Source organism: Oncorhynchus mykiss, chromosome 12 (assembly GCF_057628025.1).
Source record: "Oncorhynchus mykiss isolate SJ-2025 chromosome 12, ASM5762802v1, whole genome shotgun sequence".
Taxonomy (NCBI): Eukaryota; Metazoa; Chordata; class Actinopteri; order Salmoniformes; family Salmonidae; genus Oncorhynchus; species Oncorhynchus mykiss.
In genome coordinates, this window is record NC_143033.1 from 87,603,941 (window position 1) to 87,727,628 (window position 123,688).

The 123,688-nt window shown below is 42.0% G+C and overlaps 8 protein-coding genes and 2 long non-coding RNA genes across 18 annotated transcripts; 4 read left to right on the plus strand and 6 right to left on the minus strand.

The window, feature by feature from the left end:
• Nucleotides 1-4,546: 4,546 nt before the first annotated feature.
• LOC149979416 (uncharacterized) lies at nucleotides 4,547-5,831 on the plus strand. Its single transcript, XR_016484811.1, has 2 exons — nucleotides 4,547-4,646; nucleotides 4,985-5,831. It is a non-coding gene; the product is annotated as an uncharacterized LOC149979416 (long non-coding RNA).
• An 876-nt stretch (nucleotides 5,832-6,707) lies between these two features.
• On the plus strand, nucleotides 6,708-26,810 carry LOC110538685 (adhesion G protein-coupled receptor E5). Its single transcript, XM_021625652.3, has 19 exons — nucleotides 6,708-7,168; nucleotides 13,560-13,637; nucleotides 15,369-15,551; nucleotides 16,793-16,945; nucleotides 17,097-17,318; nucleotides 17,632-17,760; nucleotides 17,937-17,980; nucleotides 18,084-18,188; nucleotides 18,887-19,040; nucleotides 19,293-19,412; nucleotides 19,571-19,761; nucleotides 19,981-20,142; nucleotides 20,626-20,820; nucleotides 21,166-21,383; nucleotides 21,529-21,595; nucleotides 21,694-21,785; nucleotides 21,959-22,127; nucleotides 22,441-22,542; nucleotides 25,797-26,810. Exons 1-19 carry the CDS (start codon nucleotides 7,138-7,140, stop codon nucleotides 25,836-25,838), a joined length of 2,457 nt encoding a protein of 818 aa, XP_021481327.3. The 5' UTR covers nucleotides 6,708-7,137; the 3' UTR covers nucleotides 25,839-26,810.
• Nucleotides 26,811-44,867: 18,057 nt separating this feature from the next.
• Nucleotides 44,868-54,929, minus strand: LOC149979417 (uncharacterized). The gene is made up of 3 exons (XR_016485388.1): nucleotides 54,794-54,929; nucleotides 48,105-48,255; nucleotides 44,868-46,596 (listed from the first exon to the last, which is right to left on the minus strand). It is a non-coding gene; the product is annotated as an uncharacterized LOC149979417 (long non-coding RNA).
• Nucleotides 52,354-54,011, plus strand: LOC110538688 (prostaglandin E2 receptor EP1 subtype-like). The gene is made up of 2 exons (XM_021625656.3): nucleotides 52,354-53,406; nucleotides 53,660-54,011. The coding sequence occupies exons 1-2, from the start codon at nucleotides 52,489-52,491 to the stop codon at nucleotides 53,921-53,923; spliced, it is 1,182 nt and encodes a 393-aa protein (XP_021481331.3). The 5' UTR covers nucleotides 52,354-52,488; the 3' UTR covers nucleotides 53,924-54,011.
• Nucleotides 54,930-55,017: 88 nt separating the features above from the next.
• LOC110538686 (long-chain fatty acid transport protein 1) lies at nucleotides 55,018-68,696 on the plus strand. Of its 3 annotated transcripts, none has more exons than XR_016485383.1 (13): nucleotides 55,018-55,546; nucleotides 55,974-56,141; nucleotides 56,343-56,737; nucleotides 59,226-59,393; nucleotides 63,005-63,074; nucleotides 63,231-63,322; nucleotides 63,488-63,597; nucleotides 63,749-63,958; nucleotides 64,185-64,311; nucleotides 64,507-64,644; nucleotides 64,808-64,972; nucleotides 65,657-65,922; nucleotides 66,070-68,696. XR_016485383.1 is itself a non-coding variant. In XM_021625653.3 (13 exons), exons 2-13 carry the CDS (start codon nucleotides 55,975-55,977, stop codon nucleotides 66,225-66,227), a joined length of 1,947 nt encoding a protein of 648 aa, XP_021481328.3. In that variant the 5' UTR covers nucleotides 55,018-55,546; nucleotide 55,974; the 3' UTR covers nucleotides 66,228-68,696. The 3 variants fall into 3 exon arrangements, 2 of the variants coding, with proteins under 2 accessions (XP_021481328.3, XP_021481329.3); XM_021625653.3 differs by having other exon boundaries at nucleotides 65,776-65,922; XM_021625654.3 differs by lacking the exon at nucleotides 55,018-55,546 and having other exon boundaries at nucleotides 55,837-56,141; nucleotides 65,776-65,922.
• A 1,021-nt stretch (nucleotides 68,697-69,717) lies between these two features.
• Nucleotides 69,718-75,319, minus strand: LOC110538687 (E3 ubiquitin-protein ligase TRIM35). Its single transcript, XM_021625655.3, is given in 8 exon segments — nucleotides 69,718-70,393; nucleotides 70,547-70,665; nucleotides 71,709-71,731; nucleotides 71,875-72,105; nucleotides 72,253-72,348; nucleotides 73,289-73,647; nucleotides 73,650-73,689; nucleotides 74,966-75,319. Coding segments are annotated over 8 exon segments (1,749 nt in total). The 5' UTR covers nucleotides 75,305-75,319; the 3' UTR covers nucleotides 69,718-69,851.
• Nucleotides 75,320-79,272: 3,953 nt separating this feature from the next.
• On the minus strand, nucleotides 79,273-82,482 carry LOC118937757 (transmembrane protein 238-like). Its single transcript, XM_036938858.2, has one exon. It carries the CDS (start codon nucleotides 81,620-81,622, stop codon nucleotides 81,098-81,100), a length of 525 nt encoding a protein of 174 aa, XP_036794753.2. The 5' UTR covers nucleotides 81,623-82,482; the 3' UTR covers nucleotides 79,273-81,097.
• LOC149979418 (uncharacterized) lies at nucleotides 82,479-84,311 on the minus strand. Its single transcript, XM_090193908.1, has 2 exons — nucleotides 84,111-84,311; nucleotides 82,479-83,853 (listed from the first exon to the last, which is right to left on the minus strand). The coding sequence occupies exons 1-2, from the start codon at nucleotides 84,111-84,113 to the stop codon at nucleotides 83,425-83,427; spliced, it is 432 nt and encodes a 143-aa protein (XP_090050034.1). The 5' UTR covers nucleotides 84,114-84,311; the 3' UTR covers nucleotides 82,479-83,424.
• A 736-nt stretch (nucleotides 84,312-85,047) lies between these two features.
• On the minus strand, nucleotides 85,048-102,519 carry LOC110538689 (eukaryotic peptide chain release factor GTP-binding subunit ERF3A). The gene is made up of 14 exons (XM_021625657.3): nucleotides 102,020-102,519; nucleotides 100,047-100,094; nucleotides 93,636-93,884; nucleotides 93,214-93,247; nucleotides 92,989-93,066; nucleotides 92,699-92,879; nucleotides 92,403-92,557; nucleotides 91,979-92,119; nucleotides 90,809-90,902; nucleotides 90,410-90,490; nucleotides 89,987-90,160; nucleotides 89,756-89,845; nucleotides 89,440-89,608; nucleotides 85,048-85,869 (listed from the first exon to the last, which is right to left on the minus strand). Exons 1-14 carry the CDS (start codon nucleotides 102,210-102,212, stop codon nucleotides 85,817-85,819), a joined length of 1,740 nt encoding a protein of 579 aa, XP_021481332.1. The 5' UTR covers nucleotides 102,213-102,519; the 3' UTR covers nucleotides 85,048-85,816.
• A 1,199-nt stretch (nucleotides 102,520-103,718) lies between these two features.
• On the minus strand, nucleotides 103,719-117,835 carry LOC110538690 (pyridoxal-dependent decarboxylase domain-containing protein 1). 7 transcript variants are annotated; one of them, XM_090193906.1, is made up of 25 exons: nucleotides 117,634-117,833; nucleotides 116,156-116,232; nucleotides 115,924-115,992; nucleotides 115,695-115,775; nucleotides 114,987-115,136; nucleotides 114,720-114,909; nucleotides 114,498-114,566; nucleotides 111,741-111,819; nucleotides 111,155-111,239; nucleotides 110,996-111,044; nucleotides 110,766-110,867; nucleotides 110,436-110,561; nucleotides 110,278-110,328; nucleotides 109,498-109,578; nucleotides 108,507-108,567; nucleotides 108,220-108,290; nucleotides 108,040-108,145; nucleotides 107,634-107,805; nucleotides 107,347-107,465; nucleotides 107,078-107,199; nucleotides 106,806-106,898; nucleotides 106,593-106,689; nucleotides 106,406-106,504; nucleotides 106,042-106,253; nucleotides 105,460-105,713 (listed from the first exon to the last, which is right to left on the minus strand). In XM_090193906.1, the coding sequence occupies exons 2-25, from the start codon at nucleotides 116,230-116,232 to the stop codon at nucleotides 105,636-105,638; spliced, it is 2,439 nt and encodes an 812-aa protein (XP_090050032.1). In that variant the 5' UTR covers nucleotides 117,634-117,833; the 3' UTR covers nucleotides 105,460-105,635. The 7 variants fall into 7 exon arrangements, with proteins under 7 accessions (XP_021481335.3, XP_090050031.1, XP_021481334.3 ...); XM_021625660.3 differs by having other exon boundaries at nucleotides 103,719-106,253; nucleotides 114,987-115,133; XM_090193905.1 differs by lacking the exon at nucleotides 109,498-109,578 and adding an exon at nucleotides 109,903-109,947 and having other exon boundaries at nucleotides 103,719-106,253; nucleotides 114,987-115,133.
• Between the last annotated feature and the right edge of the window lie 5,853 nt (nucleotides 117,836-123,688).

A 123,688-nucleotide genomic window follows, 5' to 3' on the forward strand; every position in this document is an offset into this window, starting at 1 on the left:
ACTATATTTAACCTATATCCATACTGCCTGTCCTACTATATTTAACCTATATCCATACTGCCTGTCCTACTATATGTAATCTATAGCCATACTGCCTGTCCTACTATATTTAACCTATATCCATACTGCCTGTCCTACTATATTTAATCTATAGCCATACTGCCTGTCCTACTATATTTAATCTATAGCCATACTGCCTGTCCTACTATATTTAATCTATAGCCATACTGCCTGTCATACTATATGTAATCTATAGCCATACTGCCTGTCCTACTATATGTAATCTATAGCCATACTGCCTGTCCTACTATATTTAATCTATAGCCATACTGCCTGTCCTACTATATGTAATCTATAGCCATACTGCCTGTCCTACTATACATAACCTATAGCCATACTGCCTGTCATACTATACATAACCTATAGCCATACTGCCTGTCATACTATATGTAATCTATAGCCATACTGCCTGTCCTACTATATGTAATCTATAGCCATACTGCCTGTCATACTATACATAACCTATAGCCATACTGCCTGTCATACTATATGTAATCTATAGCCATACTGCCTGTCCTACTATATGTAATCTATAGCCATACTGCCTGTCATACTATACATAACCTATAGCCATACTGCCTGTCATACTATCCTTTCAAATTATTCCAGGTTTCCCATCTTATTATTTTTAAATTTCACCTTCATTTAACCAGGTCGGCCAGTTGAGAACAAGTTGTCATTTACAGCTGAGACCTGGCCAAGATAAAGGAAAGCAGTGCGACAAAAACAACAGTTACATGGCGAGGTTTGTAAATGTCTAAGCAAGATGCCTGGACAAGTGAATACATTATGACTCCTATAAATGGTGTCTGAGGGAAGCGGTGTTGGCAGATAAAAACAAATGACAGGACTCTAATAGAGACCTACCCTTCCAACCGTTACAATGACGTTGAAGGCTGAATGGAAAAGAGAGACGAGGAGGAGGAGGGAGGGGTGAGTGCTTAGATGGGGAGAGTGGGTGAAAGAGACTCAATGCAATTGTTAAAATTCTATAAATAAAAAAAATGTAAATCATGATTTCCGGAAAGAAAAGTTTGCTCAGCCACAAATAGGACAGGCTTCATAAAATGAGAAGATTTTGTTGAAAAATGTGTTTTTAAATACCTAACCAACGTCTCTCTACCTCACTATCCATACCCTGTCACAGGAAGCAGCAGATTTTACAGCGTTCCTAAAACAGCTGCCAGGAAATGGAACCTATTATATCACCATCAGGGTATCTATTCAATAGCCTGGTCCCAGATCTGTTTGCGCTGTCTTGCCAACCCCATTGGGACCAGGCTATCTATTCAGGGGCTGGTTAACAGTGGGACCAGGCTATCTATTCAGGGGCTGGTTAACAGTGGGACCAGGCTATCTATTCAGGGGCTGGTTAACAGTGGGACCAGGCTATCTATTCAGGGGCTGGTTAACAGTGGGACCAGGCTATCTATTCAGGGGCTGGTTAACAGTGGGACCAGGCTATCTATTCAGGGGCTGGTTAACAGTGGGACCAGGCTATCTATTCAGGGGCTGATTAACAGTGGGACCAGGGTCGGTACCCTTTTGCCTACATACTGTACTGTACAGCCAACAGTACCACGTTGTTCACACACTAGTGAAAGTTCTGAAGCTGTGGTCAACCACCTCAGACTGGAAGGTTGCAAGTTCAAACCCCCGAAAGTGCCACTTTCCATTGTGGACAGGTAAGGTGCTCTCATTTTAACATATTTTTTTCCATTAAGAAAGTAATCAAAACCCAAAAATCTATCTAGTGCAGTATGGTGGTGCTGCTGTAATTTTAAATTTAACCAGGCAAGTCAGTTAAGAACAAATTCTTATTTTCAATGACGGCCTAGGAACAGTGGGTTAACTGCCTGTTCAGGGGCAGAACGACAGATTTGTACCTTGTCAGCTCGGGGGTTTGAACTTGCAACCTTCCGGTTATTAGTCCAACGCTCTAGCCACTAGGCTACCCTGCCGCCCCGTAATGCTTGACAGTTATGTTTATGTTTGCAACGCAACAGTTCATTGGTTGCAGAGCAACAGCTTGTGTTTTATAAGGGGATGTGGTTATGAGAGGGTGGTTTTCAGGGTTGAGTTAAATATATTCTGCTTTATAAAAGGCGTAGAGTGAGAGAGCAAGGAAGTCACAGAGCGAGCTGTGAAGAGATGATCTACACTAGCTATTAGATCATTTTGTTATCTTGTAATGACTTTTGATTGATTCTGTTCAATCTAAAACAGTTTGCGTATGTTATGTTATTTGAACAGTATGTCATATTATTTACATTTTATGTGACTATGTGGGTCAAAAACACTTGTTTTCATTTTCCGTTTGCAAAATGATTTCATGGGGTGTGCCCTAATGAACACAACCCTTTCCTCTCCAGATGCTGTGCCGGCTCCAGTCAGGCCCCTGGTCTGGTCCAGGTCAGGAAGTAGTTGAGACAGGCAGCCCATGTTTGAGGGCTGTCTCGATTGTTTGAGCCTTTAGAAAGAAACTCAATAAAAAAACAAATAGATCTGAAATAAAGCCAAAACATTTGTCTAATTTATTCATCATCTGCAGGAACAGGAAAAGGGGTGAGGAGACAACAGGATGAGCTGGAACCGTGCCAAGATCATATCTATTGGCCTGTGATTGGCTCGCTAGCATATAACGGGACTGTGTGGAATTGTGTGTGTTGAATGGCTAGAGGAGGAACTTTGGGACAGAAGAAACTGGTCTGTGAAGTGAATGTACATTGACCCATAAAAACCACTCCAAGATCAGTGACAAACCACTTACCCACTGTGCAAAAACTGGTTGCATCAACGCTGTTTCCATGTCATTCCAACCCAAAAAAAACTGATTGGGTTTTCAAAAATTCATCAACGTAAGGGAATTCTGTATTTTTTTCACCTAACTTTTAACCGATGACAGGGTGAAATTTGTAGTTGATTTCACGTTGAATTCACATTCAATTCAATAGTTGACAGCTCAACCAAATGTAAATCCAAACTAGACGTTGAACCTGTGCCCAGTGGTTATGCATTACAATCAGTCAGGCTATTATGGTGAACGTGCCCATTTTTCCAAGTCTGGGGTAATATGATGAAGCAAGAAGGGTAAACTCAAAGGGTTAAACAGAGGGGCGAACTTTAATCTGACATGACATTTGACATGATTTAGGGTTTTTGTGTATTTAGTGAAATTTTTTATTTTCCATGGTACTGTAGCCCAGTCTCACTGACTGGCTTTAACGTCAGCTCTGAATACAGTCTGTGGTGGACTATTTATACATCTGTGTTCCACTTCTTTTCTAGTAGGGTCCAGAACATGTACAGCAGGCTAAATACTGTTGTAATCCTATGTATAAGAACTACAGGCTTTGTGTACATACTCATTGTGACTGTGAGGAAGTACATCTGCCCACTAAGCAATTCTTTGTGTTTTTATGTATTGTAAGAAAGTTGTTGGGAAATGAGCTACACTAGATTAATTATTGGCAGTGATTATTTTGTAAGGGATAAATGGTAGGTTATCAAAATGTTTTTTCTAAATGTTTTTTGAACTTTCCAGCAAAAATAATACATTTAAAAATATATATATTATATAAATGTCCTAAAGCAAAAAATGCTGCTCCTCCCTGGGCACCAGAACGAATCTAGTCAAGGCCATGCCATGCCCCACCTGCTCAAATATCTCAAAACTGCATCTGTTTAATCTTCTCTGCATTAGTTCACAGTATCATTTGACAGTGTAACTTAGCCAGAGTTCACTCATCACTACCATAAGAATCCTTGGCGCCTACGGGCAGTACGTACAACAGACCCACACTAGGAATCTTGATGAATTCTTTGATCCATTGTTGGCACCACTAAAGTCTTGCCCAGGTCAGATTCTAGTCACACTAGGGTCACAGTACAGTAAAACTGCTGCTCCTCCCTGGGCACCAGAACGAATCTAGTCAAGGCCATGCCATGCCAGTTGTCTGTCACCACTAGGTCCACAGGTCACCAGAGCTCCATGCCTGTGCTATTGTTTAGGAGCGAGGAACACTGGCGTATTCCAGATGGCCGTTCCCACCCGTCACCCAAATGTCCTCACCCCAAGACCCAAATTAGACAGAGCTAGACTTGTATGAACAGACCCTATATACATTTATTGGGAGCTAAGAGTTATAAGATGGGAGGTAAGGACCCATTAGCATTAGTTAGTATCCAATAGCATTAGTTAGTATCCAATATTTCCTCCATCTTGTAGCAATATCAGTTATTTTTAAGTCTTGGTTCCATTAGTTTACTTTTTAAAGAGATTGGATAGTTGGATTGGCTCTCTTCAAGGTTTTGTAGATCATATAAATATAGTTCTCTCACAGAAATAGGATTCCCTCAACATTACTCTGATGTCCAAAAGATTCCGTAAAATATCTACATTGGTCAATCCAAAATTGCTTTTAATGCTGTCATGGAAATAAATGCATTTCCTGTTACCTAGTCATTTTGTTGATCTCTGCCCTTTAGGGTTCCATGACAACAACACAACCTAAACTGGCCTTCTCTCTCTCTCTCTCTCTCTCTGGAAGATGTCAGGATATCAGGATGTCGTCTGCCAATGAGAGGTTATCCCTGTTTTGTGCCCCTTTCTAATGCAGTTTCATCCGATTATGTAGTATTTGTGTATATTTTTTGCTTTAGGACATTTATACAATATATATATTTTTAAATGTATTATTTTTGCTGGAAAGTTCAAAGCTTCTAAAGTTTTGAATAGAAAAGGCCATTCAAGAAGGTCAAAAGCCTTTTTGGCATCACCAGCCATTATTGGTAAATCTATATCATTTGTTTTTGCGTAAATTGTAAATTGCTCTGGATAAGATGTAAAATAGTCCATCATGTTGCTTGATTGGTGGTTAGGCTGTGTCACACCCTGATCTGTGATTGTCTCCACCCCCTCCAGGTGTCGCTTCCCCAGTGTATTTATCCCTGTGTTTCCTGTCTCTCTGTGCCAGTTCGTTTTGTCAAGTCAACCAGCGTGTATTTCCCGTGCTCCTGCTTTTTCTATTCTCTCTTTTGCTAGTCCTTCCGGTTTTGACCCTTGCATGCCCTGACTCTGAACCCGCCTGCCTGACCATACTGCCTGCCCTGACCTCGAGCCTGCCTGCCACTCTGTACCTCCTGGACTCTGACCTTATTGTGATCTCTTTGCCTGTCCACGACCATTCTCTTGCCTGCCCCTTGGAAACTAATAAGTATCAGAGACTCAAATCATCTGCCTCCCGTGTCTGCATCTGGGTCACGCACTGTGTCCTTATAGGTAGGTCAAAATGAGGCTACATGAAAAGTGGAATACTGTTAAAATAACCGTGTGTTAGTGTGGGTTTTCAATGAATTTATGTCAATTACAAAGCTCGTCTGTATTTCCTCAACCGCATTTCCTGTCATCAAATGAAGTGTCTACAGTGGTGAAGCGTTCCACTAAGGTGTTGACAACACCATAACCAAAAAGAACACTGTGTCTCTATAACGTTGTCAGAAACGCCACATTGCACTCAGCCCTCCTTCTCCCTCTTCTAAGACAAATCATAACTGTACTAGCAAGACTAGCAGAAGTACAGTTGATATACTGTTGAATGTGTGTTATAGAATGACAACGAATGTTTAAGAAATAGAATAGTGGCATTAATAGTTAAAATCCTAAAGAAATTGATTATGATTGTGACACAACAGCGATGATGATATTGTTCCTTTGAGTAAAATGTTGAATGTGCATTTTCTGTGTGGACCAAATAAACCACACGTTCTAATCCTGTGGTAATCCTGTGGTTTGTGTGGATGACTATTCTGTTTTCTGTTATTCAAAAGCTAAATTGTGCTGTCCTATACTTAAAAAAATAAAAAATACAAGTTTAAAATAAAACGTTTACTTTAAACCGAAATATTTGATTTACGCACAGTTCCCAGAAAGAAAATGACTTGTTTTTAATGTCCATTGTTAGTGGATTCTACTGGGAGCTTTGTATATTACACTACATTGTTACATTGTTATCAGTATGAACAGACGCCATCTGCTCAAAGACGAAAAGGAGAGAACCATATATTTGTCATCACCACCATTAATAGACAACCACAGCCTATGGGAGTGTGTCCAAGCAGTGTTCTGTATAACAATGAACAGTCTCACTACCCAGACTCCTTAATGTCTGATTCAATTTAGACCATACAGTCTGATAGAGTGGAGGAAGTGGAAAACAAGGTTGTAGATAGAAAGACATAGAGCACAGTATATATCCATAATATGACATTTGAAATGTCTCCATTCCTTTGGGGAGAGAAAAAGAGAGAGAGTGTTCACAAACACAAACACACCCCGCAGAGCCCCAGGACAGCAACACAATTAGACCCAACCAAATCATGAGACAACAAAAATATAATTACTTGACACATTGGAAAGAATTAACAAAAAAAACTGAGCAAACTAGAATGCTATTTGGCCCTAAACAGAGAGTACAAATGTTCCCCTTGCCAATAAAGCCCCTTAAATTGGAGAGAGAAAGAGAGAGAGGCCAGTTTAGGTTGTGTTGTTGTCGTGGAACCCTAAAGAGCAGAGATCAACAACAAAAAATCAATAGCAGCAGTTGCAAAACCCCCCTCCTCGTTCTCCAACCTCATTTCCCCCCCTCACTGTCTCAGGGGCGTGACTCAACACCAGCGGCTCAACTGAAGCTCTGCCCAGAAACCTCTTAGTATGTCAGTGAGCCAGACACAGCCCAGACCACCACAGCCAAACACACAGGGTGGAAGAGAAGGAGAGCGAGTCAGAGACAGAGAGTTCTAGGCAAGTGATGAGAGCACAGTGACTACTTGTCATTTTCTCACTCATCTGGTGATGTCAGCAGAGCTCAGTCTACTAGACAGAAGCTTGACTGAGTTGATGGACACGGGTGCCATTTTTCTTCAGTAAAACAACCCTGAGAAACTCCTGAGAAGAAGAGAAGACGGATCTTTATCGCACTTTTGAATAGACCGTTCAGATAGGGGCAGAGTTTCAGCCCTGGTCTAATCTTGTGCGTTGTGATTCTCATAGAAGAGATAGTGAGATTCTTCTTCACCATGACAGGCAGACTGCATCTCCTGATTCTGGGTGAGTCCTTTTTGTAAACTGTTTACACAGAAATCATGTTACCGTGGAGAAGGTTGTGTGTTTTTTAGAGAAAGCACTAAATCAGACAGTGTTTATGTTTGGTCGGGGATGGTTAGATGAAGAGTAAAGTAAAAGACATGTGGCTGTTGAACTTGAAAAGGCAAATCCTAACTTGAATTGAATTTTCACTTAGTCTCCCATTGATATCAAAGCATAACTAAGTGATAATTTGACTTAAATTAGGATTTGCCTGAAATGCTAACGTGCAAATTCATTGGCAATTCATCATGATCAGGGTCCCGAAGGAGGTCACTACAGGGTTGAACACCTCTCAGCTTAGCCTGCTCCAAGATCTGTTCTTACTGTCTTCACAACCCCTATGGTCATGGTCACATGCCAAACACAAACAGATCTGGGACCAGGCTACTCTCAGATTGCATTAGACATCATTTGAAACTACATTTAGGAACAACTGGAAAATGTTATTAAGTAAAGCGGAATGTTGGAGTCAGCGGTGGAAAAAGTACCCAATTGTCATACTTAAGGAAAATTAAAAGGTACCTTTATAGAATATTACTCAAGTAAAAGTGAAAGTCACCTAATAAAATACTACTTGAGTAAAAGTCTAAAAGTATTTGGTTTTAAATGTACTTAAGTAGCAAAAGTAAATGTATATATCCTTTCAGATTCCTTATATTATGCAAACCAGACGGCACAATTTTCTTGTTTTAAAAATGTATGGTTAGCCAGGGACACACTCCAACACTCAGACATCATGTACAAACAAAGCATTTGTGCTTAGTGAGTCTGCCAGGCAGTAGGGATGACCAGGGATGTTCTCTTAATAAGGGTGTAAATTGGACCATTTTCCTGTCCTGCTAAGCATTCAAAATGCAATGAGTACTTTAGGGTGTGAAGGAAAATGTATGGAGTAAAAAGTACATTATTTTCTTTGGGAATGCAGTGAAGTAAAAGTAGTCAAAAATATACATAGTGAAGTACAGATACACCAAAATTCTACTTAAGTAGTACTTTAAAGTATTTTTACTTAACTACTTTACACCACGTGCCATTGTGTGTGCAAAGGTTGGAATCCATTTAAAATCCTGTTAATAGCCTGTTGAAATTGTTGAGTTGTTCAGTTTATTGCAACTATTTTACATGTGGCTAATAGATCTGTCTTGCTTCCTTGTGGACTCCCTTTTACGGCATTAGCATTTATAGTTTTTACTGGTTCATTGAGTAAGACAGAGCAATAGGGACACAGCTCTTAATATCGAAACAATGACACTCATCAGAACTGAATGGAACCTCAAGGACAGACCATTGTCATAACACTGAATTACTTTTGGGAATCTGAGGACTAAAAGCCTGAAGGAGCACATTCAGAGGAATTAGCAGTAGACAGAGAGACCGCCAGAGAGAGACACTCTCCCTATTCTTCATCCTAGACTCTGTTCTTTGGCCTTTATTAACAGTGGTATCTATAATAGAGGCCATCTGATTAATCAGAATGTTCGATTAATTAGGGACGATTTCAAGTTTTCATAACAATCGGTACTCTGCATTTTTGGACACCGATCATGGCCGATTACATTGCACTCCACGAGGAGACTGCGTGGCAGGCTGACTAACGATGCGGTGCTTGTTAATTGATCATTGAATCATAGCCTACTTCGCCAAACGGGTGATTTAACAAGCGCATTTGCAAAAAAAAGCACTGTCATTGCACCAATGTGTACCTAACCATAAACATCAACGCCTTTCTTAAACTCAATACACAGGTATATATTTTTAAACCTGCATATTTAGTTAATATTACCTGATATCATGAATTTCTTTGAACTAGGGAAATTGTGTCACTTCTCTTGCGTTCTGTGCAACAGAGTCAGGGTATATGCAGCAGTTTGGGCCGCCTGGCTCGTTGCGAACTGTGTGAAGACCCTTTCTTCCTAACAAAGACAGGCAACTTCGCCAAACGGGGGATGATTTAAAAAAGCGCATTTGCAAAAAAAGCACAATCGCTGCACGAATGTACCTAACCATAAACATCAATGCCTTTCTTAAAATCAATACACAGAAGTATATATTTTTAAACCTGCATATTTAGTTAAAAGAAATCCAAGTTAGCAGGCAATATTAAACTAGAAACATTGTGTCACTTCTCTTGCGTTCATTGTACATAGAGTCAGGGTATATGCAACAGTTTGGTCCGCATGGCTTGTTGAGAACTAATTGGCCAGGATTATTTGACATAAGGTTGTCATAATGTTGTCATCAGGTTGTGCAATGTAACAGGAATATTTAGACTTATGGATGCCACCCGTTAGATAAAATACTGAACGGTTCCGTATTTCACTGAAAGAATAAACATTTTGTTTTCGAAATGATATCATATTAAAATAAAAGTGTTCATTCAGGATTGTTGTAATTGCCATTATTACAAATAAGTAAAATTGGCCCATTAATCGGTATCGGCTTTTTTTGGTCCTAATCGGTCGACCTCTAATCTATACTCTGTGATCTCCCCTGAAGCACCCCACAGTCTGATAACACTCACACCCCTCACCCATATGGTCTTTGAAACTCACACATGTGCATGTACACACACAAACACAAAAACACACACATGTATGCACACACATACACTTTCTGAGAGAAAAAAAATATCCTTGTTGCCATGACATCACAGCAAGGTGCTAACATTCAGTGTGATTTCTCACTGCCGTGAAGAAGACAGGAAGTCTTTGATGACACGTTGCAAGGGGTGGCTAATTGAGGTGAGCTAACTATCCCTCTTTAGGTGCATTTGGTTAGTTAGTGTCTCAATGGCTGAAACCTTTTATGTCAAATTCTTTAGAATTTAGAAGTATCAAATAAAATAAAATACATTGGGCAGACCACACCATCCTCTGGAGAGCCCTGTCTTTGCGGACGGTGCAGTTGCCGTAATAGGCGGTGATACAGGCCGACAGGATGCACTCAATGGTGCATCTGTAAAAGTTTGTGAGGGTCTTATGGGCCAAGTTGAATTTCTTCAGCCTCCTGAGGTTGAAGAGGCACTGTTGCGCCTTTGTCGCCACACTGTCTGTGTGGGTGGACCATTTCAGATTGTCAGTGATGTGTGCGCCAAGGACCTTGAAGCTTTTCACCTTCTTTACTGCGGTCCCGTCGATGTGGATGGGGGTGTGCTCCCTCTGCTGTCCACAATCTGCTCCTTTGTTTTGTTGAAGTTGATTGACAGGTTATTTTCCTGGCACCACTCCCCCAGGGCCCTCACCCCTTTCCCTGTAGGCTGTCTCGTCATTGTTGGTATCAGGCCTACCACTGTTTTGTCATCTACAAACAAACGTGACGGACGTGGCCACGCAGTCATGGGTGAACAGGGAGTACACAAGGGGGCTGATCACGCACCCTTGTAGTGCCCCTGTGTTGAGGATCAGTGCACTGGAGGTGTTATTGCCTACCTTCACCACCTGGGGGCGGCCCATCAGGAAGTCCAGGACACAGTTGCACAGGGCGGGGTTCAGACCCAGGGCCCCGAGCTTAATGATGAGCTTGGACGGTACTATGGTGTTGAAGCTTGAGCTGTAGTCAATGAACAGTATTCATACATAGGTCATTGACCAGATGGGATAAGGCAGTGTGCATTGGGATGGTGATTGCATCATCCGTGGATCTATTGAGGCGGTATGCGAAATTCAGTGGGTCTAGGCTGTCAGGTAAGGTATGATCTTTAACTAGCCTCTCAAAGCACTTCATGATGTCAGAAGTGAGTGCAACGTGGCTATAGTCACTTAGTTCAGTTACCTCCGCTTTCTTGGGTACAGGAACAATTGTGGACATCTTGAAGCAAGTGGGGACAACAGACTGGGATAGGGAGAGGTTGAATATATCCGTAAACACTCCAGCCAGCTGGTCTGTGCATGCTCTGAGGATGCGGCTAGGGATGCCGTCTGGGCCGGCAGCCTTGCGAGCGTTAGCATGCTTAAATGTCTTACTCACGTAGGCCACAGAGAACGAGAGCTTACAGTCCACGGCGCTGTGATTCCCTTGAAGCGGGCAAAGGTGTTTCGCTTGTCAGGTAGCAAGACGTCTTGTTTTCCCTTTAAAATCCGTGATTGTCTGGAGTCCCTGCCACATAGGTCTCGTGTCTGAGCTGTTCAATTGCGACTTCACTTTGTCTCTGTACTGACATTTTGCCTGTTTGAATGCCTTAACAGAGGGCATAACTGGACTTTTTGTACTCAACTATATTCCCAGTCACGTTGGCATGGTCAAATGCGGTGGTTTTGCAAGAATGGTGCCATCTATCCACAGTCGTAATAGTCACAGTGGGAACAACATCCCCTATGCACATCATAATGAACTCAGTCACCGTGTCAGTGTATACATCAGTGTTATTCACAGAAGCAACCCGGAACATATCTCTGTCCGCGTGATCAAAACAATCTTGAAGCATGGATTCCAATTGGTCACACCAGCATTTAATAGTCCTTACCATGGCTACTTCCTGTTTTAGTTTCTGCCTATAGGAAGGGAGGAGCAGGATGGAGGCATGATCTGATTTGGGCGTGGGAGGGCCTTGTAGCCATCCCAGAAGGGAGAGTAGCAATGGTCGAGAGTTTTTTTAGCTCGCGTGATGCAGACGATGTGTTGATAAAACTTCAGTAGTGTTTTCCTCAGATTTACTTTATTAAAGTCCCCAGCTACAATAAATGCGTCCTCGGGATATGCGGTTTCCAGTCTGCACAAAGTCCAGTGTAGTTCCTTGAAAGCCGTCATGGTATCAGCTCGAGGGGGAATATACACGGTTGTGATGATGACCATAGAGAATTCTCTCTGGAGGTAATGCAGACTGCATTTGATTGTGAGGAATTCTAGGTCGGGTGAACAAAAGGACTTGAGTTCCTGTACATTACCACAATCATACCATGAGTAGTTAATCATACATCTCTGCCTTTCTTTTTCCCGGAGAGTTCTTTATTCCTGTCTTCGCGATGTACAGCTGGCTGTATGGAAGGGGACAGTATGGAAGGAGATCCTCGCCCTAAACTTGTCTACTTTATTGTCCAGGGACTGAACATTAGCGAGTACTATACTCGGGAGCAGTGGGTGGTATTAACGCCTCCACCAGCAGCATCTTGGAGCAGTCACTGGGATAAGTGGAATTGCCTTGGGGGGTAAAAACAAAGGATCAAAGTTACCGCCGCTCTAATATTCTAAAGTTATTTCTGGCTGTATGTAATAATGCAAAGGACGTTCTGAGCTAATAAGGTGAGAAATAACATACAAAGGAGCCATGAACAGGGCGACCATGTCTATCAGCGCCATCTTGAAAGCTATGCAAGGGGAAATAGATTGTAAGCCTTGAGAGGCAACTAAGGGTAGAATAATGACAAGCAATGATGTCAACTGTCACACTCTGGCAAAACAGTTATCTGTGGAGGGAAAACACGGTAGATCCATTCTGCTACTCAGTTCAATGGTAGCAACTGGAAAGTTAGTGTCAGTCTGGTTGGCAGATGGAGTGGAAAAGGATAAATGGAGGGTTGTGAAGGGAGAGAACAAAGCTACTGTATCAGAGAACATTGTTTGACAGATGGTTCCTCAATGAAAAGTTACACTATTTAAAAAACGTTTTTTCTTAAGATTTTTTACTAGTTAGAGTGAAACAGAGAGCACCATAAAAGTGGAACTTAAACAGTGGTTACACGTCATTTTAGAGGACTCTCTCTGTGACCACAACATTCCACACTACTGCTGCCTCTTCTCTCCACCCATTACCACAATGGACTGACTACCCATTTACTATCATACAGACTGAGGAGGTTTACAGTCATTATCACACAGTCCCATGCCAGGTGATGGCTTCCTGGTAAAAATGGGTCTGAACCTCCGGACAGCCGTGTGCAATTCAGGGGTTATTATGGGCATATCCTGTGAGCACAGTTGCCGTAGGAACAATCTGCTGAAATCCAGATAGGGGGTATACCTTTTTAAACAGAGAGAGATAAACCTTTTAAACCTTTACAAATTATTGCTGCAAGTGTCTGTGCCTGAACCCTCTCCAACTGATTCATGTTACAACCTTACAATCATAGTCAAAGGTTGGTTCTACACAAGTAGTTTTGTCATGTACTTGTCAATATTACACATGTTCAGGGCACTCCCCCAATACCATTAATGTTCTGTGCTATCCAGGATCCTTGGGACGTCCCTACCATATTGAATTTGAAATGTAAAAAGGTAAGGGTGAAGGTTAGGGTAAGGTGAGGGTTAAAGTTAAGGTTAGGCTTTAGGGTAGGGATGTTCCAAGTATCCAGGATAGCACTGACCATACGATAATGGGACAACTTATTGTAGAATCTGCTTGTTGCTTACTCTGCAGCTCTTCACCTTGCCCTGCTGATGGAACATGTATCAGGCTGTCCTAAAGGATTCTCTAAAAATGGGAAACATTGCATTGGTATGTACATGTCTGTCTTGTATTATATCTTCTATATAGAGTTGAAGTTTACATACACTTACGTTGGAGTCATTAAAACTCGTTTTTCAACCACTCCATAAATTTCTTGTTAACAAACTATTGTTTTGGCAATCTACTTTGTGCATGACAAGTAATTTTTCCAACAATTGTTTACAGACAGATTATTTCACTTATAATTCACTGTATCACAATTCCAGTGGGTCAGAAGTTTACATACACTAAGTTGAATGTGCCGTTAAACAGCTTGGAAAATTCCAGAAAATTATGTCATGGCTTTAGAAGTTTATGATTTGAGTCAATTGAAGGTGTACCTGTGGATGTATTTCAAGGCCTACCTTCAAACTCAGTGCCTCTTTGCTTGACATCATGGGAAAATCAAAAGAAATCATCCAAGACCTCAGAAAAAAAACTTGTAGACCTCCACAAATCTGGTTCATCCTTGGGAGCAATTTCTAAACGCCTGAAGGTACCACGTTACTCTGTACAAACAATAGTACGCAAGAATAAACACCATGGGACCACGTAGCCGTCATACTTCTCATGAAGGAGACGCGTTCTGTCTCCTAGAGATGAACGTACTTCGGTGTGAAAAATGCAAATCAATCCCAGAACAACAGCAAATGACCTTGTGAAGAGGCTGGAGGAAACAGGTACAAAAGTATCTATATCCACAGTAAAAATGAGTCCTATATCGGCATACCCTGAAAGGCCGCTCAGCAAGGAAGAAGCCACTGCTCCAAAACCGCCATAAAAAAGCCAGACTGCCGTTTGCAACTGCACATGGGGACAAACATCGTACTTTTTGGAGAAATGTCCTCTGGTCTGATGAAACAAAAATAGAACTGTTTGGCCATAATGACCATCGTTATGTTTGGAGGAAAAAGGGGGAGGCTTGCAAGCCGAAGATCACCATCCCAACCGTGAAGCACGGGGGTGGCAGCATCATGCTGGGGGGGTGCTTTGCTGCAGGAGGGACTGGTGCACTTCACAAAATAGATGGCATCATGAGGTAGGAAAATGATGTGGATATAATGAAGCAACATCTCAAGACATCAGTCAGGAAGTTAAAACTTGGTTGTAAATGGGTCTTCCAAATGGACAATGACCCCAAGCATACTTCCAAAATTGTGGCAAAGTGGCTTAAGGACAACAAAGTCAAGGTATTGGAGTGGCCATCACAAATCCCTGATGTCAATCCCATAGACAATTTGTGGGCAGAATTGAAAAAGCGTGTGCGAGCAAGGAGGCCTACAAACCTGACTCAGTTACACCAGCTCTGTCAGGAGGAATGGGCCAAAATTCCCTCAACTTATTGTGGGAAGCTTGTGGAAGGCTACCTGAAACATTTGACCCAAGTTAAACAATTTTAAAGGCAACTCTACCAAATAGTAATTGAGTGTCTGTAAACTTCTGACCCACTGGGAATGTGATGTAAGAAATAAAAGCTGAAATAAATCATTCTCTACTATTATTCTGACATTTCACATTCTTAAAATAAAGTGGTGATCCTAACTGACCTAAGACAGGGAATTTTTTATTGGATTAAATGTCAGGAATTGTGAAAAACTGAGTTTAAATGTATTTTGCTAAGGTGTATTTAAACTTCCGACTTCTACTGTATATCTCTCTTATATTTTGAATGACCATTCCCATTCCCCAACCATTCTACCTCTCTTCACACTTTCTCAATGCCTCTGTCTTTGACCCCAGATGAGAATGAGTGTAATCCTCCTAGTGAGGACTATAACAATGACACTGAAACACCACATATCTGTGGTGAGAATGCAGCATGCATCAACACCAATGGAAGCTTCTACTGTCAATGTGGTCTTGGGTTCAGATCATCATCACAGCGGATTAACTTCACAGCTGACTCACCTGAAAAATGTATAGGTAAACAACTCTCTTTTTTAGTTACCTTATAGCATTTACATACATTGCAGTCCTGGCCAGAGATCACAGCACTGCTGCAATTTTGGAATCCATACACTTATTCGCTATAGTGACTATACTGTACTGAACAAAATATAAAGTCAACATGCAACAATTTAAAATATTTGACTGAGTTACAGTTCATATAAGGAAATCAATCAATTGAAATAAATAAATTAGGCCATTATCTATGGATTTCACATGACTGGGAATACAGATATGCATCTGTTGGTCACAGATACCTTAACAAAAAGGTAGGGGTGTGGATCAGAAAACTAGTCAGTATCTGGCGTGACCACCATTTGCCTCATGCAGCACAACACATCTCTTTCGCATAGAGTTGATCAGGCTGTTGATTGTGGCCTGTGGAATGTTGCTGGATATTGACGGGAACTGGAACACACTGTTGTACATGTCGATCCAGAGCATTCCAAACATGCTCAACATGTCTGGTGAATATGCAGGCCATGAAAGAACTGGGACATTTTCAGCTTCAAGGAATTGTGTACAGATCCTTGCGACATTGGGCTGTGCATTATCATGCTGAAACATGAGGTGAGGGCAGCTGATGAATGGCACGTCAATGGGTCTCTGGATCTCGTCACAGTATCGCTGTGCATTAAAATTGTCATAGATGAAATGCAATTGTGTTCGTTGTCCGTAGCTTATGCCTCCCCATACAATAACTCCACCGCCACCTCTGTTCACAATGTTTACATCAGCAAACCACTCGCCCACACAACGCCACACATGTGGTCTGCGATCGCGAGGCCGGTTTGAAGTACTGCCAAATTCTCTAAAACAACATTGGAGGTGGCTTTTGGTAGAGAAATAAACAAATTCTCTGGCAACAGCTCTGGTGGACATTCCTGAAGTCAATTGCACGCTCCCCCAAAACTTGAGAAATCTGTGGCATTGTGTTGTGTGACAAAACTGCACATTTAGGAGTGGCCTTTTATTGTCCGCAGTACAAGGTGCACCTGTGTAATGATCATGCTGTATAATCGGCTTCTTGATATGCCATATTATCTAGGCAAAGGAGAAATGCTCACTAACAAGGATGTAAACAAATGTGTACACAACATTTCAGCTCATGAAACACGGGATCAACACTTTACATGTTGCGTTTATATTTTTGTTCAGTGTATATTCTACGTTTGCATTTGAGGTGTGACTGACTATTCCTTTCTCTGTGCCTCAAGACATCAACGAGTGTTTGGAGAATAAGGACACCTGTGGTCCCAATGCCAAGTGTAACAATACATTAGGGTCCTACTTCTGCATCTGCAATGAGGGGTTTGTCACCAGTACTGGAGTGGAAAGATTTATATTTGGCCAAGGAGTCACGTGTGAAGGTAAGATGCCAAAGAAAACTAGGGATTAACACTAAATATCAAAAGATGTGTACAGTACATCCAGAGAGCATATCAGGCATATACAGGATGTCATCCTGTATGAAATGGTGAGAGTTTCCTTTTCCTAATGGTCGTTTTTACCCACATGTAGATAGAAACGAGTGTGTGGACAACATCACAATTTGCGGGAAGCATACACAGTGCGTCAACACATCAGGCAACTACTCCTGTGTCTGCAATCCAGGGTTTGGCCTGAAGTCTGGCGAAGCTCAATTCACAGGGAATAGAGAATCATGTGAGGAAATAACAGATCAGAAAGCCACCACAGACCAGACAGCAACCACAGACAGTGAGGATGCTCAAGGTGCTAAAGGTATGGGAGGAATTGTATTATCACCGTGGATGGGTTTTCTAGAAATCCTGGTTGGAGGCCTCCAGATTTCCTGCTAATTCCAGGAATCTTCCAACTGGGATTTGGGGAAAAGCTGGGAATTTTAAGAAAATTTAAAATAAAAATATCTATACCCCTTGATGTATTTTGCTCAATTTCTCCTCTTCCTCATGAAGCACCAGATACTTTCTTTATGACCAGAATGTGTAATTGATATTATGTGAATTGATCGGTTTTAGGTAGGTCTGAACATCTTGTGAAAATGTCACCTGTGCTTTCTGTCATTCCTTTGTAGACTTGTGTAAAATAAATAAGTTTATCTGTGGAGAGAATGGAACGTGCCATAATGCCACCAACGGTGGCCATCGGTGTGCGTGCCATGCAGGATTCACCAACTACGGAGACCCGCAGGGGAGATGTACTGGTGAGAATCACATTTATAGATCATCATTCTCATTGAGATGGAGCTGTTTCAACATTCGAATTGCAATACTTCCACTGCATGATCAAGTTGTCATCACTTAATTTCATTGTCATCAATAGTTTCATCAATAGTTTCATTTAAGATGCCTTTTTCACTCATCTCTTCTCTTTCCACAGAGTTGAACTGTGACACGTTTGCGAGCGAGAAGCATCTTAAGATGGTAAGCCACATGAGTATACAGTGTAATGATTCACACCTACAGGTATCTGCAGAACAATATACAGACTAACTTTCTCCTCTCTCTACTCATCCCTCGTTTTCAGGTCATCCCAGGTCTGCAGGATGCTGTAGCCCTGATGAGGACCAGTTGTCTGGAGTTGAGTGAGAGTAATACAGCAGAACAAGTCGATGGAGAGGCCCTGCTAGAGGTACTACTGCTTATTTATATATTTATATATATACTTATATTTGAGGCTCATTATAACCCAGGCATCCATCATAGAGGTTGACATATGCAGGTTCAGACTCAGCCCACACACATTAAGGAAAGGATACATGCAGGGAAACAACGACTGATGGTACTTCTAGCTTATAATGGAAACTAGCCTCCTTTCGCTGTATGACTTCTAAACATAGCATTGTGGTTAGTGTATGCCAAATATATAGTCATGTACCCGGCACAGACAGAAGAGGACTGGTCATAGCCTGGTTCCTCTCTAGGATTCTTCCTAGGTTTTGGCCTTTATAGGGTTTTTTTCCTAGCCACCGTGCTTCTACACCTGCATTGCTTGCTGTTTGGGGTTTTAGGCTGGGTTTCTGTACAGCACTTTGAGATATCAGCTGATGGACCGTATAAATACATTTGATTTGATGTACATTTCGGAATTGGCCCTGACCCTGCTGTACATAACATTCTTCTTCTTCTTTTCTTCTTCTCTTATTTCTTGTGTTTTATTTCATTGATTTATTTGATCAGTTCTACTATTTTGATATTGAATACTGCAATGTTGCGTAGGGCTTGCAAGTTAAGAATGTCACTGCTCTTGTGCATGTGACAAATAAAAGTTTCAGCCTCTCTGACTGTGTCTATGTACCCCTCCTCCCCCACCTCTCTCTGTCTCTGTAGACTCTGTTGTCTGCTATAGACAGGCTCCTGTCTGGCGGGCCTCTGAAAAATAACAAGGAAGTGAGTGTCTTGCTGGACCTGGTAGAGACTGCTCTGAGAATTATAGGACCTCTGCTGAAACACCCCGAGACCAGGAGGTTCAAAACTCACACCGGTAGGAGAACATCCTGAACTCAGCCATGAGTCCAGACAACATAAACTCAGCCATGATTGTTTTGGCTTTTGAAGCCACCTAACGGAAGACAAGTTGTTATAACTTCCTTCGTAGAATATGTTCATTTGTCACATTTCATTGCATAATTTCCTGCGCACAAGTCTGCCTTTCTAGCAGATAACCATTCTGAGAGTTGTAACATCTCACCTACTGTAGGCCTGTTTGTGAATATGTGAATGTATTTGCTTCCAGAGGTGGAGCTGTTGGTGCAGAGAAATGCCTCCTCACCCCAGGGGCCCCTCACCTTGTCATCTACACACGCTCAGCTAGACAGCCACTGGGAGACTGCTGCTGGAGACATCTCCTACCCAGGTTACCATCTTCATCATCCTCATCTTCATGATCAGCTTCAACACTGCCATCATAATCCCACCACAATCATCAGAACCTATCTTTATAATGTAATGATATAATGTGAAATGAATGTACACAGTGTACAAACTCCTAGACTTAAACATTTGCTTTCTCAGGATTTGCAACGGTGTCCCTGCTCAGCTATAAGGGTCTGGAGACATCCACCAACCATTCCTTCTCAGGGCTGCAGGCACAGGAGGGCCACAGCTTTCAGATCAACTCCAAAGTGGTGACGGCCACTATGAGTAACAAGGACACATCCTTTCTCAAGGAGCCAGTCACATTCACCTTCTCCCATTTGAAGGAGGTGAGGAGCAAAAGCATTACCCCTCTATCCCATTATTATGGTCTATGTGAATGTGGCAGTATCAAATCTTCTTCATATGCTGCAATATATTTCAAGATCTATGCAGACATCTGAGTGAACCTGCTTTGCTTTTTCTGGGATGGTCACTGTGTGAAGTGTCCTGGAGTAACATAGTTTTTCTACCTCTCTTCTATGGTAATTATGAATGTTGTTTCCCAGTCAGATGAAGGGAACTACACCTGTGTGTACTGGGATGAGTTGGGAGAAGGGACCTGGTCTGATCGAGGCTGTTTCCTGGTGCAGTCCAATGCCACCCACACTGTGTGCTCCTGCTACCATCTCAGCAGTTTTGCTGTTCTTATGGCTCTCTATGAGTTCAAGGTGAGGGGGATTTCTCTCTTAGTCTAGCTGTACTTCCGTTGTAAGATAGAGCAGGAACAATGCCTTTTCAAATAGTTTCATTTCACTTTCTATGTAATTGTGCAATAGGAGATCGTTTGGCTTTTAAAAAGCTTGCATTCATTTGAGAACAGTGAATCCATGAAGATTTTTTTGTTTTAAATTAGTTCTGTGTCTTGCCTGGCTAGATAGGGGTCCATTATTATTTCTCCAGGGGTATGTTGTCTATAATAATAAGACACATGCATGAAAGTTGTGTCAGTCACTGTGACTCACAGGAGGTTGGTGACACATTAACTGGGGCTCGTGGTAATGGAGTGGAATAAGTGGAATTGTATCAAATACATCAAACATATGGTTTCCATTTACTCCATTCCAGCCATTATCATGAGCCATCCTCCCCTCAGCAGCCTCCACTGCTGTGATTATATGGTGACGTGTCTTCGCCTCTATTCCTCCCTCCAGGACACATTCCAGCTGCAGCTGATCACCTGGGTGGGCCTGTCCCTGTCCCTGCTGTGTCTCTTCATCTGCATCCTCACCTTCTCCCTGATCCGCTCCATCCGGAGCACCCGCAATACCATCCACCTCCACCTCTGCCTCAGCCTCTTCATCGCCAACCTGATCTTCCTCGTCGGCATCTCACGCACCGAGAGCCAGGTAAGCTTGCATCCAACCAATCACATACGCTCTGCCCTCGAGGCAGAATTGCCCTCGGGAACAAGATTGAATAAGGAAAACTCCACTGAGCTTTTCTAGGCGTGGGAGGTCAGAGGATGTGACAATGTGTGTAACATTTACATATGGCGTACGTACTCTGTCCATGTGGGTGGTGAGAACAATGTTTTAGTAGGAAGAAATGTTAATGTATGCAACGATTGTGTGTTCAGTTGTGGGTAACTTATTGTATTGTGAACCTTATCACTATCTACAGCATATGTCATTTTGTTTTCTCGATCACTCTCACCCCTTTATTTCCTTTCTCTTCATCCCTCTCTTCCTCAGGCTGGTTGTGCGGTGGTGGCTGGGCTGCTTCACTTCTTCTTCCTGTCGGCGTTCTGCTGGATGTGTCTGGAGGGAGTGCAGCTCTTCAGGATGGTGGTCCTGGTCTTCAACACCACCTTCAGGCCCCTCTACATGATGGCGGGGGGCTACGGCGTTCCTGCTGTCATCGTCGCCATCTCTGCCCTCGCCAACGCCAAAGGATACGGAACAGAGCGCCAGTGAGTGACCATTACATTGATCCCTGACAATGTCATCTCCTGACTGGATTCCCTATATATATTTGTCTGACTCTCTGTCCTTCTCTGTTGGTTACTATAGAGATCAGGTATTCATGTGTCTTCATGTGTGCATTGTGTGTTTTAGCTGCTGGCTCAACCTTGAGGATGGATTCATCTGGAGCTTTTTTGGCCCTGTCTGTATCATCATCATGGTGCGTATCACAGATGAAAGGTGGAATAGTTTCATCACTCCTACTTACAATGTTTTGTGTCATGTTAGAGTTCTACTTATCACCCTCTCCCCTCCTAGGTGAATGTTTTTTTCTTCCTCATCACAGTGTGGAAGTTGGCCCAGAAGTTCTCCAGCCTGAACCCTGACCTTGACAAACTCCGCAAAATCAAGTGAGCCGGCAAAGAAATGGACAATTCTCACACAGGCTGAGTTATAGCCCATAACAAAGGACCACTGTTTTTCCTGGCCAGAACATGTGGGGGGAAAAACAGGCCTTACTGTAAAATGACATGTTGTGACCCAGGCTCTCGATCTAATTTTGTGTGTTTGTCGCCTCCTGCAGGGCATTCACCATAACTGCAGTGGCTCAGCTGTGTGTGCTGGGCACCATGTGGATCTTTGGCTGTTTCCAGTTTGAGGAAAGCACGCTGGCCATGTCGTACCTGTTCACCATCCTCAACAGTCTGCAGGGGGTCCTAGTGTTCCTCATGCACTGCCTGCTCTCTAAACAGGTACGTCACGACTCATACGTCACGACTCATAACAACTATGGTGGATAATTAAGATGATGCATAAAAGCTGTTTACCATTGAAATAAATGGTCAAGGTTCTGTCTATGTAAATGGCCGTTCCCTCTCTCTCATGAGCATGCTCTACCGCATGCTCAAACATGGTCACACTAGAGAAGGAACGCCTACTTACAGAGACAGGAACAATGGAGGAATGAACAGCTGGTTCTGGTCTACTTATTCCCTTCCTCCCACCCCTGCTCGACCAGCTTTCTCTACTGTCTTTGCTCATAGTGCTCTCTTTTGCACCTTGTAGGTGAGAGAAGAGTATGGCAAGATCCTGGACAGCATCTGTGCACAACAGAAGACGAAGTACTCAGAGTTTTCCTCCAACCAGTCAAGCAACAGCAAATCACAGGTATTATCTCTTACTAATTGAGTAGCCAATATCTAAGAGAGCAGAAAGTCCTTTAATGTGATGTAAGTACATGTCCTCCAACACTGTTGAATTTGAGTGACAGCAAACACGAGGAAAAGTTCTGCTTAAAAGTTCTGCATAAAAGTTCTGCGAGGTAAAGTTCTGCGAGGTAAAGTTAAACCATATTTATATTGTTTGCAGGAAAGTCATTAAGTATATTCTGACGAACTGCCCATGGAAAAAGAATGGGATGGTCAAATCTATTTCTGTCATGTACTAAGAAATTCTAGATCTTGAGGTGTAATACGTTTTAATACATCCTCAAGGAAGATGGATTGCTTTGATTATACTACTTGATGATAAACACATAGCTCATACATTTATATGGACCCAATAATGACCATCCAAACTTCTTTGGAAATATTTATATTAATCTAATTAGATACAAATAACACTTACAGTTTTAAGTAAGTCAGTAGACTGTAAAGGAAATCATACTACGAACTATCACCCTCTGGTCCTCATAGAGATTATGAATATTATGGACACGTTGGAATTGACTGACATTTGCTCAGAAACCCGGATCTCGTAAGATAGACTTGGAGGAGGCTTAATCAAGCTAGTACTGCAGAAGCACTGAATAATCTATACACAACGTAAAAGGAGTTTGAGGAACTTATTCATGAGAAAATCGTGTTTAACTTATCTAAAAAAACAGAGCAAATTGGATGGAGAATGGCAAAAAAAAATGCACCAAATTTTTCCTAAACCTTCAATATAGAAACACAACCAAAAATAACCTAAGGAAAAAGTTACAAAGATGGATAAATTCTTCTCACCAAAAGGATAAACATATTTTAAACAAGCTCTTGTGAAGTCCCTCAAACCTCATTTAACAATGAGTTTTGTGATATCTTTCTCCCCAAAAAATCATGTTAAACTATTTCAGGCACCAAAAAAATATTGTGAAGGCCTAATTACACAGGACAATCTATGGTTGGCACTTGACTCTTTCAGATGGGAAAAACCTCTGACCTTGATGGCATTCCAATAGACATATATTCAACTTTTTATGAACTACTGAAAGATCCACTACTATTATGTTTTAATTAATCGTATATGAATTGCCACCTGTCGGACACAGAAAGAGTGAATGATCACTCTCTTACTGAAGCAGGAGCCAGGAAGGCAGTACAAAGCAATATCTTTAAAACAAATGCAAAAAAATGTTTTGAATTAAAAATGTCCTACCAGACATTATTCATCACGATCAGACGGGATTCTTAAAATGAATATATATTGGAGACAACATTACACAACTACTAGAAATAATTGAAAACTATGGGAATGCAGGGAAACCAGGTCTAATCTTTATAGCAGATTTTGAGAAAGCCCTTTATCCTGTCTAGAATCTGTGTAAGTGCCTGGATATTTTTGGCCATCAAGGACAACGCTATGTCTGGTGCGAACCCAACACCTCTCATCACCTCGAGAACACCATCCTCACAGTGAAGCATGGTTGTGGCAGCATAATGCCGTCGGGATGTTTTTCCATCGGCAGAGACTGGGAAACTGGTCAGAATTGAAGGAATGATGGATAGCGCTAATTACAGGGAAATTCTTGAAGGAAACCTGTTTCAGTCTTCCAGAGATTTGAGACTGGGACGGAGGTTCACCTTCCAGCAGGACAATGACCCTAATCATACTGCTAAAGCAACACTTGAGTGGTTTAAGGGGAAACATTTAAATGTCTTGGAATGGCCTAGTCAAAGCCCAAACCTCAATCCAATTGAGATTCTGTGGTATGACTTATAGATTGCCCTACACCAGCGGAACCCATCCAACTTGAAGGAGCAGTTTTGCCTTGAAGAATGGTCAAAAATCCCAGTGGCTAGATGTGCCAAGCTTATAGAGACCGATCCCAAGAGACTTGCAGCTGTAATTGCTGCAAAAGCGGGCTATTGACTTTTGGGGGCGGGGGCGTGGGGTGGGGGGGGGGGGGTGGGGGGGGGGGGGGTAGTTATGAATGCTCAAGTTCTGTTTTTTTTGTCTTATTTCTTGTTTGTTTCACAAATAAAATATTTTGCATCATCAAAGTGCTAGGCACGTTGTGTAAATCAAATGATACAAACCCCCAACAAATCAATTTTAATTACAAGGCAACAAACTAGGAAAAATGCCAGGGGGGTGAATATTTTCACAAACCACTGTAAGTCATATCGCTGTTCAGTACAAACTGTACTGTTAGGAGATCTGAAAAACCACGATAAATCGATATTGAAATATGATTACACTCTTCGGTAAAGTATTTATCTTTAGGGTAATCTTGGTAGAAAGGGTACAAATAGAGAGGTTCAAGACCCATCACAGTAAAATAGAAGGTTGTATTGCAAAAGGAAATAGTCAAATGGTAGTGTACTAGGAAAGATGGGTTAGTCTGTGGACAACGGAGGGTTGGAATTAAGATTAGAGTGTACTGTATATGTGAGCGAAGATAGCTGTGAGTAGCAGTAGAATAAGTATTGTTGGCCGTTAGTTTTCTCCAATCAGGGGAGGATTGATAGTGCTGAAAAAATATAACAATAATAATAGGGGGATTATAAATTAGACAAATTTGCTTGATAGGACCCAGAATCTGTAATATTATTAAGGCTGATCTGCAAGTTAAAGTTCTACATAAAATATTACATTTACTGTATTATACAAAGGATATAAGCATATTATAATATTTAGATACAAGTCAAATGTGCAAACATCCAAACTTCAGAGTACTTCAATCTCCATTTCTCAGAGGGCACCCTCTTATCAGGTTAACGGCCAATTTGGAACATTTGTTTTACAGCGCATTGTAAAATCAGTCCATTCATTTAATCATTACTGACCATGGTTTGGGACATCGTGTCCAGGCCTGAGCAGAGGTGTGATCAGTCTAGTCATTTCCTTCAAGTGAGATTGCTCAAAGGCCATTTTAAAAACCTTTCAAAGCACAACAAAGGAGGAAAAGAACTGTCATTTTTGATCATTTCCATAAAATAGGCAGACGTGTGATTCTGGGCCAGAGCCGATAGTCCCTAAAGATAATGAGGTGGGTGAGGAAGGTGTTAAGTCACGCATTTTGTCTGGCAGTTGAAAGAGAGAGACCGCAGAGCCACTTGTGCATTAATAATGAAGGACTGTGATGACAGAGTCTGATCAAAAAGCAACTGATTGATGTTGTTGTCTGTCTTTGCCCTCTCTCTGCCATTGTCCCCCAGACATCCAAGAGCGCACAGAACACGGGAGAGTCTCAGATCTAGGGGGCTGGGCGCTGGTTGCTGGACATGACCCCATGATGCCTGACCTCGTGACCTCCTAGCAACACCTGGGAGTTTTATAAAACCATAATCACCCTGGTTTAATGACAGGCATAAGTTAATGCTTGCCTGGTCCGAGATCTGTTTGTGCTGTCTTGCCAAAAGAGCACAAAAGGACCAGGATAGATTGATGGGATGGTTGATGTCTGTTTTTTTTGTGACAACTTTATTTCGCTTTAAGCAGTATTGTGCACATTTTTTAAAGATTCTGTAAATATTACTGTACTTTTTCATTGGGCTGGCCTGGATATTCTTTTAAGCTAACTCCAAAGAGTAACGATAAAAAAGTTATTTATTGTTTTACACTGATTTTCCTATTCACAGTTTCATGTGTCTTTTTCCAACCTTGAAATTCTTTGGATTATATAATGCTGATGAGAAACCCCCCTCCTACTGTAGAAGAGTGGACTAGTCCTGCATGGTTTAACCAGGGACAACTGGATTATTACATTATGCATTATCCAGGTACTTTCTCTGATCTTAAAATACATAAACAGATGAAAGCAACAAAATATAAAAAAAATAGTCATAAACTATCATGGTTTTATTAAAACAATTATTGTTTAAAACATAACCATCAAAGGTCGAGTTGTGAGAGTCAGATTGAAATCATGTCAGATTGAAATGTATATTTTGTGTATATAGTTTTACAATTGTATCTCAATTTTAAAAGAGATCAACCAAAAAATGTACAAGAATCATGATCATGACTGTTATTGTTTCTAGTAAGGTGTGCATCCTGTCAAATAAGGACAAATGAAAATCATTGTAAATATTGTCTTAGTAAAGATCATTTATATGATTGTTTTTTTTTACTGGGAAATGGCATGCTTTTACCACTGTACTGTAACTTCTCTGTTTTAGACTTTATTTGCCATGCAATATTTGAATTCAATAAAATATTAAAATATTTTGTATCTGTGTAGCTTGATTTTATTTAGTTAAATGTGGTTCAAGATACTGTATATCTAAGAAATGTTTTGTCTCTGTTTTAGATTAAGGCAACTGCCGTATGTGTAGTCTACCAGAATCTGATGTGGAATTGTTTTGAAAAGGTTTCTTCTGATTGGTTCAGAACTGTTTGTTTTAGTACAGACGCCAAACTCTGAATGGGTGGGGATAGAGTCTCCATCAGATTGCATCTTCTGAGATGAGGGACAAACTGACAAAGGTCATTTCAGCAGGTTATTTAGAGCCTCAATGGGTTTGCGAGTCAGAGTCACACGGTATAAAAACAGGAAATTAGAAATCAAGCACCTTGATTTATTATAATTGCTTATAAACAGTCACCTCAAATTATTGGAAACCTTGATAAAGACGAGGAAAACAGACTGTATAAAATAAATAATACAAATACTGAGCTATAATGTACCATCCTCATTCCAACAGTAGAGGATGCCTCGTTATTCTTTAAAAAGTGCTTTCCTCACCATCTTAAATAAGCATGCCCCATTCAAAAAATGTAGAACTAAGAACAGATATAGCCCTTGGTTCAGTCCAGACTTGACTGCCCTTGACCAGCACAAAAACATCATGTGGTGTACTGCAGGCAGTTAAGGAAAGTAAAGGCTAGCTTTTTCAAACAGAAATTTGCATCCTGTAGCAGAAACTCCAAAAAGTTCTGGGACACTGTAAAGTCCATGGAGAATAAGAGCACCTCCTCTCAGCTGCCCACTGCACTGAGGCTAGGAAACACTGTCACCACCGATACATCTACGATGATCAAGAATTTCAATAAGCATTTTTCTATGGCTGGCCATGCTTTCTACCAGTCTACCCCGGTCAACAGCTTTGCACCCACAGCAACTTGCCCAAGCCTCGCCCATTTCTCCTTCTCCCAAATCCAGATTGCTGATGTTCTGAAAGAGCTGCAAAATCTGTACCCCTTCAAATGAGCTGGGCTAGACAATCTGGACCCTCTCTTTCTTAAATGATCCGCCGCAATTGTTGCAACCTCTATTAATGGCCTGTTCAACCTCTCTTTCGTATTGTCTGAGATCCCTAAAGATTGTATCTCCCCCTCTTCAAAGGGGGAGACACTAGACCCAAACTGTTACAGACCTATATCTATCCTACCTACCCTGCCTTTCTCAAGTCTTCGAAAGCCAAGTTAACAAACAGATCACCGACCATTTAGAATCCCACCGTACCTTCTCCGCTATGCAATCTGGATTCCGAGCGGGTCATGGGTGCAACTCAGCCACAATCGAGGTCTTAAACAATATAACCGCCATCGATAAAAGGCAGTACTGTGCAGCCGTCTTCATCGACCTGGCCAAGGCTTTTGGCTCTGTCAATCACTGCATTCTTATCGGCAGACTCAACAGCCTTGGTTTCTCAAATGACTGCCTCGCCTGGTTCACCAACTACTTCTCAGATAGAGTTCAGTGTCAAATCGGAGGGCCTGTTGTCCAGATCTCTGGCAGTCTCTATGGGGGTGCCACAGGGTTCAATCCTCGGGTCGACTCTCTTCTCTGTATACATCAATGATGTCGCTCTTGCTGCTGGTGATTCTCTAATCCACCTCTACGCAGACGACACCATTCTGTATACTTCTGGCCCTTCTTTGGACACTGTGTTAACAAACCTTCAGATGAGCTTCAATGCCATTCAACACTTTTTCCGTGGCCTCAAACTGCCCTTAAATGCAAGTAAAACTAAATGCATGCTCTTCAACTGATCACTGCCCACACCTACCCACCCATCACTACTCTGGACGGTTCTGACTTAGAATATGTGGACAAGTACAAATACCTAGGTGTCTGGTTAGACTGTAAACTCTCCTTCCAGACTCACATTAAACATCTCCAATACAAAATTAAATCTAGAATCGGCTTCCTATTTTGCAACAAAGCATCCTTCACTCATGCTGCCATATAATACCCTCGTAAAACTGACTATCCTACCGATCCTTGACTTCGGCAATGTCATTTACAAAATAGCCTCCAACACTCTACTCAGCAAACTGAATGTAGCCTATCACAATGCCATCTGTTTTGTCACCAAAGCCCCATATACTACCCACCACTGTGACCTGTATGCTCTCGTTGGCTGGCCCTCGCTTCATATTGTCACGTTCGTCATATGAAGGAGACCATGGCGTTGTGGTATGCGTACATTGTTATTTATTAAAAGAATGAAAACTGAACAAACTAACAAAATAACACAATGTGAAGCTATACAAACAAGTGCTGAAAGGCAACTACACATAGACAAGATCCCACGAAACACAAAGGGGAAATGGCTGCCTAAATATGATCCCTAATCAGAGACAACGATAAACAGCTGTCTTTGATTGAGAACCATATCAGGACAACATAGAAATACAAAAAACCCCTAGACCTACAACAACCTTAGACATACAAAAACCCTAGACAATACAAAAACTAGCGTACCCACCCTAGTCACACCCTGACCTAACCAAAATATAAAGAAAACAGAGATATCTAAGGTCAGGGCATGACACATATTCGTCGCCAAACCCACTGGCTCCATGTCATCTATAAGTCTTTGCTAGGTAAAGCCCCGCCTTATCTCAGCTCACTGGTCACCATAACAGCACCCGCCCGTAGCACGCGCTCCAACAGGTATATTTCACTGGTCATCCCCAGAGCCAACTCCTCCTTTGGCCACCTTTCCTTCCAGTTCTCTGCTGCCAATGACTGGAACGAATTGCAAAAATCACTGAAGCTGGAGTCTTATTTCTCCCTCACTAACGTTAAGCACCAGCTGTCAGAGCAGCTTACCGATCATTGCACCTGTACACAGCCCATCTGTAAATAGCCCAACCAACTACCTCATCCTCATATTGTTATTTATTTTTGCTCCTTTGCACCCCAGTGTCTCTACTTGCACATCATCTTCTGCACATCTATCCCTCAAGTGTTAATGTAAAATTGTAATTATTTTGCCACTATGGCCTAAATATTGCCTTACCGCCCTAATCTTACTACATTTGCACACACTGTATATATATTTTTACACTGTGTTATTGACTGTACGTTTGTTTATCCCATGTGTAACTCTGTGTTGTTTGTGTCGCACTGCTTTGATTTATCTTAGCCAGGCCACAGTTGTAAATGAGAACTTGTTCTCAAAAGGTGAAATAAAAAATACAAAATTCCCCTTGCGAGGATAATGGCACTTAGCCTTTTTCTATTATGTTTTTTTGAGATTCTTCCATACAGAATCTTTCCAGATCCTTGATGTCCTTCAGTCTGCTCTTATGGACTTCCCTCTTCAATTCAAAACACAGGTGTTCAATTGGTTTCTTGTCCAGGGACTGAGATGGCCATTGCAAAATGTTGATTTTGTGGTCAAGTAACCATTTCTTTGTAGATTTTGATGTGTACTTGGGGTCGTCGTCTTCTGGAAGATCCACTTGCCGCCAAGTTTCAGCCTGCTGGCAATGGCAACTAGGTTTTTGGCTTAAATGTTCTGGTACCAGCGGAAGCAAAACAGCCCCAAAATGTGTGGTAGCCTTAGCCAGCCCTAAGACAGACAGGCCTAACATTATCACAGCAACTTGTTTCCAATAAAATGTGCTTCAAACTGCTTATGCTATTGAACAATTCATATTGAACAGGTCGAAATAAACATGTTTTTTATGACAGTGGAAAGGGAATGGAATGTAGTCGATATAAGATTCTCCGACTTGTGCGAGCTAAACTAAATAGAAAAACATGATGCTCAAGTTTTACTTAAAATAAGATTACTTCCTGTAGTTTAGAACGTGACTATTTTCCATTGACTTCTGTCTGAATCTTCATTTCGCAAGTGCAATTTACAGGAAGTCATGGAATTGCTAGTTGAGTCTCTTGGCAGACTAGCATCTCTAGTTAAATTTTCTCCGGCGATGAAGTTATACATTTTCTGTGACCAAAATAAATGTCATAAACAGAGCTGACAGAATTCCATATTTACATGTCAGACACATTTTGTTACATAATATATTTCAATCTGAACTTTGTGTTCATATTATAATGTGTCTTATGTTACCGGATACAATGGCGTTCTATGAATCCTGAATGCACTATGTAACTAACAATTACAGCAATAACTACACATTCTAGCTATAACAATAACACAAATAATCAACAAACATATCCAATGTTGCTACTTACAAGTGTCTACCCAGCAGAATAAGGCCATCCCTTGCTTGCTTGAATGCGTCTTCCACCAAAACAAGCCTCCATGCTGAACAGCAACTGTCAGGGTCAAATCATTTTGGTGGAGGATGAGCAGTACTGGCCATGTATATGTGACTGAAATACTATAAGGATAGACTGAATATGGCACTGTTGAATGACAAAGACCTATCCAATTGTTTACCAGATACACATGTAGATACAAAAGCACAGCATACAAGCCGTGTGCAATACTGTGTTGTGTGACGGGCCCACGCTAAATCACTGCATAGGGAGGGATACGCCTACATGCTATGTCTGCTATGTCATAATACTTCAGCCGAATAGGACATGTTATACATTGTTGTAAAGGTCAAAGGCTGTAGAAACCGAATGTGCGTGCATAATGTTCTGCGCAGAATATTGGCCCTTTTTTTTTAGAAGTCAATTTATTCGTTGCCAAAATGTTAACACAATGACATAGAAACACCGGATTTTCAAGAGGGATTTTGAAATAATGTTTATTCATTATTAAATCATGAAAAATATTCATAACTTTCCACCCACGAGGCCACTAGAGGGCGCTTTTGGTCATTGTTGTTGTAGTGGGGACAGTAAGTACAGTTCCTTCTGAAAAAGGATACTTTAAGGACAATGCATTAACATATTTTTACAATTTTAAATGTTTATGTTTAGCTCACATAATATCATTTCAAATTATGCATTAAGGTGTCTATAATATAATAAACATGGCAAAAACAAGACATAAATGCATTTTTTAGACATAAATAAATGCCTTTCTTTAGCTTACAAAATATTTGTAACAATGGTGGGGGAGTGCCAAGATAGGCTCAAAACAGCGCCCCCTGTCAGTCATCTAGAGTGTAAATATAAATCATTGAATGAAGGTCATTATCAAAGCCTGCAACCCCAATTTTCTCTCTTCTCATCTCCCTGTATTTACCCTTCTCTCCAATCCTCCTCTATCCCTCTCTCCAACTCCAACTGCCCTTTGTGTTAATGCTATTCCCCTGGCCAGGGGTCCCATACAGAGCAGAAGACGGATAGGAATACAGAAGCACTTACTTCCCTCTCTCTGCGGTTAATTTCTCTCTCTGCTGTTAATTTCTCTCTCTGCTGTTAATTTCTCTCTCTGCGGTTAATTTCTCTCTCTGCGGTTAATTTCTCTCTCTGCTGTTCATTTCTCTCTCTGCGGTTAATTTCTCTCTCTGCTGTTAATTTCTCTCTCTGCTGTTAATTTCTCTCTCTGCTGTTAATTTTTTCATCTGTTCAGATGGAACACAACCACCCCACTGGGCATACCTTCATAATTTCAACGTGGTTAAAACGTTGATCCATGAGATTTCAACCTTTATTCACCCACTCAAAAAGACAGCCAGAAGTGTGTGGAAATTCCCAATGTGTTATCAACCATCTAAAAACCATCTAAAAGCACAACAAAATTCCAGTTGAAAAACAATGTTTGATTTTTGGTGTAGTTGTCATCAAAATCTGTTATCAATGTGATTTCAACCATTTAAATAACAACAAAGTTCAAATTGGAATACAATGTCAGATACTGTATTTTCTATTTATAAAACAACTTAACGTGTTATCACTGTTATCACTGATTTATTTCAGCTTTTATTTATTTCATCACAATCCCAGTGGGTCAGAAGTTTACATACACTCAATTAGTATTTGGTAGATTGCCTTTAAATTGTTTAACTTGAGTCAAATGTTTCGGGTAGCCTTCCACAAGCTTCCCACATTAAGTTGGGTTAATTTCTGCCCATTCCTCCTGACAGAGCTGGTGTAACTGAGTCAGGTTTGTAGGCCTCCTTGCTCGCACACGCTTTTTCAGTTATGGCCACAATTTTTCTATGGGATTGGGGTCAGGGCTTTGTGATGGACACTCCAATGCCTTGACTTTGTTTTGGAGCAGTGGCTTCTTCCTTGCTGAGCGGCCTTTCAGGTTATGTCAGACTCATTGTACTGTGGATATAGATACTTTTGTACCTGTTTCCTCCACTATCTTCACAAGGTCCTTTGCTGTTGTTCTGGGATTGATTTGCATTTTTCGCACCAAAGTACGTTCATCTCTAGGAGACAGAACGCGTCTCCTTCCTGAGCGGTATGACGGCTGCGTGGTCCCATGATGTTTATGGTGTCTGTAAACAATTGTTGGAAAAATTACTTGTATACTGCACAAAGTAGTTGTCCTAACCGACTTGCCAAAACTAAAGTTTGTTAACAAGAAATTTGGGGAGTGGTTGAAAAACGAGTTTGAATGACTCCAACCTAAGTCTATGTAAATTTCCGACTTCAGCTGTACATCACAGAAGACTGAAATATAACAAAACGGTTCGACAAAGAAACTCCAGATTTTCGGACTTTAAAAATGGTTTATGTTTATTAAAATATCAATAACATTCCACCCATAAGGCCACTAGAGGGTGCTTTGGTCATTTGGCTGCAGAAAAGACATGAATCCAACATGTTAATTATTAACTCGTAGATTAAATTTGAAATCAACCAAAGCTTGAAACCCTATGCCTATATGTATTGTCTAGTTTTAATTAAACCCTGGTTTGAATTCAAACAATAGTTGTTGATGACTTCACAAATGCTATAGGCCTAAATAGTATCATTGATGGTTGTGCTTTATGAAGTATGGTTACATTTCATTTGCTCTGTTAACCCTACCCTTTGGAATGACTTTGATAGCAACAGTGAATCTATTTAGTTATTAAGAGATCTCTCAAGAATCATTCTCTTGATAGCACATTGGTGGAAGTCAGTGACAAATATAAAATCTAAGCAGGGCTCTGTTAAATCTCTGGAAAGGAGGCCAAAGGGATAGCTGTAGAAATGTCCAGTAGGTGGTGCTTTCTAGACTCTTTTTTTTCTGATAGTGGGTATAACATTGAAGATCTGACATTGTTTCAAAAGTAGAAATTCAACATATTTTATACGTATATAAGTGTTGAGTAAAAACGGTTGGCTGGTATTCCCTCACCCTTCTGAGCATTGGCTGTGAATACCCTTACCCTCTATGTACTTATAACTGATCGGTTTGGTTTTGCCCACTATAGTGCTGTCCGGTCAGAACATGATGTTGAGGCCCATACTGAACACTTGGTAATCAACACAATCACACAGACACAGCTGATACCCTCAAAGTTATTTATGTGTGGTAATTCAAATTACGTCAAATCTCACTGTTGTGGTTCTATAAGGGAAATATATGCACACATGTAAACAGTGTTAGTTAAGGTGTATAACTATGCAATATACACATGTACATGAATAAATGGGAAATGGCATTACACTTACAACATGGGGTCATACCCCAAACAGAAGCCATGGATTACAGGCAACATCCGCACTGAGCTAAAGGGTAGAGCTGCCGCTTTCAAGGAGCGGGACTCTATTCCCGGAAGCTTAAAAGAAATCCCTCTATGCCCTCCGACAAACCATCAAACAGTTAAAGCGTCAATTCAGGACTAAGATCGAATCGTACTACACCAGCTCCGACGCTCGCCGGATGTGGCAGGGCTTGCAAACTATTACAGACTACAAAGGGAAGCACAGCAGAGAGTTTCCCAGTGACAAGACAGCCTATAGAGAGGAGGTCAGAGACCTGACCGTGTGGTGCAAGGACAACAACCTCTCCTTCAACGTGATCAAGACAAAGGAGATGATTGTGGACTACAGGAAAAGGAGGACCGAGCACGCCTCCATTCTCATCGACTGGGCTGTAGTGGAGCAGGTTGAGAGTTCGTTGGCGTCCACATCAACAACAAACTAACATGGTCCAAGCACAACAAGAGAGTCGTGAAGAGGGCACGACAAAACCTATTCCCCCTCAGGAAACTGAAAAGATTTGGCATGGGTCCTCAGATCCTCAAAAGGTTCTACAGCTGCACCATCGAGAGCATCCTGACGGGTTGCATCACTGCCTGGTATGGCAACTGCTCGGCCTCCGACCGCAAGGCACTACAGAGGGTAATGCGTATGGCCCAGTACATCACCCAGGCCAAGCTTCCTGCCATTCAGGACCTCTACACCAGACGGTGTCAGAGGAAGGCCCTAAAAATGGTCAAAGACTCCAGCCACAGTAGTCATACACTATTCTCTCTGCTACCGCAAGGTAAGCGGTACTGGACCATCAAGCCTTGGTCCAAGAAGCTTCTAAACAGCTTCTACCCCCAAGCCATAAGACTCCTGAACACCTAATCAAATGGCTACCCAGACTATTTGTATTGCGCCCCCCCCCCCCCCCCCCCATTCTACGCTGCTGCTACTCTGTTATTATCTATGTATAGTCACTTTAATAACTCTACCTACATGTACATACCTCAATTACCTTGACTAACCGGTGCCCCCGCACATTGACTCTGTACCGGTACCCCCTGTGCACTCCCCCCTTTGGATGACGATATCACTCTGACGAGTGGGCGGGTGCAGTGTCCAGATGCGCATTTCCAAGTGCTCTGATTGGTTGGAAATGGCAGGGCTTTGATAAGTGAGGAATAATTAAGCTGAGCAGCCAAACTAAAGGGACTGAAGGGAAATTGAAGGAACTGTGAGGGGAAGTTAGGTAGAAGTAGAGAGGAGAGGAGCAGGATGGCCTGTTTCTACAGATTGTCTATGTAGAAAACTCGGAACCATGATGACATAATCTTGTAGTTTAAATTTATATCCTCAAGTCAACTGTTTAAATGAATGGTTTTAACTACCTTTCAATTATATTACTTTACCTTTCTGGATCCTACTAATCAAGCCACAAGGCATCCCATCGAAGAGGCTTTAATAAAACCCATTAGACTACAAGACTTATTCTCTGTCTCCAAATGGGTCCAATAATTGCTAATGGAGTGGATGTGGAGACAGGCCAATAGACATCTCATGATCTCATTCCCTTTTCACAGGAATAATAGCCTAATCTTACCAGGCTCAAAATCCTTGTTTTTTCGTCAATGGTCTAGTAGAAATAATTTATTTGACAATTCAGGTGATTAAACTTTTCAAGACCTCAAATAATTATATAATCTCCCAGGGACTTCCTTCTTTCTTTTTTTAACCTTAGGCTCCGCTCTGCTCTAAAAGCCTACGGAGTACCTGGGATTCCCTTATCGCCACACATCCCCTGGATGAGTCTCTTTTGATTACTCCCAAATCTGTTGGCCTGGTCTCCACTCTCTCCTTCAAACTTAACTAGACCGAAAAAAGTGCACCTGCGGTTACTTCCATCTGGAACAGTTAGCTCCTATAATTTGGAGAACAGGTGAACTGGAAGGTGATGTAGAACAATGTTCTCATAATTATACACCATATTGTCACTTCTGAATAAAACTTGGATGATAATAACTTCAACGGTTGAACTCTTGATTCAGTATTCATACCCCTTGACATATTACATATTTAGTTGTGTTACAGTCTGAACTCAAAATGAATTATATAGATTTTTTCTCTCACTCATCTACACACAATACCCCATAATGACAAAGTGAAGATATGTTTTTAGACATTTTTGCAAATGTATTGAAAGTGAAATATTGAAATATAAAATTTACACAAGTATTCACACCCCTGATTCAATAGTTTGTAGAAGTACATTTAGCAGCGATTACAGTCTTTCAGGGTAACTCGCTGTCCACGCTTGGACTGTGCAATATTTGCCAATTATTATTTTCGATATGTTTCAAGTTCTGTCAAATTTCTTGTTGATCATTGCTAGACAACCATTTTCAGGTCTTGCCATAGATTTTCAAGTAGATTTAGGTCAAAACTGTAACTCGGCCACACAGGAACATTCACTGTCTTCTTGGTAAGGAACTCCAGTGTAGATTTGGCCTTGTCTTTTAAGTTATTGTCCTGCTGAAAGGTGAATTCATCGCCCAGTGTCTGGTGGAAAGCAGAATGAACCAGGTTTTTCTCTAGGATTTTCCCTGTGCTTAGTTCTATTCCATTTATTTTTTATCCTGAAACACTCCCCAGTCCTTAACGATTACAAGCATACCCATAACATGATGCAGCCAACACTATGCTTGAAAATGTCACGCCCTGGCCACAGAGAGGCTTTTTATTCTCTATTTTGGTTAGGCCATTGTGTGACTAGGGTGGGCATTCTATGTTATTTTTTCTATGTTTTTGTTCTATGTTTTGTATTTCTGGTTTTGGCCTGGTATGGTTCCCAGTCAGAGGCAGCTGTCAATCGTTGTCTCTGATTGAGAACCATACTTAGGCAGCCTGTTTTCCCACTATGGGTTGTGGGTAGTTGTTTTCTGTTTTGTGTGTTTGCACCTTACAGGACTGTTTCGTTCACTCTCTTTGTTGTTTTGTTATTCAGTGTTCAGTTGATTTATTAAATATTAACATGGACACATACCACGCTGCGCATTGGTCCGATCTTGACTACTCTTCCTCAGATGACGAGGAGAACCGTTACAGAAAATATGTTTTATGGGATTTGCCCCAAACATAACAATTTGTATTCAGGACAAAAAGTGAATTGCTTTGCCAATTTTTTTGCAGTATTACTTTAGTGCCATGTTACAAACAGGATTCATGTTCTGGATTCTGTACAGGCTTTTTTCTTTTCACTCTGTCAGGTTAATATTGCGGAGTAACTAAAATGTTGTTGATCCATCCTCAGCTTTCTCCTATCACAGCCATTAAACTCTGTAACTGTTCTGAAGTCACCATCAGCCTCATGGTGAAATACCTGAGTGGTTTCCTTCCTGTCCGGCAACTGAGTTAGGAAGGACGCCTGTATCTTTGTAGTGACTGGGTGTATTGATACACCATCCAATGTGTAATTATTAACTTCACCATGCTGAAAGGGATATTCAATGTCTGCTTTTTTTAACCCATGAACAATAAGTCCCTTCTTTGCGAGGCATTGGAAAACTTCCCGGGTCTTTGTGGTTGAATCTGTGTTTGAAATGCACTGCTCGACTGAGGGACCTTATAGATAAGTGTATGTGTGGGGTACAGAGATGAGGTAGTCATTCAAAAAATAATGTATAACACTATTATTACAAACAAAGTGAGTCCACATGCAATTTAGTATGTAACTTGGTAAGCAGATTCTTACTCCTGAACGTAATTAAGCGTGCCATAACAACTGGGTTGAATATGTATTGACTCCATACATTTCAGCTTTTAATTTGTAATGAATTTGTTTTAAAAAATTGAAAACATAATTCCACTTTGACAATATGGGATACGATGTCTAGGCCAGCGACAAAACACATATTTTTAATTCAAGCTCTAACACAACGCTGAGATACTGTACATGTGATTTTGGGAATGCTCAGTGGTCTCTGACCTCTGCACATACATTAAATACCTTCTTCAAACCTTGATGGAGATAAATGTATATAAGTTGCCTCGTCTGTTTTACTAGGAATTCATTTTGACATTCAATGAAATTGTTCATGTGTGCCATAACTGCTGCCAAAAATGCAATTAAAAAAAAAAGTGGTTTGATCCAAATACTTATTTTCAATGTTCCTGGAAAGTATCCTTTTTTAAACATTGTTATTCTAGAGAAGTCCACAGCTAAGCTGCATGGCTCAGCTACATAAGCTTTAATCTCCACCATCAAAGACCTTTGTTGGGTAGTAATATTATCTCTCAATGGTTGTATCTTGAACTGCTCTATCAATCCCTCCCTACTTGCTCATGTTTTTTTGCTGTGCAAATCATGTGACTGTTATGTCTTGTTTGATTGACACAATACGTTGACAAATGACATTGAAACAATGTTGATTCAACCAGTTGGTGCCCAGTGGGACAGACCTTTTCAAAAAGTAATTGTGCTGTATTGTGGGTGAACACATGGAGGGCAGGACTGAATGGAATGGATGTCTCTTATACACTACAAGTTTCTGGATGAATAATGCCAGAGATGTGGGCAAGTGACTCCTTGCATCAAGGATTTCAGCAGCGCCAGCAACAACAACCACAGGGCACCAAAAATCGCAGGGCCCCAAATCGCAGGGCAATCCTTAGTTAACATCTACAGGATTGGTGTGTGTGTGTGTCCCCACACCCTCACGGGACGGTTAATCTAATCTAGACTAATATGAATAGCATGAGGTTGTGAGTAACATGAACATTTCCCAGGACATTGACATATCTGATATGGGGAGAAAGCTTTAATTCTTGTTAATCTAACTGCACTGTCCAATTTACAGTAGCTATTACAGTAAAATAATACCATGCTATTGTTTGAGGAGAGTGGACAGTTATGAACTTGAAAATGTATTAATAAACCAATTAGGCACATTTGGGTTGTCTTAATACAACATTTTAAACAGATATGCAATGGTTCATTGGATCAATCTAAAACTTTGCAGGTACACTGCTGCCATCTAGTGGACACAATCTAAATTGCGCCTGGGCTGGAATAATACATTGTGGCCTTTCCCTTGCATTTCAAAGATGATGGTACAAAAGAAATACAAAGAAAATCATTGTTTTTTTCTTTGTATAATCTTTTACCAAATCTATGTGTTATATTCTCTTACATTCATTTCACATTTCCACAAACTTCAAAGTGTTTCCTTTCAAATGGTATCAAGAATATGTATATCCTTGTTTCAGGTCCTGAGCCACAGGCAGTTAGATTTAGGTGAAAATAAAAAGTTGGATCCTTAAGAGGTTTTAAAACATTAACAAAGCGGTTTGTTCATTTACAGCTGGCGCTAGATTTCTCCTTTAAGGTTGAACATTCAAGGTGACTGCTTATTTCTAAACTTCACGAAAGGAGGTAGGATAATTAACTGTAAGCTCAAACGATTACCCCAGTCAGGAGTTGACTGAAGCGAGTGGCTCTCTCTGCTGCTCTGTCTTTTGTTGCTATGCTAACTGGTTTTGTTTTGTTGTTATTTCTCAGGATTCCCCACAGGTGCCTTGGAGACTGGTGGAGAATATGGAACCGCTGCGTCTCACCCAAAATCCTCTCAGGCACAGCCAATTGAAGTGCATGCAGGAGGAGACAGCATCACGTTCCTCTGAGCTAGACTGCTACTCAGGGACAGAAAACAAAGAGAAATTAAATGGCGTTATCACCAAGAGATTCAGCTGGAATGTAGAGGGACTGTACCGTTTTGTTTACCTTGCCTTATCTTTATGTTACCTACCAGACCTGTAAAGAAATTAACAAAACATGTAAAGATTTTATGTGGAAAAAAATAATAAAAATACATCTGTTCTGTCTAGGAAATGGTCTGAAGGTGGTTTTGAATGTTTGCAAATTGTTTTATCTGATATTTTATACTTTTAATTATGGGTGCTCTACAGTTCCTTTTGAAATGTAATTGTCTACCAATTATCTAATATCTACCAATCAACATTTTTTCCATGAAGTTCCATGAAGAAGCTATTTTATCTTTGAACTTTTCTCCTCACATAGTACTACTGTGAAACAACTAAAATATTAGCATTAAAACAAATCTGTATTATTCCCTAAATGATATTGTATCTTAGAAAATTGACTGAGCAGCTATGAAGAGACTGGAATGAAAAATGTATCTAATATGTTACTTAACAGCCTTTTTATACTGAAACCAATTAGAATTATTAGTGGAGGCAAAAAGGTGACAGGACCACACAGCCACACATCTGACCCCCTGCAGCCCAACTGTTACTTATAATCGTTATTACAGACAGACCAGAGACTTTATTAGGCAGAACATCCTGGTAATGATGTCTGTGATAAAGAGAAAACATGAGAAAATATGTGAGAATTATAAATAGATGGACAGTAGGAGGGCTCAGACACCCAGAGAGGGGCTAAGAGAGAAGATTATGCAGGTCCTGTGGGCGAAGATCAGATAAAAGCAACAAAAGAGTCAGAGAGAGTGGTGGGAAGGGGGAGAGAGAGTGGAGAGAGAGAGAAGATATAGACTCAGAGAGAAAGAGAGGAAACGAGTGTCACAATGAGTGTCTCAGTGACTGGACTATGGTAATGAGAGAAGAGACGGTGCTCCTCTGCCTGAAGAATTGAGTTTGACAGACCCATGCTGGCACAGCTGCAGACAAGAGAGGCTGATTTGGGTATCGTATGGGTAAGACCTTCACACCTCATCCATCAATCCTGCATTCTGTATCATTCCACAAAGTGACATTCATATGAAGAACCATGCCCGATTGATGGTGTAAGGTAAGTGTGATTAACTCGGGAATAATCATGTTGGCACTAGGCATGCAATTGCTTAATAAAATATTCAAAACATTGGTTCAATTATTTTAATTCACTATGCCACAATTAGGTTCTCATTTACTGTCCTCTCATCAATCAAAATGGGGGAGGGGGTTACTAAGCTAACATATGGAATTGTTTTAAGATGGTCATACTATGAATAATTTAGCTATTTGATTTAGAATTGTTGAAAGTATATATAAAATATATATTAAAAAATTATTTGATAAAATATTGAATTTGGCCTTTACTACTGTAGCTCATAGAAACGCATTGAATAACACATCCAAAAATAAAATAAAAGAGAGTAAAACAAAATTATGAGAAATACGGTTTTGAAGTGTCTGTCCTATATCTAGGAGATATCTGTTTTTTTGGACACATATTTAACCCCTTATTTTTGTTGGCACAAAACTACCTCCATACTTCCATGAATTTGTTTGGGTTACCTTCAGAAGAGCCTACCCTTTCACAGTGGCGTCATATTAGTTTGTAGCCCAAACGGTTCAGAAGCTACAGACGGTTTCGTGAGAAGACCCTTTTTAGGGATGTCTCATGGTCTGACAAACAGCACTGTAGCTCTGCCACTTTCCACTGCAGATGCGGAAGGACAACATATGTTGGATTGAGACATGCAAAATAACAGATATCTCTAAATTTAATGATTTTTATGTGGATTTTTGTATTATGTTAATTAAATAGTGTATTTCTAAATACATTCCAATAATCAACTACTTCTATTTTCAAAGAAAAACTATAAAAATAGTTACTTCAAAATGTCTTTGAAAGTAAGTGAAATACCCTACATATTATTTGAACCCCCATCTGTTTCATATGTATTGTAGCTACTATAGCTCTTCTCAAGTTTGTGAGGGGAGGAGATGTGTTTGCAGTTGTTATAGCATGGTTGCATCTGCAGTTAGGGTTGATAGGGAGCACTTGTGTACTGTGATTCAAACAGGAGCACAACGCAGTAAAGAGAATCAAGGGGAAACATAATGTATTCACTTCAGATGACATGACGACTAATGGCTCGTCTTAGGTCATTGTCACTGCCCTGCCTCTACTAATATGAAGCCTGTGGTCTTATAATCAGGGAGGTTCTTTGTCAGTTTTACTTTTACTCTCTCAAGTTGAAATGTTCAGCTTTATATTCACCTTGGTTCCTCCGTGGATATACCTCCATTGGCAAGGAAGCCTCTAAAAGAAGGGGAGGGGAGTGACAGAGAGGGTGTAAAAAACTGCAGCAGAAAGAAAGAGGGATAAAGGAGTACAGTGAGAAAAGCTATCCAGCAAGTTTACAAAGCTACTGATTATTCCTATGCCCACCTGGAGATGTCATTTTGCTGTATTGTGCCAGGTGTAATTTTACCCCAGCAGATGGAAGGAAAGGTAAGGAAGGATGCAATTTGTAATTTGCTATTTGAAAAGAGCTGGCGCATGAGTGTGAAACATCATTATCCTCTGTCAGGCTAGCATGGATGAAGTGGATTGGGCAGCTATACTAGCAGACTAGAGGAAATGAATGAAGACTTGAGTGCTGGCCATGTTCAGTGATGAGATCAGTAATTTTCTCATTCAAGTGTTGACTACGGGCACAGAGCAATAACCCTGCATCAATTTTCTGTTCTGAGCTGCTCAGAAGTACCCTGTAAGCAATCTGTTTTTCACTCCCTTTCTTTAACCCATTGAGACCCAAGCATATATCAAAATTAAAAATTATAAATGCAAATGATTCCCCTTCAGAAATAATTTTAATAGGCCTCTGATTATGAAAATCATTATTTTTTTGAATTTCAAGTTTGTACAACATTTTTCTGGAAACGTTGCAAAAATGCAACATTGGGCTTCAATGGTATGTGTATTAACACAATTGTGAAATAAAATGAAAATGACATCAAAATGGATCACAAGCATGAACACGTGATGTAAAATATGATGTAATGTATACACATTTGAAATGAAGTCATACTTTGTCTGAAATAGCCAAATTGATTCACTTGAACAATCCACATTTTTGTATTTTTCCACCAAAAGCATATATTTTTTCAATAATAAACTATTTTGTGTGTTTTCTATGTATGGAGAACATCTAACTTACTTTTAGTCATATTTGGTTGTCCTTTCTAGCGTTGGGCCAGTAACCTAAAGGTTGCTGGATCGAATCCCCAAGGTGACAAGGTAAAAATCTGTTGTTCTGCCCCTGAACAAGGCGTAACCCACTGTTCCTAGGCCATCATTGTAAATAAGAATTTGTTCTTAAATGACTTGCCTAGTTAAATAAAGGTTAAATAAAATAAAACATTTACATTTATTTGGAGAGATAACCTTCTATCTTACTTATTTACCATACATGGTCGTCATTGTAGGATTGTGACCTTATAAACCCCTTTATTTTTAAAGAGATACATTTTTGTTATTTTGATGTATAGAGGTGGCATCAAAGTTACTCGTAAAGTATTTGGTTGTCCATATTTACAATAAATGGAACGGAAACAATCTCTCTAACTGGTCTGTCAATGAATTAATGTGGCCCGATGCTCCCTGCAAGAGACTAGGATGTGCAGGAAAAGACTAACATTACTCAAGGACTAAGCATACACAAAGCAAGGGCTGAAAACAACCTCCACAAACCAGTCTGTTGGCCTGTAACTATTCAGCAAAAACAGCTGTCACTAAAATCAGACCCCAAAAATCATCCTTGGTTATCAGGTTAACCCATTCAATTGTTGGGAGCATACAGTATTTAGAGTGTGAGACTTTGTCTTTCTTTTTTATCAGCCAAACCATGAAACTAGTACTCAGTTCTGTGATGATGAGTGATAATCACCCATTCACACGGCTATCTGCTCCCAGGGTGCCCCATGGGTCTTGTCATGTGTCATTTCTGTCACGACAAATACAGAATCTGTGCTCTTAGAGGACCTTGGAAAAAGGGATATGTATGCCTGGAGAGTGCAGAGTGACACTAAGGCAAAGATTTGAGGGCAGGCTTGAAGTTATCGGGTTCGATGTGTGTGCGTGCATGCCTGGTGTGTGTAACTATGCATACATAGTGCTTTCAAATCAAATCAAATTTTGTTTGTCACATACACATAGTTAACAGATGTTAATGCGAGTGTAGCGAAATGCTTGTGCTTCTAGTTCCGACAATGCAGTAATATCTAACAAGTAATCTAACAATTCCCCAACAACTACCTAATACACACAAATCTAAAAGGGGTGAAGGAGAATATGTACATGTAAGTATATGGATGAGCGATGGTGGAGCAGCATAGACAAGGTGTAATAGATGGTATAAAATACAGTATATACATGTGTGTCGTGTCTTTACTATCATTAAATGAAGACTTCTAGTTTTTATCAAAGATTCTCTGTAATTAGTTTTACGCGATTAAACTGATTAATCATGTAACTGTAATTAACTAGGAAGTCGGGGCACCAAGGAGAATATTTGGATTACAAAGTTATAATTTCCTAATATAACTTTTCAGATATTTTATATCTTTTCAATTAGTCTTCGAATTAATGAATTATTTACTTTACCTCACGTTAGTCTCATTCCAACCATCGTAAAGTGTTGGTTATCTGCACGAACCCAGTCTTCACTAGGAGTCATACATACATCAATTGTCTTAAATCATTTATTTACTAACTAAGTCATTCACAGAAATGCATAAACAAACAAACAAAGTAAAAATGGTTACAAGAAATGATAGGAGAATGTGCCCTAGTGGGCTAAACCGGCATGGCGGCTTGTTGTACAAAAGGGAAGTGGGGGTCGACTGAGAAGACAACGCACAGTTGATAATCATAACAATTGAAATGCTAATCCTTTGCACATGAACGCTCACTCATTCGGGAACAACTGCAATCAATATATATATTTACGCTAGGTGTGTCGTCGGGATCTCTGCTGAAAAGTTAGTTTCTCTCTCTTTCTCTCTGTTGTGGGTAGTTCAGAGTGATATTCATTCATGTTGTTGTAGAATGGATGTCTCGGCGGTTGTCGTTCTTCGCGTTCAATGATACCAAATTCCTAGCTGCAGACTAGTAATTAATATCAAAGACTTGTTGTTATTCTGTCGGTATCGATAGTCCAAGAGTTTAACCACATGGTATGGTTAAAAGATTCAGCAATCGTCTCAACCTTTGTCCTCTCGTGATTGAGAGAAAACATGGTCTGTAACCTTTGTCCTCTCGTAATGGAGAAAAACATGGTCTGTAACCTTTGTCCTCTCGTGATTGAGAGAAAACATGGTCTGTAACCTTTGTCCTCTCGTAATGGAGAAAAACATGGTCTGTAACCTTTGTCCTCTCGTAATGGAGAAAAACATGGTCTGTAACCTTTGTCCTCTCGTAATGGAGAAAAACATGGTCTGTAACCTTTGTCCTCTCGTAATGGAGAAAAACATGGTCTGTAACTTTTGTCCTCTCGTAATGGAGAAAAACATGGTCTGTAACCTTTGTCCTCTCGTAATGGAGAAAAACATGGTCTGTAACTTTTGTCCTCTCGTAATGGAGAAAAACATGGTCTGTAACATTTGTCCTCTCGTAATGGAGAAAAACATGGTCTGTAACCTTTGTCCTCTCGTAATGGAGAAAAACATGTTTTGTAAGAATTTCTCAAAGCTGGGGTTTTATTCAGGAGTTGCAGAAAAGGGCCTGTCCCAGGATGCCTGACCCTAACTGGGCTCATGGGCAGTCCTCTGATTTAGTTCAACTCAAAAGGGAATTGGAGTTTCCTTCATTAAACAGTCCAAATTCACATTACACAATTTTACAAACAGTATCATCCTCACTCTTTCATCTTATACAACAATTAGATGTAAACCTCATATCTGAGGCTATTATATAAACAGCGTTATGGTAAACATATGTAAACATTATTAAAGTGGCATTATTTAGTGGCATTGTATAAAGTGACTAGTGATCCATTTATTAAAGTGGCCAGTGATTGAGTCTCAATGTAGGCAGCAGCCTTTCTGAGTTAGTGATTGCTGTTTAGCAGTCTGATGGCCTTGAGATAGAAGCTGTTTTTCAGTCTCTCATCCCAGCTTTGATGCACCTGTACTGACCTCGCCTTCTGGATGGTCACGGTGTGAACAGGCAGTGGTTTGGGTGGTTGATGTCCATGATGATTTTTTTGGGTGGTGTAGGTGTCCTGGAGGGCAGGTAGTTTAGTCTCTGGAGAGTCTTGCGGTTGAGGGCGGTGCAGTTGCCATACCAGGCTGTGATACAGCCCGACAGGATGCTCTTGATTGTGCATCTGTAAAAGTTTGTCAGGGTTTTGGTTGACAAGCCAATTTTTTTCAGCCTCCTGAGGTTGAAGAGGTGCTGTTGCGCCTTCTTCACCACACTGTAAATCAAATCAAATTTTATTTGTCACATACACATGGTTAGCAGATGTTAATGCGAGTGTAGCGAAATGCTTGTGCTTCTAGTTCCGACAATGCAGTAATAACCAACAAGTAATCTAACTAACAATTCCAAAACTACTGTCTTGTACACAGTGTGGGTGTGATGTGTGATGTGTATGCCGAGGAACTTAAAACTTTCCACCTTCGCCACTGCTGTCACTTCGATGTGGATAGCGGGGTGCTCCCTCTGCTGTTGAGCTTGGAGTAAACTGATGAGCTTTGAGGGTACTACGGTGTTGAATGCTGAGCTATAGTCAATGAACAGCATTCTTACATAGGTATTCCTTTTGTCCAGAAGGGCAGATAGGGCAGTGTGCAGTGTGATGACAATTGTGTCGTCATTGGACCTGTTGGGGCGGTATGCATACGGAAGTGGGTCTAGGGTGGCCGGTAAGGTGGAGGTGATATGATCCTTGACTAGTCTCTCAAAGCACTTCATGATGACAGAAGTGAGTGCTATGGTGTGGTAGTAATTTAGTTCAGTTATCTTTGCCTTCTTGGGTACAGGAACAATGGTAGCCATCTTGAAGCATGTCGGGACAACAGACTGGGATAGGGAGCGATTGAATATGTCCATAAACACACCAGCCACATGGTTTGCAGATGTTAATGTGAATATAGCGAAATGCTTGTGCTTCTAGTGCTTCTAGTTCAGTAATATCTAACACGTAATCTAACAAATTCACAACGACTACCTTATTATACACACAAATGTAAATGGATGAATAAGAGACAGTCTTGCAAGGGTTAACACGTTTAAATAGTTTTCCCTGTACTGCCATTTCACTTGTTTGATCTCCTTGCGGAGATGACTTCCCAGTCATAGTCCCAAACCTCTTTCCATGGTTCAGTTTTGCGCGAATGCCGCCATCCATCCACAATTTCTGGTTAGGGTAGATTTTATTTTTTATATATTTTTTATTTTACCCCCTTTTCTCCACAATTTCGTGGTATCCAATTGTTAGTCGTTACTATCTTGTCTCATCGCTGCAACTCCCGTACGGGCTTGGGAGAGACGAAGGTCAAAAGCCATGCATCCTCCGAAACACAACCCAACCAAGCTGCACTGCTTCTTAACACAGCGCGCATCCAACCCAGAAGCCAGCCGTACCAATGTGTCAGAGGAAACACCGTGCACCTGGCGACCTGGTTAGTGTGTTCTGCACCCGGCCCGCCACAGGAGTCACTAGTGCGCGATGAGACAATTATATCCCTACCGACCAAACCCTCCCTAACCCGGACGACGCTATGCCAATTGTGCGTCGCCCCACGGACCTCCCGGTCGCGGCCGGCTGCGACAGAGCCTGGGCGCGAACCGGTGGCACAGCTAGCACTGAGATGCAGTGCCCTAGACCACTGCGTCACCCGGGAGGCCGAGGTTAGGGTAGGGTTTAATAGTCACAGTGGGTACAACATCTCCAATGCACTTCTTTATAAATGCACTCACCGAGTCAGCGTATAGGTCGATGTTGTTCTCTGAGGCTGGCCGGAACGTATTCCAGTCCGTGTGATCAAAATAATCTTGAAGCGTGGCTACCAATTGGTCGGACCAGCGTTGAATGGTTCTCATCACTGGTTCATCCTGTTTGAGTTTCTGCCTATAAGACGGTAGGAGAAAGATGGCATCGTGGTCAGATTTGCCGAAGGGGGGGTGGGGGAGGGCTTTGAATGCATCGCGGAAGTTAGAGTATCAGTGATCGAGGATTTTGCCCATGCACGTAGCGCAATCAATATGCTGGTAGAATTTAGGTAGCCTTGTTCTCAAATTTGCTTTGTTAAAATCCCCAGCTACAATAAATGCAGCCTCAGGATATATGGTTTCCAGTTTGCAGTGGAGTTCCTTGATGGCTGTCTTGGTGTCTGCTAGAGGGGGAATGTACACAGCTGTGACTATAACTGACGAGAATTATTTTGGTAGGTAAAATGGCAGAAATTATAGGTCCGGTGAGCAGAAGGACTTGAGTTCCTGTATGTTGATGAATACACCATGAGTCGTTAATCATGAAGAATACACCCCCGCCCTTCCTCTTCCCAGGGAGGTGTATTCAGACCCCTCTCAGACCCCTCAACTTTTCCCACATTTTGTTGAGTTACATCCTTATCCTAAAATTATAATTTTTCCTCATCAATCTACACACAATACCCCATAATGACACAGTGAAAACAGGTTTATAGATTTTTTTGCAAAAAAAACAAACCTAAATACCATTTACAGAAGTATTCGGACCCTCTGCTATGAGACTCAAAATTTAGCTCAGTTGCATCCTGTTTCCATTGATCATCTATGAGATGTTTCTACAACTTGATTGAAGTCCACCTGTGGTAAAGTCAATTGATTGGACATTATTTGGAAAGGCACAGACCTGTCTATATAAGGTCCCACAGTTGACAGTGCATGTCAGAGCAAGAACCAAGCCACTAGGTCGAAGGAATTGTCCGTAGAGCTCCGAGACAGGATTGTGTCGAGGCACAGATCTGGGGAAGCGTACCAAAAAAAAAAAAAAAACGCCTGCTGCATTGAAGGTCCCCAAGAAGACAGCGGCCTCCATTATTCTTAAATTGAAAAAGTTTGGAACCACCAAGACTTTTCCTAGAGCTGGCCACCTGGACAAACTGAGCAATTGGGAGAGAAGGGCTTCGGGTCTCTAGCCAGAGACCGGACTTGAACCTGATCAGATATCTCTGGAGAGACCTGAAAATAACTGTGCAGCGATGTTCCCCATCCAACCTGACAGAGCTTGAGAGCATCTGCAGAAAATAATGAGAGAAACTCCCCAAATACAGGTGTGCCAAGCTTGTAGTGTCATACCCAAGAAGACTTGAGGCTGTAATCGCTGCCAACGGTGCTTCAACAATATACTGAGTAAAGGGTCTGAATTCTTATGTAAATACAGTGCCTTGCGAAAGTATTCGGCCCCCTTGAACTTTGCGACCTTTTGCCACATTTCAGGCTTCAAACATAAAGATATAAAACTGTATTTTTTTGTGAAGAATCAACAACAAGTGGGACACAATCATGAAGTGGAACGACATTTATTGGATAGTTCAAACTTTTTTAACAAATCAAAAACTGAAAAATTGGGCGTGCAAAATTATTCAGCCCCTTTACTTTCAGTGCAGCAAACTCTCTCCAGAAGTTCAGTGAGGATCTCTGAATGATCCAATGTTGACCTAAATGACTAATGATGATAAATACAATCCACCTGTGTGTAATCAAGTCTCCGTATAAATGCACCTGCACTGTGATAGTCTCAGAGGTCCGTTAAAAGCGCAGAGAGCATCATGAAGAACAAGGAACACACCAGGCAGGTCCGAGATACTGTTGTGAAGAAGTTTAAAGCCGGATTTGGATACAAAAAGATTTCCCAAGCTTTAAACATCCCAAAGGAGCACTGTGCAAGCGATAATATTGAAATGGAAGGAGTATCAGACCACTGCAAATCTACCAAGACCTGGCCGTCCCTCTAAACTTTCAGCTCATACAAGGAGAAGACTGATCAGAGATGCAGCCAAGAGGCCCATGATCACTCTGGATGAACTGCAGAGATCTACAGCTGAGGTGGGAGACTCTGTCCATAGGACAACAATCAGTCGTATATTGCACAAATCTGGCCTTTATGGAAGAGTGGCAAGAAGAAAGCCATTCCTTAAAGATATCCATAAAAAGTGTTGTTTAAAGTTTGCCACAAGCCACCTGGGAGACACACCAAACATGTGGAAGAAGGTGCTCTGGTCAGATGAAACCAAAATTGAACTTTTTGGCAACAATGCAAAAGTTATGTTTGGCGTAAAAGCAACATAGCTCATCACCCTGAACACACCATCCCCACTGTCAAACATGGTGGTGGCAGCATCATGGTTTGGGCCTGCTTTTCTTCAGCAGGGACAGGGAAGATGGTTAAAATTGTTGGGAAGATGGATGGAGCCAAATACAGGACCATTCTGGAAGAAAACCTGATGGAGTCTGCAAAAGACCTGAGACTGGGACGGAGATTTGTCTTCCAACAAGACAATGATCCAAAACATAAAGCAAAATCTACAATGGAATGGTTCAAAAATAAACATATCCAGGTGTTAGAATGGCCAAGTCAAAGTCCAGACCTGAATCCAATCGAGAATCTGTGGAAAGAACTGAAAACTGCTGTTCACAAATGCTCTCCATCCAACCTCACTGAGCTCGAGCTGTTTTGCAAGGAGGAATGGGAAAAAATTCAGTCTCTCGATGTGCAAAACTGATAGAGACATACCCCAAGCGACTTACAGCTGTAATCGCAGCAAAAGGTGGCGCTACAAAGTATTAACTTAAGGGGGCTGAATAATTTTGCACGCCCAATTTTTCAGTTTTTGATTTGTTAAAAAAGTTTGAACTATCCAATAAATGTCGTTCCACTTCATGATTGTGTCCCACTTGTTGTTGATTCTTCACAAAAAAATACAGTTTTATATCTTTATGTTTGAAGCCTGAAATGTGGCAAAAGGTCGCAAAGTTCAAGGGGGCCGAATACTTTCGCAAGGCACTGTATATTGTTTTTTATTTATAATAAATTTGCAAAAAAAATCTAAACCTGTTCTTGCTTTGTCATTTTGGGGTATTGTGTGTAGATTGATGAGGGGGAAAAATGTAACCAAAAGTCAAGGGGTCTGAGTACTCTCCGAAAGCACTGTAAATGTTTGGATATGGTTCCTGAAAGGGCACAGAGGCAAAGAAGCACCAGGCAAGTTTCCATTAGTGTCTCATTACAGACTTTTCAGTGCAATCAGGGTCTGTTCTAATGCAAAGTTAAAATCCTCAAGAGTCCTACACAGACCACCTGTGACACATAATCACTCAATGTGCCTCAAAGGGAATGCTCGTAATCACACAGGTGCACTTGAGATATCTAGGAGTTTTGTTAAATTAAATTAGTACTAAGTTGTAGTCATGCAGAAAATGAATTTCCCTTTGGAGAGACATTTCATTTTGACAATTCAACATAAAAATAAATTAACTGATCAATGGCCTTATGTAAGTCTGACTCTCAGATTCTCAAATTGTCTCTAAAGTCACGCCAGTACTCATCCCTGTCCTATTACATCTGATTACACAATCTGGTCTCAGAGCATTTAGTATAATTCTGCACGTAAATCCATGACACTCCATTTAGTATATGTTTAGTTTCGTATGGTATGCATTCATTTGTTGATGTCCATCACCTATTTCGTATAATATGTTACGAATTACAATTCTTATTATGTCACAAATTTGCAAAAGGGACTATGTTACAAATGTGCAAAATATACAATATGTTATGAATTTTCTAAAAGTATGTTATCTTATGAATTCTAGCTAGGTGGCTAACGTTAGCTAGGTTAGGGGTAGGGTTAAGTTTAGGAGTTAGGTTAAAGGGTTAAGGTTAGGGATAGGGTTAGCTAAAGGGGCTATGGTTAGGGGCATGGTTAGCTAACATGCTAAGTAGTTGCAAAGGAGCTAAAAAGTAGTAAGTCATTGAAAAGTTACTAATTAGCTAAAATGCTCAAGTTGTCCGTGATGAGATTCAAACTCAGAATCTTTGGGTTGCTAGACATTTGCGTTATACACGCACCCATCCATCCCAACTTAAGCAATCATCTGTCTTATGTACCCATACCAAACGTAACATATGATACAAATTTGTGTGCCCTGGATTTACATGTACTATGTTACATCTAGTCTATGAGACCAGGCTGGATTACATAGATCTAATACTCAAGCACTGTTTGCTTACAAACATTTGAACCAGTCTTCAACTTAATATCGCTCATTCTTTGCAGATGGCATTGAAGCTGAATACTCCGTGCTCCTCTATGACGTCATGGCTAACGTCTCTGCCCCCTCCTCTCCCTCTGTCCTCCATCACCTCCCAGAGCTCAACATCTCCTCCTGCCCCTGTCCATCCATCCAGACCCTGAATGCCACCACACTGCCACCCCTCATAAACCCTCCCTCCTTTGGATTGTCCTGTTTCACCATGACCCTGGGTGGCCTCTCCAACCTAAGCGCCCTGGGCATCCTGGCCAAGTCCTATGTACGCTTCAGACATCGGGCCAAAGCTCCGTTCCTGTTGTTAGTGGGGGCTCTACTGCTAACCGACCTGGCTGGTAATTTGATCCCTGGTGCCTTTGCCCTCCATCTGCACCTGGGTCAGAGTCGGAGGCACAGGGTGGCTGCAGGAATGCGTGACACCACCGAGCCTGCCGGGATGTTCTGCCAACTGTTCGGTGCCAGCTTGGTGTTCTTCGGCCTGTGCCCTCTATTACTGGGCAGTGCCATGGCCGTGGAGCGTTGTATGGGCATTACCCAGCCCCTCCTCCACTCTGCCCTGATCACGGTGGCCCACATGCGTCTGGCTGTCCTCCTGCTGTACTCCCTAGCCCTGCTGCTGGCCGGGCTCCCCCTGGTGGACGTGGGTAGTTACACAACCCAATTCCCTGGTACCTGGTGCTTTCTGACCGTCCACGGGCCGCTCTCCACGGCTGACGCCAGCCTGGCTCTTACCTTCTCTGGCCTGGGGCTCACGGCGCTCAGCCTCTCCCTGATTTGTAACACCCTGAGCGGGCTGGCTCTGCTGCAGGCCAGGCTCAGCTCCCAGGGCATCAGGACAAACACTACAGCAGCACCAGGACGATATGGAAGAACCTCCTCCTCTCCCCTACGCTCGCTGGATGTTGAGATGATGGCCCAGTTGACAGTGATCACGATGGTGTCCTGTGTGTGCTGGAGCCCCTTTCTAGTGAGTAGCTAGAGCCTCCACTGACATTTGACCTTGTTTATACTGTAGATGGCTTAACATTGGTAGCCTGCATATTGTAGACAAGGCTTTTGCTTGTTTAAACACAGACACATAAGTGTTTCTAAAATGAATAGTAGGATACAACATATTCACCTCATTTATTCAGGCCTGTCTCATCTACAGTGTGCCTTTCAATGACCCACAGTGGCTTTTATGTCCCTAACATAGTGGCTTTTCTGTCCACCATCACCAGATCTCCATCTCTCTGCTGGTGGGTCAGTTCTGCCGCGGCGGGCGAGGCTCCAGCCACACAGTACGTCAGTCAGAGAAGCTGGTTCTGTTGGGCCTCCGCATGGCCACCTGGAACCAGATCCTGGACCCCTGGGTCTACATCCTGCTCAGACGGGCTGTGCTGCGCAGGGTCTTCCGCGTCCTCCAGCCAGACTCCAGGTCCACCCTGACACAGAGCAGCTCCTGCACTACAGCCTCACGCAGACAGGGGATTGGACTACATTGAACCATGAATGTGTGTAAAGATATTCCCATTTGTGGATACACTCTCTGTGATGAACTGAGTGAAGAGAGAACTCAAAAACACCAAGTGAAACAGGTTTGAGATACTGCACATCGATGCATAGGCCTACAGTACAAGAATGTGGACATGTACTCATAGCAGAAGGGCAGTTGGCAGTCATGAGTTGGTCAACTCATAAACACATTAGAGATGTTTCACTTAGTTTAGTGACCTGTAAACACCTGCAAGCGTATCAGTCTCTAATTTGTATTACTGTATTTGTGTTGAAATGCTTCTAAACAGTGAAGAAGAGGCCAAGCGACAGGGTTTACTCCTTCCAAAATCTTTCCATGAAAATATGACCACGAAGTGAGGAATTTTTGAATGGTCAATGCCAGTGTCAAATATGGTCAACAAAAAAATGTAATTGCTCATTTGCTACACGAGGCTTATTTGATCGAATATACGCTTTGTAATGGTTAGGTTGTTACACGTGGTATTTCGGCAACTTTGGAAAAACAATATCTTTATATCAGTTATGCCTGTTGATCACACGCTTTTTCTGCCCTCTCATTGGCTAGAATGGTTCCACCTGATCTCACCTCCCGCACCTGCATTCCATCTTTGAGGACATGTATTTCCATTGTGAGATCGACCACTTGACTATCTTGTCAATATAATAGATCATCTTTGTTGTAACCCACCAGACTGTTGTAATGTTTATGTTTACTTTAAACTGCGGCATGGAATTGCTTCATTGTGATTCAAAATAAACAGCTGCTCTTTCACAAAGTTTAATTTCAACATTTGTTGAACGAATTAGGCTACTGTAGAGGTCAAAACTATTTGACTCATAAGGAAAGTATAGCCTACCTGAGAGCCTCTGTATGACAAAGTAGAGAATAGATCAGGGCTTTTTGCATCACACACATATATCGTTTCGGTAGGATATCTGTATACAGTACACAGTATTTGTCTGAATGTGATTTAATAGTCTCAATATGTAGCGACACTTGCAATCATTGGTCAACTAGATGAAGTGAACCTGAAACAGGCGGGCCAAGAGGCGGATTCTCCTTCGTCATCATAACATCGGCCAATGGGATTGAGTCGGTAATTCGATGAGGAGCTAATGGCTGAGTTCACAGAGAAAGGACGATACTATTTGGGCGGTGCTGTTGGGGTTCGTCGCAATGCAATAACATTCAATATGGAGTACATAGTTATGTGATTCTTATATTTCGGCTACTACAAATAGATAAGTATCCATTAACTGTCTAGTCATTCCATCATTTAGTGAATCTGTTTCGGAATTATTTAGAGTGCGTAGGCTATGTATTTGATGTTCATAAATTGATGCATTGTTACATGAGAGGCAATAGCAATTTGGTGCGGTGACAGTTAAACTGTTGTAACATTTAGATACGTATTAATGTAGCAATATTTCAAATGATAAATGTTATCCTTGCAACGAACTCAACAGCGTGTGGTGGCGATTCTAATTTGTATACAAGCCTGGTAGTGGCTAAAGCGCTATTGAACGTTTTGAAGAATACTCGGTTACTAGGTGAAAGGTTAGGGACATCGCTCTCAAATAGTTCGTCGTCGGGTCGTGTATGATCATAGGTAAGAGACCAGGCCTACGCTCTGTAGGCAACGCTGCATTATATAATAACATTTTTGCACAGTGCACTTTAACTAGCCTGCCTAAAATAACAAATAAATCACGGTTCAAACACCAACTATACAGTATGTAATCCTATAAGCCATGCTATAAGGTCGAGGCTACCTCGCATTTAATTTTAATTAATTACAAATATTTACATTTTCACTGTTGAAATTAGTCAAGTTAGGTAGTCATTTACAGTCAAGTTAGTCATTTTTATAAGAGAGACTGGTCCAAAAGCACTCTTACCTCTCTGTCCTCCACTGCCACGTGTTGTACACCCTCTATCCTTACCCCTCTGCCATTACATTTTAACACCATGCTGTAGGCCTGTCTCGCTCACTTATCCCACCCTTATAACCCTTTGAAACTCCTCTCCACTGCTAGGATGCGCAATGCAGCGAGTGCCTCTTTGTCTCTGGGATCGCTGGGTCTGCTGCGTCTCTTCGGGGTCCCCTGGTCCTGGAGCTTAGCAGCAGGCTTCGGGGTCTTTCTGGGCACAGGTGGTTGGAAGTACCTCTACATCGTAGTCCGTACTGCCAAAAGAGACCTAAAGTGAGTGCCTTTAATTTGTTAAGAATATGTAGTGTGCTTGCGTCAACTTCTACTACCATAAAAAAACACATTTAGACTGCTGAAGCAGGCACACACATTTTCTTCAGGAAATGTACCTTTTACTAGTTAGTCATCATCACTATAGGTAATGGTAAAATAGTAACATTCCCTCCCTAATCTCCCTCTCTGTACTCCTTCCAGTGGCCTTTACGTGTTGTTACGAGTCAAGATAGCCTTGTGGCACCACCTACGGCGCAACAGCAATATCCCCTCCATCTTTGCCCAGACGGTGAAGCAGCACCCAAATAAACCCGCCCTCATCTACGATGCCACAGGAGAGACGTGGACCTTCACCCAGCTGGACCTGCTGTCTAACGCTGTGGCCCAATGGGCTCTGGCCCAGGGCTGGGCCCCGGGGGATGTGGTGGCCCTCTTCATGGAGAGCCGGCCCTTGCAGGTGGCCCTCTGGCTGGGTTTGGCCAAGGTGGGGGTGGAGGCAGCACTCATCAACTTCAACCTGCGGAGGGATGCTCTCCTGCACTGTGTTGGAGTGTCTGTGTCCAGAGGGATCGTGTTCGGAGCCGAGCTGGCTGGTGGTAGGTGGGATTCGGAAATGTGGGGTTTGGGGTAGAGGTCGACCGATTAATTGGAATGGCCAATTAATTAGGGCCGTTTTCATAACAATCGGTAATCTGCATTTTTGGACACGATCATGGCCGATTAAATTGCACTCCACAAGGAGACTGTGTGGCAGACTGACTACCTGTTATGCGAGTGCAGCAAGGAGCCAAGGTAAGGTGCTAGCTAGCATTAACCGTATCTTAGAAAAAACAATCTTAACATAATCACTAGTTAACTACACATGGTTGATGATATTACTAGTTTATCTAGCTTGTCCTGCGATGCATATAATCGATGCAGTGCCTGTTAATTTATCATTGAATCATAGCCTACTTCGCCAAACGGGTGATTTAACAATCGCATTCGTGAAAAAAGCACTGTCGTTGCACCAATGTGTACCTAACCATAACATCAACTCCTTTCTTAAACTCAATGCACAAGTATATATTTTTAAACCTGAATATTTAGTTACTATTGCTTGCTAACATTAATGTCTTTTAACTAGGGAAATTGTGTTACTTCTCTTGCGTTCTGTGCAACAGAGTCAGGGTATATGCAGCAGTTTGGGCCGCCTTGCTCGTAACAGGAATATTTAGACTTATGGATGCCACCCGTTAGATAAAATACGGAACGGTTCTGTATTTCACTGAAAGAATAAACGTTTTATTTTCGAAATGATAGTTTTCGGATTTGACCATATTAATTTTCCTAAGGCTCGTATTTCTGTGTGTTATTATGTTATTATTAAGTCTATGATTTGATAGAGCAGTCTAACTGAGCGGTGGTAGGCAGCAGCAGGCTCGTAAGCATTCATTCAAACAGCACTTTAGTGTGTTTGCCAGCAGCTCTTCGCAATGCTTCAAGCATTGCGCTGATTATGGCTTCAAGTCTATCAACTCCCGAGATTAGGCTGGTGTAACCGATGTGAAATGGCTAGCTAGTTAGCGGGGTGCTTGCTAATAGCGTTTCAAACGTCACTCTCTCTGAGACTTAGAGTAGTTGTTCCCCTCTGCAAGGGCCGCGGCTTTTGTGGAGTGATGGGTAACGATGCTTCGAGGGTAGCTGTTGTCGATGTGTTCCTGGTTCGAGCCCAGGTAGGAGCGAGGAGAGGGACAGAAGCTATACTGTTACACTGGCAATACTAAAGTGCCTATAAGAACATCCAAAAGTCAGGTATATGAAATGCAAATGGTATAGAGATAAATCGTCCTATAATTCCTATAATAACTACAACCTAAAACTTCTTACCTGGGAATATTGAAGACTCGTGTTAAAAGGAACCAGCTTTCATTTGTTCTCATGTTCTGAGCAAGGAACTTAAACGTTAGCTTTCATTCATGGCACATATTGCACTTTTACCTTCTTCTCCAACACTTTGTTTTTGCATTATTTAAACCAAATTGAACATGTTTCATTATTTATTTGAGGCTAAATTGATTTGATTGATTTATTATATAATGTTAAAATAAGTGTTCATTCAGTATTGTTGTAATTGTCATTATTACAAATAAATAAAAAAATCTGGCGATTAATCGGTATCGGATTTTTTTGGTCCTCCAGTAATCGGTATCAGCTTTGAAAAATCATCATCGGTCGACCTCTAGTTTGGGGTCTGTATTCACAAAGCGTCTCGGAGTACGAGTGCTGATTAAGGATCGGGTCACTCCTCTTACTCATTATTATTTATAAAGCAAAACTGGTCCTAAATCAGTCAATGCAGGTTTCTTCTTGCAAGCATTCCAAAGATAATTTCCAATATTCTGATGGCCTGTTACAATATTCCATCTCAGAATTCTGTCTCTGTACATCTGGGTGGGTCACCTGTCTGGCAACAGTCTTGCGTCTGCTTCTTCCAGACATCTAACTATCATTATAAAGCGTTCCAACAATTTTTTTCCTGCTGGTCTGTTGCAATATTCCATCTCAGAATTCTGTCTGTTGATTCTGTCTGGATGGGTCGACATTCTGTCTGGCAGCAGTGTTCCGTCTGCTTATGTCAGTATTCTGTCTTGCTTTCTGTTTGTCTGGGTCATGTCTGGGTCAACAGTGATGTTCTGTCTGCTCATTTGTTTTGTTGCACTTTTATTGTCAACATTCTATGCATAATGCATCAGTACACAATCTATCTTGTAATTATGATTTGTCTCTTCCCTTGACCAGGTAGTTAATCGATAACTACCTTTCAATTCTGTATTCACTCTCCCAGTGAAAGTCCTGTTTTGAAATATCCTGTGGCTCACTCCTCTACTCTCCGTCTTCTCTCCGTCTTCTATCCCTCTCTCTCAACTCTTCTATCCCTCTACCTCTTCTATCCCTCTACTCTCCCTATCCCTCTTCTATTCCTATTCTATCCCTCTCTTTCCCGTCATCTTTCTCCCCCTTTCTCTCTGCCTCATGTCTCTGCCTCTTTCCTCTATTTCTCTCACTCCTATCTCTCCCTCCTCTCTTTCTTTGTCTCCTCAGCCATGTTGGAGGTGAGCTCATCCCTGAGCCCGTCGATGGTGCGGTTTTGTACAGGAGAGCTCAGTGTAGACTGTCTGGCCTCCCTGTCTGCCCAGAATCTGGACTATATCCTGGCCTCAGCCCCTACACTGCCCCCTCCTTCCTGCATCCCACCCAAGAGCTTCAATGGTGAGTGTCCTCCTTCCCCTCACATCTTATTCTTCATCCAGTCTCCTATAACTTACAGATGATACCTGTGGCTGGACACTTATTTTGAAGCATTTCAGAATGTAATATTGTGTATAACACCATAATACTACACACTACTATGCTCTCTTGCTGCCAAGGTAACATATACCTCACAATCTCTGGCCAGTCTCCAACAAGATAAAATGTATCTCGCCATATGTAAAACAGTTTAGCTAGAGTCCACAACTATCAGCTAATACCCATCTCACATTGACAGCTTAGTAGGTCAGAGCTGATGGGTAAAATGTGGCCACAAGAAAAAAATGGATCTGTATGCATGGAGTGTTTTCCACATGAATATTCCATTGTCATCCTCACTTTTTCAAGTGAAATAAAACAGTTCAGTCACTTTTCCTTGTCACTCACTGTCTCGCTCAGACAAAGAGCTGTAATTACCAAGACTAAATTGGAAGCTCTTTCCCTAAGATGATTGATCTATCCCCATTTTTCTGGTGATTTTGTATTCTACTCAGTCCTGGTTATTTTTTGGTATGCGTGTCACAGATTCAGTCTAGGGCAGATGTGGCTTTGATTGACAGCTCCAGGTGTCAGCTGAGCTTTGAGTAAATAATGTGTTGTTGGTATGAACTTATCTCCAGGGCAAATTAACTTCTCCTCACATACCCTCAGCCAATTCCATGTATTTGATTTATTCCAGTTCTAGCGTACCTGATTTAACCTGTCAACTAATCATCAAGTCCTTGATTAGATATATCAGGCCTCCTGAGTGGCGCAGCGGTCTAAGGCACTGCATTGCTAGCGTCCCACCTGGCCAACATCCAGTGAGATTGCAGAGAGCCAAATTCAAATACAGAAATACTCGTTATAAAAATTCAGGAAAGATACAGCTATTTTACATAGGTTTAAAGATTAACTTCTTGTGAATCCAACCACGGTGTCAGATTTCAAAAATGCTTTACGGCGAAAGCATACTTTACAATTATTTGAGAACATAGCCCAGCAGACAAATCATTACAAACAGTAACCAGCCAAGTAGAAGAGTTACACAAGTCAGAAATGGAGAGAAAATTCATCACTTACCTTTGATGATCTTCATATGTTTGCACTCAGAAGACATTCATTTATGCAATAAATTTTCCTTTTGTTCGATAAAGTCTCTCTTTATATCCGAACATCTCAGTTTGTTCGCTTTTTCTTCATTAATCCACAGGCTCAAACGCAGTCACAACAGGCAGACAAAAAAATCAAAATTGTCAAGCGATGTTTATATTCAATCCTCAGGTTGTTTTTAGCCTAAATAATCGATAATATTTCAACCGGACAATAATGTCGTCAATATAAAAGGTTAACAAGAAAGGCACTCTCTCGGTTTCACGCATGAAAAAGCTCTGTGACACGGCAGAGTCCACTCATTGACTGCTCTTACTCCCTCATTTTTCAGAATACAAGCCTGAAACAATTTCTAAAGACTGTTGACATCTAGTGGAAGGCATAGGAACTGCAATTTGAGTCCTAAGTCAATGGATACCGTAATGACATTGAATAGAAAAATACAACAACAACAAAAAATCTTACTTCCTGAATGGATTTTTCTCAGGTTTTCGCCTGCCAAATCAGTTCTGTTATGCTCACAGGCATTATTTTAACAGTTTTGGAAACTTTAGAGTGTTTTCTATCCAAATCTACCAGTTATATGCATATCCTATCTTATGGGCCTGAGTAGAAGGCAGTTTAATTTGGGCATACTTTTCATCCAAAATTCCAAATGCTGACCCCTACCCTAGAGAAGTTAACTTGGGTCAAACGTTTCGGGTAGCCTTCCACAAGCTTCCCACATTAAGTTGTTCCCATTCCTCCTGACAGAGCTGGTGTAACTGAGTCAGGTTTGTAGGCCTCCTTGCTCGCACACGCCTTTTCAGTTCTGCCCACAAATGTTCTAAAGGATTGAGGTCAGGGCTTTGTGATGGCCACTCCAATACCTTGACTTTGTTGTCCTTAAGCCATTTTGCCACAACTTTGGAAGTATGCTTGGGGTCATTGTCCATTTGGAAGACCCATTTGCGACCAAGCTCTAACTTCCTGACTGATGTCTTGAGATGTTGCTTCAATATATCCACATAATTTCCCTACCTCATGATGCCATCAATTTTGTGAAGTGCACCAGTCCCTCCTGCAGAAAAGCACTACCACAACATGATGCTGCCACCCCCGTGCTTCACGGTTGGGATGGTGTTCTTCGGGTTGCAAGCCTCCCGCTTTTTCCTCCAAACATAACGATGGTCATTATGGCCCAAAAATTATATATATTTTTCATCAGACCAGAGGACAGACCAGAGGCTTTTTAATGGCGGTTTTGGAGCAGTGGCTGAGCGGCCTTTCAGGTTATGTTGATATATGACTCGTTTTACAGTGGATACAGTGGATATCCAGCATCTTCACAAGGTCCTTTGCTGTTGTTCTGGGATTGATTTGCACTTTTCGCACCAAAGTACGTTGATCTCTAGGAGACAGAATGCATATTTTTCCTGAGCGGTACGCCGGCTGCGTGGTCCCATGATGTTTATACTTGCGTACTATTGTTTGTACAGATGAACGTGGTACCTTCAGGTGTTTGGAAATTGCTCCCAAGGATGAACCAGACTTGTGGAGGTCTACACATTTTTTTCTGATTCCTTGGCTGATTTATTTTTATTTTCCCATGATGTCAAGCAAATAGGCACTGAGTTTGAAGGTAGGCCTTGAAATACATCCACAGGTACACCTGCAATTGACTCAAGTAATGTCAGTTAGCCCATCAGTTAGCCCATCAGAAGCTTCTAAAGCCATGACATAATTTTCTGGAATTTTCCAAGCTGTTTAAAGACACAGTCAACTTTAGTGTATGTAAACTTCTGACCCACTGAAATTGTGATACAATGAAATAATTTGACTGTAAACAATTGTTGGAAAAATTACTTGTCATGCAGAAAGTAGATGTCCTAACTGACTTGCCAAAACAATAGTTTGTTAACAAGAAATTTGTGGAGTGGTTGAAAAACGAGTTTTAATGACTCCAACCTAAGTGTATGTAAACTTCCGACTTCAACTGTATATATTTATTTATTTTTATCAGGTGTGCTAGAACGGGAATAGATTGAATAAGTGGACCAGGCTGGGAGTACTCGAGGAGAAGTTTGGGGAACTTTCTCTAGGATATTGTTTAGTCAGTCTCAGGTGTATCAGTGGGCAGCCCCGTCAGTGGCCACCCCGGAGAGTATTATGGAGATGCCAGGATTTTGCTAAATATCTGGGGTCTCTGTGCTCTCATTTAGGACAGTGTGAGTGGGGGTCCGCATCTTGGTTTGCATGGGTACCAGTTACCGCTTGTCTCTCTGTGGTTGTGAGTATCAGTCTCACTGTTGTAAATAGAATGTGTTGTTTCAGTCATGTTATTTAACCTTCCCTTCCTCTTCATCCTCCCCTGCTTTTCCTCTTCCCTCCCTTCCTTTTATCCTTCCTCCACCCTCCCATTTCCCCCCCTCTCCTTCTCTTCACCCTCTCCTTCACCCTTTCCTCTCTCCATCCTCCCCCACAACCACCAACCCCAACAGATCGTCTGTTCTATATATACACCTCAGGCACCACAGGACTCCCGAAAGCTGCCATAGTGGTGCACAGTCGGTGAGTCTCTCAGTCTCAGCATTCAAATATCCAGCTGTGAGACACTTGTCTGGTGTATTTCTGCGTATAGTAATTCCCAATGCTATAGCATAGCTTAGCACCCACTGCATTCATGTATTTGATTATTGAATCCTTTTTGTGTTGTTCTATCTTCAGGTATTACCGTATTGCTGCTTTTGGCTACCATGCTTTCCGCATGCGCCAGGATGACATCATCTACGACTGCCTTCCCCTCTACCACTCTGCAGGTGTGTGTGTCTTCTCTTCATCCATCTCTCCATCTTTTGCTTCTGTCCCATCACCTTCCACTGTCTTTCAGCAGTCATTTGGTTTGGTCTGACAGTGTGGTCCTGATTCTTCTCCTCCTCAACCTGTCACCCTCACTGGCTGTCCAATGTTCCTCTCCTTTACAGGTAATATCATGGGTGTAGGCCAGTGTCTCATCAATGGACTCACTGTGGTGGTGAAGAAGAAATTCTCAGCCAGTCGCTTCTGGGAAGATTGCATCAAGCACAACTGCACTGTAAGTAGAAAAAAGCTTATGTATCCTTTTCTATGAGCATAGGAAGAACATCCTGACTCTTGAGTGGTCGATGTGCAGCTATAAGATTTTTGATTGAAACCCGCATTGAATTTAAATCTGATGTCTACGCTGTTCCCCATCCGTCCACTAGGTGGTGCAGTACATAGGGGAGATCTGTCGCTACCTGCTGTCCCAGCCGGTGCGGCCATCTGAGAAGGGTCACCGGGTTCGCCTGGCGGTGGGGAATGGGCTGCGCCCTAGCGTCTGGGAGGCCTTCACCGAGCGCTTTGGGGTGGCCCAGGTTGGGGAGTTCTACGGAGCCACCGAATGCAACTGTAGCATCGCCAACATGGACGGCAAGGTAGGGGTCATGGGTAATGTTGTCAACTGCCTTAATCAACAAGTATGTAAATAATAGAGAGCAATATATTTTTGCTAAAGAATGCAACTTTTATAGAGCCACAATACAATGTGGTGTACCTCAATGATCTATTCTTGGGCCATTATTATTTCTTATTTACATAACATTTACATAAAAGGCTCTTCCTGTGGTATCAAATACTTTTTATGTCTTCTCCACTGACAAGGTGGGAGCTTGTGGGTTCAACAGCCGCATCCTGCCCAATGTGTACCCAATCTGCCTCATGAAAGTGGATGAGGAGACCACAGAGCTGGTGAGGGACAGGCACGGCCTGTGTGTGCCCTGCCGTCCTGGTAAGTAAATGGGCACCGATATCGAAAGTCTAAATTTTTAGACACGATATCGATAAATATAGGACTTTTACAAAACCAACTGTGTGAATGTTAACCTGGGTAACTGTAAAGCATGTTGTGAAAAATGTATGTAAAAGGGGATTCATAACTAGACTTGGATAGATTGACCTCTCCATGTACGACTCCTCTCTTCAGGGGAGCCAGGGCTGCTGGTGGGAAGGATCAACCAACAGGACCCGCTACGGAGGTTTGATGGCTACGCCAACCAGGATGCCACCAGGAAGAAGATTGCCAACAACGTCTTCAAGAAAAATGACTCAGCATATCTGTCAGGTAAACCCACAGGCTCTTAGTGTGATTAAACAATAATTGTCGATTTAATGTTTATTTCGATTATCATACTTGGAATTAATGCTATTAAATCAGTCCTTATCTTTTCATTATTTTTACCATAATGTGATTTGTCATCAACTCACCTCTCTCTGCCTCCTCCCAGGGGATGTGTTGGTGATGGATGAGCTGGGCTACATGTACTTCCGGGACCGCAGTGGAGACACGTTCCGCTGGAGAGGAGAGAACGTCTCCACCACCGAGGTGGAGGGAACACTGAGTGGTCTGCTGGGCCAGGCCGATGTGGCTGTGTATGGGGTAGCTGTACCAGGTGAGATGAAGTTCACATTATGTGCACCATGTTACATGTATGATAGTGACAGGAGTTGAAACCAGGAGTTACTCTCCACTTAAAGGCCCAGTGCAGTCAAAATTCTGTTTTTCATGTGTTTTGTATCATTGTACAGCTGATGAAACAAACTCTGTAAAAGTGTTAACAAAATTGACCAGTGCTATTTCCTGATAGTTGCTGGTTGAAAATATAATCTACACAGGAACTTCTAATCAGCAGGTTTTGCATGGGTGGAGTTTCGGCTTGCCTGGTGACATCACCAGGTGGTAATTCTAGTTAATCGACCAATAAGAGTTCCAAACCTCTCTGCCAGTAACAGCTAGTTTTCAGTTGTCTCCTCTACACTCAAATCACTCCCAGGCAAAATTCTTGCTTGAGAAATTGTTTTTTGCTAAAAAAAAAAAAAAAGAAGCAATTTGTTTATTTTTTAAAAAAAATGATGGAAAAATATCACTATTGTAATTAATTGTTACCCAGAAATGATTTGATATTGATGTAAGAACAGCTGAATTGGGCCTTTTAAATGTTGATTTGACAGCATTGTCCCTGTTAAATAAATGTTAAAATTGACCAGTCTACAGGGAGGTTGAGTGATTAGGAAGACTTTGGCCCTTTGCAGCATGGTGTTGTGAAAAGCCTGGCGTGTTGTTTGTCTCCTCGTAGATGTGGAAGGGAAGGCAGGGATGGCTGCCATTGCAGACCCAACAGGGAGGTTGAGTGATTAGGAAGACTTTGCAGCATGGTGTTGTGAAAAGCCTGGCGTGTTGTTTGTCTCCTCGTAGATGTGGAAGGGAAGGCAGGGATGGCTGCCATTGCAGACCCAACAGGGACATTTGACTGTGATGCGTTCCTGCGAGAGGTCCAACAGGCCCTGCCCCCTTACGCCCGTCCCGTGTTCCTACGCATCTCCCCACAAGTAGACACCACAGGTGAGTGGACTAGACACAAGGCTAATTCTAATGTGAAATATCCATCAATTGTATTTTTTACAAGGCCTTGCAGGAAGCGTCTAATGCTCATTCCAAGAAATAATCAAATATATTAATGACCTATTTTCTTTGTTTCCCTCCTCCTAGGTACCTTTAAAATCCAGAAGACCCGGTTGCAGAGGGAGGGATACGATCCGCGCTTATCAACCGACCAGATTTACTTTTTGAACTCCAGAGCAGGGCGTTATGAGGCTGTGAATGAGGAGCTACACAGTGCTATAGTGGAGGGTAGAATGGCTCTATGAGATGATGGACTATTTTAAGCTGGGTTTACACAACACGTTTATGAGGCTGCTTTGAGCCACAGCTTGTTGTAGCTACATTAAATCTAATCACATAACTGTTTTCGCGAGACACGGTGGTATGGACAATCCTCACGACCAAGTGAGAAATCTTGTAGTGTGTGACCCCTGTCTGTGCCACATGGTTTAGTGTGTGAGCCCTGTCTGTGCCACATGGTTTAGTGTGTGAGCCCGGTCTGTGCCACATGGTTTAGTGTGTGAGCCCTGTCTGTGCCACATGGTTTAGTGTGTGAGCCCTGTCTGTGCCACATGGTTTAGTGTGTGAGCCCTGTCTGTGCCACATGGTTTAGTGTGTGAGCCCTGTCTGTGCCACATGGCTTAGTGTGTGAGCCCTGTCTGTGCCACATGGTTTAGTGTGTGAGCCCTGTCTGTGCCACATGGTTTAGTGTGTGAGCCCTGTCTGTGCCACATGGTTTAGTGTGTGAGCCCTGTCTGTGCCACATGGTTTAGTGTGTGAGCCCTGTCTGTGCCACATGGTTTAGTGTGTGAGCCCTGTCTGTGCCACATGGTTTAGTGTGTGAGCCCTGTCTGTGCCACATGGTTTAGTGTGTGAGCCCTGTCTGTGCCACATGGTTTAGTGTGTGAGCCCTGTCTGTGCCACATGGTTTAGTGTGTGAGCCCTGTCTGTGCCACATGGTTTAGTGTGTGAGCCCTGTCTGTGCCACATGGTTTAGTGTGTGAGCCCTGTCTGTGCCACATGGTTTAGTGTGTGAGCCCTGTCTGTGCCACATGGTTTAGTGTGTGAGCCCGGTCTGTGCCACATGGTTTAGTGTGTGAGCCCTGTCTGTGCCACATGGTTTAGTGTGTGAGCCCGGTCTGTGCCACATGGTTTAGTGTGTGAGCCCGGTCTGTGCCACATGGTTTAGTGTGTGAGCCCGGTCTGTGCCACATGGTTTAGTGTGTGAGCCCTGTCTGTGCCACATGGTTTAGTGTGTGAGCCCGGTCTGTGCCACATGGTTTAGTGTGTGAGCCCGGTCTGTGCCACATGGTTTAGTGTGTGAGCCCGGTCTGTGCCACATGGTTTAGTGTGTGAGCCCTGTCTGTGCCACATGGTTTAGTGTGGCACCACTACGTTGGCAAGACAACAAAATACTACAGGAAAGACAGTCGTTTAGTGCGAGAGGCTCAGCCATGTTAGGATCATGAAAGTCATGTAGTGCACACCGGCTTTAGGAAAGTGACTGTCAAGGTGTCAGATACTGGAGACTGTGATATGCTGGAGTGGAAAAGCCTTATCATGCCTTTATAATGCATTGTAAGACTTGTCATAAGCATGCATGACCCCATATAATGTCTTATCAACTCATAATGATCCTGTCTAAACATCCAGCAATTTTTTGTCAGTTGATATTTTCATACGTTGTGAAAAATAACATAGTATTATAAAGGCTCATCTGTGCTTAGAACACGTTATAAAGCAGTACACCTGCAGGCTTTAAGTAGTGTTATTACTGAAGTCTCCATGTATTAGTGTTTCTCCCTGGATCTAGTCTAGATCAGGGGACTGAAGGGCTACTGATCAATCAATAGGGAAACCTTACTGTTCCAAAACCATGTGTTAACACTATCAATAACGTACAAGGACAAGGTTGGATGAGGGCTTTTTCCCCCTTTTCATTCCCCCTTCATTTGTGTTGTTTCTTAGTTTAGCCAAATGAAAACGTTCAAGCCTTCAACACTACAATGTACATAGAGTATAGCAAGTTTTCACATGAAACCAGGATGTCTGTTACAATGACAGCATTTGTCTGTTTGTTACAATGAGAGTGTAAAGGAAATGAGAGCTGGGACTGAATATACCACAGTCGTTGAGATACCAGTCTCTTGAAGATTGTGTTCCAGGCTATTTGCTCCCAACCTTGTAATAGTAGTGTGCCACCATGTAAATAACAAAATACTGAACAGGTTTTTAGCAATACTTGAGTGTCCATGTTGGATGAGGTGTTGCTACCTGTGTGTTAATAGAACATGCCACAGCTGAACATGCCTCTTATTCCGAACACTAACTGTAGGAGCTTCGATTGCGAGATGACATTTTTTAAATGTAAAACTAAACCTGATTACGTAACATGTTTGAAGTAATGGATGATATGCACTGACTGACCACTCAGGTTCACACACATTGATATTATGTGCCTTGTGGGAACCCTGTGGAAGCCCTGTGTGTCCTGGAACTATTGGGGTTTTATGCTTAACCTGACTAGGGAACTCCAATGCATAAGAAAGAACATTATTTAAACAATATCTTCACAATCTGTCAATTAGTCAGAGATCATGGTTGCCCTATTATTATGTAATAAAGCTATTTCTCAGAGTAATATTGTAGATAGAATTGATTGTGAACATTATTCTAGGTCTCCATTTTCATACATTTGTTTAGGTGTAACTCAAAATAAAGGTTTGTAAAAGACACCAGTGTTGTAAGGGCTCTGGCATTCTAGGACAAACTTGTACCTTTTTAGGGCTGCTAACTAGTTTCAGGTCTACCTATTTCAAGACTTGCTACCTTTCAAGTCAACATGTACACTGACTGTCCAAAACAATAGGAACACCTACTCTTTCCATGCCATACACTGACTGTCCAAAACAATAGGAACACCTACTATTTCCATGCCATACACTGACTGTCCAAAACAATAGGAACACCTACTATTTCCATGACATACACTGACTGTCCAAAACAATAGGAACACCTACTATTTCCATGACATACACTGACTGTCCAAAACAATAGGAACACCTACTATTTCCATGACATTTACTGACTGTCCAAAACAATAGGAACACCTACTCTTTCCATGACATACACTGACTGTCCAAAATAATAGGAACACCTATTTCCATGACATACACTGACTGTCCAAAACAATAGGAACACCTACTATTTCCATGACATACACTGACTGTCCAAAACAATAGAACACCTACTATTTCCATGACATACACTGACCAGGTGAAAGCTATGATGCCTTATTTAAATCACTTGTTAAATCTACTTCAATCAGTGTAGATGAAGGGGAGGAGATGGATTTAAGAAAGACTTTTATGCCTTGAGACAAATGTGTATATGTGCTATTCAGAGAGTGAATGGGTAAGATAAATGGAGTATGGTAGTAGATGCCAGTGGCACCGGTTTGAGCGTTTAGAACTGCAACGCTGCTGGGTGTTTCACACTAAACAGTTTCCTGTGTATATCAAGAATGATCCATCACCCAAAGGCTATCCAGCCAACCTGACAGAGCTGTGGGAAGCATTGGAGTCAACATGAGCCAGCATCCGTGTGGAATGCGTTCGACACCCTGTAGAGTCCATGCCCTGACGAATTGAGGCTGTTCTGAGGACAAAAGGGGTGCAACTCAATATTAGGAAGTTGTTCCTAATGTTTGGTATACTCAGTGTATATCATCTGTAGACACAATACTCACAAACATAAGACCATTACATGCTTTATTCCAGACGGTCCCAAGTGATCAGCCTTCATCATCTAGGACTAGTAAACTCAACTGGATCTGTCTGTAAGTAATTGAGCCTCCACTGCTTGTTAGTAATGAACCCCCATGGAGCCCTCTAGAGCACCACAGCAGCAGACAGCCTGACGGGCAGCAGTCTCAGTGGGTGTTCCTTACAGGCAGTGCAGAAGTAAGGAAACACCCGGGGTGAGATGAGGTCTGTAAACGTATAGAGGGGCGTCCTCTCCCGGGGGTCAAAGAAGGTCACCTTGCCCCTGTCCATGTCCAACACTACCCTGATGACCTGAGGCTCCTTCCTCATCATGGTCAAGGGCGCCCACGGTGCCGTGCACGCCTTGTGCTCGCCGTTGCGGAAGCGTATAGTCCAGAAGCCCTCGGCTGGCGTCAGCACGTGCTTGCCCTTCCTGTTGATGGACTCGCTGGCCACGCCTACCACCCAGTATGTGTTAGCCTTTACCTCTACCTCCCAGCTGTGGCGGCCAGAGCAGAACCCCTCGGAGCCCAGTAACTCAGCACTGATGTCAAACCTCTCGGGGTTGTTTGGGAGCTTGAAGACCTGCGAGCAGCACTGGACCACAGTCAGATCCTCAGACAGGATGAAGCAGCTAGCGGCTGTGTTGGGGTCCAGAGTCACAGGAGCTGGGGAGAGAGGGGAAGATATGAGCCTCAAATGGAAGACAGAGATGATAGAAAGAGCAGAACTGAGATTAAATTAAATATATAGAATAACTTTATTTCCTGTGAGGAAACAGTACAGTCACTTCTACCGACTCATATTTGATTAATACTCACTATATTGAATGATGCTCTTCATCTTGTCCCAGATGTTGAACTTTACAGAACCCAGGTGCTTTGCCACATCAATCAGAGTTCCAGGAATCATCTTTGGATCCAGCGGCATATGCCAGGTTCTGGAATGACGACATTCAGTGATGAATCAAATCCTGTCTATTATACCAGCGAAAATATATCTTATTTTACCATGAAATTGATGTATGATTGATTGTATCATATTTATTGCTATTTTGTGTCAAAGTAAAGTTCATTTTAACACGATGATCTGTTTTGATTAAAGGTACACTCAGTGAAATTACATTGCCACGAGCAGCACCGCAGATATTTCACACAGTCATACACAGTATCTATATGTGCATGGGTTCGCTTCATGCTGCTAGAGCGTGGTAGGTACCAAAACAGCTCAGAAGTATAGCCTCGCGCTTCAAAGCTCTTAGTTGTTGTATGCTGTTTACTTTGTGCACCTGCTTCATATCGCTGAGTCTACCTTTAAAAGCTCTATTCAATCAGTTACTCTTAAGCCGACATCCGCATAGCTGTTGTTTTGACGGTGTTGGAGGTGGAACTGTGTTAGAGCTGTCAAATACACAAGCGGCTCCTGGTATTACACCTAAAGTGGACATTGCTATTGGCTGCACGGAGTTGCCTTGGTTACAATTTTAAATACTGGAGTTTGAGATGTAATCTACACCTCAATTAGGCTGATACAAATCCTCATTATTTAGTTTTATGATTTTCTATTTGAGTGTCATTATTTCTATATTGCCTAAACTTTCTAATTTTAAACTTTCGACGTGAGTGGGAGGGGTGTGGCTTTGTGACTATGAGCAAGAGCATCTGCTCACCATTTTGACAGCTCCAACACAGTTACACCTTCGATACCGCCAAAACATCAGCAATGCAGGTGTCGCCTATCACTGGTTAAAGATTGATCTGATTGATTCTAGGCCTAAGTTAAGAAAATAATTGAATCTGGAAACACACATTAGCCTTAGATGTGTCTGCCACATTCACTAGCTAGATGACTGTTTTCAGTAGTATATTATGGGCACATGATAGTGAGGCAGTATGGGTCTCTGTCTATTTTTGTATTTTGCTGCTGTTAGCTCATGACATCAACCCGTGGGTCAAATGAATGGCTATTCCTGACTCCACTTACCTCTTGATGATATCCTTGTAGTTCTGAAAAGCAAGTAAATGTATCACTTTTAGATGGACAGCTACAATATTCCACATGCATGTTATGTTTCTATATTTTAGTCTTTATTTTGCTTTGGGAATTCGCTTGGGACTGTAAGTAGGGTTTAACTTCATACTGTGTATACCTGTAAGAATGGGATGTCCTGAGACCTCATCTCTTGCTCTACGGTTCTGATGGTGTTTGAGAGGGACGTCAGTTCGTTGGACATCTCCTCAATCTTCTCCTTTAGAAGCAGACTCTTCTGATCCTCCTCTGCCTTCAGAGCATTCAATCTGGCTGCCTCCTCATCTCTCAGGAACTGGCGAAGGGTTTCAAACTCATCCTTTATCTGCCTTTCAGTATGCTCAACCTGGTTCTGAAATTAGACATGTTAAAGACATGAAACCCTCAATGAACCCAGGTTACATTACTGATGATAGGTTCCATGAGCATTAGAAGATGTATTGATCCAGAAAGGACACCAACAAAATCTTTCTAAAGTGCTAGAAATACAATATCCCACCTTGATGTGCTCAGCCGTTTGATCACAGACGACCATAGCCTTCTTGAACAGCTGCAGCTTCTCCTTCAATGGGGTCAATGCAGTTTTGAGTTCCTCCTGGAATGTAATAGCAAGATATTTACACTTTAACACATACTACAGGATCAGGCTGGCCATAAGCCAGGCTGTCAACAGCACAATGTGTTGCTTTCAACTGACAGGTACCGCTGCATCGCAGCCCCATCACAGCATTCAGCTGCATGTGTAAAAGTTCTCAATACCTCCTTGACTGGAAGATCCAGATCAATTGATAGCTGGACCTAGCTAATGCCACGGCAACATTAACAGAGTCTGGATCATGTGACTAAGTGACAGCAAGGGTGTAGACGATGATGAAACAAAAGACTACACACAGATTCAGAAAGTCAATGTGCCAGAGCAATGTATAGAAAGTTTGGACATGGAGTTTTCTGCATTGAGGTACACTGAAGCTCATGATCCATGCTCTGTTGATGTGGTCTTTGAGAATTCAATTCTAACATTAAAATGTTTATTGTTCCTAGAACAGGGTCAAAGATAGCTGGTTGGCCAGGGGAGGAGGTGAACGTAGAGGGGTACACTTGAGAGACCTGGGATCTGGTTTCATTCCTCCCAGGGGCCCAAGCATCGACCAACCCAACATATGAATGTATTAATAGAATGATCGACTTTTCCAAACCCCCCTGTTAACCATCCCACTGTGTCAAAGATGGTTTCTATAACACACACGTTTTTACAAAACAAAACTGTCAAACAAAAAACTAAAAAAGTAATATATTCCTTTTCATGATGAAAGAAGTGCTGCTGGTTTAGCAACTTGTGAAAGTTTTGAGCGTTATTTGACAATGCGGGCGGTAAAAGATGGCAGCTGGAGGTTAAATGAGACTGAACATACAGATGAAAGTTAGTTTCCCTCTGACAAGCAAAGTTAAGAGCGAGGGTATGGATGATGAGTGACACATTCAGTGACAGTGACACTGACGGCACAGTGAAGACAACTAAGGATGTGTTCGCCTACCTTACAGTCGTGTGCACCTTCCCCAATGGGGTAGAGCCTGTGCCCCTTGTGTACCTCCGACATCTGGCAAGCAACACAGATGGGCTGCAGATCGTCCAGACAGAAGAGTGAGAGTGTCTCTCCGTGTTCCTTACACCCCCTAGGGTTATTCCTCTCCAGAATGGTGTTTACCACAATCTCATTCATGGAGGAACGTCTCCAGCATAGACGGCAGAAGTGGCAGTCGTCCTCACTGTCCTGGGTACTCCAGCTGTCTTGAAGGCATGTTTTACAGAACCTGTGTCTGCAGGAGAGCACAACGGGCTGGTTGAAGATAATTCCACAGAGGGGGCAGGAGAGATTGTCTTCGCGGTGCCTGTCAGGTTTTTAAAACAGGGCTGGAGCAGCAGCAGGATCATATAAGGTTACTATGCTCCTCCCACCGCTGTTGCTGGGGATCTCTGGGGTCTACCTCAGGTAAACTTTAATGCCTAAAGGAAATGAATATGTCCATAGGGCTTCCATCGGCTTGAGTAGTGGATATGCAAATAAACACCTCCCACTGCATGATAAATCACAGCTATCCACCAGATATCTTTGGAGGAAGACCAGAGAGTGAGTGATAGTCCCATTTCATTGACGCCGTGTTCTGAGATCAGTGTTGTTGGACAGGTGGAGATTGGCACTTCAGATTGATGATGCAAGGGGGTCTGCCTTATACAGCCAATAACATTTTGATGAGGGTGATGCAATCATTTGATCATTTAATAAGTCACAAGACTGGTGGGGCCAGCGTATTCCAGAAGAATGATACGCTCCATCTGGGATGTCTGGGAAGAAACACAATAACCAAGAAAAGATGGGAAGACGGTGAGTATTAATAGAAGGAGAGAATGTATTAGGTGGGAGGGAGGAGGGTAAGAAAATACCCCTCCACTGACCCCTGCAAAGTTTTCCACAGTCCAACTTAGCCTTGACTAAGTGCTGGGTCTAACATTTGACAAATCCCTGTCCTAAAAACAGCCCAGGGTCCGCAATGTCTTTAAATACTAAATTGTTGTACAAATGGGCCATCATTTACTATTTTTTTTATTTTGTCCTAAATAAGTCAATTTCAGTCACTGTAAATTACTAACCTGCATTTGTTGGTAACACTTTACCCAAAGCCTACAGGTATAATGCATTATGATGTGGTTGTAATGCATTTGTAAGACCTATAATGTCTTAAAAGGATAGTTTGCTTTTTTTTAAGTTTAGCTCATTTTCAAGATAGGGTGTTGTTGTTTCTGAATGTTACTAAATAACCAGCAAGCTCATTTAAAAACGGTTAAGTGGAAACAACAACACCCTAGGGAAGTTGAAAATAAGCCCAACTTTTAAAAAATCTAACTATCCCTTTAATGTATTCATTTTGTTGTTCTGTCCAGCTTTCTGGTGCCTGATGCTCTCATTCAAATCAGAATCATGGGTTTTACAAGAGGAACATCAGAACAGCAACACTTTTGGGCACACTTAGGGACTATTTATTGGGGACGAAGTCATTCAAGTTTAGTGGCATTTAGCTGAATGTGCCTTCTGGTTGCCGAAACTATTATTATAGTAACCTAATAGTTTGGGTAGTGGGAGTTAGCCCACAAGGATCAACTCCTACACTGGGAATAGATTTAAACACTAAATATATTTGCTGTCGCGGCTTACCTTGCAGTCCACCACTGCCTCAGCTATTGGGTACACTTTGTGATCCTTATGGTCAACTGACCAATGATAATCACAGATAGGCTGCAGGTCTGTGACACAGAAGATCTTCAGTTTGTCCCTGTGTTCCTCACACGTTCTCTGAGGACCTCCAGGGTAGTCGATAATGCACAGAGGACATATTTCAGAACCCTGCTGCTCCCAGAACTCATCCAGACAGAGATTGCAGAAGCTACAGCCACAGGTATGACAGCTGAGAACCACGGGAGCAGAGAAGACCTTTCTACATACAGCACAGGAGAGATCATCATCCTCCAGGAGAGTGGAAGCGTTGGCCTCCATTCTCCCACAGAGCTGGACTCCGGTATGCATCTATAATAGGCCGCAGTGGCTCAGATATGGTTACGCTGGCCTGTGAGCCTTCACCTCTCTGACATTTATTTTACTCCAAGCTTTGTAAACTTTATAGTGACATTGAATAGCAGCCCAAGTAAATATCTACAGTGCCTTGCAAAAGTATTCATCCCCCTTGGCATTTTTCCTATTTTGTTGCATTACAAACTGTCATTTAAATAGAATTTTTCATGTAATGGACATACACAAAATAGTCCAAATTGGTGAAGTGAAATTAAAAAAATTACTTTTTCTAAAATTGTTTTTTTTAAACGGAAAAGTGGTGCGTGCATATGTATTCACCCCCTTTGCTATGAAGCCCCTAAATAAGATCTGGAAGCAACCAATTACCTTCAGAAGTCACATAATTAGCTAAATAAAGTCCACCTGTGTGCAATGTAAGTGTCACATGATCTCAGTATATATACACCTGTTATGACAGGCTCCAGTCTACAACACTACTAAGCAAGGAGCACCACCAAGCAAGCGGCACCATGAAGACCAAGGAGCTCTCCAAACAGGTCAGGGACAAAGTTGTGAAGAAGTACAGATCAGGGTTGGGTTATAAAAAATATCAGAAACTTTGAACATCCCACGGAGCACCACTAAATCCATTTTTTTTAATGGAAAGAATATTGCACCACAACAAACCTGCCAAGAGAGGGCCGCCCACCAAAATTCACAGATCAGGCAAGGAGGGCAATAATCAGAGAGGCAACAAAGAGACCAAAGATAACCCTGAAGGAGCTGCAAAGCTCCACAGCGGAGATTGGAGTATCTGTCCATAGGACCACTTTAAGCCGTACACTCCACAGAGCTGGGTTTTACAGAAGAGTGGCCAGAATAAAGACTTTGTTTAAAGACAAAAATAAGCAAACACATTTGGTGTTCGCTAAAAGGCATGTGGGAGACTCCCCAAACATATGGAAGAAGCTACTCTGGTCAGAGTAGACTAAAATTGAGCTTTTTGGCCATCAAGGAAAACACTATGTCTGGCTCAAACCCAACATCTCTCATCACCCTGAGAAAACCATCCCCAAAGTGAAGCATGGTGGTGGCAGCATCATACTGTGGGGAAGTTTTTCATCAGCAGGGACTGGGAAACTGGTCAGAATTGAAAGAATGATGGCTGGTGCTAAATACAGGGAAATTCTTGTAGGAAACCTGTTTCTGTCTTCCAGAGATTTGAGACTGGAAAGGAGGTTCACCTTCCAGCAGGACAATGACCCTAAGCATACTGCTAAAGCAACACTTGAGTGGTATATGGGGAAACATTTAAATGTCTTGGAATGGCCTAGTCAAAGCCCAGACCTCAATCCAATTGAGAATCTGTGGTATGACTTAAAGATTGCTGTAGACCAGCGGAACCCATCCAACTTGAAGGAGCTGGAACAGTTTTGCCTTGAAGAATTGGCAACAACCCAAGTGGCTATATGTGCCAAGCTTATAGAGACATACCCCAAGAGGCTTGCAGCTGTAATTGCTGCAAAAAATGTGCACGTTCAAGTTTTCTGTTTTTTTGTCTTATTTCTTGTTTGTTTCACAAGAAAATATATTTTGCATCTTCAAAGTGGTAGGCATGCTGTGTGCTGTGTAAATCAAATTATACAAACCCCAGAAAAATCTATTTTAGGCTTAATTGTCTCAGGTCCCCTTGACTCGCATGCCTAGTTGGGCTACTATCCGTGAGTCCAGCCTGCCCTCTGGTGGTCCTTCCACAATATGTCACGACTTACGCCGAAGTCGGCTCCTCTCCTTGTTCGTGCGGCGTTTGACATCATCTGCTTTCTAGCCATCGTCGCTCCATTTTTCATGTATCCATTTGTTTTGTCTTGTTCCATGCACACCTGGTTTTCATTCCCCAATTACACTACATGTATTTATTCCTCTGTTCCCCCTCACGTCTTTGTGGAAGACGGTTTGTGTGTTACGTGTTTTTGAACGCACACGCCTGACAATATAAATGTGCAACATTTTCTAAAAACCTGTTTTTGCTTTGTCATTATGAGCTATTCTGTGTAGATTGAGGGGAAAAAACGATTTAATCAATTTTAGAATAAGGCTGTAACGTAACAAAATGGGGAAAAAGTCAAGGGGTCTGAATACTTTCCGAAGGCACTGTATGTGTTCGGTATGTACATGGCTGGCAGGCCAGATATAGTTTCAGGAAGGGGAATTCCATGCCAAAGCTTAGCATAATTGCCTCTTGTTGAACCCATTGCCTCTTCTTGAGCCCACAAACTGTTAGGTTCTACATAAATCTGTCCCAACAGCAGTCCCAACACCTTACCACTGCTACACCTGGCTATCAGCTGAGCCTTGTCTGGCAGCTAAACATTTCATTCAGCCTCATTTACTGCCTTTAAAAAAAACATAGCTGATATGGCTGACTTGCTTACACAAATGTGGTTTCTACTGACAATTGAGATGTACAAACTATGGCATAAGGGGACGACAAGCGGATAAGAGGCAATCCGTAATTTCGATTAAGACATTAATGAGAAAGCTAGGACAGACATAGTCAATATAACTATTTTTGAAATGTACAATGACATAATTCAGAACATGGGCTGTTCTTACAGTGTACTCCTTGTACAACAAGTCAGAACCATAGGGTAAATAAAGGGGACATATAAACCAGACGATGAAAGCTCTTCCAATATTCAATGATTACATTTCTCTAAAACAGGCTATAGGCTACATGTGCACCACCAAGTCAGAACAGTAGGCGAAATTAAGAGGGGAAAATGGACCAAATTATTAGGGTGAGGCACATGGGTTACTAACAGCTTACTACACAACATACACTTAATATTACTTTCTTAGCAACAGTATACATATCTCCCTGTCATATTACATAATTTATGCAGCAGCATACAATACATTTTTGGACTCACCTTGTTGGGCTGTGCTCACTTGAACAGGAAGGTGGCGCAGGGGTCATTTGTGGGCAAATTTTGTCATCAAAGTCTGGCATTCTTTGGATTTATGGTGCTATCAAGACAACTGGGAACTCAGAAAAAAACAAGGTTGAATCATGAACGTATCAGGGATCTTCAGGTTGTAGCTCTAGAAAGAGGCCCGAGTTCCCGACTAACAATTCTGAGTTGAATGATCGTTCAAAACTTATTTTTCCAGTCGGAGCTTGTTTTTTTCCCCAGAGTTTCCACTTGTCTTGAACTCACTGAAGTCAGATTTCTCAGTTCCGAGTTAACAGTTGTTTTGAGCGTGGCAGAAATCATGCTGGATTGACAGCATGGCCAATGTTGAATGTTTATCATTTATTTTAAGCTTGGAAAATAGAACCTTAAACCCAGACTTGGGACCACACAGCCACTCCATTGAATAACCTGCTAGTGATTGCTTTGCAATGCTTGCAGTTAGCCACTGATTCCTTCCAAATCACTTCCAAACCATTGTTGAATTTGTGATTTCCAACTTGATGTGTAGTGTTTATGTCCATTGTCCGATGAGTACCGATACGTTTTTAGCTATTATTTATCTTCATATGACAAGGATTAAAAAGGATTTCCCTGTAGATTGTCGACTTGATTAATGATGATGACTGCTAGCTAAGATTTTGAAAGTATGAAGTTGACATGATCAGTCCATTCAAAGCTACTGTAGATATAACGTGATTTGACATTTTATCTGTGGCCAATGACCATGAGCCTTCTTGGATGGGCACTTCTAATGTAACTCTATGGCAGCACCCAAAGGGCTTAGAGTTGGCTGTGACGTATTGTCCCCATGAGTGACAGAAAACGAAGCAAATTAAGGCGCAACTAGAGAACACTGCCAACCCCTATGCTCCGTATTTTCCGCTGGCTGCCCCACCACCACAGAATGCACTGAGCTAGGCTGAAACACCTGCATTTTGGAGCTGCCTTACTCCAGAGAGCAAAAAATAGACCATGTTTGTATGCGGCTTTATTAAGTCAATTATTATTATTTCTTTTTTTTTTTTTACATTGTTTACAAACTGATATGTGACACACATTAATACCAAAATAGGCAACCCCCGCCCCAAAAAACTGCTTTTCTTTTGCTAAAAATGTGGGGCTCAAAAGCACCACCTGCCCTGAATGACAGGTCGCCACCGTTGCTGACTGACAAAGTGTTTGTTTGTGATTGATAATTTGTTTGGTGACTAATGATTTGAGATCTGTGCGATTATTTCTTCATACAAAAGTCTATCATGTAGTATATGTAAAATGTCCAAAATTTCAGCCACCTGAAATTTGGCAGGTTAGCCTACAGAAGTAGAATCTTAATTTGAGCCAGTTTGCTACAGCAGGAAAATAATCCTGCAGCAACAAGAAATGTGAATAGTTATGTGGATTATATAATGAATGGACAAGTTTGACATTTCAAACTTCAGAAGCCTTCTTAAACCAGGAAAGTTCTCCTGCAACCAGGTGATCAAATTAAGATCCTACATCTGTAGTACCTCTCAGCCATTAAAAATGTTTTTTTGCAGTTCCTCATAAAATCACTGTCAATGTGATAAAAGTACTGAAGCTCAAAAACATAGTACAGTACACCGCTCCCATACTTTATTGTGTGGAGTAACAAGGTGTCAAGGTCAAAGCTAGCCTACTGTAGATAATCAAAGTGTTGTCATTCCACACAGTAACACTCATTTGTTATTCTAGTCCATGTGTAGGTACTGTGTTTGGCAAAAATCTGAGAATTGTCAGTTGGAAATACAAACAGGTAAAAGGTTTTGTTTTCACCTTCGGAATCATAAAGCATGATGAGGCAGTAATATGGACATACAAAAGTAATGTCTGTATAAATAAAGGTAGGGAAATCCATAGGGTACAAAGGTCGTTAATGTGCTATATTGCTTATCACCACTGTGGACGGGGATGTAGAATACAGGTGCCAGGTCAAGTTCACAACAAGCACCTTCTCAGTAGCACTTAGCCCTAAAAATGAAAGTCTGACATATTTGCTAGAAAAAATCTCTGTATTATCGAAGTATTGCATCAATTATCCACAAAGTATTCACAAAATTAACATAAAACAAACAAAAAGTCCTCACTGAGGAGCATAATTTGATTTTAAAAACGAAATGTTTCAAAGAAAAAAGCCCATAGGACAATATTAAAAACGAAATGTACTTGTAAACATTGTGAGATGGACAAGTGAAATGTCCTTCTGGGGTTCAGTGCTGCCAAGCCTCTAACTTCTGGTGGACAAAATATATGGTTACCTCATGATGTCATAGTTGCAACATACAGTCATACTTACATCAGTTTAGATCGATGTCAAAAAAATGTGTCCTAACTCCTAAGATAGACAATTACTGGTCAACCTACGTTTCTTTGTTTCATGTAGCAGCAGCTCTACTTCGCCCTCTCAGAAACGGTTTTATTGTTTGAGCAGGGCTTCTCGTTAGGCGTGCACTGCCATTCAATGACGTTAATGGTTAACAGAAAGATAAAGGACGTCCGTTTCCATTAGATCACACAGTTTCTTTCCTCATTCACTGAAACACATTGTCATTTAATTTAATTATAAGGAACATTATAGCCTGCTGAATTGTGGATCAAAGTTGTGGGCTATTATCAAGCAAAAACAATAGCCTAGAATGAAGTTGGCCTATAAAACCTACAATCTATGCACATGTTTAATGAAAGTTAGGCCTATCCAATAACAAAATGTATCCCTAGGCTATAGCCTAAATGGCTTAATGACCGATTGGAAATAATAGGCTAACCTTGTGCGCATTGCGCATCATATGGCCGAGGTCTCTGTAGCTGTGTGCGGAACAGGTATGTCAGTGTCCACGGATGCAGACACCGTGTGCATGTCCTCATCAAGCGGCCCCATCGTCAATACGACAGGCGGGGGCTTCGGTTGCTGTGGGGCATCCCTCATGTGCGTCGTAGACAGCCCGGTCCCTGCCCTTCTCGCGACCCCGCGGGGGGGGCCTCCATTCCGCCGCAGAGAGTTCCTGACACTGTTGGAGAGACGGCTGGATAACCGTCTCACCGCACCTGCGATGCCCCGCTCCTTCTTCAAGAGCCCGACGTCATCCTCCAGCTCCTCCGGGGGGACCTCGATGTTGCCCGTGTACCAGAACACCCACCAGACGAGGCTGAGGAAGATGATGATGGCCCCGGCGTAGATTAAAAAGTCATAGAAGAATATGTCCGCAAAAACACCGATCAAAAGAACGAGCAGCCCGAATATGTCGAAGGACACTGCCAACCAAAAGGCGCAGGAACAGCGACCTAGACCGCGGTACGTCGGCTCCATGTCTCTAAATTGGCTTGGAGATAGGCCTAACAAATACTTTGTTTAGACCACCTTTTCTTTTCTAACTATCATTTGCGGTTGGTTTCCTGGTGGAATTCGGTGAATTCGGTTGGGGGTAGAGTTTCAAACGGAGCCGTTTGTTTGAACAGGTAAGGTGAGACAGGTGAGGAAGCTCGCCTCTATTCAGGTTTTCCTGTGTCACAGCACAGGGCACAGCACAGAGAGGTGGGGCGTGGTAGCCGTAGACAGGTGAGGGAGGGCTGGGTAGACGGGATACTGGCATGACACCAGCCATATTAATACTGTAAAGGAGGTAGGACATGTGTGACATACATTGTAGAAAGGAGCCGTGATGGTTCTGATTTTCTAGATATCGGTCATCAGTCCAATATGCAGAGACGTCAAACATGGCACACTAATGTCTGTTCACCTGTGGAATGACATTCTGGACAACATTTGACTCATTACGTGTTTCTCTCCCTCATTTCTAAAGAACATAATGGAAGAAATCTATTCACATCCAGATTAATTTATAGAAACGATGACAGACACAAAAGCCTCTAAGGCTGTGTTTACACAGGCAGCCATATTCTGATCTTTTTTCCACGAATTACTCCTTTGACCAATCTCATCAGATCTTTTCACAGATCCTTATCAGAGCTGATCTGATTGGCCAATTAGTGGAAAAAAATATCTGATTTGGACTGTCTGTCTGCAGCCTTAGTATAATGTAATTACACCCAAACGCTCACCTGACTGCTAATTAATGGCATGTAGGCCTATTGTCACTTCGTGGTCTTTTGTACAGAAAAACATGTGCCCCCATACAATTTATTACTGTACACTGAAAATGAAAGACTAGTATATCAAATCTAATTTATTACACAATTGCTGCATTATGTTGATAAATAAAATGACACATTTAGAAAGGTAAAGGGTACCTGAAGACTTGCTGCTCTCACAAGGTTGGAGATCACATGGAATCAGAGTAGCCTACATGAATGATCGAATGAACAAATGCACAATGCAATGTAAACCTAACATCTCAAGTTTAGGTAAAAATGTTAACATTTTGGCTAACTTAGACCGAATTCAAATCCCACTGGCCCCCACCTCCTTTAAACATTTTTTTTGCTTTTGACCAGATGGACACAGCCTTTTTGACCCAGAAACATAAAAGGTTAGATAATTTAATCCAGCAGCAGTATTGAGGGGACAGAGCGAGGGTGCACCCACTACCACTCAGTGTCCAACTGTCCATCATGATTTCAACAATCAGCTATAATAATGTCCGGTAGAATTTTCTGACTCTGTAATCCTGTTTCTAAAGGATTTAGCAATCCACTACAACAGCAGCTACAAGGAAAACAGCAGCTTATGGTGGAAAAACAACAACTATTACAGATCACAATCAGACAGACAGATGGTATAGCCTGGGCCGCAGCAGCACGGCCATGTTCCGATCATGTTAAAACCCCCCAACAGAGCGATCACATGATGTTCCCTTTTACAGGACGAGGTCATTCAATCCCATATTTGTATTAGGGCCTAGATCGAGGACAGCTACATACAGAAGACAAACAGTGCATTTCACAGAGGTCTCTCTTGCCAAATGGAATCTATATGAATAAGACTAACCTGCATAAATAAAGATTTAATAAATACAAATCCATCTATGTTATGTTACACCTGCCCCCGAAAAACATTTATACATATTTTAGGAAGTGTGCTTTTCAGAATTAAGGAGAGAATTGGGAGAAAACCCCACTAACATGGTTAACCTACTCTACAACAACATAGTTTTAGCTTGAAGAGTCCATGGCTCTTCGGTGCTGTTTGTGCACCTGGAGCGCCTTGCCATTGACCTTGGTCAGAGCCATGTGCTCTAGTCTCTGTTTCACCACAGGCACCCACACCAGCCCCGTGACCAGGAACATGAGCCCTGCTGAAAGGAACACAGGACCCAGCAGGTAGGGCACGTTCCCCACCTGGGTGAAGTAGAGCAGGGAGAGGGCCGTGCCCAAGCCGAACAGCACTCCGCCGATAAGGATGGCCAGGATGGGCCTGGTGAAGTAGTACCAGCAGGGGACATTAGTACCCAGGATGACCCCGTCAGGGACATGGTTCAGTGGGGTCGTTGCTTCAGTGTCCTGGGTCTCATGGTTGGTGCGGCTGGTTTTAAGATCCATGTCCGACACCGTGACCACTGTGGATTGCATCCTTGGGTTGTGCTGAAGGGATAACAAATCAGAACAGACATCACTTAAAACTATAGGACTTTATCAATCACTGATACTTCACAGACATACATTCAGAGATGTACTATTTTATCAACCAATCTGTCATGGCAGAACTCACCATTTCAGATCTTATTTGATTTGTTAAAATTGCAATAAAAATACACGGAAAAATCCAATCCCATTTTTACAATCAATCAAATCCTGTAGTCTCCAATTTAATTCAAAACCATAAAAATGTCCTCACTTACCATTAGGCGTTTCGCCTGTGTTATCTCACTCTTTGCCCAGTGTTGGTCAGAGGCTGGCTGGCTGCTCCTATGATGACTGTCAAAACCACTACTATGGCCAAAGACACGCCCACACAGAACAGTGACCCCACCCTGTAGTTCCCTATCCCGCTCTGTGTCCCTCCACCATGTTATGACGATCTCGGCTTTGCTCCAGTTTGTGCCCTGTTTACATACAGTATATTCTCCCCACGTGGCAATTTAGGCTATGTATTATGGGAAAATGGAACAGAAAATTATTCTAAGACGTCAGATGGAAGGGCTATGGCAAGGGCATGCCATCATGACTTTTTTTGATGGGGCCTGATGGCCAAATTCTACAAATAAAATCAATTGAATATTGTACATTTGAATGTTACAAATTGATAGAATTTAAGTTTGAAAAGGGCATGATGCTTATGGAGAATGGGTCATTTATGGTGTGGGAGAGTATTAGACATTCTAATTGGGTCCAGATGTCAGTTGTGTATGGATAATTAGGTTAGAGTAAATACAAGTAATGTTTGATTTATTACATTGATCTGTGATTAAAACAATATCCATTAGAGTAAAACTCTAAAGACAGAAGAGAGGCACCACCTACTGGTCATGTAATTTAGTAGAGTCCAAAAGGTACACAAGTGGTCAACATTACACACAGGCAAATATCCAGCTGTAGGGTACATTCTGTATGGGTTAAAATTAAGTATTTTAGGCTTTGAAAAGGACTGCTTGAACACACTTGTGCCAGGAAACAGCTCTACTAAATTACATCTTTCTCACAGGGTAAAGATACAAAAAAAAATGGTATACATGATAAAGATAAAATTAGAAATTTCATGTGAACTTAATTATATATTTCCTCTATGGTTAAACACTTCTGTGAAACAGCACAAATAAAGAACTAGCACTTCTCCAATTTTTTATTGTCATAGTAGTTTGCTTTAATAACATGTGAAGGCGCTCAAGCACACTGCCAGAACGCCATATAAGAGAAACCAAAAGTGGGTAAAAGCAATGGGAGACATGTACAACTAGGGTTGCAAAAATTCATTAATTTTCACAAAATTCCCAGGTTTTCCAGAAATCCTGGCTGGAGGATTCTGGATTTCCTGCCTATTCCCCCCTGATTCGGAATTTTGGGAAGTTAGTGGATATTTTCAACCCTTTATACAACCAAGATAATAACATTTTGGTTTCAACTTGTTAAATTCTCAAACATCTTTTTTTTTGTAAATAATATATTTTTCTGTATTACAAGCAAATCCTGGTCCTTGTCTGGTTACAGATATAACTGCTGCCATTTTAAACGTTCAATGGAAGAAAAATAAAAATAAAAAACGAAGAGAAAACAATTGTGTTTTATGGTCATGAGTAGACCAGAGTAGGGGTGTGAGGGAATGGGTTTGGGGGCAGGGCCTAACCCCAAAATGGCATAGCTGAGCTCTCAATATGAGAAAGCTGACTCGTGTGTACTTGATCTCGTTTTTCATTTGCTTAAAAACAGCTTTCTTTATCAGATAAGTTTTTTAAGCTGATCATCGATAGGTCAAGGGGGGGAGAGAAGATAGTAGGGCCGCGAGCAGAGTTGCCGTCACCGCCGCCTGTGTTCCCATCGATGACCCCTGACCCCACTCTTCACCCCACCATGGTGCCGGACTATGACCGGGGACTCCCATGCAACCGCTTCAGTCCCTCTCAGCAACGAGCTTCAACACCTTACCAATGGCAATGGTCTTACCTGGGGACAGGACAGAGACATAGGTTAACAGCAAAGCCCCTGTCTACTCATGTCCAAATGGGCTAGTTTTAAATTAAAATCAAAACGTCATAAGTGGAGGCCCTCCACTCTCCGACCCCCTCCAACACTTTCTCCCTCTTTAGGACCCCAATGAATGACCCATCCCCTCTACCCCACTCCCCAACCAACAGTACTTTTCACCACGAATGCAACTCAACAGCGAACAGACTAATCTAGAGCTGGCCAATATGACCAAAATATTCTATCACTGTATTTAAATAAATAAATTACTTTTTAGTTTTGAAAATAGTAAAGTTGTACATTTGCTTTATGAGTAGTGAGTGATCCCAGGGTGCTTTATGAGTAGTGAGTGATCCCAGGGTGCTTTATGAGTAGTGAGTGATCCCAGGGTGCTTTATGAGTAGTGAGTGATCCCAGGGTGCTTTATGAGTAGTGAGTGATCCCAGGGTGCTTTATGAGTAGTGAGTGATCCCAGGGTGCTTTATGAGTAGTGAGTGATCCCAGGGTGCTTTATGAGTAGTGAGTGATCCCAGGGTGCTTTATGAGTAGTGAGTGATCCCAGGGTGCTTTATGAGTAGTGAGTGATCCCAGGGTGCTTTATGAGTAGTGAGTGATCCCAGGGTGCTTTATGAGTAGTGAGTGATCCCAGGGTGCTTTATGAGTAGTGAGTGATCCCAGGGTGCTTTATGAGTAGTGAGTGATCCTAGGGTGCTTTATGAGTAGTGAGTGATCCCAGGGTGCTTTATGAGTAGTGAGTGATCCTAGGGTGCTTTATGAGTAGTGAGTGATCCCAGGGTGCTTTATGAGTAGTGAGTGATCCTAGGGTGCTTTATGAGTAGTGAGTGATCCTAGGGTGCTTTATGAGTAGTGAGTGATCCCAGGGTGCTTTATGAGTAGTGAGTGATCCCAGGGTGCTTTATGAGTAGTGAGTGATCCTAGGGTGCTTTATGAGTAGTGAGTGATCCCAGGGTGCTTTATGAGTAGTGAGTGATCCCAGGGTGCTTTATGAGTAGTGAGTGATCCCAGGGTGCTTTATGAGTAGTGAGTGATCCCAGGGTGCTTTATGAGTAGTGAGTGATCCCAGGGTGCTTTATGAGTAGTGAGTGATCCCAGGGTGCTTTATGAGTAGTGAGTGATCCCAGGGTGCTTTATGAGTAGTGAGTGATCCCAGGGTGCTTTATGAGTAGTGAGTGATCCCAGGGTGCTTTATGAGTAGTGAGTGATCCTAGGGTGCTTTATGAGTAGTGAGTGATCCTAGGGTGCTTTATGAGTAGTGAGTGATCCTAGGGTGCTTTATGAGTAGTGAGTGATCCTAGGGTGCTTTATGAGTAGTGAGTGATCCCAGGGTGCTTTATGAGTAGTGAGTGATCCCAGGGTGCTTTATGAGTAGTGAGTGATCCTAGGGTGCTTTATGAGTAGTGAGTGATCCTAGGGTGCTTTATGAGTAGTGAGTGATCCCAGGGTGCTTTATGAGTAGTGAGTGATCCTAGGGTGCTTTATGAGTAGTGAGTGATCCTAGGGTAGCAACACATACATGCTAAGTGATTTACATGAGTCTCTCCAGTCGGATTGTTTTATACTGTTCAATTCAACCAAAACAATGTCAGCACTTATCATTTCTGCATCTCAACAATAATTTACAAACAAAGCATTTGTGTTTAGTGAGTCCTCCAGATCAGAGGCAGTAGGGATGACCAGGGATGTTCTCTTGACAAGTTTGTGAATTGGACCATTGTCCTCTCCTGCTAAGCATTCAAAATGTAACAAGTACTCTTAGGTGTCAGGGAAAATGTATGGCGTAAAAAGTCCTTAAAAGACCTTAAAAGTTGTCAAAAATAAAAAATAAAGTACAGATTACCAAAAAAAAACAGATTAAGTAGTACTTGAAAGTATTTTTACACCACTGCTCAATTGAGAATTTCCATACTGCCATGTAGGGCTGCACGATATGGGAAATTAATCAAGGACTTATTTTTAACCAAATGTTGCAATTGCGACTTGACCTGTGAATTAGAGTAAAACTGTTTGAATCATGGAAACATAATGACTATTCTAATTCTATAGTTAGAATATAATAGTGGGCACTTTGAATACAGTGTTTGAGATGACGACAAATTAAAATGCCAGGGAGGAGTTATTGTGACAGGGAAGGAACTAAAGTGTTGATACGTGTTTCCTAGGGAACCCTATAAGCTTTGGCTACATTGCATGTTCTCTCTTAACTACTTCATGTAGCTAACATATTCCTGCTTTGCATATTCCTCTTTGATTTAGAAGATACTGTTGCACAAACATGCTGATTTTGGTCTACACCAGCACTGGTATTATCAGGCTGTATTAGCTAGCTACGTTTGCTCTTACTCAGTACATTTATTAGCTAGCTATTGGCATTAGCGGCTAACAATTAGTGTCTCACAAGATTTAGGGTCAACTTGCTAAGAAAAGACAAACTAGCTGTTTGCTGATGTAAGAAACAAACGAATAGTGTCATTATAGAACGCTAGTGGATTTATATTAAGAATCAAAGTGAAAACAGCATCGTTGTCATCAACATTGTTGCATGTGTTGCATTGACCATGCAGACTCAACGCAAGTGTCTAGTGGTTGAGGAACATCAAATACGCTCCTTGAGTGACAGGGGGCGTGGCTAGGTCTGTGTGGAAAGTGGCAAGGAGAGAAAGAGCGGAGAGAGATGACAAGTAGTGAAGTAACTTATAAAAAAATACATTACAGGCCTCCCGGGTGTGCCATCAGAGTCCCTGGGTTCGCGCCCAGGCTCTGTCGTAACCGGCCGCGACCGGGAGGTCCGTGGGGCGACGCACAATTGGCCTAGCGTCGTCCGGGTTAGGGAGGGATTGGTCGGTAGGGATCTCATTGTCTCATCGCGCACCAGCGACTCCTGTGGCGGGCCGGGCGCAGTGCGCGCTAGCCAAGGTTGCCAGGTGCACGGTGTAGCCTCCGACACATTGGTGCGGCTGGCTTCCGGGTTGGATGCGCGCTGTGTTAAGAAGCTGGTTGGGTTGTGTATCGGAGGACGCATGACATTCAACCTTCTTCTCTCCCGAGCCCGTACGGGAGTTGTAGCAATGAGACAAGATAGTAGCTACTACAACAATTGGATACCACGAAATTGGGGAGAAAAATAAATTGTAAAAATAAAATTACATTACACATGACGTATCACATTTAACAAACCAAACATTCAAATACCGGTATAGAAGGTAAAGAAAAACCCAAACCGGTCGGTCCCTGCATCAACACCGGTATATCATAAAATACGGTATATCACCCAGCCCTACTTTCAATGATGACCTTTGTTTCAGTTTGGACTACATGGACATTTAGGGACTACTAACATTTTACATATATACTTTCATCATTCAACAGACGCTCTTATCCAGAGCAAATTACATAAGTAATCAGGGTTACTCAAATTGCCATTTTTCAAGTAGTCAGCTTGGGGATTCGACCGAGAGACCTTTCCTTTACGGGCTCAACGCTAGGCTACCTGCCGCCAACTAACAGCCCCAGTGATAGCAGACCCCGTACCTTCATCCCGTAGGGTGAACCGTCCCATCTGGGGGAAGTCTTTGAAGGTTTCAAGGCAGATGGTTCCGGCGGTGCGCAGACGGGCAATGCACACCTGGTCCTGTTTCACAAAGCGCGGTCGCGTCTTACTTTTCTCTCCCGACTTCTTGTCTACCAGACAGATTAAGGCCTAGATGTGGAGCGGAACCATCACAGTAACTATACTGGCAGGTCTTTACAACACTATTTGTCAGGTGCAGCTCAAAGGGAATACATTGCAGATTCAAAATGAAGATGGTTCCTTTTGAAGGTTATGGCATTATGACAGTATCTTTACCGTAATTTGCACTTCTTCGATGCAGGTGTGGATGTGGAGGACAGCATTGTAACCAGGGCAGATAATGGACTTGTGTTCAATGATGACAATCTGTGAGAACACACAACACAATACTGAGTAAAAACAAACACCAATAAATCCAATATGTTTACCATTAGGGCGACATTCAGACAGGACTACGGTCCAACTCCAACTGCCTTAGTATCTGTGGTGGCATGGTGACTGGCGTACCTGGGCGTCAAAGGTGCGTCCAGAGTGGCAGAGGTTCTCAGCGTTACAGAGGATGAAGCCTGGCAGGATCTCCTCCTCCTCTATGCCCTTCAGTCTCAGCTTCAGGTTCTCTCCAGGAGAAGCATCGTCTGTCTCCACATCATCACTCAGCAGGCTCAACACCTCCACTGTGTGCTACAGGGAGGGATGGAAGGAGGAAGGGACACGTAGCCATTAACACACGTTCATAATAAGAGATGGAGCGAACACCTTTATGAAAAAAAAAAACCAAGAGGGCGATACCGTGTGGCACAGACAAAAATACCTATGACTAAACAACTCTGGCTTAAGATACTTGCCACCCCATTACCTAGGATTAGCTATAGCTCTAATGCTCTGATGGGCGTTGGATGTTTCATGGCAGACTGCTGGAGAATGTCTTACCCTGTTTGGCATCATGACAAGCTGCTGTGCTTTACTGATGGACCCCGACTCCAGTTTCCCCAGGATGACAGTACCCATGTCCTATAGGGTGGGGAACAACAGTAGAACGAGGCCAGATTAAGTAACTCAAGTCAGAAAAGGGTATTCTACAGTTGTGTGAGATGGTTAAAAACTAGTGTGGTTTAATAGGCTTTTTATTACCAGGAAATAGGATGTTACATGTACAGTGTAGCTGCTGATGTGGACAGTACGAATGACATGGCTCACTACAGTTGTTGACCATTAAAATACTGTCATGTAAAGGACAACCGTTCCTAAATAAACATTTAAATATAATGGGTTGGTTGCCATATTAATGGCAGTAGAATAAAAAAGGTTTCATAATGTGGTCGTCTTCACCTTGTATTTGTCTACGATGGGTAATCTGACTGGTCCGTCGCTCGCTCTGTTTAAGTTTGGCAAACTGTCCAGATGTGGAATGAATGGTAATCCTCTGGAAGACAGAGAGGAGATAAACAGGTCAGGACAGTAGCGTCAGAAGAATACTCAATCCATTCACACTGGAACGTTATAGTACCTTTCGTGTGGCTTCGTTAACTTTTGGTGACAGGGGGGCAGTATTGAGGAGCTTGGATGAATAAGGTGCCCAGAGTAAACTGCCTGCTACTCTGTCCCAGATGCTAATATGTGCATATTATTAGTAGTATTGGATAGAAAACACTGAAGTTTCTAAAACTGTTTGAATGATGTCTGCGAGTATAACAGAACACATATGGCAGGCGAAACACAGAGAAAAATCCAACCAGGAAGTGGGAAATCTGAGGCTTGTAGTTTAACTCAGCCCCTATTGTAGATAGTGGGATATTGGTTATGGTGCACTTCCTAATGCTTCCAGTAGATGTCAACAGTCTTTAGAACTGTGTTTGAGGCTTCTACTGTGAAGTGGGGCCGAATGAGAGGGGAATGCACCAGGTGTCTGGCAGAGTGCCACAGGCTCGTGACGGACCGTCACGAGAGAGTTAGCTCTCGTTCCATTGCTTTTCTGCAGACATAGGAATTCTCCGGTTGGAAGATTATTGAAGATTTATGATAAAAACATCCTAAAGATTGATTCTATACTTAGTTTGACATGTTCCTTCGACCTGTAATATAATATATTTTACTTTTCATCCGACGTTCGGCTGGACCTGCATGCACTTGGATTTGTTTACCAAACGCGCTAACAAAATAAGCTATTTGGACAAATTATGAACTTTATCGAACAAATCAAACATTTGTGGAACTGGGATTCCTGGGAGTGCATTCTGATGAAGATCAAAGGTAAGTGAATATTTATAATGCTATTTCTGACTAATGTTGACTACCCAATATGGCAGATATCTTTTTGGCTGCTTTGTTGTCTGAACGCTGTACTCAGATTATTGCATGGTTTGCTTTTTCCGTAAAGTAAAGGAGCGTTTCTTACTGGATAAGAACAGATAGTACCTCTCCATTTTGGACTGTTTTCTTCCGTTTCGTACCTAATGAACACAGTCCATGAACAGCAGTGTAAAAGCTGGTGATACTCACGTATACCAAGTGCACGACTCAACAGGCTCCTTGAGGTTGGCTCCTGTGAGGCCAGAGCAGGGCATGAAGTGAATGTCTTTCTTCGGGTTGAAGCCAACCTTCTTCAAAAATGGCACTAGTTTTTCCTTGCATTCTTCGTACCTGAGGTTTCAGGTTAAACAAAAAAATAAATTGTCGCTTGAGCTGGATTTCAGATACATGAGAATAAATGTTAAACTCTCAAGTAAATCTTGTAATGATGTCAATGTATGCATGATTTCCGTTAAGGTTCTACAAAGACCCTATATCAACAAAGGGTTCCACCCTAGGCTTTGACCATCGCCAGATCATCTTTTCTTGTTGATGTAAACTGGAGGACGCACTCGTGACTACCAGTTTCCCGTAGCCTGGTGTGATTTCTGTGCTCTAAGTGGTAAATGCGCACCTCTCTAGGCTCCAGTTCACTGTGGGGTCATCCATTTTGTTGACGAGGATGATCAGATGCTTCACCCCTGCCGTTTTGGCCAACATGGCGTGCTCCCGTGTCTGTCCACCCTTCTCAAAGCCCGTCTCAAACTCTCCCTTCCTGGCTGAGATCACCTAGGCAGGAGAAATACACATTGAAAATCTTTCAAGGAACAATGACATTGCTGTGTAGATTTCAAAACAATGTATTTACAATCAAGTAAACAAACACACACACACACCTTGAAAAACAGAAGCATGACACCATGGACTCACCAGCACAGCCAGGTCAGCTTGCGACGCTCCTCCGATCATATTGGGCACAAAGCTTTTGTGGCCTGGCGCATCCAGGATGGTAAAGTGCTTTTTCTCAGTTTCAAAGTACGCTCTGCCCACCTCCACAGTCTTCCCCTTGTCTCGCTCCTCCTGGTTAGTGTCCAGAGCCCAGGAGAGGTACCTGGCAGACAGAGGAAGGGGTTAAACCCTTGTCATACTGACAGGCTTTAGTCATGCCATTTCATATACTTTTTGCAGTAGACCCTGGTAAAAAGCAGAGTGTAACTCACCAGGTTTCCCTGTTCTTCTCCTTGGCTTCTCTTTCATACTTCTCCAGAGTTCTCTTCTCTACCATGCCTGTTAAATACCTACCAGTGAGGAAGGGGATAACCAGAGGGAGTGATGAAGAGAGAGGGGGAAGGAGCAAAGAGTGGAAGGGTGGTGAGAAATGCAACAGGTGTTAAAAGCCCCATTGGACTGAATGAATCATAACCACAACAGAAAGAGATACTCACATGATTTGTCCTCCAATGGTAGACTTGCCAGCATCTAGGGAGAGATGAGGGACAACAGGGAGTGGTGAGAGCAGATAAAAATGGCCTGAGCTGTCTAGCCTTGTAACAGGGCTGATTAAATGAAAAATGAATACAAAACATTGCCTGGTTTCCCACTGTTTCCTATTAAGGCAATAGCATAGTTTCCCCTAGATTTGTTTCTTTGACAGACCCTCCAATCAGCAATCCAGGTGTGACAGTGACAACTATACACCATGGATGTTATATAGGGCTGCCAATAAACATGTTTTATTGGACCAAATGAAACCCCAAGAAATAACAGAGCAACACCGAGATGACCCACACACCTAAGTGATAGTACGTGAAACCACTGCAATAGCCATGAAAAAGAGGAAGAAAGAAGCAGATGTGCCCCCACTCACCAACATGACCGATGAACACCACGTTCACATGTTCCTTCTTGGGCGCGTCTGGTGGTAGGGCGACCACTTTAGGTATGATTGGCACGTCTTCCTCCTCCTCTAGGACTTCCTCCTCCAGAATCTCCTCAACAACTATTGGTCCCCCGTCGCCACCTGGCCCTCCTCCTGGTTCTTCCTCATTGGGCTCCACCCCTTTCAGGTCCCATGTCTCCTCTGTGGTCATTTCAGAGTCACCATTCTCCACCGGGGCTGACCAGGGTCAAACCGAACAGAGCATTGGTGGTGTGGAAAAAATAATCATGATATGAGTTTGAAAATAGATTCCTCTGGTCTCAGGTCTGATGTGAAAACAGCTACCACCGTAGCTAAGAATTTGGTAAAAAATAAGTTTCTCCACAAATGTTTTAGTTTAGATAAAATACATGTAATTAGTTTGCCATAACCTTTCATATTCAAAGGGGAAAATCTAACTAGGGCTACACTACAGGCTGGCAATGATGTAGAGTACTCATACAGTACAGTTTAGAGGTCGACCGATTAATTAAGGCTGATTTCAAGTTTTCATAACAATCAGAAATCTGTATTTTTGGGCGCATTTTTTTTTTTTTACACCTATATTTAACTAGGCAAGTCAGTTAAGAACACATTCTTATTTTCAATGACGGCCTAGGAACGAGGCAGAACGACAGATTAACTTGTCAGCTCGGGGATCCATTCTCGCAACCTTACAGTTAACTAGTCCAACACGAACCACCTGCCTCACGAGGAGCCTGCCTGTTATGCGAATGCAGTAAGCCATGGTAAGTTCCTACCTAGCATTAAACTTATCTTATAAAAAAACCATCAATGGCTGTCGTTGCTCCAATGTGTACTTAACCATAAACATCAATGCCTTTCTTAAAATCAATACACAAGTATATATTTTTTAAACCTGCATATTTAGCTAAAAGAAATCCAGGTTAGCAGGCAATATTATAAAGGTGAAATTGTGTCAGGGTATATGCAACAGTTTGGGCCGCCTGGCACTTTGCGAACTAATTTGCCAGAATTGTACGTAATTATGACATTACATTGAAGGTTGTGCAATCTAGCAGGAATATTTAGACTCATGGATGCCACCCGTTAGATACAATACGGAACGGAATAAACGTTTTGTTTTCGAGGTGAGTTTCCGGATTTGACCTAAGGCTCGTATTTCTGTGTGTTTATTATAGTTAAGTCTATGATTTGATATTTGATAGAGCAGTCTGACTGGGGGTTGGTAGGCTCGTAATAGTCAAAGGTATGGTTTAGGTACATGGTTTAGAGAGAAATAGCCGACAAGTTATAATTCCTGTAATAACTTGCGGCTGAACATGAAAGGGGTTCCTTCGTTATTTCACCATTCATGTCTTGATCTACTTAAAATAAGGTCTGTGTTTCGTGCTTAAACCGCCTCAGCGTTTTGATCCCCGTGTAAATCTCACCAGGATAAGGTAACGTTTGTCAAAATATTTTCATAAATCCACTCTACAAAAAAGATCTTCACTTATATTTAGCCAATATTGATCAGAGTTACATTGTCCTATGGATATCTACACAGTTATAAAATTGGCAAGGTGGTGTAAGCCTACACGAAACAGACCTTATTTTAAGTGAATCCAAAAATATCCTATGGAATAAATGAAGGAACCTCTTTTCAGATTTTACTAGAAGGTGTCATGGGAATTATGACTCGCACTTTGGTCGTCAATTCTTACCATGTCCATTATTAAAATAGGATTTCCTGCATATAGAAATTAGTTTGTTTTCAACATTCATCACAGGTAACTTAAACTCTATTTGTATTCAAACAGTTGAGAGTATTTGTCTTCTAAGCAGACTCTTCAGTGTCATTGTCACTTCAGAGCTGTGTGTGTTTTACAGATGGCAGAGAAAAGCAGAGCACCAGTGTGGGACCATTACATGGAATTGGCACCAGGGAAAGCAAGGTGTCTCATTTGTGATAAAGATGTAAGCATGGGGTCAGCAACAGCCAAACCAAAAAAATACCACCAACCTGTGGAATCACCTTAAGAACACCCATCCAAAAGCCCATATGTATTATATTAAGTTAAAATAAAAGTGTTCATTCAGTATTGTTGCAATTGTCATTATTACAAAAATGTGTATACACACACACATTTTAAAAATTGTCCAATTAATCTGTATCGTCTTTTTTTTGTCCTCGGTAATCAGTATTGAAAAATCATAATCGGTCAACCTCTAGTACAGTTAGAGCATATTAATTAGCCATGAAGGTATTGTTCTACGAAGCTTGTTAATGGTTAACTACAGCTAAACTTCTGGCATCAGTTTTGACAAGATTTTACAGCTAAAACTACAAAATGCCAAATAAGGTCAGAGTTCATTCCAATAACATTGATACAATTTTCCTTCTTTGATTTCTAGAAAAAGCCATTTAACATCTGAAATAGTGTAATCATTCAGCACCCTACGGGCTTTAAAGACCGTAGTAGTGATGACAGACCATGCTGACACTTGGAGAGCATGGCTCATCATTCCAACTATGAGACAGTGGAATCCGTAGTATTTAATCCTGGTCCCGAGGACCCAAAGGGTTGCACATTTAGTTAACTTGGTACTACACACCTGATTCCACTTAATCAAAGGTTAAATTAGTTGATTAGTGGAATCAGGTGTGTAATGCTAGGGGAAAAACTAAAATGTCTACCCCTTTGGGTCCCCAGGACCAGGAAACACTTGCAGTAGAATATGGGTTAGAGGTCAGTGAGTGCTCCAAGGCAGCCTGGCCCTGGACATGTTTGGCAAGCCTTTCTTCCATCCTGCACATTCACAACTTTTAGCCTAATGTAAATGTAAGACCTCAACAGTAAGGAAGGCTGAAGTCATTTTGCCAGTCACAGGAAAAGTCAGACTAATTGAATGGAGTGGCTGGGGATCATTCTGGACCCCTCTTCCCAACAGCGAAAGGTCTCTGCTCTACTCAGACGAATGGTGCTCATTCAATAAAGTTAGATCAAAGCGATTTCAATGTCTGCTAGATCACATAATGATAGTCTTCTACATAATATAATAACTAGAATAATGTTACTCTTGTCCAAAACTCAAAATAAGTGCTTTGATTTAAACTAAACACACAGGTAGGCTATGCTACAGCTTCTTAACACCATCTGCCCCAAACTTCACTCACTGGCTCGGTTACCATCCACGTGGACACAGGTTCACTCTAACATTCTCAAATCTGTATAAAAACCAACATGCACATTTCCCCACCAGAGATACGTTTCCATCAAATGTACCTCTTGCTATAAGGCTGTGCGTGATGACCGTGCACATAAAAATACCCTTTGCGGTACAAGTTAAATGGGTTTCCTTCACATTTTCAACTGATGGGTTTCTCACACAAAAACCTGCGTTATGGAATTGGCACGAGCGCCCTAGCCAACAGCGCTAGCTGCATGCTTTTGGCTAAAGAGCACATATAGCCTACCTGATATTATTATTTAGACAAAAAAGCGAGATCATTTTAAATTTGTTAAAACGGCAACCAAGCATCGATCATCATGTCACCAGAATATTTAATATTTATAGGAAAGGAGCATCAAGCTCATCACCTTCTACTTTCACCACCCTGTGAAGTTAAGAACTTATTTAATCTGTAGTCTAATAGGCCGAAACCGCATGCTTTCCCAACGAGTCGTAGTGGGAGGACCAAACATGTCATCAACTGACTCCAACTTTACGATGGTTATTATATCAATATTTGCACACACGACATTTCATATAATTCAGTTAAACCAACAAAAAGATCCCACATTGTCTAGCGTAGTTAGTCTGTCGATATTTTGAAAGTTCCCTACATTTTTTACTCCCATCAGGCCTGTCACTACATTTAACCGACGTACTTACTCACATTAATAATAAAAAATGGATGGAAACCTGGTTACTGTTCATCATTTTAGACAACTGCAGGCTACTTCCAAACTGTAGAACTCGAGATCTAAATGAAAATCCCCATGAAACTGATTGTGATCAAATGGTTGGTATGCAGATGTTTCATCAGTAAAACTTTAATTATACTTCACCATAAGGTTAAGTGCACGCTTTTGGGTAAAGTGGAAAATGAAATAGGCAGAGGCTACAAATACAGAGTTTCCACCCCGCCCCTAACTTCTCAAAACGAATGAGCCGAATCATGTTCTGCGCATTTTATTTCACACACACACGCACATTCAAGTCTCTCTTTACTCAATTCAAGGGGCTTTATTGGCATGGGAAACATATGTTAACATTGCCAAAGCAAGTGAAGTAGATAATATACAAAAGTGAAATAAACTATGCTTTACTCACACTTTACTGAACCCTCAACCAATTTGATTGACATGTAGCTCGTCTCTCTGCCTCAGTTCTGGAAAGCTGATTGAAACGAACATTCCAAAAATATATATGAAAGCTCTGTCTGTTGTAACATATTGCTGTAGCACAAGACGTTGTCTGCACTTTGCATTGGCGCAAAACGTTCAGAGTTTTGTGATGAAATCTTTCGATATATGCCGACATAATTACCGATAAAGAACTCTGCCTCCCAATAGCCAACGTTTGCATATTAAAATCGCTGTTGCCAAGGGCTGCAACGGTTCACCAAACCCAGTTAGGTGGGTGTTGCAGTTTTGGGGTCACGGTTCGGTAAAGCGGAAAATGAAATGCCAACAGTTACCAATTCCATATATATATGATCATGAGTCATAATACCTGATGAGAGAACAATCAGGAATACCAACACTTTGTATTTTCTTAAATGAAAAACACACGACTACCCAATCATCACTAAAATAAAAGTGCAAATGTGTGTAAAATCAATATGTAAACATGACTCAGACATTGTGTAGGCCTATGCTGTTTTCTTACAAAGACAAATGCGCATGTGTGACTCGAGTCTGTAGTAGAGGTCGACCGATTATGATTTTTCAACGCTGATACCGATTTTTGGAGGACCAAAAAAGCAGATACCGATCAATTATTATTATTTATTTATAATAATGACCATCACAACAATACTGAATGAACACTTATTTTAACTTCATATAATACATCAATAAAATCAATTTAGCCTCAAATAAATAATGAAACATGTTCAATTTGGTTTAAATAATGCAAAAACAAAGTGTTGGAGAACAAAGTAAAAGTGCAATATGTGCCATGTTAGAAAGCTAACATTTAAGTTCATTGCTCAGAACATGAAAACATATGAAAGCTGGTGGTTCCTTTTAACATGAGTCTTCAATATTCCCAGGTAATAAGTTTTAGGTTGTAGTTATTATAGGAATTATAGGACTATTTCCCTCTATACCATTTGTATTTCATGAACCTTTGACTATTGGATGTTCTTATAGGCACTTTAGAATTGCCAGTGTAACAGTATAGCTTCCGTCCCTCTCCTTGCTACTACCTGGGCTCGAACCAGGAACACAACGACAACAGCCACCCTCGAAGCAGCGTTACCCATGCAGAGCGAGTGACGTTTGAAACACTATTAGCGCACACCCCGCTAACTAGCTAGCCATTTCACTTTGGTTACACCAGCCTCATCTTGGGGAGTTGATAGGCTTGAAGTCATAAACAGCGCAATGCTTGACGCACAACGAAGAGCTGCTGGCAAAACTCACGAAAGTGCTGTTTGAATGAATGGTTACAAGCCTGCTGCTGCCTACCACCGCTCAGTCAGATACTTGTATGCTCAGTCAGATTATATGCAACGCAGGACACACTAGATAAGCTAGTAATATCATCGACCATGTGTAGTTAACTAGTGATTATGATTGATTGATTGTTTTTTATAAGATAAGTTTAATGCTAGCTAGCAACTTACCTTGGCTTACTGCATTCGCGTAACAGACAGTCTCCTCGTGGAGTGCAACGAGAGGCAGGTGGTTATAGAGTTGGACTAATTAACTAAGGTTGCAAGATTGGATCCCCCGAGCTGACAATGAAAATCTGTCGTTCTGCCCCTGAACGAGGCAGTTAACCCACCGTTCCTAGGCCGTCATTGAAAATAAGAATGTGTTCTTAACTGACTTGCCTAGTTAAATAAAGGTGTAGAAAAAAAGACAAAAAACGGCCAAATCGGTGTCCAACAATGAATGTGCACAAAAATGTGTTCTAGAAGCTGTACTAGATACATGTCAGAACTGTGTGACTACTAATTGAGAAGACCGAGGCCCACAAGCATCAATTAGTGATTCATACCAGTGACCGTTGCTTGGTGGACATTGAACAGTGGGTTGACAGGATTTACGGAGGTCTTTGTTAGAGGCCAGACCCATAGATTGTGAGGCTAGCTAAGCTATTCATGGATAATGCTGAACAGAGCAAAATGACCACAGGTTTAAAACACACACGTATACATACCTGCAGTTTCTGCGACCTCCATGGTGGCAACAACTGGTTCAACGTCAGCTAAAAAAAGAAAGAGGTAGAGCGTATTCACATTAATACTTCTTTCATCAGACATTTTTCATCAAATAAAATGTAAGGTGGGATTGGTGTGAAATCTACCAACCAGCGCTCTTCAGTTCTTATGAGGCCAACAAACTGCAACACCAGTTCCCCCAGTAAACTGGTTTGCGATATGTACTATAGACAGGTTGGTTGTTTTGCAACAACCAAAGCCTGCGCAACTATGGGGCAAAACATACGGGTTGGCTTAGATTGTTGACAAAATGTAAACTATATTTCTTCAATGTTCTTCAATCAGCACTTGTGATCTCACATACATTGTTACAGTTCTTGGTTAGCTAGCAAATTTCAGTTAACATGGAATCAGTTAAAACACCTTAACACAAGACATGGTCTCAAGAACAAGCTGAAACTGGCTGACAGTAGTCACGATTCCCCACATGGCAGTTTCTTGTCATTGTTGGTAGCCATCTGGCCATCCAGAATCACAACATCTGACTTCTGCGCCATTGAAGCGTCAACCACTTGTGACATTGTCAGCTAACCCATCTATATGCAACAACACTCCACCGGAAGAGGTTAACCCACCAACAGCTTGATGTTTACTATACTTTTACTGGACTGCCATTTTCCTAAAGAGCGGTTGAATATCTTTAGTATAAACACACATTGGTGATGTCCATCAACAGCAGAAAGCCTGTACAGGCGTTTTCAGCAGGTTAACAGGTAAGCTGAGGTGAAAGGATAAGAAAACAGCCGCAGGTCAAAAATCAGACTGGGAAAATAGCTAGATTTGAATCCCCTCATGACTTACAAGTTAGTATTGCCTAATTGATCATGCATAACCACCACGACCTAAGAGCTTTTCTAGAAAGGATGGTAATTTATGTTTCAAGACAAAGCACCTTACATGTTCCTCTCCATATTCGATTTGGCAGACCAAATTTGACTGACCAAAACATGCCACAGCTCATTTTCATTACATCAAAACGTAAAAGAGTAACATCTATGAATGGCTCTGACTAGTTATTTCTGTTTTATTGGTCTGCTCAAATGGGACACTTTGTTCACAAGTTTGTCTTCCACTTATGTATGTAAAGAAAGATCGTCCACGTCACACCAATAATGTCAACACTAGTTACCAGTTCCTAAAGTTGTCATGTCTTGCAATTTATAAGGGGCAAGGTTGTACCCGTTCAAATATTTACTAGTTGTCTATCTACAGTATCTAGTTGGGTACATATCTTGAAATCCTTACTTACATTGTGGGAAGGGTATAGACCAAAAAAAGCACAATTGGCCAAGAAAGTCTTAGCTAGACATTTCTGACTACATAGCCCACGTAGACAGTAAAAACAAATGTGGGACCGTTTGTCTTACCAACGTTAGGTACACATTGTCACACGACTGACATAGGATAGACCAACTAACGTTAACTTAGTTATGGCAGTAACTAACATTTGTTAAAATTATAACGTTTGCTACTTTACCTAGTTAACTAAAACCTCGAATGTCCAAAACCTCACATAGTTAATATTAGCTAACGTATGTAACTATAGACACTGTCGGCGACAGTTGGCTAAAAGCAAGCTAACCGGCAACTAGCTAGTAAGTAGTGGCTAGAAACATAACGTTACTATAGTTAGCTACAAACTAACAAGACATTAACAATCCATCTACCGAATACAGCTAACGTTACAGTAACTTAGCTAACTAACAAACTAACGTTCGGTTGCTAACTAACTAGCCTAGCTAAATACCGTTAATTTGGTAACTCATGCTTGCCGTTAACGTTAACTAGCCACTGTCTCTAAAGTGTAGACGCATGTGTGTTGTGGAGCTTGTTAGTTAGCTAACTAAGTTAGCAAGTTAACAAGCTAGCTAACCATCTAGCCAAACGCAAACGTGAGTGACCACGAACTTACCACCGGAATCAGGATCTTCCGAGGGGCCTTTCTGAAAGAAGGACGGGACAAATTCGACGGCATTTATGTTGGGGACAAACGGCTTGGCATTCACGTTGAGGGCGGCGAATTCGGAATCGAGTTTCCCGTCGACCGGGGCCTCAACATCATCCTCTTGTTCCCAGGAATCAGGGGCAGCGTCTCTCGGGTCCATCGTGGGTCTTTGCTAGATGTTCACTACTGTGGATAAATACTTGCGTTACGCAGTTGCTGAACTGGCTAGTGTCCACCCCTATTATTAACCCGTTGTTGAGGTCACCCTATAAAATTGATCAAACTTCCCCTCTCTAATGTCTAATATGTGTTCGATTTACTTGCAATAAAATAGCCGGTTTCTCTCGGTAAAGGGACACGCGAAAGCAAGATTCGACTCAGCACTCCCAGCAAGTCCTCGTGTGCTGCTGACTCTCCCCAACCGATGGGAGCGACACCCAGTTGCATACTGGGAGATGCTGTGCATTGCAGGTGTCGCCGTTATTCGGAAGAACGTAATGGAGGAAGCGAGAAAACTACATTTCCATACACACGGAAAGCACACTTTTTATGTCAACGTTGCTGACCCATCTTGCAGGTTGAACATTTTTTAGTTCCGATTCGGCAAACGTTGCAGGAGACGCTCAAAGGCCAGTCTGAACACTGAAAATAATTATTTACAGAACACACGTATCCCGTTTAAACTTAAATTTCATTACCTCAAATTGACATCTCGCACAAAAATCTAGGAAGTGCATCTGCAACAAACGATCATTGGATATTTTTGTATAGGCCTATCTGTGAGTTTCTGAGTTCTTTCCACAGTGTAGGCCTTCTCTATTGACCGACAGTGGGTATCTAATGGCATTGCAGTCCTATTCACATAGGTAACATAAGCAAGTTTAGTTCATTTTCATTCCCATCGAAATAAACGTGAACCATACTGAAAAAAAAGAAACGCAACAATTTCAATGTGTTTACGGAGTTACTGTTCATAGAAGGAAAGTAGTCAATTGAAATACATTCATAAGGCCCCAATCTATGGATTTAACGTGACCAGGGAGCCAGGCCCAGCCAACCAGAATGAGTTTTTCCCAACAAAAGGACTTTATTATAGACAGAAATACTCCTACTTCTTGATATGCCACACCTGTCAAGTGACTGGATTAGCTTGGCAAATGAGAAATGCCCACTAACAGGGATGTAAATAAATGTTGTGCACAACATTTGAGAGTTAAGCTTTTTGTGTGTATGGATAATTCATGGGATCTTTTGTTTCAGCTCATGAAACCAACATTTTACATGTTGCGTTTATAATTTTGTTCTGTAAAGACACTGCTGAGGTTCAGCTGAGGCCTTGGTGCAAAGTAATAGTTTTGCCACTAGAGAGAGACAATGTCTAGCACAATGTCCAGCAGCACAAAACGGTGCATCAACGAAGGCAGGGCGAAACAACATTGAGGAAAAAGTTTGAGCATTGCAGTGTGTATTTGGGTTCTTTAATTCCCCATACTGATTCCATAGGATATTTCTGACAAGGAGAAACACATCAACCTGACATTGGTACTAAATCAGGATTTCAATGATGTTGACTGTGGAATTACTAATAAATTGGGAACTAACAATTTGATTAACATCTTCAACTTGTAAATTAAAGAGTCCCTGCAAATGATTGATGACACAAAACTGTTTTAGATCATGTTTTAATAAAGCTGATTGGATTCTTCAATTACATCCCTCTTTCCATCCCATGAAATTACATTTGACTAGTGTTTTTTCAGACATCTTTGAGAAACAGGCATTGCACTTCATTCAATGAGACTAGCGCAGTACTTCAACCACCTATGTCCTTAAAACATTAATCTATTAAATATTTTCACTTCAGAAAACTAAATTAATGGTGTATCAAAAATAACGCTCCTGGTTCAACAAATATCAGTTATTTTTCTCCTTTGCTATGAGTAGATTGCACCAGAATTGCTGATTATGAGCGGAATAAAAAAGTAACATGTACAGACATGTTTAATGAACACGAAAACAATGTCCTCAAAGTAAGGTGATAAAGACATAATAACAAAGCCTTATGACATTAAACAGATATACAACAAATGGAAATTATATCAGAGTACAGTGAACCAAGCTCATCTTTATAGTATCAATTCAGAAGACAACAATTATGGTTGTATTTTCAAGTTAAGTGCACACCCTAAGTTAAGAAAAACTTAAAAGTAGAAGCTCATTCCATTCTGTCTGCTTTGGATAGAAAAATGTCTAACGGCACAGTGTTGTACAGTGGATACAAAAGCAGTTTTATAAGCAAATGATTCATCACATTTGAAAGTCATTGCAACGTCCGTAGTCTACTGACACCCTAGGTCATTAAAGTTCTCCCAATTTTTATGACTCCATAGCAGAAATATGATTGGACAACGAGAATGTAACACCTCTCATTTCAATAATTACAACTGTGTACAAAACATGTCGTAAACCCCCTTAGAGCTGTAGGTCGAGAATAGTTCAATTCTCTAGATAACTTCTGTTTTGAAGACAATGGTATAGAAGGAACATAAAACTGGATCCTTGACAAAAGGCTTAGAGAAAAGGTACGTGAAATCAGAGATTGTAATGGAAGCAGGATGGAAATATTGTTGTCATTTCAAGTCAGGAATCATAATTCTTCATCAAAGTAGTTATTGCAACAAATTATAGACTTATTGAGAATTAAAAAATAAATGAATTGAAAAAGTTGATTAACACATACTGTGCAACATTAAATAAGGTAGTGCAGTAATAAATGGACAGAACAAATTGAATATATATATATATATTTTTTTTTTAAACAGCCCTGCGTTGAAACCAAATCCTTTAACCTGCAAATATGCTATCATCAGTCGAGGCATTATAATAGCTACTAGGCTACAGTATGTATTTCTCACAGGAAACATCAACATAACTTACAGCCACTATATTTTTTGGCAAAGAAAAAAAAACTATTTCCTCAGAATGCATGTAAAGCAAGACTTTGCTTGTGAATGTAAGGAAATGTTAGCCCCATTGGTCATTTTATTAAAAACATACATTTATATTGTTTAAAAAAACACCAATCAGACCCAAGTATGTGAAAAAATTAACAGGATGGTGTTTGACAAATCGTGGAGGGTCTATTGGGGTAGAGCACATATACTGTGGGTGTGTTTAAAGATCAGAAGCAGGTGGGTGTGTGTATTCTCTCGTTCAATTCATATCACAGTATGCTTTCATTTTCCTACTATATTTCCCTCTATATAGATCTGGTTTTACTGATCATGATGGTGATTGAGTGGATAGAAATAGGTGCGCATACATTACATAGAAAATAAAATTGTTTTATTTCCAGTGTTAGTCACACGTTACTTGGCTTGCATATAAGCTGTTTTACCTCCGGGCCATGACGAGACCGACTGAAGTAGTGGAGGCCATGAACCAGGAAGTCCTCAGACGACCCTTCACCTTTGACTCCCTGCCTCAGGTGTAGTTCCTGCTTGACCAGAGTTCTTAGGTCCTACTCCTACATAGTTATTTATTAACCCACAATGATCGAGTCCTCAGACAGTCAGACACAACCCTAGAGACTAAGGCTGGATTTCATTCTGAAAACCTGGTTCCTTCCCTTTGTCCTTGACCTCTTCCAGTCATCAAGGGACTGGAAAGAAAAAATAAAAGTAGAGATACAATGACAAAAGCAATCCCTACCCTTCTGGTAGGCTAAGTGAAGCCTTTGCTGTCTAATTATCTCTCATCACAGTTTCCAGTCCCTTTAGATCTATAAGGAGACAGTTGTCAAGAAAAGAGGCAAGGGAGAATTATTTGAGAATGGAATGAATCCCTGCTCTGCAACACCTGCTGGACTGGCCTGGAACCTTTCAGAGCTGGTTTCAAATAACCCTGCTCTGAGGGCTGTCCTATCTGCCCGTCTCCTCCACTGGTGCGTCCTGGCCATCAGGCTGTCTCTCCTTCTCTTGTGTACCAACCTCACCTTTCTCCTGCGTGGGCTCGGGTTCAGCCGGCACCTGGGGGATCTCTGGGCTCTCAGGGACCACGGAAACCGCCTCGTCTGGGACAGGGGACGGTGTGGTGGGTTGTGGGAACCTCTCCCTGGAGAAATCCTCAGCCTGGCCCACGGAGCTGGTCTCACTGTGGGAGTCAGAGCCACCCGCACCCTCGCGCCGGAACAGCCTCTGTCCTGCAAGTGGAGGAGGAAAAGGAGGAGGAATCAGAGAATAGTAGTCTTAGATTTCCAGTATTTTTAATAAATAAAATATGTCCCTTGATTTTAAAAGAGAATGACTGTGAAAGAACAAGAATATCCCATCTATAGATTCTGTGAGACCATACCTGGCAGTCTCTTGGCAGAGGAGGTAGGGGTTTCTGGCGACACCAGCCCACCTGTCTGGGCCTTCATGGAGTAGGTGGGCTCTGTGGAGTCCAGGGAACCTATGGGAAACAGTCACTTAATATACCATCGGAATGCAGATGTACAGGAGCAACCTATGAGCAGGCACACACACACACAGTTGTGTACCTGCAGCCAGGTTAAAGGTTCTGCCCTTCACAGTGCTCTGGAACGGAGAGAACCAGTTCAACACGGAGCCGACCAGAGGAATCTGTCTCAACACACCCTGAGAGAGAGGGAGATGATGGTGCAAAAAAATGTATACAAATCAGTCCATAAAATGTGCACGTATACAAAGCATTGATTAATATCATACATATACAAAAACGCACACACACACACCTCCTCCATGAGTTTGTCCTGGTTGTCTTTCTGGAGCTGGAGCTCTGCCTCCTGGATGCCTTTCCTCACCACCTCTGTCATGTTCTCTAATAGCTAGTGGCAAGATGGGACAGAAGAAAATAGTCATTTACAACTCAATCAATGCAATAGGATTGTAGTATTGCATAGATTATTACATTTTATCATCAAAAATCTATATAATCTGGAAGTACCAGCCATGTTGGAGGAAGTGACAGACTGTAGGTAAACAGAGTAGAAGGAGATAGCTTTACCCTGCCGTTCTCCTCTATGTCCCTCCCCAGGGCGGCTATCGTATCCACTAGCTCTGCCACGTCTAGGTCCTCCGTTGCCATGCCAATAAATATGCAGTCCTTCTCGGGTCCGAACTCCAGGCCTGAGGATGGAGGGAGAGAAGTTAAGAGGTAAAGCAGGCAGAAGCAGAACCAGGTCTGAATCATTCCTTTAATTGAGGGAAGAATGAAACCTTGAGTGTCAGATGTGATAAAAGGAGCTCTGTGCTGTGGACAGGCACAGTACTGACCGGTGGAGAAGATGAGGTCTGCATCCAGATCCCCTAGTTTCACCAGCAGCTCACTGTTGATTTTCTCCACCTCCAGCTTTCTTTTACTGTCGGTCAGCTCCTCAACCCTCGGCTCATACCTGAGTGGATACAAGTCACATTGCTTTACACAAAACATTTTGGTTGCAGTTGCACATAATTTTACTGTACAGAAATGACCAGGTATTTACTATGAAATGGCATGGTAAAATGGTAATGAAACAGCTACTAATGACACAAATACTGAATGAATAACAGTATATTCCTACCTGACGGCTCCCAGGCCAGGCCAGCTGAGGTCCTCTATGTAACTGAGGGCAGAGTGGCGGTACACCTCCTCTCTGAAGTCCAGTCTGAGACGCAGCGTACAGTTCAGCACAGGAATCAGCTCAATCAACCGCTCCACCAGCAGATCCACGTCACACCTCTGGGTCCCCAGGGCTGGGAGGGAACAGGTCAGAGGGCAGAGTTCAGAGGTCAACAGCTAAAGGGTCAACAAAAGGAGAGTTGTGCCTGACTGACAATGATCAGGTGTTCTTCATTAACTGTACAGGTGAGTGTGTGTAATACAAATGATGGTATGTCTAACATGTGAATGTTTATTTTACAGGTGAGTGTGTGCCTTTCTTTATGATGCGTGTGTGTCCTACAGGTGAGTGTGTGTGTGTGTGTTACCTGCGGCGGTCATAAGAGGGGTGAAGCGGACACAGGTGCCCTCGTCCTCCAACTCCACTATGTCTACCCCGCTGGCGGGCACCAGCTGTGCCAACTGCTCACACAGCTACAGGCAGACACAATCAATCAACCAACCAACCAACATGGTCTCACCCATTACACGTGTATACAAATGCTCACCCATCTGTTGAGGGAATCTAGCACTTCTCTCTCTCCAGCAAAGTAGCCCTCCACAGAACCACCACTGGATTCTGAGTAGAGGGAAGAGGGCATAGCATTATGACCCATTACATATAACATGCCAAATTCAAACCCATGGTACATTTACATGATACTCATTTGAATGCATTATTACATAATTTGAATGCACACATTGCATCTAAAGTAAGTTGGATGCAGCTGAATAAGAGTTCTTGGTTGGTTGAGGAAAATGTGTTGGAACAGGAAGAGTAGTGTTAACCACTCACCTGCACTGGTCTCCTGGGAGAACCTGAACACTACTACTGGAGAGTTGAGCTCATCCTCCACCTGCAGCACAGGAAAGGTGAGAGACACACAGGTGAGGTTCCACACATCCAGGATCATAACCTTCGACCTTTAAAAAACTCTGTTGTCATTAACATGCAAACAGGTGTACTGTGTAAGAATGGGCCGGAGAAGCTGTGTGATGTGATGCTATGGAGATGCCTGGGTTTGTGACACACATCCTCTGTTTGAGCAGTCAAAGTGGTCTGCATGGAGATTGTTAAATCATGCAGCTTTAAAAAATAAATAATAATAATAATTTTAAAGTAAAATGTTTGGGCATAAATGTCAATGCCTATGACTTCCATTCACAATGGACATGTCTGTGTTTTCCATGGACTTTATATACATGACTAACTCTTACAACCTACGACAAATCCACAACTGACCATTATAATGTATGTACTGTGTATACTTTGTACATAAAATCATTGAGTCGGGTAAATGTTAGTTTTGGAGAAAATCTCAGCACAGAAAATACTACTTTCCTTCTGGTAATTTCTCCCCACCGCTATCAATTCAAAGTAAGGGTATGTACTACCCAGTACCCATAGCAGGATTGACAGGTTGAAGTGACATGTTGGATTGTTACTGTTGTACCCTAACAGGGTAGTTATGTAAACACAGTGAGGTCCATCTTTGATGATGCCTGGGCCAAAGTTCAACTTTAGAGTCATCAGGGTTCTGTGAAGACGTGGTGGTGAGGGGACAGGACATTCTCTGCTGTGCCTAAAACTTGCCTGTAGTGATAATTGGACTGGAACCAGGAAGTGGACTGATTGCAGTTTTAGCAAATTAATGCCCTCGATTTGAGCGGTGTCTCAAATACAGTGCCTTTCAGGGCATTCAGGTGGACAAACATGGTCAGGTACGGAGTGAAACAGAGAAAGAAAGGGGGGAGCAAGCAGGGGAAAGAGGGTTGGTCCCACCTACAATAGACAGAATGAGAGAGCCCAGCAAGTCCCGTAGAGAGCCCCCTGAGATCGGCGGGATCCGAGAGAGAGACACCACACCCTGTAACCAAGGCAACCCAACAGCTCACTATCCACAGTATACACACACTTCCTACACACGACACTCACTACAACAAACGGTACTCAAAGCCACCATCAACACAGTAACCAGACCCACACACTCTGCTTGTTCACCAGATCAACTTCAGCAGTTACTGCACCGTTCCAATGATCTCAAAATCTACATGTGCCAATCATATTCACACTCTGTTTCAGATTATACAAGGTCACTATCTGCTCAGAGCTGATGCCTGTGAACAAGGTCTTTGTTTAGCGACAGTATGACGGAGGTCTCTGTTAGCGAGGCTCAGTGCTGTTTCTTTACCATAGTCAAAGCATCGACGAAAGAGATCTCAGAGTCAAGCTCATCCTGATGATGACAAAACAGACGTCAGATGCTCGCATCTTTATAGCTGTGTGTTGTGTGTTGTGTGTTGTGTGTTCGAGTTGAGTGTGATCTTATGAAAGTTTTCTTAAGTTATCGTATCTTAAAACTCAACAAGCAAAAGTTCATATATTGGGGGTCTTCATCATATGACCCCCCCTACGTATAATGGCTTTATAGTGCCTTCGTTAACACCCATTGTGCGTTATTAAATACAATAAACAGCTTATGACTGCTTAGAACAGCCTCAATGCATAAATGCTTTCCACACACATTAATAGTAGTAGATAGTTAAACAGCAAGTTGTGGACCTACTGAAGTCTTTATGGAAGCCAGAGTCTTCAGTTTCTCCAGAAGCTGTTGGCTCTACAGACAAAAAGAGATACAACACAGGTCAGTTTGTTAGCAGTAAGGTGATAGAAATGAATACAGATCGCTAACCTACATGGTAATTACTAACCCAAGGTACTTACGAGCTCTACAGCGTGTCTAATCTTCTCCACTATCCCATCATGGCCCAGGTACTGCAGGGAGAGCCAGAGAGGCAGGGCACGCAGCTTCTCTACTGGCTGACTGGAGGTCAACCCGGCTGCCAGAGACTAAGACAGGAGAGAGAGAACTCAAATGGATAGGTGAAACCAAAGATTACACCACATAGTTTACACCAATCAAATCATTTCAGATCTCTAGTAACTTCAAGGGAGGCAGGAAGGAAGGATGCAAGTTTAAAGGCCCTACAGCTACAGACAGGGAGAGAGTTAAGAGGGGATACCAAAGAAGAGAACAGAAAGGAGAAAGCATACCAGGGCTGGGTCCTCGTGTCTGTAGAGGGTGACAGCTGGGACAGCAGGCAGGCCCAGCCACGGACCCAGGGTCAGGGTCATACTGTCACTCCTGGTGGCCGCCTGGGGACAGGGGAGGGGGCAAAGACACATAGTAGACATATTACATTACCGTACTATACAGGCATCTTACAGTGTATTCATTTAGAGTTCTGAGGGTCACAGAATGGGAGAGCATATCCTATACGTGCCGTCACGGGGGACGAGACCTCCCACAGAGCCAGGGTGGCCAAGTTGACCCTGAGAGACAGAAAAGACCAAGCAGTTATAAAGCATTTACAAACTCCTCCAATATGGTTGGTTAAAGACATATTAGAAGTATTACAAGTATGTGTAATGTTGTTACCCACCCTTCTATGTGGAGCCACATGCCATACTGTTCACACAGCTCCTTTAGACGGCCCAGCTTGTCTGTGTGTCCCGCCCCAGGGGTGCCTGGGAAGACAGGCAGCGAGTACGCTCTGAGTCACTCTGCAGTACGCCTTGGTCAATATGTCAGTGATAGAGGGACTGACATGTTGATTTAACTTTTATTTGACCAAATAAGTCATACAATAACATCCTGGTTGGTCAAGGGGTAAACATTGTTTCACTTTAGAGTGTAAAACTGTGTGTGTTGCTACCATGCTGCGTTGTTGTCTTAGGTCTGTCTCCGTGTTGCGTTGTCTCTTGTTGTGATGTGTGTACACATACATAAACACATTTTATTTTTTATCCCAGCCCCCATCCCCGCAGGAGGCCTTTTGGTAGGCCATTATTGTAAAAAATTAATTTGTTCTTAACTGACTAGTAAAATTTAAAAAAATTTAAAGTGTGTCACCATGCTAGGTTTTTCAATAAGCACACAACCTTGGAGAAAATAAAACACTTTTAAAGAGTAGATGTGTGTTCTCTGCCATTTCTTGTATTAAAAAGGTGATAGAATTCCCCACTGACCAGCGTTGGCGATCAACAGCAATGGAAGCTTCCCAGTCTCCACATCCTCTCTGATCAGCTTGTCCAGCAAGGCAATATCCTGCAAACAGCAAAACACCCATGGAGAAAGATATTGTTTTCCATTTAAAAATCAGGGTAGTATGGTAGGTAGTACGCATACAGGCACCCCAGTGTCCTAAATGCATAAACTCAACAAAAAAAGAAACGTCCCTTTTTCAGGACCCTGTCTTTCAAAGATAATTCGTAAAAATCAAAATAACTTCACAAATCTTCATTGTAAAGCGTTTAAACACTCTTTCCCATGCTTGTTCAATGAACCATTAACAATTAATGAATATGCACCTGTGGAACGGTTGTTAAGACACTAACAGCTTAAAGACGGTATGGCAATTATGGTCACAGTTATGAAAATATAGGACACTAAAGAGGCCTTTCCACTGACTCTGAAAAACACCAAAAGAAAGATGCCCAGGGTCCCTGCTCATCTGCGTGAACGTGCCTTAGGCATGCTGCAAGGAGGCATGAGGACCGCAGATGTGGCCAGGGCAATAAATTGCAATGTCCGTACTGTGAGACGCCTAAGACAGCGCTACAGGGAGACAGGACGGACAGCTGATCGTCCTCGCAGTGGCAGACCACGTGTAACAACACCTGCACGGGATTGGTACATCCGAACATCACACCTACGGGACAGGTACAGGATGGCAACAACTTCCCGAGTTACACCAGGAACACACAGCACCTCCATCAGTGCTCAGACTGTCCCAAATAGGCTGAGAGAGGCTGGACAGATGACTTGTAGGCCTGTTGTAAGGCAGGTCCTCACCAGACATCACCGTCACCTATGGTCACAAACCCAATGTCACTGGACCAGACAGGACTGGAAAAAAGTGCTCTTCACTGACGAGTCACGGTTTTGTCTCACCAGGGGTGATGGTCGGATTCACATTTATCGTCAAAGGAATGAGTGTTACACCGAGGCCTGTACTCTGGAGCGGTACCGATTTGGAGGTGGAGGGTACATCATGGTCTGGGGGGGGGGGGGGTGTGTCACATTATCATCGGACTGAGCTTGTTGTCATTGCAGGAAATCTCAACGCTGTGCGTTACTGGGAAGACATCCTCCTCCCTCATGTTTTACCCTTCCTGCAGGCTCATTCTGACCTTCCAGCATGACAATGCCACCAGCCATACTGCTCGTTCTGTGCGTGATTTCTTGCAAGACAGAAATGTCAGTGTTCTGCCATGGCCAGCGAAGAGCCCGGATCTCAATCCCATTGAGCACGTCTGGGACCTGTTGGATCAGAGGGTGAGGGCTAGGGCCATTCCCCCCAGAAATGTCCGGGAACTTGCAGGTGCCTTGTTGGAAGAGTGGGGTAACATCTCACAGCAAAAACAGGCAAATCTGGTGCAGTCCATGAGGAGGAGATGTACTTAATGCAGCTGGTGGCCACACCAGATACTGATTTTGACCCCCCCTTTATTCAGGGACACATTATTCCATTTCTGTTAGTCACGTCTGTGGAATTTGTTCAGTTTATGTCTCAGTTGTTGAATCTTGTTATGTTCATACAAATACTTACACATGTTAAGTTTGCTGAAAATAAACAGTTGACAGAGAGGACGTTTCTTTTTTTGCTGAATTTAAATACACACACATATGTATATATACACATACACACAAAGAATGTGGACACCCCTTCAAATGAGTGGATTCGGCTATTTTTGCTAGCAGGTGTATAAAATCGAGCTCAGTGACTTTCAACGTGGCACCGTCATGGGATGCCACCTTTCCAACAAGTCAGTTTGTCAAATTTCTGCCCTGCTCGAGCTACCCCGGCCAACTGTAAGTACTGTTATTGTGAAGTAGAAATGTCTAGGAGCAACAACAGCTCAGCCGCGGAGTGGTAGGCCACACAAGGTCACAGAACGGGACCACCAAGTGTTGAAGTGCCTAAAAATGATCTTTCCTCAGTTGCAACACACACTACCAAGTTCCAAACTGTCTCTGGATGGAATGCCAGCACAATACCTGTTCGTCAGGAACTTAATGAAATGGGTTTCCATAGCTGAGCAGCCGCACACAAGCCTAAGATCACCATGCGCAATGCCAAGCATCGGCTAGAGTGGTGTAAAGCTCACCGCCTTCTCTGGGGTGAGGAATCACGCTTCACCATCTGGCAGTCCAACGGACGAATCTGGGGTTGGAGGATACCAGGAGCACGCTACCTGCTCCAATGCATAGAGCCAACTGTAAAGTTTGGTGGATGAATAATGGTCAGGGGCTATTTTTCATGGTTCAGGATAGGCCCCTTAGTTCCAGTGAAGGGAAACCTTAACGCTTCAGCATGCAACGACATTCTAGATGATTCTGTGCTTCCTACTTTGTGGCAACAGTTTGGGGAAGGCCCTTTCCTGTTTCAGCATGACAATGCCCCCATGCACAAAGTGAGGTCCATACAGAAATGGTTTGTTGAGATCGGCGTGGAAGAACTTGACTGGCCTGCACAGAGCCCTGACTTCAACCCCATCGAAAACCGACTGCGAGCCAGGCCCAATCGCCCAACAGTGTCCAACCTCACTAATGCTCGTGGCTGAATGGAAGCAAGTCCCCACAGCAATGTTCCAATATCTAATGGTAGCAAATTCGGGGGACCAACTCCATATTAATGCCCATCATTTTGGAATAAGGTGTTCAAATACTTTTGGTAATGTAGTGTACATTGTATGAGCCCTATCTAAATGAGGCTGATGTACCATTTGGTGCTGGGATCCAAACATGGTGTTGCAGGGGACGGTGCACAGGCTAGACAGAGGCAGAGCCAGCTGAGGAAGAGAGGATTTGTGTTAAAGTCAATCTACATCTACATACTTCTGAAATATCTGCTCTTATAACACTAAAGTAACATCAAAAAGGTCTGTCTGTGTGTCTTCATGTAAGAACACGCAATGCGTTTCTATGCCTGCTTCTACGCCTACTTGGCTGCAGAGGTGCTGTCCCAGGCCAGGCCTGCAGGTGGCGCTCTGGTAAATGACAGGCTGTCTGGAGTTGAGCACGGTGTAGCCCTCTGTGGAGTAGTCCTCATAGCGGGTGTTGATGACCAGGCGACACACCTTCAGCAGGCCCTCTCTGTCATCTTCATGGTAGTATGCTGAGCCACTCTCATACCTGGCAGGACATCAAAATTAGCAAAGCATCAGGAACAAGCACACACACGCACTCGACAGACAGACCCAGACACACACCTGAAGAGTCTGCAGAGCCAGAGTGTTGTGTCAGACGCGATGCGTGTGATCAGCTTCCTGAGTCTCTCCCTGTCCAGCACGGAGATGTAGGCTGCTAGGCTGTGTCCTAGCAACGCCATGTGACCCTGCTCTCCGACATTCTGCATCCTGCTGGGGGACAAGACCCCCACAGGAAGTTAGGTCACAAAGACGTGATGTTGATAAACTGTATTATACTGATTGTATTAGGAATATTTAAGATGAATAAAGTTCATATACAGTGAAGAGTGATTAACACAATGCTTAGCATATTTATATGTTTTCACATTCTGTTTGTGCAAGGTTCTGTTGATAGTGATTGACGCCAGACTGGAGGTACAAGGACACTGATTATTACTGTATTCTGCAAAACACGGTGTGATTCTGTAGCAGCTGACAATGTCACTGCAATTTGTTTTGACTTCCTACAAGCCTCTTGGGCTGTTTTTTTACAGAGCACTTGGTACTGTCTGATTAGAATATAAAGGGCTTGTCTCCAAGAGGCCAGATAGACCTTTTCTCTGCCTCTGATCTGTTGCAACTTTAATAAACCGGATAGATTTTTCATTGATATTATCAACAACTTATTATTGTTCACATGGAAATTCTTATTATACAGATAAGAAAATTCTAAGATGGCCTTCCAACTGACATATGCTCTCAGTAGTGGTGTTTTAATGTCAGACCTACCGATGGCTTGGCTTGTCTTCCTCCTCATCTTCATGCATGAGATTCTGGACCAGCTGGAGTATACTGGCCACATCCTGCCCACTGGAAGTTTGGAACAAAACACACAACGCGTTGCTTGAGGGAACTCATTACTTCTGTGAAATAACATCCACATTTGTATGTGTGAGAGAGAGAGACAGAGAAATATACTAGTTTGAGAGTGAGAAACAGGGCTATCTACTGTACTCACTCTCCCTGTAGGGGTCCAGGGATACTACTCCTGCTGAACTGTCGTCTATCTGCATCCGGATCTGATGCTCTGGAGAGAAACAAACAAAACCAAAAAGTCAGATAGTCCTTCAGGTGTGTGCATCGGACTTGTGTTAACATACAGTATGTGCGAAGAGATGTGTGTCATTAACAGCCAGTGTAATACTAGTCAATACATCTTTATGAACAAACACCAATTCATAAAAGCTCACTTTCCGCCATCCTCCAAGATCTTCATGGCCTCGTTGAGGTTCTTGCCCATTTCAGCGAGTGTGGGGTCGACCATCATCTACAGTCAGAAGTCAGAGACTGAGCAAAAAGACACTAAAGCAGATGGATACCTCACTCCATCTCAGGGTTAGACAGAGCCATTGCCAGAGGCTAGCTAAAAACACATCTTTCAGTTCTATCTCCCCCTAAAGCCTTATATTTAACACTAATCCTCCCTCTACCCTCCTCTGTCACCTATTGGACTGCACATTGAGGTGGATCAGAGGTATAGTAAACAGAGGTCAATCTAATTGTTAACATTAGTCAAATATTGACATTAGCATGATGTAACAGACTCTACCACAGTCTAGCTCATGTTATTGCCAATTCCAGGCGACTGGAGAAGCAGTTGAAAGTAAATACAGTCTGACTATAACTTCTATTCATTACCAGTGGTGCCTCAAGGCCCTAATTTCTGTCTGAAATGATAATGGGTGTGGTTATACCTGTTATGTGATAGTTGGATTACCTGGCTGATTTCATCAAACTGGATTTTCTGCTTCTACAACATACCACTCAATATATTTATGATCTGCCTAGATATTTGTCTTTCAGTAAATGTCTGTTAACCAATGAAAAACATCCGTGATCATGATGACTCTCTGGCTGTCTACTGAAATGTGTTCTGACCAGGGGAGTTTAAGAGCCCAGATTCTTGCCCTATAACACGCATCGCTTGCCGTACGGTTTTGGAAACATAAGGAACGTATCTTCCATATCAAATGAAAATACTACACAGCCATATCTCCAAGTTGCATTACATGTTTACGGAAGACATAGGTGGCCACCTATGCTAAATAGCCATCTAGCATGCTCCAAATCTGTGTGTAATCGTAACTGTGGAAAGTGTAGTTCGTCGACTGGAGGCACACACATCTTGTGGGTATGTGAAAACTGCTAATGTAAGTGTATTTTTTTATTATATTTATTTCTGTTAAGAAAAGGGACATATCAGCATGTTTCAAAAACCGGTTTTGAAAGCGATGTTTATTGACCTTTTGAAATGTTAAAACACAGCGTCGGAAACTCGTTTCCCCCCCGCGTTCTCAGTTGTCGATGAAGTCAGAGATTTCAGAGTTCCCAGATGTTTTGAACGCGGCAACTGCGCTAGTCAATCAGCTATCCGTGACCATCCATAATAAATTAGCAGCGTCGTCATCACGATGATAAGTTGTTTTATGAATGGAAGGTGGCAGCTTCTTAATTGACGACATAAGCCATGAAAAATAAAGACATGCAAGGGTTAAATGCCACATTGCATTGCGTGAATAAAGTAAATACATCTAGTTCCGCGTAATTCTTCGCAATGACAGCTGGCTTACCGCTGTTGGTGCTGTTAGCCTAACTAGCATTGCTAGCCATAGTTTGCCTAGTGTTACCGCTTGGACCCGACCGAGATTGACAGCTCGTTTGTGCTTACCTTGTGACGCGGTGCCTTCAGACAGTTGAAAAGCTTGAGAAAAGGATACGCCGCCTATCCAGTCTGTATGGACGTGAGGAATATTATAATATTGACGGCTGAACAGCTAACTCCTGTAAATGTTCACTTCCTGGACTGGCGCTCCGTATTCCACGCTGGCAGAGCTGACGTATGTCTACGCCACCAATGTGGTGCTGTGTGTATCTTGATTGGCTGATAGGTGCTTAGCTGACGAACAGGCAGTGAGTGCAGGGTTTTTAAATTGAGTCCCTGTAATACTTTGAAATAGCCTAGTAATTCATTCCTCCATTCATTGAACCCTAGTGCATAATGCACCAGTCTATCATAGACAGATAAGTGATTATTCAGTGACAGTAGGATGTTTTCAAAGGGAGAATGAAACAGACAAAGTCAAAATTGGCTATATTTTACAATTTATCTTCTTGAAATCTGATTTTAAACCTAACCTTAACCATGGCAGGTAGCCTAGTGGTTAGAGTGTTGGGCCAGTAACTGAAAAATTGCTGTCAGCTCGGGAATTCGATACAAGGCAAAAATCTGTAATTCTGCCCTGAACAAGCCGGTTAACCCACTGTTCTCTGGTAGGCCGTCATTGTAAGTAAGAACTTGTTCTTAACTGACTTGCCTAGTTACATTTAAAAAATAATTTTATAAAAACACAGAAATCCTGATGCCAAACCTTAAATTAAGACCAAAAAGCAGATTTGTGTTATCTCGGGGAAACCACTCCCAATTGGATGAGGTCAAAGGGGAGAGGAAGTGAATAATCAAAGAAATGCAATTGAGATTCTCCCAGAGTGCAGTACACGTTCTTATTATTATACCTCAGTGGTAGTACCCTAGAATAGGTGACGATGACTAATAATGAATATGGATGTTTGTATGTAATTATATTACTATGTAATTATTTGGACAGTAATGCTGGAACTTTTAATTTGTCTCTATACTGCAGCATTTTGAGTTTGAGCTAAAACATTTAACATGAGGCAACAGTACAGACTGTTATCATTTATTTGAGTTTTTTCCTATATATCTGTTTTACCGTTTAGAAATGAAAGGACTGTGAATCAAGTCCCCCCATTTGAAGGTGCCAGAAGTACACTACATAACCAACAGTATGTGGACACCTGCTAATCAAACATTTCATTCATGGGCATTAATATGGAGTTGGTCCCCCCTTTGCTGCTTCTCAGAAGAACAGCCTCCGTTCTTCTGGGAAGGCTTTCCACTAGATGTTGGAACATTGCTGCTGGGACTTGCTTCCATTCAGCCACAAAAGCATTAGTGAGGTTGGGTACTGATGCTGGGTGATTAGGCCTAGCTTGCAGTTGGCGTTCCAATTCATCCCAAAGATGTTTGATGGGGTTGAGGTCAGGGCTCTGTGCAGGCCAGTCAAGTTCTTCCACACCGATCTCGACAAACCATTTCTTTATGGACCTCGCTTTCTGCATGGGGGCATTGTCATGCTGAAACAGGAAAGGGCCTTCCCAAAACTGTTGTCACAAAGTTGGAAGCACAGAATCGTCTAGAATGTCATTGTATGCTGTAGCGGTAAGATTTCCATTCACTGGAACTAAGGGGCGTAGCCCGAACCATTAAAACAGTCCCTGGCCATTATTCCTCCTCCACCAAACTTTACAGTGGGCACTATGCATTCGAGCAGGTAGCATTCTCCTGGCATCCGCCAAACCCAGATTCGTCCGTTGGACTGCCAGATGGTGAAGTGTGATTCATCACTCCAGAGAACGCGTCTCCACTGCTCAAGTGTACAATGGCGGCGAGCTTTACACCATTCCAGCCAACGCTTGGCATTGCGCATGGTGATCTTAGGCTTGTGTGCGGCTGCTCGGCCATGGAAACTCAGTTCATGACGTTCCTGACGAAGTTATTGTGCTGACATTGCTTCCATAGGCAGTTTGGAACTTGTTAGTGAGCATTGCAACTTAGGACAGACAATTTCTTGCACCACGCGCTTCAGCACTCGGCTGTGCCGTTCTGTGAGCTTGTGTGGCCTACCACTTCACGGCTGACCAGTTGTTGCTCCTAGACGTTTCCACTTCACAATAACAGCACTTAAAGTTGACCTTAGCAGCTCTAGCAGGGAAGAAATTTGACAAACTTACTTGTTGGAAAGGTGGCATCTTATGAATGTGCCATGTTTAAAGTCACTGACCAGTAAGGCCATTCTACTGCCAATGATTGTCTATGGAGATTGTGTGGCTGAAAAAGCCAAATCCACTAATTTGATGGGGTGTCCACATACATTGGTATATACAGTGCATTCAGAAAGTATTCAGACCCCTTCCCTTTTTCCACATTTTGCTACGTTACAGCCTTATTCTAAAATGGATCAAATATTTTTTTCTATCATTTTCTTCACGAATCTACATACAATACCCCATAATGATCGATTTTTAGAAATGTTACAAAATGTATTACATACAAAATACAGATACCTTATTTACAGAAGTATTCAGACCTTTTGCTATGAGACTCAAAATTGAGCTCAGGTGCGTTTCCATTAATCATCCTTGAGATGTTTCTACAACTTGATTGGAGTCCACCTGTGGTAAATTCAATTGATTGGACATGATTTGGAAAGGCACACACCTATTTATATAAGATCCCACAGTTGACAGTGCATGTCAGAGAAAAAAGGGGAAGGGCCTTGGTCAGGGTGGTGACCAAGAACCCGATGGTAACTCTGACAGAGTTCCTCTGTGGGGATAGGAAAACCTTCCAGAAGGACAACCACCTCTAAGCTGAAATTGCTGCCAAAAGTGCTTCAACAAAGTACTGAGTAAAGGGTCTGAATATTTATATAAATGTGATATTTCAGTTCTTTATTTGTAATACATTTGCAAAATAAAAAACTGTTTTTGCTTTGTCATTATGGGGTATTGTGTGTAGATTGAGGAGGTAAACATGTTTTAAACGTCTATTTTAGAATAAGACTGTATCGTAGCAAAATGTGAAAAAAGTCAAGGGGTCTGAATACTTTCTGAATGCACTGTATAGTGTCTGTACATTTAGGTTGGGGTAAAAGTGACTAGGCAATCAAGATAGATAATAACAGAGTAGAAGCAGTGTATGTGCAGTGTGTGTATGTGGGACGTCAATATGCATGTGTGTGGGGGGTTTGTGTCTTTGAGTGTATTTAGTGTGTGTATGTGTGTTGGAGTGTCAGTGGAAGTATGTGTGGGTAGTGTCCAGTGAGTGTGCAATGTTCACGATTATCTGTAATCATGGCAGCATCCACGTTAATGTAGAAGTGTTCAGAAACATATATTCTTATTTACACTAAAAGTGACTCCAATATGACACAATACATTATTTACCATTCATTTCTATTGGGCACAACATAATCTGAAACACAACCAAAACAAACTACAAATCCATCTAACAAGTTGGTAGAGTCACAAGCTTGATGTAGTCATTGCCTCCTAGTAATATGGGACCAAATATTAAACTTGTGAGTTAATTGATTTCAATATCAGTGAATTTGTCCAAATACTTATGACACCTTCAAATGGAGGGGACTAGATACATAAAGTGCAATAATTTCTAAACCGTAAAACAGATATGTTTGAAAATACCCTAAAATAAAAATATATTTCATCTGTAATCCAAAATGCTGGAGTATAGAGCTAAATTTAAATGTTTTATCTTCACTGTCTAAATAAATATGTAGGGGAATGTATAAAGCTGCACTGTTAAAACATGCAAATGCAGATGAACCAAAGTTCATTCAACCGTTATAGGTAGCCCAGCAGGAGTTGGACCTGTAGCCGAAAAGTGTTGAGTTGGTGTCCCGGGCCGGGTGCTGGAAGAAGGGAAGAATTGATCCTGTAACTGGAGGGTTGCTGGGTTCACATTCTCAAGCTATTCCCCTACTGTTGAGCCCTTGAGCAAGGTCCTTAACCTCACTCTCCATCCAGGGATGCTGCACTCAAATTGTATGTGGTGATGTACACATACTTGTACAGAGCAGGAGACACATTTTTGTTGTTTGCTGTAACATATGGCCAATAAAGCTGTATTGTATAACATTTTCTCAACCTCACATGTATCAGGTATTGATTCTGCCCACTGGATACAAACTGGATGAATCAACATTGTTTCAATGTAATTTGTCAACATACTGTTTCAACCACAGAATTGTCCTCATGGTAACTAATGTTAAACAGACAAACCTTGTATAACATATGTTATATTTGTACTTTTGAAACGCGTCAGATCTTCTATGTTATATCCACAACCTCCTACTGGAGAGTTGATCTTCAGCTATCAATTTGATCTCCCATCCAGGGTTTTAACCAAGTTCAACCCTACTTAGCTTTGTCACGGATTACTACCAATATGCTATCATCAGAATGATTAGAGATATATCTTAATAACTAAATAGATTCACGGTTGCTATTGAAGTCAATCCAAAGGGTAGGTTTAATAGAGCAAATAAAATATAACCATACTCTATAAGTCAATGATACTATTTAGGCCTATATAGAATTTGTCAAGTCATCAACAGCTATTGTTTCAATTCAAACCAGGGTTATAATAAAAAATAAATACATGTGTTTCATGCTTTGGTTGATGTCAAATTTAAGTTAATAATGAATATGTTGGATTCACATCTCCATTTCAACCAAATATCTAAGTTAAATAGGACATTTAAAGTTTGATTTAGTCCTATTCTTTAACTTGGATTTTTGGTTGAGATGGAGACGTGAATCCAACATATCAATTACAAAGTTTTAGACAAACTAGAATTAAAGTCGGACTAATTCAGTGGCACAAAATATACCTATTCTTCAAATGTTGATATTTGGTTGTGTTGATAACCAAACACAATCTAACTTTTTCAATACAGTAAATAGCCTATTTACTTGTCAATAAGTTAAATTATTTTGGATTCACGTCTCCAACTTAACAAAAAATGTAAGTTAAATACTACAATTAAGGCAGTGGCTCATATGTAACTGTCCAAGCATTAGATACATCTGTCAGGTATGCGTAGGTGGCTGCAAGGGAGTCAGGCTGTGCAGGTATTTGGTAGCACACAGAGCCTTTTATTCAGGCGAACCAAAAGCACACGGCACAATGAACACGAAATACAAAACGGGTATATATAACCCAGCGCAGCCAGACTAACGTGAGTATACATCAAAACAGATAAACAATACCACACAAAGACATGGGGGAAACAGAGGGTTAAATACACAACACATAATGAGGGACAATGAGAACCAGGTGTGTGGGAAAACGAGACAAAACAAATGGAAAATGAAAAATGGATCGGCGATGGCTAGAAGGCCGGTGACGTTGACCACCGAACACCGCCCGAGCAAGGAGAGGCATGGACTTCGGTAGAAGTCGTGATAATCTCCTTTAAATGTTGATATATAGTTGCGTTTTCAACCTAACACAATTCGATATGACTTTTGTAATACAGACTAATGTAACGGTTTTAATTCAACCTTAAAATGAGTAACTCATCCATGGCCACATTTTGCGGGTACTATAACTATAAAAGTCTTATTATGTAATCATAGAATTTCAAGATGGCAGGCAAAGGTCAGAGGTGGAGATCCACAATATAAATATCTGCACAGAATCTCGAACAGCATTGATCACTTGTATTATGTACTTTTAATGTAACCTCAACTGCAATTCAGGTCATTTGGTTGTGCTATTAGATGAAGCACAGTGATATCACATTGCTGTATAAATACAAAATATCTGACATTGTGTTTCCATTTCAACTTTGTTGTCCCTTTAAATGGTTGAAAGTGCAGTGAAAACACATTTAGATGACAACTAAACCAAAAATCCCACATTGTTTTTCCATTAGAATTTGGTTGTGCTTTTAGATGGTTGAATGCATAGTGATAACACATTGTGAATTCAACAAACTTCTGGCTCTCTTTTTGAGTGGGTCAATAATGGTTGAAATCTCATTGATCAACATCTCATCCAAAAATTACCCACATTTTCCACGTTGAAATGACTCAGTGTTGTTGTTCGTGTCGCACTG

Excerpts from the sequence above, each read along its gene's own strand:
- LOC110538686 (XM_021625653.3), top strand. The coding sequence starts at position 55,975 with ATGCGCAATGCAGCGAGTGCCTCTTTGTCTCTGGGATCGCTGGGTCTG. Across the intron at positions 56,142-56,342 it reads ACTGCCAAAAGAGACCTAAA|TGGCCTTTACGTGTTGTTAC; the intron begins GTGAGTGCCTTT and ends TACTCCTTCCAG. Across the intron at positions 63,075-63,230 it reads GCCATAGTGGTGCACAGTCG|GTATTACCGTATTGCTGCTT; the intron begins GTGAGTCTCTCA and ends TTCTATCTTCAG.
- LOC110538690 (XM_090193906.1), bottom strand. The coding sequence starts at position 116,232 with ATGATGGTCGACCCCACACTCGCTGAAATGGGCAAGAACCTCAACGAG. Across the intron at positions 115,137-115,694 it reads GAAGACAAGCCAAGCCATCG|CAGGATGCAGAATGTCGGAG; the intron begins GTAGGTCTGACA and ends CTTGTCCCCCAG. Across the intron at positions 105,714-106,041 it reads CCACGCAGGAGAAAGGTGAG|TCCCTTGATGACTGGAAGAG; the intron begins GTTGGTACACAA and ends TTTTCTTTCCAG.
- LOC118937757 (XM_036938858.2), bottom strand. The coding sequence starts at position 81,622 with ATGGAGCCGACGTACCGCGGTCTAGGTCGCTGTTCCTGCGCCTTTTGG.
- LOC110538688 (XM_021625656.3), top strand. The coding sequence starts at position 52,489 with ATGGCTAACGTCTCTGCCCCCTCCTCTCCCTCTGTCCTCCATCACCTC. Across the intron at positions 53,407-53,659 it reads TGTGCTGGAGCCCCTTTCTA|ATCTCCATCTCTCTGCTGGT; the intron begins GTGAGTAGCTAG and ends CACCATCACCAG.
- LOC110538689 (XM_021625657.3), bottom strand. The coding sequence starts at position 102,212 with ATGGACCCGAGAGACGCTGCCCCTGATTCCTGGGAACAAGAGGATGAT. Across the intron at positions 93,885-100,046 it reads GGAGGTCGCAGAAACTGCAG|CCCCGGTGGAGAATGGTGAC; the intron begins GTATGTATACGT and ends GACCCTGGTCAG. Across the intron at positions 89,846-89,986 it reads GACGCACCTTTGACGCCCAG|ATTGTCATCATTGAACACAA; the intron begins GTACGCCAGTCA and ends GTGTTCTCACAG.
- LOC110538685 (XM_021625652.3), top strand. The coding sequence starts at position 7,138 with ATGACAGGCAGACTGCATCTCCTGATTCTGG. Across the intron at positions 18,189-18,886 it reads ATGGAGAGGCCCTGCTAGAG|ACTCTGTTGTCTGCTATAGA; the intron begins GTACTACTGCTT and ends CTGTCTCTGTAG. Across the intron at positions 21,596-21,693 it reads CTGTCTGTATCATCATCATG|GTGAATGTTTTTTTCTTCCT; the intron begins GTGCGTATCACA and ends CTCCCCTCCTAG.